This window comes from Passer domesticus, chromosome 4 (assembly GCF_036417665.1).
Source record: "Passer domesticus isolate bPasDom1 chromosome 4, bPasDom1.hap1, whole genome shotgun sequence".
NCBI lineage: Eukaryota > Metazoa > Chordata > Aves > Passeriformes > Passeridae > Passer > Passer domesticus.
Window position 1 is genome coordinate 53,356,438 of NC_087477.1, and position 144,179 is coordinate 53,500,616.

The 144,179-nt window shown below is 37.4% G+C and overlaps 1 protein-coding gene across 9 annotated transcripts; it reads right to left on the reverse strand.

Moving 5' to 3' along the window:
* Positions 1–16,375: 16,375 nt before the first annotated feature.
* On the reverse strand, positions 16,376–121,301 carry FAT1 (FAT atypical cadherin 1). 9 transcript variants are annotated; one of them, XR_010361262.1, is made up of 31 exons: positions 120,886–121,292; positions 109,605–112,893; positions 83,578–83,892; positions 66,150–66,211; positions 63,041–63,370; positions 62,324–62,534; positions 60,071–60,139; positions 57,969–58,108; positions 50,252–50,527; positions 49,829–50,039; positions 43,329–47,396; positions 42,619–42,815; positions 41,118–41,271; positions 39,456–39,689; positions 37,835–38,224; positions 36,413–36,627; positions 35,885–36,022; positions 35,445–35,588; positions 32,910–33,107; positions 28,159–28,960; positions 27,086–27,217; positions 26,814–26,977; positions 25,798–26,260; positions 25,185–25,338; positions 24,843–24,953; positions 24,009–24,640; positions 23,621–23,758; positions 23,083–23,136; positions 21,507–21,566; positions 18,735–18,770; positions 17,813–17,856 (listed from the first exon to the last, which is right to left on the reverse strand). XR_010361262.1 is itself a non-coding variant. In XM_064417968.1 (30 exons), exons 2-30 carry the CDS (start codon positions 112,870–112,872, stop codon positions 17,231–17,233), a joined length of 13,938 nt encoding a protein of 4,645 aa, XP_064274038.1. In that variant the 5' UTR covers positions 112,873–112,893; positions 120,886–121,292; the 3' UTR covers positions 16,376–17,230. The 9 variants fall into 9 exon arrangements, 8 of the variants coding, with proteins under 8 accessions (XP_064274038.1, XP_064274039.1, XP_064274041.1 ...); XM_064417968.1 differs by lacking the exon at positions 23,083–23,136 and having other exon boundaries at positions 16,376–17,856; XM_064417969.1 differs by lacking the exons at positions 23,083–23,136; positions 120,886–121,292 and adding an exon at positions 119,003–119,135 and having other exon boundaries at positions 16,376–17,856.
* Positions 121,302–144,179: the final 22,878 nt, after the last annotated feature.

Consider the following 144,179-nt stretch of genomic DNA (forward strand, 5'->3'; position numbering starts at 1 on the left):
TGGCTCTTCCTTAGTAAGCTAGTTGTGTTCTGGTTTTGACTAGAATGAAGGATTTTTTAAATGGAATTTGGATTTAAAGTGGCATTTGGACATACCGGGAACATGGATCTTGTAATCATCTCCTCTAAGGCCCTTCTTGTGCTTTGGGAACTGAAAAACAAAGAAGTAGATAGCTGAGTTGGAAAAGAAAATCCTGTGCTCTGTGAGGGGCAGTTTAAATACCAGATGCATTTACGTATCTCACTCTGGACAGCTATTGTTTTTATGCATTTCTTAAGTCCTGGAGAAAAAAAAATTAAAAATAGATGAATCAAGGAAAATAGCTTCCTGCTTAAACCAAGAAAACAGCTGAATGAGGGAGATAAACCCTAGTATAAATATATATTTAATCATAAGGAAAGCATTGTCCACCTCTTATTACCCTAGATGTTGTTAGCTTTGCATTTTTCTCCAGGGCTAAGAAAGAAAATTTAAAGTGCACCAGATGAACCTTAAAGCTTGGATCAATACATACAACAGAATTCTTAGTAACAATTCTTAAACTGAGCCTTAGCCCTATTATGACATATACTAGAAGACACACTCTTTCTTGGAGAGATGAAGATGATGATTTTGCAGATGCTGTGTGTAAGGAGAAAGAAGGTCTTGTTCTCCACGGTAGAATAGTGTGACAAAGACCTCTCAGTAGTTACAAGTCAGCAGGAGGAATGAGTGCTTGAAACAAGATAGATATGGGGTAGAGAAGAGAATGTGTCTTTTCAGATCAAATACTTATGAAAGGTAAAAAAATTCAGTGGATTATAGAATCATAGCAATGCTTCACTGGTTTAGAGTGCCAAAACCACAATATTCTCTTCATGAAGAAAAACAGGAATTAACTTTTGGCTCTCTAACCACCCTTGTTCATTCAGCCCTTTGAAGTACTTATTTTTTGTGGGTAAGTTCAGCTGCTGTCTGACATGGACTCCTTGGTTTGGTTCTAAAGGCTGTACAAGCAGAAGGTGGTGGAGACGTGGGGAGCTGGATTTCCCAGGGAAGGTGAGGGAAAGGGCAGTGGGGCTGGCCAGGACAGACTGTTGGTACTCCAGCACAGCCCACTTCACATGTCTGCTCTTCTTCATTACATTGTCTGAACACATTCAGAACTGGGAAATTTTGTTTGTTGGGTTTTCCTGGTGGTTTTGTTGGGTTTTCTTTAGGGTTTTTTGTGGGATTTTGTTTTGTCTGGGATTATTTTGTTTGTTTGTTTTTTTCTTGTTCTGTTTGTCATTGGGTTGCTTGAGGTTTTTTTGTTGAATTTTTGCTCATTTGGGTGGTTGTTTTTTTCTTTGGTTTATTTTGTTTGTAGGTTTGTTTCTTTGAGGTTTTTTTGGTCAGTTATGGGATTTTTTTTTTACTGGCTTTAAGGTGTCCCTAAAAATGCAGCATCCATGTGTCTTGCAAGACTGTCTCCTAGAATAGTTCTGTATCCTTTCTTACAGGCAAACCCCTTTGGGCACAACTTAACTGTAAAGAAGTTACATAATAGTGAAAAGCTTAAAAAAAAGGATGTTTTTCCCTAGTTGATGTGGTTTTCCCCTGCAACCACACGTTATTAAGTGTTGGTGGGTGCTCTAGAAACTTATCCCATTTTTCTGTCTTTTTTCTATTGATTTAACTGTGTTTTTAATGGACTGTCTTATTACTGTAGCCTTTTGTCCACCTCCATCTTTCTATTTGCTTTTCAAGGTAATTTTCTCTCTCTCTAAATATGTATTCACTGTGCACCCTTAAGGATGCTGTTTCAATACAGTAAACAGATATCCTTCATGGTGGAACAGAGTATTAGCAATTACAGCAATTACAGCAAAGAGCTGATGAAACCCTGAGGTGCCTCTCACTCAGCAATGCAGCATGTTTAAAAAATGATATGGACAAACAAACAATTTACAGACCAAAGAAATGCCCTCATGCACACACACACAAATATGCATGGACAAGAAAAGACCTCCAGAAAGGTTTTGTGTATTTTTTGTCTTCTAAGTAAAGCAACAACTTCAGAGCACATAGTATAGAAATACTATGTTGTTTACAACCATTATTTTGCTATTTCAGGAAAACTGTTCTGCATTTAGTGTCCTGTGCAACTGTACAGCATATCTGGTGTGAAAAAAAATGTGCTGTTAAAACCAATGAACTGTATGTTTTAGAAGCTGAATCAGTCATAAGAGAATTGGTATTAAGATTTTGAGGTTTATTGCTGGCTGACAGAACTGGAAAACTGTGAACTTTCAACCTGATTGTAAGAGCCAGTATATATGGTGATGAGTAAACAAGGACAAAGGTGAACAATTTAAGAAAAGGAATTCTAAACAAACAAATATGTACATAAAAATGTTGTTATTGCTGACCCAAATTTATCTGCAGTTAATGTAGGAAGAGAATTTCTTTAACAAGCTAGATGAGTCTAACAAGGAGGGTAAATCTTTACCGGGAGGGTAAATCTCCAAGGATAATGTAATGTTGCTTATTGTCCTGTGAAGACTGCAAATACACAGTGGCAAGAAGGATGTGTTCAAGCTGGAGATTAGCCAGAGTGGGAATTTGAACAGTGGGGTCATAGTTACAGGGAATGCATAGAGGCTTTAAGCAAGCTGCAGTGCATATATTTGGAAGGGAATTAGTCTGTCTCATTCTGACATCAGCTTCTGTCTGTTTAGATGACTAATAAAGCAAAGGGCCACACTTTTATCTTACAGTTGTTTTTGAGCTGCTTGTGCACAATCCTAATTGTAAAAGGCCTGTTATTTCTTCCCTTTGGAACTGCAGCCCCAAACTCCTGAAATCCTTGTTTGCCTTCCTTGCCCCTCATCCGGACTGTCATGTGAATTTTCTTCAGACCCTTGCTGAAAATTTATTCCTATGAATCTTTAATGAAGTACTGCATGTTGATATGAAGGGGTTCATAAGGGTCTGTCCTCAGTGTCCTGCATTGCACCTGAGGCTTGGGCAGGATCAAGGTGAGGATATGGCAAGGTTGGCACAGCCTTCATTTGGGAACAGGTAGAGAGGAGAAGTTTTGTTGGGGGTAATGTCTCCAGCAGAGGTGAGCTGCAAAAAAACTGCGTGTCTGGCTGGAGCTGTGTGGGAAGTGGGAATCCTGCAAAGAGCTGAGCTGCTTTGGGGGCTGACTTGAAGGGACATGAGCTGTATGAGAGGCCAGACTGACCGAGGGATAAAAATCTCTATATTGTAATACAGTTTCCTGTAGAGGAGGTGGAGAAGGTGTGTGTAAGCATGATGAAAGAACAGATATTTGTCCAAGTCTCACTGTGGTTTCCTTGTATTGGTTTTATTATTGTCCTGGAGAAGAAAATTCACCACATTTTTGGGTATTGTTTACTGATACAGATTCTGGACTGACTACTGCTGCTTCTAATGCCACCTCCAGTCAGTTTGTGCAGCAGTCAGAACTGTGTGGCAATTTTGTATACGACAAATCTTTACTAATTTGATTTTCAGTTTAGCTCCTGTTACCTTGGAGGAATAATGTGATCACTTGTTTCACCCTTACTGATGCCAGCTTCTAAAATGCAAGGAGGGACCCCTCTCTGCAGCTGAAACCAGAAGTTTACTGGTATGTGAACAGCAACATACACTGAAGTTCAAACCAAGCAATGTTCTGTAATCCTAGTTCTTGTGAGTACCATCTTGGGTGTTTCTTTTACCCAAGCAACAGTAAGCACAACCAGAAATGTAGTCCAAAATGCTGGGTGCAAGCTCTTTCAGCCTGAGAGGCTGACAGTTCATTTGGGCAAGCTCTGAAGTTAATAGTATAACCAGAATAGCAGAGACATTTTTGAACAGATCCTTTAAGCACAAGAAACCAGGCTGGTGTTGTGATCACAAGCTGAAGAGAAATTGCAGTCATTTTAAAATCCATTTATATTTTAATTTGAGCTAGGAATACATACTTATTTTAGATGCTTCAGAGAATAATGATGAATCAGGTTCAGACTGAGGTTCCCTTATGTCTTGCTGCTTTAGTAAATACAAATAATCATAAGGGTGGTATTGTTCTAGGTGTGTCAGACTAGGTGATGATTTCTCAGCTGCACAGTTTGATGCCATCCTAGGATCTGAAATACAGCAGTCCCCTGGGTTTCTTTTGTCTCTCCAGTGTCATTTAGCATAATATCCTGTATTTTGGCTATGACTGAAGCTTGCATGCACATTACTTTAAAGAAGTCTTTATGTGCTTGTTTTCCCCAGGGAATAGTTTTCCTCACTAATTTGTATACTGGGCAACCACGGCAATATCCAGTTTCACTAATTCAGCCTGGCATGCCATCTGCACTATCTAAAGGTCAGTTCAAGTATTGTAATTCTGTGGCTTCTTAATAAGCAGCATAGTGTTACGCTAGTTCCATTCCCTGATAACAGTAGCAGTAGTCTAAATCCTGTACCAAAAAAGCAAAAAAAGACATTTCTCGCCTGGAAGAAACCTATATGTCTTCTAGTTCAGGAGCTGTTCCTGCATTTTTGAACGCTCAGTTTCATTGCTCTGAGAATTTTGCTTGATGCTGATGCATGGAACGCTTCCCAAACTCCCTTGTCTGGATTACAGCAGCTCACAGCGGCCCCTTGTGACCGCCAGATTTCAGCACTCGGGGTCTCCATATGAAGAGCTCTGGTTAAACAGGCTCCCAAGCTGCTGTTGGATGGAAGGCAGGGTGAGCTCTGGGAGACGGCTCTTGTTGCTATTTGCAGGATCCACAGCTGAGTTAGGGGCAGCGGTATGGCTCAGAGTGGAAAGGGAAGGGATTATGCCCATGCCAGACCCCCAGCTGCTCCCCACAGGCTGATCTGCTCTAGAAAAGAGCCTAGAGGTACAATTAGGAAAGTGAAATACCTAAAGCACAGACTGAACTGGAGTTCTAGAGGGGAGAAATGTGAGCATAAGTGTCATAAATTGTTTGGTTTGGAAGGGAGCTTAAAGATCATCTAGTTCTAACCTCCCTTCCAGGGGCAGGAAGTCTTCCACTAGCCTAGGATACACAGAGCACCATCCAGCCTGTTCTTGAACACTTCCAACCTCTCTGGGCAACCTGTTCCAGTGTATCACCACCCTCACAGCAAATTTCTTACTGGTATTTATTGCAAATCTGTCCTACTTCTGACTTACTTCTTCCTATGATTATCTAGTGTCACAAAGAGAAATGTTTTGGAAGGCAGTGACTGAAGCAGCAAGGGCTGCTTTGGGGTCCTGACCCCTCCAGGAACATGCACACTTAGTGTCACACCTGGAACTGAACCCTTGAAAAATCTCCAAGATTCCTCTTGGGCTCTTTTGTTGGTGGTATGCTGGTCCAGTGGTGTATTTTGTAGCACTTCTGTATCAAAGGAAGATGGTGTTGGAGAAATGTCCCACCGTACCAAGTGCAATAAATATTTTTCCACATATTGTGTGTTTTGTGCTGTGTGAGATGCTTCGGAAATACTCAGGAGGAAGCAGTAGCAATAGATCACAAAAGAATTGGAATTTGAAAAGGTAGGAAGGCCTTTGGTCTTGATTGCCAGTATTAGGGTTGCCAGTGGTTTCCAAACCTGTGCTGTCAGTGCTGTTCCATTGCCCTGTGTGGCTGTTGTGTGTTGATCTGCATTTGTTACATCATTCCTTTGAATGAAAGTGGAGATGAAATATAAAGATGTTGATAGATCTTACTGAGTCACAAGTGTATCTAACATAGTAGTTATTTATTGTTAGTATAGAATAGAAGGCAGATTTGACTTTTTGTAATTCCCAATGAAAAGACGCTTCACTGAGTTCAGATTAATTTCTACTATGCAGAAATAGAAATACTTAGAAGGAATATTATTTCCTTTCACCTATGACGTCCCCTGAAAGGGGAAGCAGACATAATTCAGTTTTATTTTATGCATCCTCATAGTCCATATGCTTTTGAAAGACTGCATTGCTAACTTCAGGCTGTAGTTTGATATCAGCTTCACCTGTTTTTTTTGCCCATTTAATGTTTTATATTTAAAATTAGACAAAGAAGGGGTAGTAGAAGGTGTGATTAGAGCCTTGAAGTACTAACAGAGGTTTTCAATTACAACCAGTACTTTACTGCCCATGACTTTCTTTTAAGACTTGACAGTGCAAATTAACACATTGAGGAAACTATGCCAGAGTGCTCCAGCACCAGCGATTTCTGCTGGAGGAAATAACATTTCTTCAGTGTTGGGTTGTCTTTGCTTAAAAAAGCATAGGAGGAACTTCATTGTAGGACACAGCTGACAGCACTGCCATATAGTAAAAAAGATGAAGAGCAGTTTCAGAAACAGGGCACTAAAAATAACTTCTCCCTCATTCAGACACCAAACTGAAAACTTCCTTCAGTACAGTTGTATGAAGGCTCCTGTATCTTGCTGAAATGAATGCTGGAAATAAACCAATCCAAAACAACCTTGGGTCAAGTGAACTCTTAGTCCATCTTGAAAACATCATTTTCATTTGTTTAACAAGGCAGTGAAGGAGCAGAACTAAAATAATTCATAAAAATTGGGAGAAAGCACTAGTACAACTCCTCTACGCTTTATTTACTGATAAATAAAGCGTAGAGGAGTTGTGGGAAATCTTGGTAAAAATCCTGTTTTACATAAAGAACCATACCACACCCCTGCCTTTTTTTTTTTTTCTAGAACTGGCTGCTGTGTAAACCTGTCTTTCAGGAAATACTAATCTGGCTATGTTTAGGCAGTAATTCTAATCTACTTTTTCTACCTGAACCTGAATTTCTGTCCCTTTTCCATAACTGTCTGGTTGACAGCAGAAATGAATAGCTTTTGTCCCCTGATGTTGATTATACTCCTAATGTCACAGTGCCCATGGGAGATCTGCTTTTTCCTTAGATAAGACCAAGCTTATTCATCTTGTTTGGATGAATATTTTTGATAATGGTCATGTTGGCAGGTGCTCTTTTGTCTCTTATGTCTGGGAACAAAGAAAACATTAAAAGATTGTACAGAGAATGTGCAAATGCCCCAACTGGTGCCATGTGATATGATTCAGTTCTCATTTTATAAGCAGTGGATCACACTGATGGTTTAACAATCTCAATTGTCTCAATTGCTTGCTGCTGCTTCTGCTATTAGTGTTTTCATTTTTTCTTAAGAGAGTATGCATCTGTGAGAAGCTGCTGCTTGGTTCATCTTGCTCGGTATCCTGTCTGCCAGTTTTTAGTCATGTGGTCCTGAAGAGGTTTTAGTTGGCTATGACTCTGAAGACCTGGGTGTAGGCACACAGTTTATGGTCATTGGGAGTGGGGCTGTGGTTGAGCCTCATCCCCAGTGGGTGCAGCTGTGAGCAGCAGGTGAGCAGCACTGACAGCAATGAGCCATGGAGTGCCCAGGGGCTCTGACCAACCACCAAAGGGAACAGAGGGCACTCAGGTGCAGTGCATCAACGTGGGGGTATGAAAGGCTGGGCTAAAGGACAAGAAGGGCTGATGCTTGAAGCCTTCTGAAGTGGGATGATGTTGCTCTTTATGAGCAGATGCTTGAAGCCTTCTGATGTGGTATGGTGTTACTTTGAATCGGTTGATGCTTTCTGAAATTGTATGGTGATACTGTGTATCGTGGCTGTCTCATCTGCGATGTGCTGTGACACCTGGGTCTCTGATCCTTAAGTGATTTAGAATTGCTGAGCCTGTGCCATTATTGGCTTTGATACTGTTTACTTCTCTTCACTAATATCTTTTTATTGTGTGAGTTACATGTTAAGCCATTTCATTTCATTTGAGTGAAAAATCTCAACTTTTCCCTCAGTGGACACTGACCCAGTGGGGAAGATATCTGCTAGTCCTGAATTCTCCAAGGTTCTTGTTACACCTTGATCTTCCACTAGTTTGATATTTATAGTTTCTCTGGCAGAACTATCTGCTTTTAATGTATTTTAAAATAAACTTGAATTTTTGATGTCTGCAAATTGGTCCTCGAACACTTCTGGATTATCTTACTTGCCAGAGTTTGCTCCTTCTTTTCCTCATTTTTGTACAATATCCATCTCCTTGAGATCATAGCCTTCCTTGCTTTCCTGTTGAACTGTGCCATTCTTCTTGTCTTTCAGCTCTCACTGAAATAAATGGTACAAGCTTGCCAATATGATATCTTTGTACACTCTGTGCTCCATTCTAAGAATTGCCTTTTTAGCTGCCTCTCTTGGCTCTCTTTAAAAAGTTTGTTCACTTCTGTGTTGTTTAGATGGTTTTGATCATGGCAGTAACAAGTTCTGGCTTTTGATGCTCCTTCAAAGCTTCATTTTTAAACTCTTGTGTTAAATGCTGTTTCTTGGTCAGTGTCAGTAGTCACTGGGTACTGTGAACCACAAGTCAGAAAAGTGATTTGGCTCTTAGGGGCTCACAGTGTGTTTTCTGCAATGAAGGAGCTGCTGAGAGGTGTGGTACTTTGTGTGGGTGGGCATGAAATACCCACACAGCTGGGAGCAGGGGAGACCATAGGGGCCCTGCTGATCCTGAGGCAAGCTACGGTAGAGTTAAGCTTGTGATAAATGAACAATACAAGGGAAATATGGATAAATATAACCATTAATTTTGAGTAATCCTGAAAAGCTCTGTTTAGAGGATTCCTTCTTAAATTTTGTCATCTTCTTTGAGACTCTGTGTCTGTTAATGGATATCAACAGATCTAGCCATTCTCAGATGCAAAGCCTACTTAAACACAGTATAGGAATGAAATATTTTTTGACTTTTACACTGGTTCCTTGGTGGAACTGTTCAATATACCCTTCATGCTTAGAGCATCTTTTTCTCTTTAACTCTCTAAAGAGATAGACAAAACCTGTCTGTTACAAGCTTTCCTTTAGACTCTAACCCTCTTGTGAGAGGTTAGCTAAATTAGACCCTCCTGAGTATTTTACCTGAAGGTCATTGAGATAAATGTTGAACAAATTTTTGGCAGAGTGGTTAAAGGAAATATGAAAATGGGGTCAGATATTTCTGCCTTTTCACAAGGAAATTGACTTATTATAGCCCCCCCCCCCCCCCCCCCCCCCCCCCCCCCAAAGCAAAGAGCCCCAAAGAAATACTCTAAACCTCAGGGGTGGTAGAAATAACATGCTTGACTCCAGATACAGGGAAATAAACTGTAACATTTAAGGTACAGCATAACTATACATTTTCCTTGTTTGAGAGGTGACTCAGTAATATCTGAATTCAGATACAGCTGGACCTGAATGTCAGCCCCTTAATGCAAGACCTTTTCTCCACTTGTTTCAACAATAAGTGTGAATACCACTGCCTTCTGGAGATACAAATCCAGCCCTCCTTCCTGTGTGCTTGTGCTGTGGGGCAAAATGGCTGTAGGCTGTTTAGCAGGTCTCTGGCACAGAACTTAACCCCAACTAGAGCTGAAGAAATGGAGGAGAAATGAGCTGCTGTGGGACTGAGGAAGCTTAATTTTGAGGCTGCCTCACTTCCCCATAGTGTTAAAATATTGATTGTGGGATTTTTAGGGTGGCCAATAGAAAGTTCATGGCAGCAATAGTGATGCATATGGATCCTAGTAGCCCTTTAAAGAATGAAAATATCTTCCTCTTAGGAAGGCTATTGAGGATAGCTTAGAAAGGTTTGCTGTCTCCCAAGTAAGATAGGACTTTAACTTGAGGAACACACCTTCACATCTTGCTCTTGGAAAAGCTTCCACGGTGAGCAATTAGCCTACAGTGAATCAGGGGAAGCCTTAAGGTTATGAATTTAAGTGTCTAAAATACTTAAGACATGGTCTACTAAAAAACTTTGAAACTGTTATTAGGATGTGCTTTCTTGGACTTAAAGCAAAACCTCTCTCTTCCTTAACTGCTCTCTACTTTTAGTCACTATCTTCCTCTGCTTTTCAAAGTTCCTCATATTTTTCTTCTGTGCATACCTCACTCTGATCTGGTGAGTTCCTGTTGTTGTTGACTGTGTGTTTGTGTGGCTTTGGTGGTTTCTTTTCGTATAGTTGCTTTTGTTTTCTTGGGACATCAGGTGCATAATTTGTCTTTCTTTTCTGTTGCCCAGATTAGATGGCTTTCTGGCTTCCTCAGCCTCCTCCATATCTTGAGCTGGGCAATCAGTGAAAGATGTGGATTTAAACACTTTAAGTGTCTAATCCAACTCAGCCAAAGTGAACTTTGTTCTCCTGCTTTCTAGGTGTTTCTGAACAGCTAGAATAAGTTTTTGGAGGCGAGTTCCATGAAATTTTACACAAGTGGTACTGAACAGTGTTTGGCTTTAAACAAAAAAAAAAACTGCGTTCAATCAGGCTCCAGTTGTCAGGATAATTATATTTTTAGCCTTTTTCTCTGTGACTTGAGGTATTTTTTCCAGAGCGAAAGTCAAAGCAGAAGTTTCTGTTACCTAAATGGCTATCATGAAGTATTACTTGTTTAAACAGGCGGCCCTTAAACTTTTATGCTATAAATTACTGACGGTGCTTCAAGTTCTCTAGAAAAAGATGAAATTACAAAATATTTTTTTTTGATGCAGCAGCATAATCTTTCCTTATGTATTTCTTCAAAGTTAAATTCAAGCTCTGAAAGCAATTCATCTTGCTTAGCATGTTTTCCAATTGGGACCCTGGGGATTAAGGATAGAATGACTCATTCACATAATTGGGCTTCTCAGTGCTTTTTCCTCACACTGAAGGTTCCAACTCAAAGCATGTAAGAATATAAGAAGCTGAGAAATGACCATCTGCAGCAAGAAGCCTAGAAAGGCATATGTATGCCTCAGCTTTGATAATGCTGAATGAGACTTTTTGCTCTTCTTCTTGTTGTGGTGCAGGGTTCATTTGGTTTCTTCCGTTTCCCCCTAAAGTTATAATGGTTCGGTCCTAGGGTTCCCCCCCCCACCTCCCCTGGCAACCCCTCCTTTTGAGAGTATCAGTTTTTTGTCTCCACCCCTGTTCCCCTGGTTACCCTCTGTCAATCCCTCCCTGAGTTCCTGTCCATCAGCCACTGTCCCCTTCCCTATTTCCAGAAAGTTCTCCCCTCCTCGGTGGGTGACTGGATCGGGAACAAGGGTCCCTCCCTGTCACATTCCCTATTGGCGAGCCGGCATGTTTGTCACGGGTTTGTTCCGTCCCAAGTTCTCTCTCATTGGTTGAAATGTTCTATGTTCCGTCCCTTTATAATCGGCTGTACCCCTGCCTCGTGGTCCCGACTCGGCTGGCGTTCCCTGGAGACATTAAAGCACTCTGGACTTTGCCCTGATTCGGGTCCCTCTTTTCTACTTCGCCTTCTTGCTGATCACTGCTGCCTCCTGCTGAGGCGCTGCCCGGACGCCCCCGGCGCATCTGGGCAGTGCCCCCCGGCTGTCAGTTGCTGTGCCACAGCTCGGCCGGTGCAGCCTCCTCCCCCGCCCGGGGGAGTAGAGAAAAAACCTCGGACAGCAACTCGGCATCTTCTAAGGTCATGTTCCTACTGATAGCCTTGACTCCTGCATGGCTGCTTCTAGTGCCCAACTTGTTTGTGTGTGAAGTTTTAGATGTGTGTTACCAGGTTTAGCATTGGGCATTGGTAATTAATAAGCTTTTGATTATCAGCAAGTTTCCTCCTTACATGGGAGGAAATAATTGTAATTATCTTTCTCTTATTTTATTTTGTAAGATCAAAACAAAGGTCCCATTTTCCTGCTTTGCAACTACACTGGATGTTGCACTATGCTTCTCTGATTCTTATTCCACCCCAGTGCAGCTGCAGAAGAATGGGTAATGCTGCCAAAATTTACATCTGCTTCAGCATGCTTGGTTTAATGGGGACTTCCATTTAGTACTTTTATGAAGGCTTGTGTGGGCTTGAAGGCCATTTCATGCTAAAAACTGGCAAGAGCTATGAAAAGAAACTGGGGCACCCACTTCTTGGTTGTCTGGCATGTGTGGAGTGTGTGCAGAGCTTTCAGTCAAATGTGTAGATTCCCTGTGTGGAGCCTGCAGGTGTGGATGCTCACAGTTGATGTGTGCAGAGCTGTGGTCCAGACAGTGCTTGTGAATCATAGAATGGTTTGGGTTGGAAGACACCTAAAAGATCATCCAGTTACAAGCCCTTGTCATGGGCTGGGACACTTTCCACTAAACCAGGTTGCTCAAAGCCCATTCAGTCTGGCTTTGAACACATCCAGACATGGGGCATCCACAACTTCTCTGGGCAACCCTTTTTAGTCTGTTACCATCCTCACAGTAGGAAAGAAAAAGTTTTCTAATAATTCATCTAAACCTGCACTCTTTCAGTTTGAAGCCATTACCTCTTGTCCTGTCACTACAAGCTCTTGTAAATAATCTCTCAATCTTTCTTGTAGGCCCCCTTCAGGTACTGGAAGGCCACAATTAGGTCACCCCAAAGCCTTCTCTTTTACAGGTTAAACAATCCCAGTTCTCTCAGCCTTCCATCTGATCAACTCGGTGGTTTCCTCTGGACTTGCTGCAACAGGTCGATGTCCTTCATGTATTTTGGACCCCTGAGCTGGACACAGGGAGGGTCTCACCAGAGCACAGCAGAGGGGCAGAATACCCTCCCTCACCCTGCTGCCCACACTGCTTTGGATGCAAACCAGGAGCTGTGTAGCTTCCTGGGCTGCAAGTGCATACATGGATGGCTCAGATCCAGCTTCTCATCCACCAGCCCCCCCCACGTCCTTCTTGACAGGGCTGCTCTTGATCTCTTCACCCAGCCTTTGTTGATACTGGGGGTTGCTCCAACCCAAGTGCAGCACTTTGACCTTGGTGTTGTTAAACCTCATGAAATTCCCATGGCCCCACTTCTGGAGCTTGTCCAGGTCCCTCTGAATGGCTTCCCATCCTTCAGGTGTGTGAACAGCACCACTCAGCTTGGGGTCATCTGTAAATTTGCTGAGAGTGCATTTGGTACCTTCATCCATTAAATGAATATATTAATATTTAAAGAATATATTATTTAAATATTAAGTATTATTAAATATAAAGTTTTAACTTATTATTTATTACTTAAATATTAAATAGCACTGCTCCCAGTATGGATCCCTGAGGTACACCACTTCTGATGTCCATCATGACTCTGAGCTGTTGACCACTACCCTCTGAATGTGACCATCCAACCAATTCCCTACCTACCTAACAGCCCACCCATCAAATCCTTCTCTCTCCAATGTAGAAAGATTTTTGTGGGGGACCCCATCAAAGGTTTTACAGAAGTCCAGATAAATGACATCTGTAGCTCTTGCCTTGTCTATCGATATAGTCACTCCAGCACAAGAATGAAGAAGAAAAGGCTGAGTCCTAGATTAAAGGGACAGGGAGGTGATTCATGGCAATCAGCATGGCTTCTCCAGGGGCAGCGATGAATCCGGAGTGATGTGAGGCACTTTGTGAACCACACTTATACAGCAATGGTCTGTCTGCAGACAGGTGTCAGTCATGCCCCCTTCACACAACACAGACTAATTCCTGCAGCTATCTTCCTTCAAGGGCTTTACAGGTAGATTCAAGGTGGAAATAGAGCATTTCTTCTTAGCCCTCAACTGCAAAATGGAGCTTGCTGTTAGAGATAGATTTCATACCTTCTTTGGCTTGAGTGGATTGAGATTTGTACCCCTTGGGCAGTGCAAGACCTCTCCTTAGATGTGATTTCTTGGGATGGTACTCCTTTCATGGAGGCCATGAGTAGAACAGGGAACAGTGGAAAAGCAATCTTAGTAAATATCCTTGAAAAAGGGGCTCGGATCTGGTACTCTGGTCATGTTCCTTCTACTAAGCATATATGCCTGCATCCTGGAGTTCTCAGACCAAGTGTGTTAAATATTGAATAAAACAAGTTTCATAGGGTTGGCAGTTGTTGCTTCTGCCTCAATTACTCTTAATGAGCTAGAACTGCAGTTTGTTCTCTGCTTCAAGGCCAAGTGACGTTTCATTCACTCAAAATGTAGAACGGACAAAGCAAACAATGAGTTTGACTCAAATCTGTTCAATAAAATTTTAAGTTGTACTAGCTCCTAAGTATTTTAAAATAGAAAAAAATACTTCCATGGGGGACTTAACTACAGTTCAGCAAAGGGTCAGTAACATGATTAAGAGACTGGAGCTGCTTTCATATGAGAGGCTGAGAGAACTGAAGCTGATCAATCTGGGGGAAAAAACAAGACTCAGTGGGGAACTTGATGATGTTTATAAGTACCTGATGTGAAGCTGTAAAGACAGAGCGAGGCTCTTCTCAGTGGTGCCTTTTGGAATGGGCATAAATTGAAATACTTCAAACTACATCTCAACATAAGCCTCTTGCTGTGACAACATGAGGACAGATGAACACTGGAATAGTGGATGTGTGACTTCACTGAAATTCCTTATTTTAAAATGTTTGGATTGTAAAATAAATCACATGGCCAGTGTTTTTGAATGCACTGGACCACTGTTGAGCCCAACAGCAAAGCTCTGCTGTATCAGTTTTAATTTGGTTTAAAATGTCACCAGCTTCATCTGGTGTATTGCTGTAACTCTGTGTGGAAAAATAGGTTTGATTGCACTTACTGGACCTGAATTAGGCAATAAGAGCTCCCCACAACAGGAGTATTTGTCCAACATGTCCTTGCTTTATACACTGACAGCAAAGCTGTTGAAAGCTGTGGAGTTGAAAATGCCTATTTCCATGAGTGTTATGATGCAGCCTTGTTTTCTGCTGTGAAGTATAAACCTTGGTGTTGCGTGTTGCCTAGCAGCACAATTATTGTGAAAAGGTAAAAAAAATACATATATATGAATATATATTCTGATACTTTCAACAAGGCATTCTCTTACACATACACAGAATTTCATTGTAGAATAATGAGACATTGTTCCTTTTCAGTTTGATGTTCTGTGTTAGCCTTCAGTTTACAGTACTACAAATAAAAGTATATTTAAGTGTTGAAATTGTCCTTCACACCTTTCAATTTTAAAAATCTCTCTTCAGGCCCTTCTGTAAAAGAGTAGCTTTATAAAATGTATTTGTAGGGCAGGTTTTAATATTTTCTGGGAATCCTTATCAACTGAGAAATAAATGATGCAAATTTGTGCAGCGTCTTCCTCTTGGTGTCTCCAAGACTCATTCCTACCAAGTAGCAGATATTAAGGAATCTTGAGCAGAACTTCCAGTAAGGTTAACCTTCCTCACTCAAGACGGGCCTTAAGCAGTGATGTGAGCTACTGCAGTATGTGACACCTCTGCTCACAGTTCTGTAAGATTCTTCTAAAGCTATTAAGAAAATTCTAATGGTCTGACGTACAAAAGGCTCTTAGTTATCAGGGTGAAAGTGCATGCCCAGCCAGAATGTGGGTTTAAAATTATTTTTCAGTCATTTTACGTAAGTCATGGTATTCTTAACCTGCATATGGGCAAGTTAACACAGCAATGTCAGTGCCTGGCTGTGTCCTGTAATCCACCCAATTTCCATTATACAGCTGTCAAGCTGGGAGCTGTTCCATTTTGTATATAAATAGCATTCCAAATACAGTATCCTGTTCCCCTAGATGGTAGAAGGCTGAAGCTTAGCTCTCATGATAGGAGAGAATCTAATATTGTATATTTCTAGCCTACAGAACTTTATGACAGTAGGAACAAAATGGAGGTGGAGCTGAAAGGATTCCAGGCTATATTAAAAATTCACTAATGTGCCAAGAAATCTGTTCTGAACTTAAAAAGCATCCTTCAAGCAAGAGGCAGAAGACAGTTACATTATTCCTTTAGCTTACCATCAGGCCAAATTTATGCTAGAGAACTCTGTAAAAGGCTTTGTTCTTTTCTAGTCAGAAAAGCAGCTGGATAATACACAGGAAAATTGTATTCCACCTTTCCTTCTTCAAGGTAAACCTTCTAGTGCGAACTTAATGTAAGAAATTGCAATTGAAATATAATTGCAGGCAACCAACTATTTAGCACAAAGTCAGACAATGACACGGCCACTTCAGCACGCAGGCGCACAAGCAAGGGGTAACTAGTCATGAACTTAAGTATTCATATGATAAAGGAGGGGAGAAACTGCTTTAAACATCTTAGGGATTTTTGTAACTTGAGAAAAAAATATTCAGCAACTTACATAGCTGATATTATATGTTTGAAGAAAAATGCAAACTACTGAGAAGGCTACTGCAGTTTGATACCCATCAATCTTTATTCAGACTGGCCCGATTACTTTTAAAAACACCATTAAGCAGACACACACTGCCATCTTGTGAGCATCTCTAACACAGCTGCAGGCTGACTTCAGAGGAGAGGAAAAGGAGTTGCTTGGAGCAAGTAACTTAATACAGTACAAAACATATACAGACTTAAAAAATGCTGCACTGAATGCTTTGTCAATGGTATATTATATAATAGAGATACACAGAGCAAAGCTAAAGTATTTTATTAATAATTTATTGTCAGTAAGAAAGACTGGCTAATGGTAATTTTCAGTAAAAACCTTTACAAGACCATTGGATCACAAATATACAGACACTATAAAAACTGTGTCATGGTGGTTTTGGTTCTAAACTGGTATGCAGAGGGTCCCCAACACACTTTCCAAGAAGGGAAAAAAATGTTTACAGTTCTAAAATACAGCAACCCATTTAAGACATTTCCATATAGCTGACCCAGAAAAATATCAGACCTAATGTATGTACAATTGAAATTGTGTAAATATGTTGAATGTTTTACAATGAAATGTCAAACCTTAGTTTTCAGGGGAATACATACAGTGATGCCCTGATTATAAGTCAGGGTGCTCATTTTTAATGGCACACTAACACCACTAGTTTTAGTGGAAAACAAATTCACAAAATATCTACAAAATCTAGTTAAAACTATTAAAATCAAAACTGTACATAAAATTTACAAAAAATAGGAGAAAATTAATTGCATTAGAACTATATAAATATATGCATCATGCTAACATGGAGAAGTGGTATGTGATTTTTTTTTTAAACATAGAACAATGTAAGTACATAAAGGATGTTCATAAATGGCACAGCCAATGGAAATCTTAGAACTTTCCAAATACCAGGAACTTTCCAAGTCAGGAAATGGAAAGAGGTTCATTTAGTGAAATGAATTGCATGATCCAATGCCGCCATGCCAGTTTAGCTCACTGAAACAAAAGCATTCACCGTGGCTGGGAAAAAAAAAAGAAAAATAAAAAAGCTCTTGAAAATTGTTCAGAGATTTGATAAAGTTTGTTAGAGTCCAGGCACTTTGTTGAGTGTGTCAGACTTCTGTATGGTGCTGGGAATCAAGCGGAGGAATTTTCACATCTTCGAAGTGACCATCATCTCCACTCTCATAGTCACTCATCATGACTTCAGACTCCATTTCACAGCATGCCGACACATCCGAGCAGGAGGCTGTGGAAGCGTACACAGACATGGACATGTTGTCTACAGTGGGTGCTTCAAAGTCTGCACTGAACCCCAGCGAGTATGGAGCGTACGGTTCTCTGTAGCTGCCGCTGCCGCCACTGGGGGTGCTCTGAGGTTCTGACATGTCTGCAGGGTAGTGGTGGGGAAGGTACTGATTAAGGTTGAATCTCTGCCTGCTCCTTGTAGAAGAACCCAAGCTACCTACGGCTGGCATGTCTCTGGGTGGCTGTATTGACTCAAACTGGTCGCTGTATTCAGGTGGTAATGGTGGAAGCTCATCAGGTGCAGGGAAATCATCAGGTGGAGGTGGAAAATCACTTTCTATGTCATAACCACCAGGGTAATAGTCTGTATCGATGGCATTTGGATCTGTGTAGAGGGGAGCTGACTCCTCCACCACTTCATAATTTGGATACTCTTGGATACCTGGCAACTGAACACTTGGCATCCAATCTGATGTATCCCAGTGATAACCTGAAAAGTTAATTAAAGAAAAAAATAGTATTACTATCTTGTATTCAAGTCAGTCTGAACTGAGAAATCAACACATGTATTAAGACAATGCAATCACTGTGATTAGGACACTACTTGTTAATCAGCAGTTTGCCCTGGTTCCACGAAAGACATTCAACACAACTTTATGCCATGCATGAGATAGTGCATCATTCACAACGTGAACTTTTACATTTTCTCAGACATCACAGCTAACATGGGAAGAGCTGTAGTCACCTATGGAATGTGCTGTCACAATACATAGTTGTTGAGTGGATAGCAAAGAATCAACACCCTACCTGGTGCAGCTAAAGACTTAATTGTTGCTGAGTAATTAGGGTGATAACAATGGCCTATTTTTCTTAAGAATATATTTATCATACATAACTCATGACTTTCTTACATAAAAGAAGCAATTTCTATTTGGTCAAGTATTTCAGACCATTTGAAGTGACTCTGCCACTCAAGCACATTATAAAGTTAGTTTCACAAAATGCTGTTAGCTCTACAGGAACACCTCTGATAAAAATCTCTTGTTATTAGTAAAGACATTCCACATTCAGCTATAAGTACAAAACAGAAAAATCAACTTAATCATGCAAAAATGACTGGACTTGATCCTCCCTTTGAATAAGTTTGTATTTGCTGGAAACTAGATGTAAGCCTAAACTAAGTAAAAACCAATAATTTCTCTCATCTGAACACCAGTACGAAAAATACACTATTGTAGTATAGTGCAATCTAGTAAAGAGAAATCACTGCAGACAAATGCACAACAAGCAACTGATAGTAAGTCTGTGTTAAAACCAAGTATTAACAGAAGTTTTGGTGAACATCAATGAACTGCATGCAGAAGTCACCTCTTGAATTGCTGAGGTCAGGAACAGCAAAAGATTCTTTAGGTGGCAGAATAAGAAGAAAAAGGAGAAAACATCTGTAGTTAGGAATCAAATAGTAGAACCAATATGAAGACAAACAATGACTAGTCACTATGACATTCACACTGTTTTTGTCCAGTTTAATTAGCAATACTAAAGTTTTTAAAAAAGTTTTCTCCTGGGCTCATTATTTGTTAAGACTTGAACTATAGGACAGCTACTGAATTAATGTACAGCCCACCTGGGACATAGCTGTCTTGTGGTAAAATCTGAAGTCTGGAGTTTACTGAAATCCTTGTATCAATATATTCAGGACTTCTGCTTCACAGGGTAATAGGACTTGATCTGATTTTTTTTCTTTCCTTGTATCTACCCTTGTGTTTTGATACAGGGCTCCATCTATTGGCACTTGCACTTTGAAGTATCTCTTGAGTATCAAGGTAACTCTTCCTTTAGTGTCTGGCTTCCATACATAAGCACTGGGAAACCTGCCTCCCTTTGTATGGCAATTCCAACAACTCACGCTCAGCAGAGAACTACCCTGAAAAACATTAAACCTTTCTCTCTTCAGAAATCTATATTCCCTACTGAAGTCTCTAAGGATGAGTGATACCTATCCTAATGGCAGAATCTTCTCCTAAGAACTCATACTTTCATCTGTCGGAAGACTGAAGGGACAGAGGTTGACTCTTCTGAGACAAGTTCCTATTTTTTTAAGCTTGCCTAGCCCAGACAAGAAAATACTGTTCAGACTAATGGAGATGTCAGTCTGAGACTGTTAAAACATCTCTGGCCTCAACTCCAGGAGAAGGTTCTGATCATCAGTCTGTTTAGAAGACAACATTCTTTATTTTTCCTGGGAAATTGGGTGCAAAACTAAAGCCAATAGGCATTATGATTTAGAGCACTTTCACCAAGGAATGGAGAGAACTTGGTTTTCTTCTGAGGCAAAGACCTTTTAACGTAAATGGCAGAAACACAAACCAGAACCAGATGTGCCCATCTTTATGTGACAGTCTGCTAGACTGGAGATATACTTTCTCTTGCACTCAGCATTGCTGATTTGCATGAAGCTACAACCTGAGAAGCAGTGCAGAGAATACAGGCCTAAAACTGACCTATGATAAGATTACCTACAGTTCATGCTTCCAGGATGCCTGGTGGACAGAAACACCTAGGGAGACTAAAGGTAAAGACCATCTGTCCCAGAACATGACCTTGCTGCAGGCTTGAGTAAGGATCTCTGCTGCTTGAACTGACACCCTCCCTGAGGGTGCTCAAAAGCAGAACTCCTTACCTAAGATACTTTGAAAGAAGAAATGCTTATTAAGAGCAGAAACTCTCAAATCTTAAGAAGCAGCTGGAGTAGGACATATTTAATGTCTCTACAACTGCAATGCATACAACATTTGTATTTATCTTATGGTGATATTAAAACACCAAGCAATATTTTTATCTTTGACTTGAGAACTACATCTATAATTTTTAGATTCTGCCAATTAAAATCTTAGAGAAAATCTGAGTCAGTTTCCCCTGGTGGTGTGGCCTCTTTTAGTCTTGTAATTCTCCCATTCCCAAGTACTGTGCATTGCAATTTTTCTGCACTGAGGACTATTATCTATAGGTACACATTAATGAAATGGCACCCTCATTAACGAAATATTCTCAAGTAATTGCAAGTCCTTGCATTTGTCTACTTTTTTGTGTGCCTGTGTAAATTAAAAAGAGTGTACTTCAGGTAACAAAGTAAACTGAAACTTTAGCTACTCTAATCGATTTTATGTTCTTACAACAGCTTAATTTTAAGTAGGACTTAGTAAAAAACCATTATGTTTCCTAGTCTGTATCTAGAAATAAGAAGCATAGGCTGGATGTTATTTCAGAAGAAACCTCTGCAAACTCATGGTCATGGAGGGAATAATTTGCATTTTACTGGAACTTAAAGTAGTCAGTTTAGTCAATTAAAGCAACAGTTAGCATTTGTATAGACTCACTGGCACTTTCATTACTCCTATTATTTTGTGAAGAGTTTGTGTTTCCCAGAGTAGTTAGTTCTTAAATGTTAGCAGAAATAAAATAAAATACCATTGAAAATGCTGACCTTGTGTCCTTCTAACTTCCAAATACATTCTACACACATGCACACATATATTTGTGCATATATACCCAAGCATACATTTTATGTACTGTTGTAAGGCTGCATAGTAACAAGCTACTTAAACTGAGGAGGATGTATGTGGCTATATATCTCAGCTGCAGACAAAAATAATTTTTTTCTGCTTAAGAGACAGATTGATCTGAAGACCAAGGAAGTGAGTACTGATACCAGACCATTTTGATTCTGCTCAGTTGGAGAAGGTATCAACAGGTGTGGGTGGGAGAACAAAAGGAAGCAGAGGCTGCTGCTGTTTCATCTACATGTATTTGCCTTTGATGTTGTCTCAATTCTGCTGGCAGTTTTAGTATGAACATTTTCAGAAGAGAGTAAGCAACAAGATCTTTTTATGCCAATCCCTTTTTTCCCAAGAAAACACACTTTGAAACCTCTTTACAAGGCATCTACAGCATATTCAAGAAAATATTAACAGATTTACAGTATTTATATAATTTTTGCTATAACTTATCAGAAAGTCTAAATAAATAATTTTTTATAACTTGCATCTGGCTCGGACTACATCACTGAAAGACAATGTAAGAAGACAAACGTGCATTACGCTGCCAAAGCAGTAAATAAATATGAAAACATGTATATACCTTCTTTTTCCACCGAGTCAACAACAGCATTGACAAGGTGTATTACAGTCACTACGGAAGCTTGTAAAAGGTATAAAAGGAGCAAATTAAAACAAACCTATAGTTAGTATCACTTTAAACAGCAAACAGATACACATAAAAAACCCCCATCAACACTGTGAAATTGCAGTTTGTTACTGTTTTATAGAGGAACATTATTAGTGTACATACACATTTACTCTCAATCTAGAGAGTAGTTGCATGTGATACATAAAACACATATCTAAAGCTCAATTTTATTCTTGCTAAACATACAAAAGTAGTTGCAACTACTTGTGAAGTACATTTTGCATGAGCAGGAGGCTGCTTAAGTTGTGTTACAATTTCTGAAATGTTGCCTAAATACACTCATTTGCATAATACTTTCTCTACATAGCAACAAACTAGACTTTTGCTCAAAGCTTGTGTTGAGTGAATTAAGGTTTATTGCATTAGACTTCTTCAAAGATGTAAACTATGTTGCCTCCCTACCAATGAAAGATATGGGACAGAAATTTTCCCTGAAATTAACTAAAAGGATAGAATATGAAAAATACCTACTGAAAATTTCTGTTACTGCTCTACTTAAGTTTTGTATGAAGTAGAGATACCACAGTAGGAATACCAAATTCAGGCTCTTACATACTTATTTTAAAAAAACCCAAACTTAAATGAATGTATTTTTCATGTCTTCCACTTCCCTCAAGATAGTTTTGGAATGGAGAAGGATTTATTCTTATAGGGTAAACATGAAGTAAGCACATGCAACTTGTTTGCACAGCTCAGGGATTAAATACCAAACCATTAACTTCTGAATCTACCAAAATGGAAGGAAGGAACAGTATCTATGATGCTACAGATAGTTCTTTAAAATGATGTATTAATGAGTAATCAATACATGACAGGAAATGGGAAAAAGAATACACTAGACATATGAAACGGTGAGGAGGAGAGAACAACATGTACAACACAACACTTAAAACCACAGGAAAAGAAGTTGGCATCAGGTCTACTGATAAAATGAGGAGGACTGCAAGCATACCATTTTACTTTCACCAATCATTAAACCACATAGATTTTTTTCATGCTGTTAATAACAAATCACTCTACTTCATTAGGAAGCAGAATGTTCTTTATTCCTAAGCTAAAGAAATTTCAAGTGTTTTTTTACTCGGCAGAGACAAAAGCAGAAAGTGGAATAAAGAGTCAAAGCACACCTTAACTTAGCAAATTAAGTTATGAGACAACTGTGGCTTTGTCCAATCAGTACAACATGTTTCTGAACACATGGATGCATTCATATCAAGTATAAAAGCAACTGTCATCACAATGGAAAATACATCCAATTAATAATAATCAAACCCACAAGTATGTATGCTGATTATATTTTGATGGAGTTGAGGTAAGATCAAAATATTTATTTTTTTATATTGGCTTTTTTTAATGTATGAAATGTTTTTATGAATTCATTTCAATCATGGTGAAAGCCAAATATACTGTTCTATTACAAAATTCCTTTTTGTGCAGTTTCCTTCATTACTAAAGTAATCAAACTTACAAGCAGTCCCTTAAACTCTGCTCTCACTCAGAACTGATCTGATCCATATGGGAGCTGAGGTCGCAGCAAGAAAAAGAGAAGGAAACAAATGAAACTGTAATACCAGAAAGCTTTCTACTGAGAGCTGAACAGCAAAGTGAAAGTTATATTTGTGCAGAGGCCATTTTTTAAATTCACTGTATTCTTGCATAAGGTGATAACTAAGGATAACTGAGAAGAGTTTACCAAATTCTAATACGTTTTAAACACAAGGCTCTGAGCAACTTGAGCTGCATTTTCACTGTAATATTCTAACAGCAGAATGACTATATATAACTTTAAGGTAAAATAATTAACAGTTGGCATAAAGATAGGTAAAATATTTTTAAAAAATTAACAGATTTGGGTATTAAGATAAGTAAATACAAATATATATTAAATAAGCTACTATTTAATATATATTCAATATATGTAAATCCTATTGTTACTAAGAGATACAGATGCAAAGACAGAACAAATGAACAGCAGCAGCAGTACAGAATGATTGCATTTTACATACCATTGTCATCACATGATTCAGACTGGAAGGAGCTGAGCGACTGGACCTCAGACATGCTTTCTCTTGCACTGTAAGGATGGGAGTTCTTTTCATCCAGAGGCTTCTTAGAAAGGCAGGGGTCAAGATCTACTACTTTAGCTGAAAGAAAAAGTTTCAAGTGAGACAATGAATAGATTCCAGATTAAAGAATCCATACAATTTAAAGCTGAGATCTGCACATTTTTACAAAACTTAGTAGAGCATGAAGGTTGATCAGAGACAAAACCCAGTAAATTCATAATGCCTTTTGTACTCTAAGAGGTACAGAAAGAGACTTTGTACTCATTGTACAAAATTGTACCAGCACACACATTTAACAGGAAAGTAAAAAAATAAGAATGTGTCTTACTGTCATAGTCAAAATCCCAGCTGGGTTTCTGTATTGAATCACTGTCTGATGGTGAGTTGGAGGGAGGTGGAGGTGGCAAATTTGGTGCAACACTGCAAACAGCTACAGCTTTCCGGTGACCATGAACAGAATCTGGGTTAAAAGTACTAAACTCGGGGTGCTCAGGGATAGCAGACCCTTCAAAAGAATTCCTATCAAGATTGTTCCTGGAGTCACTTGGAATGCTTGGAGTGTATGAAATGGGACGAACAGGAACTTGTGGTGGGATGTCAGAATAGATGTTCTTATTCAATTTTGCATCAAAACATGGTCTTTGCAAGAAGGCTGTCGTAGCTCCCAGTTGCTTGTCTTCAGGTTCTGGCTGATGCTTCTTCTTTCTACCAACCACTTTGCGGCAAACAACAAAAATCACAACTAACAAGAAGATTCCTGCCACAAAAACAATAATCCCAATCACTTCAGCTAAGCCAATGTTCCAAGATGTTGAAACATATTTATTGAGAACAATGTCTGTGCAGTGTTTGCCTCCAAATCCATGACTACAGTTGCAGTGATATGAACCGTAAGTATTCTCACAAAGGGCACCATTGAGACATGGGTTTTCTACGCATTCATCCACATCAGTCAGGCACCTACCAGAAACAGAGCACAGCAGTGATGTTTAGTTTACATCAGTAGTCTTTGTTGTAATCTTGCTCTCAAAAATTTTAGATATATTTCTGCATACTAACATGCATTTTGCTGTTTTATCAACATCCCAGATTTTGATCAGTTTGAACTGTTAATCTGTTAATTAACACCACTAAAATTCAATGTATGTGGATTGCTACCTACCTTTCTCCACGAAAGCCTGATTCACACTCACAAACGGGTCCATCCAAGCTGTCAATACACTTGCCACTGTTTTTGCAAGGATTGTCTTTGCAATATGGACCCAGCTGGCATCTGCAAAGGCAAAACAAACAAAACCAGCTGAACATTACCTTACTGCAAGCAAGTTTATAATGTGGGATTCAGAGCTGTAACACAGGGGCTGCTGTTAACTTCAGCCAGCTCCAGTATGTCTCAAATCTGAGCTTTAAGTAGGAAACATATAAAAAAAGAAACAGAAGAAGTGTTACATTTATATCCTGTTTTCCAAGGGATTAATTGTTACAATGAACCATAGAAACATACCTTTGGCCTGTGTATTGTCCTCGGCACTGGCAGATAAAATCATCACTGACTGGGATGCAAGTCCCACCATAAAGGCAGGGGTTGGAAGCACATGGGTTGACACTTACATCGCAGTGAGTTCCCATAAACAAAGGTGCACACTTGCAGTAGTAACCTGAAATCAAATACAGTCTTTTTGAAAGTTGCACATGGCTTTACTGGATTTGAGATAAAATCCTCCCTGCCCACCTACAGATTTAAGGTAAATTCCTCCCTACCCACCAACCTGTTATCTGAGAGAAAGGATGGGAAAAAACAGAAATGTTTTTATCGAAAGATGAGGCAAAGTCTAACAGTAAGATTTTTCTCACAAAACACAAGTTGTTCCAATGATTTCAGAATTTTTAAAGGAAGACTCCAAAGTAGGCTATTAAGAGGATGGACCTCTGATGTCAGCACTGAAGATTAAATCCCCACTCTTCCAGATGGACTTTGTCTACCTCATACCCCCAAGGAGTTGAATCTAGAAGGCACACGCAGCCTTCCCACCTATTCAACAACTGACCTTCTACAACTCTGGGAAACCAAAAAGCAGTTTTGATAGCTAAAAGTAGAAGAATACTGAGCAGCTTACCTCCATTTGACAGTGCATTGCAGATGCCTCCATTCTGGCAGGGGCTGCTTGAACAGCCATCTGTGGCAGTCAGCAAGCATCCAGGAGTGACATCTACTGATTCTTCCATGTGTGCATAGTTTCGTGGCTTGCTGTTCAGGGGCAGCTCTTGTCCATTCAGTACAATGGAATCCATGCAGCCTCTAAAACCATTGCTAACCTGGGGACTTCTACCATGTCTTGTACCTTGCTGACGAATATGACCACCAAAAAACACGTGATTGTCTAGGTTTAGTGTTCTAAGTGTACCAGGAGCAGTACCAGATGCAGTATGCACCCTGTCCAGAACAAGTCGTGCATAGTTTCCATCCACTTCAAGAGACACGGAATGCCACTGGCCATCGTTTATCTGAGTGCTCTGAACAGAGACAATCCCGGGTCCACTGCCACAATCAAATTTATATTGCAGCCTTCCATGATGGATCTACAGAGAAAAGCCACAACACCAATAAATGGTCTACACATTTAAAGAGTATAAAATATTGATGCCTATAAAAGTTTATGTTTGCTGGAGAGAAAGGATAATGGTGGTGTTCACAAAAAGCAGTTTAATAACACTGTTTTCCAGTCACAGCAACTGTGATTTATTCTATATGGTTCTTTTAATTGAAACGTACACTTTGTACATTTTCTTCCTCTAGTAAAGCAGTCACAGATCATAATCAAAATATTACAATACTTCAATAGCTTTCATCTTGTGCTTTAAGTAACTTTTCTTGTATGGACTTCAGTATTATAAGCAAATAAATTTAAAGTTGCTTAAAATATGTTATTCAGGAAGCTTTGTTTGTTTACACATGTAAAAATTTCTGTTCAAGTTTGTCACCTGGATGTGTAACACACCCTACCTTTAAAGCCATTTTCAATTACAACCATTTTACAGAGATGTTATGACTCAATCTGTTAATCTGACACAAAAATAGTAAGAAGATGATAGGAAGAAAGGAGGAGTTATGAACTAGGAGATTTTAATATACCTCTAAGATACTGTAGTCTGTTCCTCGAGCATACATAACAACTGCATGAGCAGAGTAAGTTCTAAGTCTCATTGTCAGCTTCATTTCCTCTTTGTTCTCATTTTCCATGAGACGATATTTCACATAGCTGCTTCCAGTAAATGTCACAGCAGAGCCAGCTGATACTTAGGAAAACAGAAAAGCATAAAAAATATTAGCACAGGACTGGAATCAAATTTATATTTGGAAAGTAATATGGTTTTACACAGAGTTTTTTAAAGTTAATTCCTTACCAGGACACTGTCCAGCTTTGCTGTCTTGGCAAACACAGGTATATTTTCCTTCCTTTGGATCTCCTAAGCATTCAGTACCTTCAGGACATGGGTTTTCTTCACACACACTGCTCACCAGGGGGCATTTCCCTTCTGTAAAACCAAATCAATTATTTCTTTTCTGTTGGTGGTGATAGTATTTTGTGAGAAGGGACTCTTAAGTATAGTAGCTGAAAGTGCCCCAAATGATATTCCTGACTATCAGACAAGGAAGTAAAAAACAGTTATGGGGCATGACAGGCACAGACTAGACAAGCAGAATATAGAGTGGCTGATGCTTATTCTTATCTTGATTACTCAATTCAATTGGTAAAATTGGAAAACTGGTGTTGTGGTTTAAGGCTTAGCATTAGAATCATTCACCACAAAATGCAACACGTAGATATTAAACATCGACAGAGTAGGCTGGGGAGAGCACAGAAATGCATGTCTGTATTTGAGACAGAAAAGGAATGGGCTTTAAATGTTTACTTCATGTGTGAAAGTCCACCCAGTAAGGTTAAGTCCTGATTTTAAAAAGTTGTTTTTCTCAGAGATAAAGATTAATTTATCTTCTGTCAGAAATCTTTATACTCACATGTATTTTAATGAACATTTACTTCCCACATTACCCTCTTGTTCCCAAACAAGTTTGGAAACTGTGTGGGCTACTCCTCTAAACAGAAACAAGGAAGTATTCAGGTACTTTGCAGGAACTTACTTTTGTGCACACAAGACTGAAAATGGCCATCAAAATAGGATAGGCAACAACAACAAAAACGTTCTTTCATAAAATGGAAAATAAAGGTATATCTATAAAAAAAAATAAATGTCCACTCCCATAAACTTGTATTATGTAAACTCTTGAAATGAGTAATGAGATAAGAAAGAATTACTCTTTACTATTAATAAAATTAGGCAAATACTACGGAGAGAGTTACAGAACATTCCTGATCTTATCCTGATCATAATATAAATTTCCATCTGTGAATTACTGCTTTTCAAAACCAGAACAATCTTTTCTGGGATACGATTTCCCTTACTGTGTTTCTCACCTTTACAAAGACAAACTGCTGTTCTGTGATGACGGGGAGTGACGAAGCTCAACCTGGCTGTGCTGTGAGTTGACATGATGTTCTCATCCACTGTTACTTTTTCTTCACAAAATTTCAAAGGACAATCTAGGCCTGCACAGAGCTTATGAAACACATCAATTATCCGGACACCTAAAATCTCCTCTAGATCAGGCACAGAAGAGTTTATCTTGTGGAGCAAAATTCTCATTGGGTGGTGAGAGCTACCAGACTTTTCAATATTCAGGAGGACATCCAGATTAGAAGGAGGATCAGAAGGCTGCAAACTAACAATCTGGATGTCATTTCTCCTCACGCCCAAGATGTTTCTCAATGCTCTCTGGAAATTGCGCCAGTAATCACCAATGAATTCTTCAGGGGACAGGTTTGCAAAGCGTATTGCAATACTGTGATTTAATACTTCTTGTGTGATTTGTCTGATGTGTACAGTAATATCAGCTGCAGTTGTAAATTTTCCATCTGTAACAGTGACATTTAGGAGGTACTGTCCTACATCTAACCTTTTGTGTGCTATTAGTTTGCCACCAGTACTGGAAACAGAGAACAGGGATTCCATTTTGGGGTCCAGACTGTATGTCAAGGTATCATAAACATCTTGATCGGTTGCGTGAATTTTTCCAATGACACCACCTGAATATTCTTCCCCAAAGGCTGTGATAAAGATTTCCAGAGGCAGTATTGCTGGAGAATAAATGCTTTCCTCAATAACTCTAATATCAATGTAAGTCAAAGATGACAATGGTGGTTTTCCATTATCTGCCACCTAAAGGAAAGATGAGGACAGATTTACATTTTTGCTTTATCTCAAATTCTACTGTAGATATTTATCCTGTATACAATTGAGCTATATTTTTGTACCTAAAAAAACCCACCAAAAAGTCCTATAGGAAAATGCTTTACATAAATTCCATAACACAATTCCTAACATAAAAGTTAACACTGAAAATTTAAAATGCTTATATAAGCAGGCACACACAAACATGTTTTCACTTCTCCCAAGATTAAAAGCCTACAGTGCTCTTATTACCTGAAAATGCCAGGAAGCCACTAACACTAGTAGCAAATACAGAGGAAATGCACAGTAGCTGATTTCAGACAGCAGATGGTGCTTGAAGCTTTTTAATATCAAGCACGGAAACACATTACAAACTTGAAATGAGTCATGCACTAGAAATGTACAACATGCTTCACTACAATTAGGAGGTAATCTGGAAGACAAAGTAAATGTACTGTGCCAAATAGTACTTCAAAAGGAAAAAAAAATGCATGCACAAAGTTAATTATATCGCCTTTAATGATTTTTGGTCACAGAGAGGAAAACAAGAGGTGGGTACCTGTAGTGCTATTTGCTTCAGACTGTGAAGTGAATCAACTATCTTTAACTGCAACAGCCTAATTCAATTTTTAAGCCTTTTTGAACACCCTATTCTCTACCTCTTTTGGACAAAGACATACACTGTTGTTGTACGAGGACAGTAAAAAAAAAAAAGTGGAAAAGTGAGTTAAGAGCATTCCCTTGGCTTCACTTTTTTCTTTCTATTTCTCACCTCTTATTTCCCATCCATTTTTTCCAGAACTCTCAGTTACTGAACGTGACACTGAGGGGATATATGGAGCTCAGAAAGTAGAAGATATTCTGCATTGTTTAAAAGATTTTGCAATAACTTTACAGAGTAAACTTTGAAGATCTATGTGGAGAGGCTGCTTTTCATTTTTTTATACAAATTTAAGCAAAAGAGAAGTAACTCCAGGCACAAGACTATCTGTGGATGGGCACATAAACGTGGCACTTTTAAAAGGTAATGCATGTCTCACAGAACTACAGGACTTCATCTGTTTCTTTTCATTCCAAAAGACAGGCATGGCTAGAAACTTGTCCTCCAGTTACCCAAATAAATAACAAGAGCTTTAGCTCAAGTTGGCAAAGTTCTGTTTTGCCTAGATCTCTGCCTGGAAACAAGACAAGGCAGGCAGTTTAGCTACAGAAGAAATGCCCAAGGGAAAAAAGAAAATGGTCAAAACAAACAGACAAGCAAAATTATAACAAACGGACAGCAAGTAGGAAAGAAGAGCCCCAGGAGAAATGTTTTTTCAATGGTGCAGATATTTAAAAATGTGCTGTGGTTTTAAACTGAAGACTTCAGAGTGTGGCACAAAGGACTGCATGACTCATAGCTGAAGATTTTGCACACTAATGCTGTGAGACATTTGTTAATGGACAATCTATTTCCTCTGGAGAGAGCACAAGCAAATACGACTGGCATGCCCATATAAGGTGACCACTGGGGGAAAAAAATATTCCTTTTTTAAAATTAAAATGACACAAGTAAAGTCTTTTAGAGGTGGGTGCATAGAATACGTATGGGGAAAGTTTGTGTAGGTTTAGTGGGGGTTTTTTGATTATGAGTTTTTTCAAATGAAAGTATGCCTGTAAATTAAAAACATCACTACCTCAGCAATCCATTCAAAAAGCAACTAAGGTGAAAACTCTCAATACTGAAAAACACACCAGTAAAGGTCAGCTAAAAACTGAAAATAGGTGTCAAGAGATCATACACACTTGTGATTTGCAAGATCAAAATGCAGAAATTAAACATAATGCAAACTTGAGAAAATGCCTTCCTACAGACTTTAAAAAACATTATTTTAAAGGAACAGAGAAAGAATATTTTTCCTCAACAGCCATGCCTATAATTTTGTGTGTATCACTGGAAATGGAGTCTTGTGATAGGGAAATTCTAGTTTTAGTCTTGGATGCCTTCATACTCATGGGCTGTAAGATAAAGGCAAATAATAGCAGTATGTCTATTGAAAAAAGCTAGCAAAGTGAAAAATGACAAATGGCAATTAAAAGACAGTGATATATTTCAAGAATCCAGTCAAGAAACTTGGAAATTAACAGATTAGACAGGTCCAGAATACTACACAAAAAGAAGCACATTACTGAAGTCTGCTTTAACGATCAACAGCTTCTGAGAAGTCTTGTTCTAAATGAGTACATTTGTTTAGCTACTGGATGCCATTAAAATAGGCCATGTTCATTCCCTAATAAAAAGCCACTTTTCAGCTGCTGTGCTGAAGACAAGATAGCTGAAGTACTGACAGGCTGTTTACAAGCAGGCTAGAGACCAGAAAGTGGCTTAGAAATGAAAGAATTGTAAGATTCCACTCAGAGGAAGATGTTAGACAGGCATCTCACACATATAGAAAGTTAGGCACATAAGGAAAGGCCAAAGGTGCAGCTAAATCATTAAATGAGACACAGTCAGTCTAACAGTCTATACAGAGCACATGTAACTGCCTGTATGCATTTATAGGAATACCTTAAAAATGCAAAATTAATAGAAATAAGTTACTGTTTAGAAAAGATTTAAAGCAAAACATATTAATCTTGCACTACACTGATTCCCACATACAGGAAAAACATCCATAAACAGAAAGGTGACTTTGGGGAAATTGGCATATCACATTTGAGGAAAAATGGCTAACACAGGAATGATATACCTGCCCCCATTTTCATCCCAATTCTTAAACCCTAAACTAAACTACACTTAAATGAAACTATCTGTCCTTATATTGATGGCTCCTGGTTACTAACATTTCAGTGACTCAAACAGCAAATTACAACATCTGTGTGAATTTTTTCTTCTTTTCCCAATGAAAACAGACTTTATGTAAATATGTCACAATTATCCCAATGTGGACAGAATTCAGCATACACTGTTATAATCAGTATTACTTCAAAATACTGCATGTTTACTCATAAGTTGCAATAAACAGCAATAGTATGTGTAAGAATAATTTGGAGATTAAAAGAAATTCCTCATGAGAAAATGAAGGTAAAAATTTTTCTTAAAACTGAATCTGGAAATGAAGTTTAAGAATTAAACTTCTGTTCCCAGCTGCTTAATTTATAACTAAATTAAAAAAGACAAGATAAGATTAAAACAATTGGTTTGAACTTTTCTCACACTAGTTTACAAAAAATATTTGAGAAAACTTAGCTAGTTTAATGTAACCTTGGACACGGTCTGGTCTTTCTGCACAACAATGGCAAATGTAGCATATATTATAGTACTTCGGGGTCATTTTTTGAGTTTTATGCTGGGGCTTCCACTGCAGGATCCTGAGACCTCAAACTACTGCACTGCAAGTTTCAATGCTATGAAAAAATGTCTACTGAAAATACTAAGAAAAAAGGTCCAAACTAAAAAAAGATGTTTTCAATTGCCATTGAAAAAAGAATGTGGCACTACAAGAAAATTTTCCATTACTGCTATGTTGTGCAATATCCCTGCTTTCATCATGTGAGTTTAGTCCAGCACACAGCTTCAAGGGTCAAAACGATAGCAGCAAGAGGAATTCCACAGTCAGTAGTGAGTGGCTCAAGGGACCTGTCCCCTGCTGGTTTTTCAACATTCCAACAAGAAGGCAAAGGGCTTATTAAGACCACTCACCCAGTTAACATTTCACTTACACCTTACTTATAACTGTGAGTTTACTGAACTTCCCATTGCAGCTGTGTAGATTAGCATTTAAACCAACAGATTTTGTCTATAAAGACATCACCTCACGGGACATGCCTCAAATGACTACTTGGCATGTCAGATTCTCCTAACAGAAAGACAAGTGGTGGAGTGAGCACGAGTAGGAAAAGTCAGTCAAATATTACAATGCAAAACAGTAAGAGGAACATGACAGAAACATCCTACCTTAACATGAAGCAAATAGTGATCTCTCACTTTGCGATTCAGTGCAGCACTTGTGGTCAGAACTCCCTGCTGAGTAATCTGAAAAGTTCTCTCTTCGTTTCCAGTCAGGATGGTGAAGAGAAAAGGAGGGCCGTTGTGAGAAGAATCCCTGTCTGTCACCACTAGCTGCAGCACACTGAATCCAATAGGCTTATTTTCCTATAGATATATAATACATATTGCTTTTGTTATAATTGAGGATATGGTCTGATGCTGATTTCTTCCTTGCAACAGAAACCCCAAAAAATTACTGTCAAACCAGTTAATAGTACAAGAGTAATCAGAATGACAATATTGCTTCAGGGAAACTACTACCTTCTAAGATTAAGACTCAAAAACAGTAAAAGGAGAAAGGCACTTTTTAAAAAATTATATTGTATTTTTGAAGGTAGCTCAGCCTTGACACTACATTTTTTACTTCTGGTCTGAATTATTACTGTATTACTGTAGCCTAATTACCAAGTCATCAAAGATTTGGAATTTAGAGAAAACACCTGTTAAGACTAATCTAATGTCTTTGTTGGGAGGACTAGAAAAATACACTCCTCCATCTGACACCTTGTGCCCTTAATCAGGAGTTCTCCCTACAGTGGTGGCTACTACAGGCACCATCCAATTAAAATATGAAATCCAGGTTTTAAAATTTGCATCACAAAATCCCTTCAAGTTTGTATCATGTGGAAGTCTGAGGTTTCACAGACACTTCACATACGTTGGCTTATCATGTATGTTACACACACATATAACCTTATCTGACACCGGTAACATCTCTCCCAGAATACTTGTGCTCTACTGTATCAGCCAGATTTCTCTACATACATACTTATTTGAAAAGTAAGAAAAGTAGAAACATTATTTTGAAGTACAACCATAACAAAATGCTATCCCTTTCACAGATGGAAAAACTCCTGATAACAATACTATGTTCTGAGAGAGTAAGTCAATTTAGCTATCAGATACTGCAAAAAGCTGAAGCTTTTTCCCTTTCAGCAAAACAAAGACCATTGCTTTAAAATACAAATATTTACAGTTGGACATCCAAAGTAATTTGACTTTCCTAAAAGCTAAGCACATTTTCTACTGTGTCCAAATATATCCATCTCCAATAGAAGAGGAAATGCACACCAGCATTTTTGGGCAACTCCTCCAGCTTGTTCTCTGCTATGTTCAACTAGGGCAGGCCCATATGAATGAACTATAAAACAAGAGGTCTTCCTTTTTAATTGAGTAAGGGAAATAGTACAAACATTGGCCACACAGTCTGAAGTTCACGTGAGATATTAATTAACATTTATTTTAAGAAAGACTATTATAGTAGAAGACACATTTAACAGCACATAAGTTTTAGGTTTCTTTTTTATTTGGTGGGGTTTTTGGGTTTGTTTTTTTTTAGTGGGGGGTTGGCTCTTTTTTTTTTAATTTTTTTTTTTTGGTTGGTTGGGGTTTTTTTTAAAAGTAAGATCCAGAACATCTTATTTGCATACTGTGTCATGTTGTCTATATTAACTTTGTCCTATTTTGGAAAGCTGCCTTTACAAATGATTCACCCTTGTCTCAAACACAAGTGGTATGTTAGGATTGCACAGTGCATCAGGTAGCATTGTCTGATCCTCACAGATCTATTGCACCAGGCCAGGAAACAGCAGAAGGACACAGGGATTGAGCTCATTTACATTACTGATCTACAAAGCTCTTAATGCAATTCCTTTGTTGCCTTCCACTTATTTTCTATTGGATTTAGGAAGACAAGAAGTACAGATGCTGATTCTGCTGTCTTTGCTTTAGCAGTTTTCTGAATCAGGCAAGTACATGCCAGACACTTGAGAATGTGGCCTACTGCTACCATCCTACAGTGTAAAATTAGTCAAAGGATTGGTATGCAGCCATATGAAATTCCACCCTTGTTCTAACTGCTGCTGATCCCAGAGGAGGCCAATGGGAATTAGGGTTTAACCTATGTGCCATGGTGCAGAACACTAGCTTCATAGTGACAGGTACCTAAAGGATCTTTTTCTAAGCAGTAACTAAGACTGAAAAGAAATAGCAAAATTATCATGTATTTTAACATCCCTGTATGATTCTAAGATTGTTTTATGCATAAATGGAATTTATAATTTATAGACAGGTACACACACAAGCAATCTGATAAAGAACCAAGAGAAGTTATGCAGTCTCCCTCACTGTAAATATTCAAGAACATTCTGGATTCAATCCTGTGTCCAGGACTGGACTCAATCATGTGCTCTAGGATGAGCCTGCTTTACCAGGGAGGTTGGACCAGGTGACTCACTGTGGTCTCTTCTAACCTCACCCAATCTGTGATTCTTATAGCTTGCAATGTAAGTTTCCTGTGCAAACAGGAATTTTATAACTCTCAACACGTATTTGATAAGCAGCCTCACTGGTGACCTTAAATAATTAAAAATACAGAAAAATTCAAGTCACAAATTTGCAGTCCAATAACATTGATTTTACTACTTCACTAGTTGCATTTACCTGGATGATAACACTATAGTTTCCTTTTGAGAACACTGGAGGATTATCATTTACATCAGAAACATCAATGTTAACTGTAGTTGTGTTAAGCTTAGGTGGGCTTCCATTATCTGACGCTTGAACTGTCAAGGTATATCCTGAAATCTAAAAAATTAATAAAAAATTAAAAACATTTACTGAAGAGGAAAAAAGTAACAAACTCAGATTTTGTTTTATGGAAGAATTATTTTAGCACAATCCCCAGTAAAGCTTTCCTTCATATATTTAATCCTTTCTCTTCCTCCCAAAAGTACTGATATAAACAGATGCTTGCACTTTACTATAGCAATATTAATTTTGGAACATGAAATGGTAACTTAGAAATAGAGTAAGAAAACGGTGGCCATCAATTATGTATAGGTAAATTTATCCCAGCTGCCTTAAAACCACAAAAAACTCACCTTTTCTCTGTCTAGAAGCTTAGTAACTTTTATTTCACCCCTGGTAGGGTCAATTGTAAAAGGATTTCCTTGGTTGCCATCTATAATCATGTAGTGAATGCGGTTGTTGGAAGGCCCATCAGCATCATCTGCCATAACCTAAGGGACATTACAGTTTCATTTAAAACAGGTTGCAACAGACTCTAGCACCTTTCAGATAAACTCGTCCTGAAGATGAGCTCTTTTGGTCTAACAAATTTCACAGTTCACAGGAGAAATGCCATCTCAATAGAATACACCAACATCACTTGATTTCCTGAATTTCTTCTGAAAATTAAGTCATGGTCTCATGAGGAGAACATAAACTTATCACAAAATATTATCTATTTTCCCACAGGATCTGAAGTCCCTATTTCTGAAAATTTTTCAAAGTAAATTTTCAATTCACTCAGTAGCAAGCATCTATTAATTGATGTTCACCTGCAAATCAATACTAATTCCTTCAAGACTGAAAGCATGTTCATCATGAAGTAAGAAACCTATACGTACTGTAATAACTGATTGTTCAAGCATAGCATCTTCACTGATTACTGCAGTGTAAGTGTCTTGGCTAAACACTGGAGAATTGTCATTGATATCCGTGACATTAATATTCACTGTTACAACATCACTTAATGAAGGTGTGCCTCCATCTGTGGCTTCCACTGTCAAGTAGTACTCATGAGAACTTTCATAATCCAAACTCTCAATGATAAAAATGGCTCCTAGGAAAGAAGAAGAAGGAAAAAAAAAAAGTCTCACACAAACTCTGCTACTGCTGTAGTATTACGTGTTGCAACTTTTTATTTTGTCCTGACAAATACTCAGCTTCTTCAGGGCTTGATTTGTCACTGTAAAGCTAGAGCTACCCAGTGAAATGATTATGCTTTACAAATGTAAGTAAAATGATGCTAAGTTCCCACCATTACCACAAAGGATTCAAAGTTTAAAACTATCTGGCTTACATTTTGTAATGTGCGTTTTTAACAGACTAGTTAAGATAGTGCAGTCCCTAGCATACAAATTAATTTGCTGGATGAGTTTTTCTGGAACCTTTTTACTCCTTTCAAATATATGAAGTTTTTCTTCCATACCTTAGTACCAGCATGTCCACTGAAAAAGCAGAATTGTAATTTCCACTACACTAGTACAACTAACAACTAAACTATTTAACTACTAAAAGTCAATTAGATTTAACTTTTGGGTAGAAATCTTATTAAAAACAAAACCAAAAATAAAAAACCCCAAACCCAAGCAACTTTGCGAGAAATCAGGTCTAGAAAAAGAACTATAAAAGTAAACAAAACTACAATTGAGGTGTTTATTGATTTTTAGCAAAGAATTGCCATTAATAGGGAAAAATTCTCAATAGAACCTAAAGAGTCCCTGAGACTAAATCTATCATACAAGCCTAAAATCTCCATTGTCATGCTGGACATACGGTTGAACATAATATTCCAATTCCAAACTCTTTTTAATGCCATATCAAACTTCTCTAGGATTACTGACTTTGTGGACCAGCGACTAGTCTTCCCAACCACTTTTATTTCTAATCCTTCTTTTGCCAAGCCTGGCCATACCCTTCTGATTATATACCTTTTGTGGAAGGACTATTATGTTTCTCATTATAATCTATGTCTTTCCACCTGCCTGCCCCCAGAGTAGGAAATTTCCAGTTAGGAAACCTTTATAAATGAACCTAATCCAAGTAATAATCCAATAAATAGAAGCAACCAATAAAATTCCTATTCTATATTTTACTGCATGCCTCTAGTAAGTTTGCTGGCAAAATGGGTTGAAAGACAGCAGCAGCAACCTCACAGCTGGGATGAAGCACACAGATTGCACATAACCTGGCTGAACTATGGAGGAAGTCAGCATGGCATGGTGCTTGCCTGGCCTGAAGTAATATTCACAGTTGTAACCTGTTACCTGTTGTTGAATCGATGCTGAATTTTCCATGTTCGTTCCCACTGACTATTGAGTACGTGATTTCAGCATTGGCTTCAATGTCTCTGCTTGCAGCATAGATCTGGAGAACTTCAGTTCCAACCAAAATATCCTCTGATACACTTGCACTATACTCCCTATGCTCAAATACGGGTGGGTTATCATTAATATCCAAAACAGAAACTATAAGACTACTTGTTGAAGACAGTCTTCTAGGTAAGCCTTCATCTGTAGCCTTCAAAGTTAACGTGTACACAGCTTGCAATTCCCGATCCAAAGGCTTCTCCAAACGAATGATTCCAGAGAACTCATCAATAGAGAACTGCCCCTCTGCAGAGTTCACCAGTGCATAATGGATTTTACGGTTCAACCCTGCATTTTGAAAACAATTTTCAAGTATGAAGCAGCCTTTAAAACACACAACAGAATAATCCATCTGATAACTAGGAAAATAAGACATGCATTCTACATATTATCATTATGTTAAAAGCACATTTCAGAAAGAGTTAAAGTCTCTTGTGAAGGGCAAAATTACTTCCAAAAAACCATTAAGCTAACACTTCTCTGCACTGATTTTCTGTCATACACATGAACCATGGTTCTGCTTCAGTTACAGCACTAGTTAATACGAAACAATTGTTAATATAAATGTAATTATAACTTTAGAACAACAGAATCTGCTTAGCAAGTGTATAATAACAGAGGAGGATATGGGAGAGTTAGGTTGCATCAATGAACTAGACTAAAACAAGAACATTTTTTTAAGAATCATGCCTCCAAATTAACAGGAGCATAATTTCTATCACCATTTCTTTATAAAACAAACAAAAACCTTATAGATTTTAGGGGCAAGTATTTTGGTCCATCTGAGCCTCAAAGACTAGTGAAGTATGAAAACAACTGTTACCTTTCAAATGAGAACCTAGCTTTATCATAGCACAAAGCAGGTCAGTTGTTTTGGGACACTGAGGTTATTCATTAATGCTATTTGATTAAGAAACTGATGAGATGTGGAAATCATAGACCTTAAATGCTGTTGTGTTTCTTACAACAAAGCCTATGAACAAACTCTTTCTGATGTCATTTTCAGTTCATGTTCACTTAAATATTTATAACTGAACAATGAAGACAAAGAGATAGTAAAAATCTTAACAGCACATACATAAAGCTACAGTTGACCAGTGTTCTCTTGATGGTATGACCATCGATGGCTGGCCTGAGAAGCACAAAAATCCATGAATGCCCATTTACATGAACAGACATGTCTTGATAGTCCTATTACTTACATCAGGAGTAAAAGGATGAACCTAATTGATTATAGCATTAATACCTTTTGACAGTTAAAATTCCTTACATTTTGTCTCTCCCCCCTCTCCTCTTTTTTGCAAAGACACTACAGGTATGTCTTTCAAGCTACTCACACATGAAAGTCAGGTGTTAAATGATTTAGCAGATCAAAATATATCTTTCAGAAGTCTAATCCTGAGTGGTACTGAACATCTGTCAGCTCTACTGAAAGAATTGACACCTCTCAGGATAAAACTAAAGAAATACTACTGTAAGTCTGAGAACATGACACAAGTATCAGTCAAAGATTGCATACCTGCATCTGCATCTGTTGCCTGCACCCTTGTCAAAAGGGTTCCAGGCTCCGTGTTTTCAAATACTGTAATGGAGTAAGTGTCAGTTGTAAATTCTGGGGCATTATCATTCACATCTTCCAGAGTTAGGATAATGTTAGCTTGGCAGAATCTTCCTCCTCCATCTGTGGCTTTCACTAGAAGATAATAAACTGCTTGCTGCTCTCGATCAAGTGCCATTAATGTTTTCAGTTCACCTACAAATAGCATAACACAAGTTGATGTAAATTGCAAGGCTTAAGTACCCCAAACATGTTTTCTCCTAAAATCAGAATAGCTAAACAGCAATTTTCTTGTTTACAGTAATTTCATCAGTAGCTAAATCAACAGCTGTACTATATTAATGTATACTACTTTGGGCAAAACATTTAAGTGACCTGCCTTTTCAGCTTGAAAATATTAAGAACTAAAACACTATTTTTTCCTAATGCTCTTGAAACAGAAATTAGCTAAAGCTGAGCTCTCTGATAGTGCAGAGAGAGAATGCGTATACATACAAAAATCCATGTGCATTTGTGCAAAGTAAATTGAAGTATTAGAACTCTGCTCTGGCTTTAAAAAAATGCAAGGTTAAATCCGTGTCTGGTTTTTCTTGGCTATTTGGTTGTATTCCTTCCATAGGTATTGGTATTTCCTCCTCTAACATTCCATGAATAAACATAGCTATTCATAATGAGGTCTTAACTGCTACTAGAGGCAAACCTCTAGACCACTAACACACACTTGCTTTCTAAAGTGACAGAAAACATGAGAGGCTACTATTGTGTAGTCATTGTTGCCTTATAAACAGTTCAAAAAAGTATTACAAAACACTTTTGTGAGTATTCTAGCCCCACCAATTCTCAATTTATGTAACAACACAGTAGCACGTCACACAGGTAACATTCAAAGTCAAAAAAATCCCCAAACCCATGAAGTAAGGCCCTTAGTTATTTTGCCACTGAAGTTTTCTAATCTCTTCTACTTACATTACATTTTTGTATTCATCTTACTCCATTTTTTACACTGTTTACCTTCCTACCACTTGTCTACTGCAGCCTGCACAGTATAGGATTTTGGCAATAGCTGTGACCTGTACTGTAATACAAAACACACAAATGCCATGAAGACCGAAGTGAAGCAAGTTAGAAGTTGATGTCATTTGTACTTTTGAGTTAATCTCATTCCAATAAAACTGGGGGTGCTTCTGCTGTTTGCTATGGAAAGGAAATTTGTTGCTCCATCTAACCTCATCCCATTTAATTTTCCAAAACAGAAGATGGTGAAGAGAATCTGAATAAAGATACGTCACAGTTACAAACCATTGTTGCTGCTGCTGCAGTGAATATAAAAAGAGCAAAATTTATGGCATACTTTTATTCCAGTCACTTCAGCTTCGAAGTTTCTGGCTTCAGGGCAATTACCCTGTTTACGCTTTAGTTTCCCATAAATGAAAATACTTGCCTTTCGCCTGACTTTATTCAATATATTATTAGTATTTGTGTAGTAGAAACTCACATTTTAAACCAATGTACAGTAAACCAACCCTTAGTTTTAATGACTGACATTTACGTATTAATGTAATAGCAAAGCATTTTATAAAATGAGGTGACTGGAATCTTGTATAATGTATAAAGTATTATTACCTGTGTCTGGAGCGAGTCTGAATTTTTCTGCTCCTGTGCCATGCAGTGTGTAAGTAATTTCTGCATTGGAACGAATATCTGCATCTGTAGCAGACACCTGCATTATCAGCTTTCCAGGAAGGGCATCTTCAGGAACTGAATCAGCATATAAAGTCTGCAAGATTTTAAAGTTACATTGGAAAACTAAACATACGAAATAACCAGAGCTTGGAAAGGGGAGGGGAAGAAGGAATGATAGAGGAAATAATATTCGGTTTGAATGTCTGATAACATATTCATGTGAACCAGAAGATGAAATAACTGAAAATTAAAATAAATTATGATTTTCTAATTAATTACTTCACATTTATTGGATTATTCAGAAAGGTATTTAATACTGGAACTATAGGGATTTTTGAACATTAGTGCCTTGCTCAAAACTTGAAACACTTGTAACTGATTAACTAATAATGAAATGTGTTCCCAAAATAGAAGTTATAAATTTTTGCTAATTTAATTTTTCTCTCTTTTGGTGGATCATCTTTTCTAGGTCTGTCTCAATCTACAAAAAATTCATAGCTGCCCTTTTAATGACACAAAAGCTTCCAGACTAAATTAAATAGAAGAAAAAGTATTCAGAATTTATTGGCACTAGACACTCTTACAGCCCAACCATGTCAGGAATGTGCACTATGTTAGAAGCACTAAGCCTTGTAACAACAATATTAACAAAGGGGAAAATAAAAGGAAAAAAGCTAAAAATTCTGACTTGCCAGTCTGTGTATAACTGCAACCATTTACACAGAAGTAACTAACATAAACATCAACTAAGAAAAAGAATCCTATGTTCACTCTATACTTGTCCTTCCTAGTACAAGGGAAGATTTCAACCTAGTAATATGAAATCTGTGTTAAACTATGAAAAGTCCAAAATTGCCAAAAGAGGCAATAACATATTTTGCAGGGGCTATCTTCCTGAGTTTTTTCCATTCCTTATTTTTCATGTCCATTCTTGCAGACTATAAAAATCCAGTAAGGTAGACAGCTTTGTAACAAGAAAACATTTATGGCTTATAGATTTTTGTTGCTGTTGACTGCAATTGCAGAGTAATGTTCCACTCTTTTCAACTCTTTTATCACAGGAAATACACACATTTTTCAACTAAGCAATGGGATTCAGCTTTTTTTAAAACTTTGCTTCTTTCATAAAATAGAGCATATAAATGATGATGGCCACAGCTTAAAATAATTATTTTTGGAAAAGAATTAACAGAGAAATTTACTACAATTCTCCTTATATCTCTCAAATACCCACCGAGTGTCAATGTATTGTCTTTGGATTTTTAAAAAAAATCTGTCTGAAGTATCTTTTATTTGACAGCATTCCATCTTAGTAGTCCAAATTTTTGTTACGGTTTAAAAGGAACAGCTATTTGCCAGTCTCCTGAGAAGCTATTTCACAGAAAATGTAAATTTTATGTATGAAAGCAGCTGGTAATGGAAGATACAAGACTCTGCCTACCTTTTCACAAACAGGGCTATTATCATTAGCATCAAGGACTTTAACCTCCACCACAGCTTTAGCTGCGAAGGTCCCATCAGTAGCTGTAATATTTAGAAGATAATTATCCTTTTCTTCCCTGTCCAGAGGCTTTTTGACATAGACCTTCCATTCATTCTGTATATTTTCAATAGCAAACTGTCCCAAAGGATCACCTCCTGAAATATGAAAAGAAATATTTATTTAGAGATGGAGATTTGTACTATTACTCTATCAAAATTAAGGTATAGGGGAAAAAAAAAAGAAAAGGAAAAAAGCAGACACTCTCTGTGGCTTTATGAGGAAACAGCTTCGTTTCCCAGGTAGAAATTGTCAGTAGATGCTCACACAACCAATTCAACTGTGGCCAACAGAATCCATAAAAATTAATTTAGAAATTCATGTAGCATTATAGAAAACATCATATGACATACACAGTACAGATTTTTAAATAAAATTTGATATATAAATAATATATAGAGAAAGGCATCTTAAGCAAGGCAAACATGAAACAAAGCCAACTAAAATTCATTTTCCCACTGAAGTTTTTAATATTTGTATTAAGACACACACATTCTTTCTTTGCAGCTCTATGGTTTAAAATACTTTCCAATCTCTTCAAAGATTAAGTTCTATATCATGATTCCAGCACCATTCAAAAAGTTATTCTGACATTACCCAAAAAGACTTACCTGTGATGTGATAAAAGACTTGTCTATTGGTTTCTTCTGTATCAGCATCTGTTGTACTCAGGATGGCAATTACCCCACCAGGAGGGTCATCCTCACTGACTGTTCCTTTATATATCTCTGCAGTAAACCGTGGAGGATTGTCATTCACGTCTGTGACAGTAACTTCAACCACAGCCATAGAAGACAGCTGAATTTTTTCACCCCGGTCAGATGCAACCACTGTGATTTTGTATTTGTCTCGTTTCTCATGATCAAGCTCTTTCAGAGTGGTAATCCAGCCAGTTTCCATGTTTATGGTAAAAGACTCTATAATGTCTAGCTCTTGAGAAGGATCCAAGCTGTAAGTAACCTGCCCATTGAGTCCTGAATCTAAGTCAGTGCCTTTAACCTGTATGACTCTTGTTCCAGCTGGTGTGTTTTCTACAATGAATGCTTCATATGGGTTGGACTCCAAAATGGGTTTGTTATCATTCGCATCTTTTACCTGAATGCTAACCTCTACTGAGGAAACAACATTATAATCTTCATTTGCATACTGTGCTTGAACTGAGAACTGGTACCACTTAGTTGTTTCATGATCAAGATTCTTCTCAAGTTTCAACTCTCCAGTCTGTCGGTCAATCACAAAAAAGTCATCTCTGTTGCTTTCAGGAGTGTTCCCTTTGATCAGACTATATACTAAAGTCTGATTATGCTCTGCTTTGATAATATCTATCACAGTTCCAATTGGAATGTCCTCAGAGACAGTATAAGAATAAAATGGTTCTGAAAATTTTGGAGTAGGCACTTCTGGTGGGAGTATTCTGGCATAGACAGGAACAACTGACTCTTTTTGGGGGGATCCACCATCAATTGCTCTAACAAGGAAAGTAAGAAACTCATTTTCCAAACCAATTAAGCTTTCTTTTGTAGTAATTATACCGGACAATGAATCAATTTCTAAATTCTCTTCTACATTTTCAGATTCTGCTTCAATAGAATATGTGATGTCTGCATTTGTACCTTCATCAGCATCAGATGCCCAGACTTTAATGACTGAAGTACCCCGTGGAACATTAGTCCCAATATTTACTTCATACTCTGTGGCTCTGAATTGAGGAGCATTATCATTGTCATCAGTAAGTATGACATTAACAGTACAGAAAGCAACTTTCCCTCCTGAATCTTTGGCCATTAAACTAATGGCAATTACTTTTTCTGCTTGTGTTTCACGGTCAAGCTTTTCAGAGGTAAATATCTGCCCTCTCTCATTTGTATAAAATCTGTCTTTGGCAAAGTCATTTACAATGTGGTAAGTGATGTGGCCATGTGTACCAGAGTCTTCATCTATTGCTTTAACTTCAGTAACCAAAGTATGCAATGGAGCATTTTCAGCTAGTTCAACCTCATACTCATTCTGGCTGAAAACAGGACTGTGCATGTTGGCACTGATTACACTTATATGGACTTGGGCTGAGCTTCTGAAGACACCATCAGAAACCGACACATTAAGATTATAATGTGACTTCAGTGTCTGTCTGCGTAGGTTTGAGATGGTGATAATGCCAGTTTTACTATCAATCACAAAATTCTTCTGATCATTGCCTGTCAGAATGGAGTACTCCAGCTTGTCAACATCTGAACTATCTGCATCTGAGGCTTGCACACATGTGACAAAATGTCCTCGAGGAGCCAGTTCACTAATTCTGGCTTCATAAAGCAATTGGCTAAAAAGAGGGGGGTTATCATTGAGATCAGTTACATCCACAGTTACAATAGTATCACTGCTCAAGGGCAGCATGCCACCATCTACGGCCCTTATTAGTAACTTGTGCTGCTTAATTTGTTCATAGTCCAAAGTTTTTGCCGTAAGGATGAGTCCAGTGCTGCTATCTATGTGAAAGTAGTCATGACTTTCACTATTATTCTCAACCAAGTGATAGGAAATTCCCCTGTTGGTTCCAGAATCAGCATCTGTGGCGCTCACTTGTGCAACAGATGTTCCCACGACAGATGCTTCAGAAAGTGTTGCAATGTAAGACTGCTCTGTAAACACAGGAGGATTATCATTGATGTCTTCCACTATTATGTCTACAAACACATCAGCATGTGCCCCATTTAGGGAGTCAGTTGCTCGAACACTCAGTTTATAGGCTGGATGAGACTCAAAGTCAAGAGGGGCAACAACATTTATAACTCCAGTGTTGAAGTTGATAGTGAACTGATTGAAAGGATCTCCACCCGTAATGCTGTAAAACACCTTGAGTCCTTCAGGGCTGTTTGCTTGTACATGTACCACAGGGCTATGGAGCTGAATGTTTTCTGGTATCTCTGCACTGTAGAAAGGCTTTTCGAACACTGGCATAGCTTTACTCATAACTGTAATTGGGACTGTAACTTCAGCTGAAAATGCAGGGTCTCCTCCATCTTTTGCCACTACTGTGACCAGATACTCCTTATTTAGAGTGTCTGGTTCAAACTTCTTCTTCAGGGAGATTTCACCAGTGGTATCAATCTGGAAATGTTCATGATGTTCTTTCAGATAGTAACGCACCTCTCCATTTTTGCCTGTATCTTTATCTACTGCTGTCACACGTTGAATAACATGGCCTGCTTCAGAGTCTACTTTAACAGCAGCATAATATGGAAGATTGACAAAAAATGGAACATTATCATTTACATCTTCTACTGTGACTTTAACTACAATGTGTGCAACAACTGATGGCTTATTTTCCTCTGTCACTTCCACAACCACATCAAAAGATTCTTGCTGTTCGCGATCAAATGGTATTCCCGTTGTTGAAAGGACTCCTGAAGTTTGGCTAATTTTAAATCTGCTGTCTGGATTTAGAATATGGTAAAACAAAGGCTTATTTATTTGATTCCCTATAGCAGTAACAACAGCTATTGTTTTTGCCTCTGTGGAATTCTCCTGCACCGTTGTAGAGTAAGAACTCTGTGTGAACTTCAGTTGGCTTGCTTTGCTTTCTTTCACATTAATTTTTACAGATGCAGTGCTTGCAAATCTGCCATCAGATGCTCTCACTGATAATTCATACCTGCTTCTTAACTGAGTTGTGTTTTGTACTGTTATATCTCCAGTCTTAGGGTTTATTGAAAATTTTTCCCCAATGTTGCCTTCAATAATAGAATAAATTAATTGGGAAAAAATGCCTGAATCTGCATCAGTGGCATTTACGCTGATGACTTTCACGCCTTTATAAGTTGGAACCAGAAGGGATGTCTCATATAGCTCTCTTGAAAACACAGGAGGGCAATCATTGATGTCAATCACATAAATAGTAACATTAGCTGCATATTCTGCATATAGACGTGGTATCCCTGTATCATGTACTTGCACTGAAAAGTGGAAAATATTCGTCTCCTCATAGTCCAGACTCATTACTGTCCGAATGGCACCAGTGCTAGAATCAATGGCAAAATACTGGCGGACAGATGGTTCAACAATTTGATAAACAAGCAAAGCATTAGATTCTTTATCAGCATCTGTAGCTCGAATTACTAATGGGACATTCTTGTCAGTCAGAACCACACTGTTAATTGAAGCTGATTCACTGATGAGTCCTGTATATTCAGCCTGCATAAAAATTGGTGCATTGTCATTCTCATCCCGAAGATGTACCAAAACTGTTGCATTACTGGACAAGCCAGCCATGTTTGTTCCTTGCACAGTTAGAGCATAAGAAGGCAAAGTCTCAAAATCAAGTATCTTCTGAGTAACGATGACACCTGAGTTGGGGTTGATAGCGAAGGCATCATCTGTATTACCATCTTTTATTTCATAAACTACAGAAGACTGACTGTATGCTGTAACCATTCCAACAAAACTGCCAATGTTGGCACTTTCGCTGATTTCTGTAGAATATTCTTTGGCTGTGAATTTTGGCGAGGCATTATCAGAAACTGTAACAAATATGTGTACAGAGGTCACTTCACTCATTGGAGGATGTCCTTTATCTGTAGCTTTCACCATCAAGTTGTATTCTTCCTGGTTACTACGATCTAATTCCTTTGCAATTTTAATCATACCCAAAATGGGATCAATAAGGAAGGAATTTCCAATATTCCCTGTGAAGAAAGAAAAAACAATTAAGAAAGAGGTATACAGAATTTAAGGGATGACTGCTTATTTAGCTCTATACTTAAGAGACATAGATGGAACAGAGACTATGAAAATTTCTTAGTTTTGCTTGATAAACATTTGCTAGCCAGTCTGGAAAGTCTTCTGTACTCAAGAGTTGGCGGTAACTTTACTTGTGGAAATACTGCACAAAATATAGTTAGCAAAGCCATCCAAGACTTGAAAATAAATGCAAAAATTTTCTTTTAGCAAACTTACATATCAACCATAGCTGAAAGGAACTTATATGCAGAAGTTAACATTAGTGGAATAGAAGTTACATTTTATATTCCAAAACAACTGGAATGTTTTGGACAAGAAAAAAAGAAGGGTTGTAACAAACCCTTGTGAATATTAGTTGTTTATACAATAATTGTTTAAATGACTGTTTCAAAACCAAACTTTTTAAATTGGACAAATAGTTGCCTCTCCCTTAACTTCCTATTCCTACACAGACAAGCTATTCCCTGTGAATGTATTAGAAGAAAAATAATGCCTGCTGAGAAGAACCAGCTGCCATTTAATATAAACACTTGTTTGCTTCACATTTTGAAATATAAAGACTAACTACACTGCATACAAGATTCTTCTCATGTATTAAATATGCTAAGATATAACATTTTACTTACCTAAAAAATTACTAAAGCCCTGATCTCAGCATGAAAAAAAAATCTTTAAAAACTTCTGAGTTCTGCACACAAGTAGGCAAGAAGGAGGTTTTCTGCTTTGCTTGGGGTTTTTTACTGTTGGGTTTTTTTTGGTTTTTTAGAGGAGACTCTAAACACAGTGGCATTCTTAGAATACCCCATTACAAATCTAAGCAGCCATTACAAGCATTTAAGGAATGTTCCTTCCATTTGCTTAGAATATCAATTATGTTTTAACCTCCCAGTAGATCACAATCCTATAAAATAAACCTTATAGGTCTTACATTTACTCCTACAAAAAGCTAGAAGAAAGGAACAGAACAGCATGTCATTTCATTCTAGGCTGCAGGCACACACATATTTTCTTGCCATTGTTTGGCATTCATAAAACAAGCACTAGCAAAATGGGAAAGGCAAGAGAAAAATTTCATGGACGTTGGTGTCCTGCTTAGTAAATGTCATATTTCTAGAAATGACAGAAAAATCTCATGTAGTTTAAATAAGTTATGAGAGACTCAAAAACATTAATTCTTGTCAGAGTATCATAATTACAGCTTTGTTTTAATACAGTGTTAAAGTATTCTTTCATATGAAAACAGCACTTTGGGGAAGAAAAAGAAAATATTTATAGTAAATAATTCCTATCCTTTACACAGCAGTTTATGTGAAATTTAAAAAAGCACATATCATTTTGCATGCAACAGAAACCAAGTAACTTTTTGCCTGTTGTTGTTCTATTATAGTCTCTTAAACTTGTTACTGGGATTTTTATTTTAAATTATTTTTTACCTTGAAAGCAGTATTTCACATAAGGAAAGAAATTTAAATAACTTTTTTTTTCTAGTAATGGTGCCTACAAAGCTTAGGACCTTGAAAATGGCAAACTTGTATTAATTCAGATTTAATGGACTAAATTAAAACCCACTTCTGTCTGATAAGTGAACTCAATCAATTTAATCCTGATTTCTAATATTAAAGATTGCCAAAATTTGAATCACATTATTGTAGGCAAGTTCAGAAAGATGCTCTGAGGTTAAAAATAAGGAGCAGTTCTTTCCTGGCCTGCAATCTGCAAGCAGTCTTAAGACCAAATTGACCAACTTTTGAGGAATTTTCAAATATTTTAATAAACTAGAATAGCAGTCCCACTACTAAAATCAGCCAGAGGGAAGTATAGAAAGTAACCCCTTATTTGCTGCATCTATAAAAAAAAATTACCTTAAAAGCTGGGATTAATTAGAGTTTGGTACATGTATATTGAAGTTATTTTTGAGCTCCTTACTTCTGCACTATATTAAACACAAAAGCACTTGTCTCAGGCTCTTACTCTATTCATCAAACCCCTGCTTTGCCTATGCCACAAAAAATAAGACGTAAAATATCAAAATAGAATGCATTTTTAGACCTGAATGGAATGATTTCTTACAGAAATTAAAGATTCTGTAATTTCTAAAGAAATTACTCTTTTTGAGCATTCCAAGATGGCTTTTTCTTCCCCACTACTAAAATATGCCAAATGTACCTACAGGATAACATGAACAGCTAAAGGATACAGATGAATATTTGTAGTTTTCTTCTAAGTACTCTGAGGCTGTATCTTCAATACATCTCTCAGAATATGGCACATAAACCTGCACTGCCCTCTTTTTTTCCACAGATATCTTTTCACACATCTACAGTTGAAAAACTATCAGCGAGTTCAACAGACTGAAAATGTCAGAAAGTGAATATACCTGATTCAATGGAGTACACAATTTCTGCATTTTTCCCTTTGTCCTTATCTAATGCTGTAACCTGGAGTACTGCTGATCCAACAGCTGCTGACTCATACACTCGTCCCTCATAGGAAGGGCTGGTGAACCACGGGGCGTGATCGTTTGTGTCGCTGACATTGACGACGACTCTGGCGTAGTTGCGCTTCACGGGAACATCTTGATCTCGAACCTGCAACAGTCAGCACATCACCAGGAATGAGCACTGGTATCTCGGTAGTTCACCAGACATTAGCAATAATTCAAGGTGCAATCAGCCACAGAGTCAAAGACTGCCCAAAAATTAAACATACAAATAAATGTTTGAATTATGGGGACAAAAAAAAAGACATTAAAAAGTATCTGTGTGTAATTCACAACAGAAGAAACCTGATGTGTACTTACCATTATTGTGAGAATATGCTGGTTCATGGTCTCATGGTCCAGTTTTTCTGAGGTATAAAGGGAGCCAGTTGCAGGGTCCAGACGAAATTTTTTAAGACTAATGGGATCAGTGCTGCCCTGCATAGTATAAATCAGTTTATTCTTCTCATCTCTGTCTGTGGCACTGACTTGCAGAATTTCTGTCTCTGGTAAGGTATCCTCAGGTATAACAACTTCATATTTTGAAGCAGAAAACTGAGGCCTGTGATTATTTGTGTCTATAACTTTGATGTAGACCTGAAATGATACAATGGGAAGGGGAAAACATTGATGATATTTGGTAAAAAGAAATAAAAGAAGGATAGTCCATTAAAATCAGACCACAATACTGAAGTAACACCACCTCAAGACAGTTTTATTTTGCTGAGAGGAGGCAAGATCCAAGACTACTAGGAAAGAAGAATATCACTAAAGCCAAATCTGCCTCACCTTCCCCAAAATCAAACCAGAAATCTGTACAACCAGAAACATCTTAGAGAAGACATCTTAAATGGAATTATATTTGTCCAAAGCTAAACAAAAAAAATTTCCTTGTCAATTTTGGAACAAAAAATTTAAAATACACAATACGGACCCTAGAGTGGGTAAAAATACTGTTTTGGGGTGCAAATTTACAATTTTAAGCAATGTTTTTTCAAGGTGGTGCATGCATAACACTTCTCCTTGCCCTCACATAAAACCAGTCCTCTTTCAGACCCTCACATCTGCGAGCCTAGGTAAGTATAGAAAAGTAGTGGAATTGCCACAAAAGTGCATTATTTCAAAGAACTGCCAGTGGTTTTGTTTACTCCTCTCTAGCAATGTAGCACAATTTCAGCATAGCTCACTGGTCATCAACACGATTTCTCTGAAGTTACAGTTAAATTAAATTAAATCTTATGCTTTAAATTGCGTCCTTATCTAATATTGCTCACTGAAACCACACGAGATCCCTGCAGCCCCACTTGCTTTACACAGCACCAAAGTTTTCTATGAAAAGGGTAAGACAAGAAGGAACATCCTGTTCCTTCAACAGTGATAACATCAGATGAGTAACAGTAATGCAAAGAAGCTGGCAAGTAGACAGCAAAGCTCCAGAAACACACAGCTAAATTCAGGTTCTTCATGTGCTGCACGTACAGCCACGCTTTTATCCACCCAAAGGTTAGGAGCTTTGTATAAATTTGTTAAGGGCTATATATAAACAGGTTTTTTAAATAGGTACTTACAATATTGTAAGTGGGTTAAATTGCTCTTGGAAGACACTGCTGTCCAATGGTAACTGGTGGAGTTTACAGATGTAATTTAGACAATGTACCAAATTGCATGCAGTAGAAATTAAATTAGATGAATCCTGATAGTGGCAAGTAATTAGGAAATGCCATACCTCTTGCTACAGGAAGAAGAAATGTCAACATTGCAAAACCAGCATCTTACTCTAAAACTGCATCATTTGGCACACTGATAAAATCCCTTGCAAGATGTTGCTATGGAGACTAAAGAGTTTGGTTTTGTCATGGATTAGAAACAGATTAAAGAAAAGAAACAAAGAGTTAGACTAAATATTGACTTTCAGTGGGGAGAAATATTAATGGTACGTGACCCAGGATACATATTAGGACAAGTTTTTAGATACATTAACTAACAAATTAAATTGGAAAGTGAAGAGGAAGAGTAAGTATGTTAAAAATGTGATTGTTTTATATCGTCACAATTAAACAGGATGCAACAAAGCAACACAAGCATAGCTGTTAGTTTATTTTTAAATTTTGTATAAATAAAATACATTTTAATGCCTCTTGGAAGAAGTAAGACAGAAGGGTCTAATACACTCACAAAGTATTTGAGTAAAAACAGCTGCTCACTGAAAAATTGTGCTCTGGAAAATTAAAAATTATACCAAATGAAGATGAACAAACAATTAAAAAAATATAAAACCCCAACACTCAATACAAATCAAACAATAAAAATTTTTTTACATAAATGAAAAATTTAAAGGCCATATACCATTACAACACTTCATTAACAAATACTGTGCTTTCAAAATGAACTCATCACCAATTTTTTTATTAAATTTCCACCCTCAAGAAATTAAGGTCAGACTCATAAAAAATAAACAAAGTGAAAGATGAAGTGTCAAATGTAATGAATTTAAATTAAGATTTCTATTTACGTTCATGTCTATTTCCACTCCCAAATGAGGAAACAGAGAAACTTAGGTTAAAATTCGAAGTGAGAAGGTGTGCAACTACAGAGCAATTCTGTTAAGCAAATCTTTTGAGCAGAAGATATGGCCACCTGTGCTGTTGGTAGTACACAAAACAAATAAAGAACAACAGCATTACTAGAATGGAGCACCACAAAAAACCCCATGCAAATGACTAAGTTAAAAGCCAGGAATGTAGTGACTGTAAAACCAACATCAGTACCTGCGGGACTAACCATATACCCAATGAACCAGCTTAACTGAAAAGTGAGTCACTGATCAGGATTCAGCAACAACTCTGGTATTAGCTAGTGAAGCAATTAAAATGACACATAAGGAGAAATCCTCCAAAAAGTACTGTTGGGCTAAACAGATAAGGAGTTAGCTCCTCAAAATGTAAAGCACTATTAACTATGAATTATTTTTAAAAATATTGCTAAGAAATAAACATAGTGACTCAGTCGCTACAAATGGTTCGCTCAGGTATTCCATTACTTGTCACAAACTCAGCCTGCAGTTTTTCTCCACGCTGGTAAACACCACTTCATATATTAATGCAGTCATTTTAAATCCATGCAAAATCTAAAGTTTTTCTTAAACTCAAGTGAAAAGTGTTTCATCTACATATTCTAAGATTCATTTTTCTCTCAGTGATGTTATTACTTTCTGCCCCTGCACAAATTCTGGTGGACAAGCATAATGTGACCTGATGGGTTCCCTTTTGGTAACTGGTCTAACTGCACACTGGGTTGCTTTAATAAGGGCAGGTGAAGGAATTACCCCCTTCTGTTTGACACTCACTGGTGGGAAGGTAGATTCACTACCTCCACTCCTGCAGTACAGAAGACACCTTGACAAAATGAAACAAATCCAATGAGAGATCATTAAAATCAGTAGGGATTGAAAAGCAATCTGTCCACAGGAGGGGTGCAGGAAAGAGAGCCAGACTCTTCTCAGAGATGCATAGTGAAAGGACAGGAGGTGACACTCACAAGCTCCAGCAAGAGAAAATACAACTAGATAAGAAAACTATTTTTTCAAAGAGAGTTGTTGAACACCAGCATAAAAGCAAGTCCAAGGGAGAGGTGTTGTGCTTAGTGAACCCAGGCAGTGAGAGCCTGATGAGTCACTGAAAAACTTGGTCAGCTTTGCAGTTTTGCTTTGACCAGGAGTTCTAGTTAAAACTCCAGGGTTCTTTCCAATGTGAACTATTAAACAAATATTAAATAAGAGTACTAAGGAAACCCTATATTCAATTCAGGAATTCTTACTGAGGCTGTGACAGGTGCTAAATGTGCAATTAGGTTTTAATCATAAGAGGACCAAATTTTCATGTAAACTGTTAAGACCTTAAGTTAAATAGAAAACATCTGCAGAAATAATTGTGAGTGCAGTTTTAAAGACCCATACAGAAAAATATGGTTTAGTGTGTCTGAGAACAAAACACATGAATAACTTGTGTTATTCTAACATAATGTGCAGTATAAAATAAAACTAGCTTTTGAACATTTCTCAATGAAATGACACAATTCAATTCAAATGAAATATGCTAATATTATCTCTTAAGAGAGAGTTGCACATTAAAGAGGCACAATATAGAAAAGCCTGACATCAGCAAACCATAACGTGATCTTTGAAACAAAATGCTCTGGAACTGAAGAAACTTCACTCATTTTGCAAAAATATGCAAAGGCTGTGTTGCACAGCTGCGGTCTGCTCACAGATCCCACTGACAGCAATGTTCACTGGTTATAAAGAGAACAAAGCAAGATTACTTTGAGGAAGGACTTAAAATCTATTAATAATCTGACAGGTGAAACCTAAATTAGCATACGGATGTATTAATTGCTACTAAGAGGAGATATGTGCCATTGACAAAACATACTCAATGTGCATTATTTAAACATAATGTTTAGATTTTAGGTTATTTTAATATCATTTTTCATTTACTGATTCTGTGTGGAGTTCAAAATCTACTCCTGTTCCACAATTACATTATAGTTACATGGACATGTTTATACAGTTTTCAAAAATAAAAAGCTGTATTATCCAGAGATGATATAACTTCATTCCAGCTCTAAATGTCTCTGTAGAGCACTGTAAATGCAAGCAAAATTACATGAAAAGATGTAGTAAATGAAGATTATACTTCATTCCAAAAGTATCATGTCCATATAGATTTTGCAAAAAGCAACGTTAAATATTCTGCAACAGCAAAGCAATAGGTAAAATGCTGCAATTAGCTGTAAACCATCTGAAATATTACTTTAAATGAAAAAAATTGATATACATAACAATGACTGCAAGTAGCTATAGGTAGAAACAGGACCATCTTTTGCTTTTGCCCCAAAGATCAATTCAATAGCTCATTTATCACTACTTACAGCCTGTGAATAACCTTTTCTGTTTCAGTACATAGGTATGCTGACTTGTGGGATTTAGTTATTTAGTTTCTGTATTTTTATTTTATTTTTAATCATAATCCTTCCAAGTCTGACAACAGTAATTTCTAACATCATGTCGAACACCACTACTGTAGGCCTGGAATTTGTTTGTCCTTGTTTTGCCTCATGCATTTGGCATTTAGATGCATGCAAAATTCTAACAGACAGCACGCCTACTATTGCTTTATTTTTCAAAAAAGCTATTTAACTGAAGTCCTGAAAGAGTCAAATGCCCTACAGATGTTAATGGCCCAAGGCCAGCAAATGCCTTACAGTTTAAAGCCAGTTTGAATACACTGCTGCTTTTATACAGTAAGATTTTAATTTCTTGTGCCCCATCCCAATTTCTTGCAAATGCCATTTCCTTTTTCAAATTAAATGTAAAATTACTTACTCTGCTGTTAATCAAAATCTGTTAAATTGGTTATATCCAGTGTTTATAGCAATTACTTCGTAAGCTAAAAGCTCTGTATGGGATATTGTTGTTCCTCATGTATGTACTCAGAATTCAGAATTTCTTTTGCCTGTTGCTCCATTTTAACTGTTCATCAGCTCTTAGAAGAATCCAGTGCCACATCAGCATTTAAATTTCAGCAGTGAGTACTGGAGTTTACACACTGGCAGCCATAAATCACACTTTCAATTCTGATTTCGTATCAACATTTTAACCCCCTAATTTAAGCCTGATCTGAAATGTCTCTTTTGAGGGATAGTCCTGAGGATTGTTTTCACAGATTAGTGCATTTAGGTGGGCCAGGAGTTATGGGGGAGATAAGAGAATAAATTAAAATCAGGATTATTCACCAACAGTTGCAGAGTTTGAACTAATCCATACTCCTCAATCCCACACACCACAGTGAGACTCCAACAGCAACAGCATAACTTGGGCTTATCCCACAAGCAGGGCAAAAGAAAGACAATGCAAAGGAAGTCTTTGTGCTTGTCTGTAACAGAAACCACAGTCTCTGATCCTGCCAAGTCTAACTGAGAGAGGAAGAGAAAGATACGAAAAACAACCACAGAAAAAGCAATCACAGAAATGACAAATGTGAGACTACTACTCCAGTTCTTCTGGAGAAGAGTGCTGTGGGGTAAGTGTTTATAATGATCACTTAGCTTTACAAAATGTTACAATAACAAATTCATTTAAGGAACAAAAAGTACACTGTGCATTCCCAAGAAGAACTAAATGAATCACATAACTCAGAGGAAAAGAAGGGGTGAGGGTTAAAGTAATTTTCTGACCTTCCCATTCTTGGTTGTTCTAAAAGACAAAGCAGATTATGGTTCAACTGTGACAGCTCAGGACATGCATAAATTCAGCTATGCCAGCAGCAGCACTGGATAGGCTCTCTGCATTCACCAAGGCCCTATATCAAGCTTCGCCTAGTCCCCAGGCTACCCCAACACAATGTATGATGGCATTTTTGAATGCAGATTTTGGGGAGGGGGAAGTGCGTATGGAAAAGCCTCTTGCTGTCTTTTTGAATGTTAGTTGAATTTGTGTTTCTTCTATTTTTTGTCCTAAGAAATTCCTGCCTTCTATATCCAGCATTCTGTAATCATTAGAAGTGAAACTACTCAACTTTTTTATTACAAGTAGGTGAATTTAATAAATTTACAGCAGGATGGTGGTTATCAGCACCAGAGACAATGGCACCACAGCTATGATTGCAGAAAGCTCCTACTGGGAAACCTGTTGCTGTCTTTGAAGATTCATCGTCTAGAAAAATCACTCGCAATTGTCATCTCTAAAGAAAAGGAATTTCTCAAAGTAAACTGCTAAATTTGGTCACCTTCTACTATCAAATTTACTCTATTTGACCTATCAAAGCTCAAGACATGCAGCCAGCTCAATAAAGATTCTGTTTAAAAATCCCTAACATTGACAAGAAACATCTTTTCTTTGGGCTAACAGCAGAAGACAGCATCTAAGACATTAGAAAAGATAACAGAAAAATGTATGTACTGCACAAAAGCTGAACAAGAAGAAATTGTATTTGTAGCACAGATCTCCATGTGCAGAAAAGACAGCAGCAACCCATTTATTGCTCTTTGAGTGCCTGAAGGGTAGGTCAATGATAGGGGTAGGTAATACAGACACATCACGCTCCAAATCCAACAGCCTTTAATCAGTAAATAAAGCCTTTCCTTTCTATCTGGAAGAAAAGAGAAGCTGCTCTATAATCATGGCTCGATTCACACCAACCTCAGCTAAACTGTACTTTCAAATACAATTCAGGTTGTGGGCTGGGAAAAGAAACTAGATGGGAAAAACAGGTGGGATATACATCATAAACTACTTTACTATGAATTAGACAATAGTATCAGAAAAGGCTTCTGCACCTTTAAGTAAACTTATTAGTCCAACTGCAAAGAATTGCCACCATCAGACAGTCTTAGGAAAAGGTAATTTTAAAACACTAGTTTGTCTGAGGTTGCTGCTTTTTGGAAATTGAAAAACAATCTCTACTTTCACCAAAACTAAAATAAAGTATTTGGGACATTACAAAGAGATGTTATAATCTAAACCTTGTTTCTATCTGTACACTATGCAGAAAAAGCAGCTTAGTTTCTTGGACACTGTACAACTGGTCATCCATAGATCTTCCAGGGGGAGGGAAACCACAAAATTTTAAAATGGTTGTCTTTAAATTTCAAATACAGTAATCACTTTATGTAGTGATTTTGGAGGAGCTTGTAAAGAAGAGTAATCCAGATGAGTAGTATTAATCCTTTTCTTGTAAGAAAGTCATGCAAGCAGGGGCTTAGTTTCTGTTTTCATTTATTTGGCTGTAGGAACAAGTTATAACTTAAAAGCTGTTGGTTCAGACTACAGTACAGTAACACACTACCTTTACACCTAAGCCATCAAACAACATGGCTCTGTGATCATCAGAATTCACTTATATTTTAGACAAAGTCCATAATTTAAATAAACCATGTTCATTGTTTAGGATTTAAAAAATGGTGAGAAGAAAACCCAACAGCTTCCCCACTCTCCAGCTACACACTCTTTTTATAAGTGCTTCATCAGAAAGTTCATTACCTGAGTGCTGATAGATCTGGTTCCATCTGTTGCTTCTACTGTCAAGTTGTAATTTGATTTCTGTTCTGCATCAAGAGGTCTTGCAACAATGATAGTTCCCGTGCCCTTGTCCACATCAAATCGACTGTCATAGTTGCCACCTTGTCCAGGAAATGGTGAGAGGGAGAAGTTAACAAAAAGCATTATTGCATCATCATTTTTATGTATGATAATGTTCTGTCTTCCAATGTTTAATGAAGGTGGAACTATATATATACACATATATTTATACATACATTTAGTTTAAATATTTTAGGTTTTTTTCCTGGTAACATGATATGCTGCTAAATAGATATTTAAAATTGAGTAGTTTTGGACAAAGCTGACTTGCCCAGCTCATGGAAAGTCAGCAGGGACATTCTTATTAGCAAGATTCTCTACTTAAAAAAAAAAAAAAATCCATGGAATTTAATGATTCCATACAACACGAAATTGAGAATTACTGCATCAAATGCAATAGCTCCTTTTGGGCAGATTATCAGCTAATAAGTGAAAAACATACTTTTTATCAAAATACATTAAAATCCCATTCGACATACAGTCAAATTTTTGTCTTTTGGAGGAGAGTACATATTATTATATTCACATATGACTATAGATAAGGCTGAAAAAGCTGCAGTAACTCCACAGGATTATCATCTTAAAGTTGAATATCTAAGGAATTTACTATGTCAATCTTACTGAGATAAGACAGGATTTAGAATAGTGCTAAATGTTTAAATGCCCAATGTTTAAATATGGCCAAGTTCCTTTTCTGAAGCAAATTATCTTAATTTCCCTTGTGAAACTTTCAAATTACTCTTTGAAATATAGTTAAATAACTGTGTAGATCAATAGCTACACTCAGTTGCTTAAACATTTAATTGATCATCATCCTGGCACCTAGAGCAGACTGTACTGAGAATGCAATGTCCATTAAACCCAAATACTATTAGCGATGATGAATACTGCCATTTAACTACAATTGCTTTAGACCTCTCAATAAACTGCCTAAAATGGAAGAATCAATTCTTATTTTGGTCAAGTCCGTGCTCGATATGGCAAACCAATTTTTCCTAATTATGGGCATATGTTTTTCTAATTATATTTTACAAGGCTAGCAGATAGCACGCAGATATCATCTGAGTGCTTTTTTTTCCGTTAACAAGATTATACATGCTAAGCTTTGCAAATCACTAAATGCGTTTTATGAAAAGCCAAGGTTAGAAGTGAGAGGGTGAAGTTCCAAAGGTTGCAAATTTGAACTTAGTCCAAGAAAAAAACAGTAAATACTGATATGAGCCCCCATTCACATGTAGAAAGGATTTCACCTTTAGAAGGTTCTACTGCATGACAAACATATCAGTTTAGGAAAGATGGGCTGGATTCTGCTTCACTGGATTTGAGATATTTCATAATGACCAACATTACATGATTTTTCTAGTTCAATTGAAAGCCAACTCCTCTTACTGGCCCAGTAGCAGTTTCTGAATCACTCAAATTGATAGAAACTGGACATGATGAAAGGCAGCAGCTTTTTTCCTAACAGATGAATTTTTTTTAACGGGCTTTGTGCAGTATGTCAGTTTTAGGAGGTGAATCTAGTTTTTCCTTTTATAACTGGCAGGCAAAACCATTTTCTCAGATGTCTCAATGTTCTCTACATTTTAAGGGAAGAGTAAAGTGAATGAGCATGAATTGGTACAGTCAGCTTTCCTGACACAAGGAAAAGCTCTGTAACCAACATTTTTTCCTTCCTTACCACGAAAATCACCAGGGCCTTGCCTATATTTGTAGTAGTAGTGATATCTGGTGATCCGCTGAAGCAGAACTCAACCCAAACTTCTGCATCTAGTACACTGGAAGTATAACAGCAACAATTTTGGCCAAAGCCAAAACTGGATGCTCAGAATTGCTGCTGTATAAATGTAATGATGACAAAACAAAACAAAAACGAACCTGTCACAAATGCAACCGTGAGCACTTTGATTTCCGAAGGGTTAATAAAATAAATAGTTTATAAATGTACGCTTTCATTTCAGATCTCATAATCTGGTAATAAATTATGTGATCTCAGCAGATACCTTCTGCTGTACAGTTCAGGTCACAAGCCATCTGTAAGATGTAAAATACTTCACTAGCAAGCTTGTCTCCTGGCTCAGCCAAAAAGAAAGAAAGCATGGAAAGCAAGCACAGAACACAAAGGAAAGCTGTCAATCAAATTCATTCATGCTATTAGAAACAGTAAAAAGAGGGTAGTAAAGTGACCACTTGTAAGAGTAGCCCATAACTTCACAACATGATCATATAATCAAATTTTCCAAAACACTTTTACTAAGAAAGTCATCAAAATAAAATGGTTTATTTTACAATGCTGGGACAAATTATGCTTTCCCCATGGAGTTTTCTGTATATGTCTTTCTAAAAAGAGCAGGAAAAGATCATTCATTTTCTGCATTAGGCATACAATAAAAATATGTAAATGTCCAAGTGTGCTGCATACTTAGAAGGAGCAGATCAAAATAATACTGTCAATCAGAATTCTATTCAGAGGTACACACTGTTCACAGTGCATAGCAATTGAAGTACACTATAAACAATAGGAAAGTACATCCCCAATTTAATTAACAAATTTTGCTAACACAAGGCCCCAGAAAACATCACTGCTATACTATGTTCAGACTCCAAAAAACCTCTGAGGCCTATTCTATCTACTCTCTTTCATCTCCATGAACTGCTCACCTTTCTCTGGCAATGTCATTTTCTTAACCTTTCTTTTAATGGACTCATTTTGATCTACAGATATTTGTTTGCTGTGGATGGATAACCCTAATTTGAATTGGAGTACAAAATACCTTCTCATTTTTCCTGCTCATTTATTTTTATACTTTCTACTTTTCTACTCCCATGTCCCTGAGTGTGTTTGGGAGAACAGGGAAAGAGCAGCCTCAGTTCCAAAATATCTTGAATGCAGAACTTTGCTCCTATGAGAATGCAAGAAAGCATCCTCAACTTTTTAGTCCCTCTAGAGAATTGTACAGATCTGTAACCCCTAGGTTTGTCTAAACACCAACAGTTTTTATCAATTATAATCTATTTGGACAGGAACTTTTTTTTCCAAGAACCATTATAAAGAACCATTAAAAAAATTCTGTGTAAGTATTTATTGCATTAGCAATGATTATCACTATCATCACAGATTGCTGATGCATGAAGCATGATTTTAGGGAAGAATTGTATCTGTTTGCACGTGCTTGAAAATTTTTTGAATACAAAAACACCTCAAGTATTTGGCATTTGTATATTCCTGCTAGCTGCGTTACTTTCATAAACTTTTTTTAACTGTTGCTGTTCTCAGTACACCTCAGGAAATACATACCAGCAAAACAGATGTTTAAAATACTTAAATTATTGAGAAATAAATTAAAATAATAAATAAATTAAAATAATTTAAAATATGCTCTTCCCAGCAACTTAACATCATAATCATGGCTGAAGTTTTCAGTAGTAACCAAGATGAAAAAGACCCTTCTCTTGTGAATGTAGTAGAAAAATCACAAATCTATCAAAAATCTGGTAGACTGACAGAAAGAGTTCACTCCAGACTAGAAGTAATTGATTACAAAGCACCTCTCCTGAAACAAAGCTATGCTGTTCTCCTTGATTCTAACACAACAGAACTTGGTTTTACTATCAGCTATGCAGTGAACACTTCGTGTATTACTGGTGCTCATAAGTCTGTAAGTCTAAACTTCAAAAAAGTACTATTAATTTTGTTACCATGACATCAACATATAGTCATATTACTGGTTGGAAATCCCCTTTCAATAGCAGAGGTTAAGATATGATTTAGTAGAAAGAATATGTACAGGAAGAAAATTGGGGTTAGGAACATTGCAAGCTTTCCTTTTAGTACTGAATGAAAAGACAGCAAACTGAGAAAGCAGCCCAGAGGAGAAGAAATCCATGTGAACAGTAAAATCTCTTTTTGAGCATACTCTCCTGCTTTGCCAAAAACTAGCCTCTTATTCCCTTTCCTATAATACAGTCCACAAGATTGACTTCATTAGTTTTCATTTCAGTGACACAATATTTAGAAATCAATTTTAAAACTGCAACACAGCAGATATTTTACAACTCAATTTTGATCTTTGATACAGAGTGGCATTGATAAAAATTAAATAATTTTGACTTATAAAATCTGCATCTGCATTTGAAGAATGTCAAAACTTTGCATTATTTAGAAGGGTGATTAAAACCAAGCTGCAATGAGCCCTCCAGTATCTCAGACTCCATGCATTTGTTTCTAATAATAAAGGCCCTTAAGGCATCCTTACCCGTTATGTCAAACCAAAGTGGTGTTCCAAGAGGTTCAACAGCTATTACACCAATCATGTGAGCAACTGGGTCACTTTCCATCACCGTAAAAGAAAAAAATGATTCCTCAAAATAAATAGGCTCTGTGGGTGGGATGGGCTTTGGAATCCATTCTATGTGAAGCCTTGTAGTTGAAGATTTTTGTGGGCGACCATTATCTACAGCTTTAATCTGTGAAACAGACACATCTTTTAGGCTACAGGATCACATAAATCATTATGTCACATAAATAGAAAGCAGTAATAAGCTCCAAGCATGTTTGCTCGTGTGAGATATTTCCAAAAAGGTTAAGTGTCTCTCCAAGTGCCACTTGCCCTTCATTATCTGGGCAGCAAATGGAGAAAAAGTATGCAGCACCTGATAGCAGCACAAAATGTTACCATAAATTCACTTTTATTTTGCTTTCTTCCTGAAGGTGAGTCAAACTGATTGTTTATGCTCCCTCATCACACAAATTATCTGCCAAGTTCTGGGAAAGAACAGCAGTTCTTAATACACAATACAAACATCTCAAATCATCCCTTAATAAAAGCCAAACAAACACACAAAACAATACTTCTGGATTTGTTGAAGCTTTCTTCCTTCAGATGCAGTCACTCACCTGCCAGCTACTGAATAAGAAACAAACAGATAAAAGAACCCGTTACATATTCATGATATACAGGATTTTCACTCACTGAAAGGATATCGTAGTCCCTTGCTGCAGAAAATTTCTTTGATGAAACCACTCCAGTTTTTGGTTCAATAAAGAATTTGCCATGCTCATCACCATCTTCAATGCTGTAGGAGATCTCTGCATTGGGGCCTTCATCTTTATCTGCAGCAATAACTCGATAGATGGGCTCTCTCTTAGCAGTCCTCTCTCGCTCAGGCTTACCACGCTCTGGAAGCCGAATTTTGTAGAATTTTTGCAAGAATTGAGGCTTGTTGTCATTCTCATCTAAGATCTTCACAATCACCCGTGCAATTGTTGATTTTGCAGGAGTACCATTGTCTGTTACTGTTACCTGTTTTTATTAACAAGGGTAAAGTTAGAACTCAAACATGGTCCTTCTAACAATGCTCCTCCCTAAGTGAGGTTTTCCTACAACTGCCTAAACAACTGCACAGTTATCCCTGAACTTCAGTTAAAGCACTTGCCTAAAGCTATTAGGTATTTACAAAAGGTACTCAAAAGTATATTCAGCTATTATCTTAATATTTTGACACATTAAATGCAACATGAAATGCAAATATTCACGTTCATCTCTAGCAGATGGTATGATTTTCACATATTTGAATTTCTGTTCCCTTTAGTACTTGTACACCACCACATACCGCTCAGTTCACCACAAAAACCCAGCCACACCGAATGAGAAAATCAAAGCATATCCCCAATGAGTAAATTACAAGGGGTATGGGATAACATGTCAATTAACATAAAATTAGCATTGCCCTGAACCAAGCAAATAACAAAGGCAAATTTGAGAAACATCTATTTGATCTGAATGCAACATCAGTTTTGAAGGCATTACTGACATAACCAAGAGTATACTAAGATACGAGAGAATAACATGAAGCTAATCTAAAATAACTGCATAAGGTGTGAATTTGAACTCAGAAAACACAAACTGAGAATAAAAAAATTTGGCATATTAGTTACTACTATGTAAGAAGTGCAATCAAAGATCAAATTTAATAGTAAAAAGGAATAAATCCACCAATTCATCTGGTCAACATTTCAATACTCAATTAATTAGCTCAGCACATTGGTCTGTCCACCATTCTGTACATTTCTGGGTTTCTTTCCAACCTATTATTAGAGTTGTAAACAAAAAACTAACACATGGGAAAATTGCTACTTTAGGCCAGGCTGTCTGTCAGTATCGCTCTGTAGTTAAGAGTTCTTATGTCACATACTTCACAGACTTTTAGTTAAAACTTTAACTACCAGCTAGGATTCAAAATGAACAAAGAATTATAAATTACACCAGCAGGCAATAAACAATGTTCCAAACTAAAGAGCAATGAGCTTCAACTGCTATTTTATACAGAATGATGAAAGCAGGAGGATTTATGTACCATTACGTGACATTGTAATCCTAAAAATAAACTTTCTGAGTTCTGTACTTGTTAACTTGAGGTTATAAAGTTAAGCTTAAATTAGCATGACTGCTAGCAGACAACTGCCCATAACATTACACTGTGAGTATGACTTCTGGCATAAGTTTTGTCCCAGAACAAGTAGCACACACATACACGTTACTTAGGTGCAGCCTGAGAATTCACACAATTCAGACACAATTTTCAACAGGCAACTTGGATGTGGTCAGCCTGCTCCGGGGATAAGATGTAAGCAATCAAAGCCATATGGGCCACGTTGTCTCAGGATCAGAAAATAATCCACAGCTCACTTTATTTACTGTATAAACATGATTTTTAAAACCCAGTATAATATATAGAGAAGTAAAAATCATGATTTACCAATTTTACAACCAATATACATAGCAGTGGTCAAGAAATAAGACATAATGTACATGAATTGATTTGGGAAACAGAGACAACCTGATCTGAGGCAATTTGGAAAGAGAAATATATAATTACTTTAAAATTTACAGGAATATTATATGTAGTACTAAATAAGATATGCCATCTAATTAATTTTTTTACTATTACTTCTAGAAACACACTGCAGAAGAAATTCTGTCCCATTGCTACTTAGGTGCAAAGCGTTCTTTTCAAAGCTGATACAGAAAATAAAATAATGATACAAAAAAATTTCGTCCAACAGCTGCATTAATCCAGCTCACAATGCACCAAAGGGATACAAAATGCCCAGGAAGACTGCACACACACGGTAATTATGCAAAAGGATAGTTTGTGCTGTCAGGGAATAAATACATTCATCTCCACGTCTCTGCAGTCATCGCACTCCTATTGGAACACCTTTCTACAGATTTCATGAGTTTTGAGTAAGTCTACAGGTGCTTCTCTGTCTTTAACATTAATTTGGCCAACTCCCATTCTAGTCTTTTATCTGTCATCCAGGACAAGAGGCACAAAAAATGTTCCAGATAAACAGTCACAGTGATCCTTATGTCCTAAGATTAAGTCTTCACTACAGGAGAAGTACCATGCCATTACACTGCTCAACAGCACTGTGAAACTGGATAACTTAAAGTTCTCTATATGTTTTACTTTCAGGTTGTTTGACAGAGAATGACAAAAGCTCTTAAATAAACTCCAGGTAATTAGTTAAATATAGTTAAATAAAAGCATGTTGTCACAAGTTTCATGCTCTTGGATTCGGGCTCTACAATGCATGTCTTGCAACTGATGTGATTGGTAAACATGTTATGCAGAAAATAAGGCTACTCACATACCATCCTTTTGCATTCTCCTTATAAAAACATTCTACACTTCTTTTGCAGAAGCCTATACTCAGCAAAAGTTAGGCTGAAATAGCTATTCCAATAATTACACAGGAAGATAAAAAAAGGAATCACATTCCTTTTAACAATCATGCCTTTGTACCATTTGAATGTAAATCTTTGTTTTGAGATACAGAAAAAAAAATGCATTCAATCTGTACCTTTACTCTTTTATAGCAAAAAAGCTTCAACACACAGTTTTTATAAGACAGGTGGTTATCTGCATTGCCACATAATGAATACAGAAGGAAATTACTTCTGATACACAGTTTTTTAAATTCTTCATATAGTAATCAAGCCTGGCAAACTTAATTCTCTGTAAAAGAGCAATGAACTTACAGTCACTGTTTTTCAGCAATTTAAATAAATTATTTACCTCCAGTATGTGCTCTCCCTGCTGCTCTCGATCTAGTTTTCTGGATGTGGTTGTAATAAGCCCTGCAAATGTAAGAGAATAATTAATCAGGTCCTTCAAGAAAATAATCTGAATGAAGGTTAGGTTAAATCAGTAGTTACTGGTATCTTCAATATCAATTTCTTCTTAGGTGGCCACTTCCATTTTAGTAGAATTTATGCTTTCATTAGGGGAAGGGGTGAAGGGTTTCCAATCCTTAAAAGCTGTGAAAATATTCTTTGCAAACTGAAAACTAAGCTGTTGTAACACTTAAGACAAACAGTGTTCCAACACATCTGTGTGTGTTATGTTTCTGACAGAGTAACGAATGCAATTCTCCCACATGAAATCTTGTTTTCATACACCTTTTTCCAAGGGTGCTGATGGATACTATCTGAATTAATTACCTATCTCTTGAGGAGAAACACCTATTTGTAATATTAGTGATAAAGGCAAAAGAAGGGTAACCTGAAGAGATGCAATAATAATAGAAAAAACAGAGCAGTTTGCATGTGTTCGCTTAATTTCACAATGACAAGCAGTCAAACAGTTGCTATTGACAATAGCAGAGAAGAACCACAAGTTTATGATGCATGATGTTATATTTTGTCATAAGACTGATACGCTCCTGATGCAAGATTAGGAAGGCATGATGGGTTTTGCTTTAAATGAAGGCAGTCAAGGAGTAAGACGTAACAAAAAGAGAAATCTAAGGATCTTGAATTCATTCTCCCTAACAGTTAGTTCAGAATTTTAACTATTGAGTTTCACGACAAGTAAACTTGCTCAGCTCTCCATTACAGCAGAATGATTTGCTATTGTGTGAGTTAACAGTGCCATGGATGCAGGCACAGGAGAATTCAGTTTCTTTGCTGCACAAAAGCAAAGAAAGACATTAACCTTTTCACAGGTACAAGCTGCCCCCACAAATACCATTACTGTGTTCACACGGGACTGAGCTCGTGCTAGTAAATCTTGCTAGATCCAACTTGGCCTTTCATGAAGCAAACACCAAGGTTTGGATTCGCCCAGCTTAAGCAACTACTAAGCAAAGCATCCCATATTCTCTGAAGCAGCAACACAGAGGAAAATGCAATGTCAGAAGACATTTTATCCAACTATCCCAGATTTTGATAGTGAAAACTTTTTGATAGTGAAATTGCCACCTCGATCTTTAATTGTCAAACTGGAAAACAGGGAAGCAATTACCCAATGAAGGATGAAATAGAGATCAAAATACAGGTGGCACACTTCATGTTCCATTTTCTAACTACACAGTAATTTTTTTATTAATATGACCTTATGTAAGAAAAACTAAAATCCACTTATAAAATTTTCAAAGCTTGTCTGCTACAATAAAAAAGCCTCCAATTTTGTCTCTCAGGCGATAAAAAGTAGAATATGTAAGAAAAGCAATCTTCATTTTCACTTAAAAGAGAAAGGGCAAAAGAAAGAGGATTGTATACCACAGGTGAATAGCTACTCAGTGTTTCTGACAAAAACAGCTGTAGTCTACTTACACCAACAAAACAGCATGTACTAAATAATATGAACAAAACCTATATAAGGCGATATTACAGCTGTCAAATGTTCAAACAACTATTCTGCAAAAAACAGATAGTGCAAATAACAGCTGTTCCAATTATGGTCAAATCTGCCCTTGTTTTTCCAGCATTTTGTTTGCCATCATATCAAACTATTTATCTAGTATTCTTGACAATGATGTGTTATCTTCTCCTGCTTTACGTTTTAATGTTTTTACATAGAAGATATGTTTGCTATTGTTAAGATATATTTTTTGGTATTATGAAGTAATTGTCCTCAGACACAAAGAAAGGGGGAATGAAAATTCAAACATACAAAACCCCAAAACAAACAACAAGGAAAACAAGTTGCATTATTACTGTGAATTTAGGAGGGGGCAAGGGAAGAAAGAGAAAATGATCTGACAGTTGTCTATTAACCTTCCTGAGGTAATATTTTCACATGGATATTACAGAGCTGTGAACAAAGACAACTGAAAATATTTAATGTCACATATCCTAAAAAGCTTTATTTTTCTGCCCAAGTCTGGATAGTACATTTTCTTTTCACAGGCACTATGGGAAACAGAATAGGACTGTTAATTGGAGGTGCACAAGTGGCACAGCTGCCACCTCATCTGCTTCCTTCCAGTAAAGGGACTTGCAGGTGATTTCAGAAAACACCAAGTTCTCCTAAAATCTCTTTCTACTGAGTACCTCTGTAAAAATCCAGCACAAGCCCTCCCATGAAGCATTAAGCTCAAGGCTCACCACAGTTAAAAGAGAAAAGGACAGCCACTAAAGGCTATGCTGAACTACTGTTGAACAGCTGATTTGAAAATGGGAAAAATCTCAAAAAACACAGGAAAAACAAAGCAATCGAGCAGAAATATCTCATAATGCTTGCATTTCCCTGAATATTCAATATTTAGTCTATATCCTCTAACAATAATAAGACTCCATCTCTCACAGCAGCAGCAAGTAGAGAATTACATGAGATCAGAAAAATGGCATGTTTTAATAGCTTCCTATCCATTTTATTTTTCATCAAGAGCCATGAAGACTGGAGTCACCCCTAAAGATGGCAATTAATACTTGGAGGAAAAAAAAAATCAATCAAAAAACCATTCAAAACCTTTTGCTTTAAGCACTCAAAACAAAATTCTGCCATGTACCACTGCTTTACACACTAGCAATTCTTAAAGGAAGTCTTGCTCCAGATAAAATTTTGGTTAATGAAGTTGGTCAATGCAACACAAATGGGTAAGCAGAAAAATATCCAGCAAGAACAAAATATACATGCTTTGATCTGTTAAAACCTACAGTCTTTTCAGCCAAGCATGCCACACTTCTGTTAAAACACTTCAGACCAATAACAGAAGGGCTTAGTCTTCACCATATATATCCTGTATATTCAGCAGAAACTAATGCCAACAAAGGAAATGTAACACTTCTGGATTTAGACTCACATACACATGCATGACATTCTTTTTATTTAACTCTTTACTGATAGACGCTTTCCTAAGTGCAAATTTAGCTTCAGTGAAGTGTCTCACTTCAGCTTAAGACTATAAAAGGTTTGATTATTGCAATCACAACATATTTCTATTTTTGCCATGTTTTTCTATATTACAGAATATTTAATGCTGCACCAACAGATTTTGTCCATTGTTGAAGAGCTTTCCTGAACTATGGCTGTGATAATAAGGTCAAGTGTTCTTATGTACTGTAACTGCCTGTTAAGAGGGTTGGGGACAATCTTTGGACCTAATATAAGCTCCCTGCAACAAGAGCCACCACTCTGCTCTGTTCTTAAGTTTTTTAAGATGGAACTGCTTCTCTTTTCTGTAACATTTTATCTATATCCTTGCTGTGCCCCTCCCTCTACAAAAATAAATTCATGACCACATTTTTGCACGCACCGCATCCCCAAAGGAGTGGCGAGTAAAAGATTTCAATTAAGCTCTGAAGAAGTCTGTAAAACATTCAGTTTTGAAATCCTTGTTATGAGATGGGGAGAATGTATTCATTACTGAATGAAATAACAGCATGTGTGAGAAACGGGTCACTTGTGACAATCCATTTTATTTCAAAGCAAAACTGACTCATAGCATTGTTTTGTAGTCATATTCTTGCATTTTGCTTCTGCCTCCTTTTGTCAGCCCCCTCTCCCAAAACCAAAAAGAACAATTAGCTGCAGTAAGTCACATCACTGACTATTATTTCACCTGAAATCAATGTCACTATGGCCAGATAGGTCAAGCATTCTTGAGAAATACAAGTTTACAAAAAACATTTCTAAGATAATAATGAGGAAATGGTATCTCTAGTGAATTGGTGCAATTTTTGTGTTTAGTAATATTTAAAAACTTGCCTCATCAGAAACATTTTCAGAACAGCAGCTAAATAATTTAGAGAATCTCTGGATAAATCATAGTTCTGCCTCACTAGCTGGAGAGTGACTAGAATCAACTGAAACTAACAGTAAACATCTGTAACAAACAAAACAAACAATAAAAACTGCACTAGTAGCAAATACAACTCTATTCTCTCTTCATTCCTTATCTGAGTTTACATTCTGGGGATACCTGCTGTCTATTTGATGTCTACCCAAAAACTAAGAGAATCACAACTGCATTCAGATAAAACTTACTTCAGATTTCTATTTTAAATAACAGCAAAACAAACATACAGAAATGTAACTGCAGCATACAATTATAAATATGAATAAAACTCTACATTTGGAATAGAAATTAACACCAGAGATCAGATATTAGCAGAGATGTATTTCACACTGGCTCCCAGATACTCCCTATTATCTTGGTTTCTGAAGACTAGAACATCAGCAATTTTCATTCAATGCTGAAATGACAATATTCTTAAAAAAACATAGAATATTAGGTGGGCACTCTGTTAAGAATTATCTGTTAGCTATCGTTAAGGCATGGATGATGTCAAAGTGGCATCAGAAAAAAAAGAAGTGGCATCAGAAAAAGTGGTCTTTGCAAGGGGAGGGGGAAGGCTTGAAGTTTTTATTTTACTGAGTACACATGATGCATCCCCGTGCATTTGTGCTTTCACAAACACCTGCAGACTTTCCAACTGCACATTCAGCTTGAGATGATGAAGATTCTGGAGATGGGAGGGAGTTTGCCTGTTAGACATGGTTAACCCCCACAATGAACCAAAAGACTAAAGTAGATGCTAAGTGTACTGTGCTGCCTCCAATGAGTTTGAACTGATAGGCTTGATTTGAATTAGTAGAATGCCATTTGAATTGCAGCATACAAAAAGTAATAGTTTCTCTGATATTTGAATGAATTAGCACTGAAGAATTAAGGAAGCAGCTACAAATTTTTTTATCATTAACTTCAACAGATACAGGTCATAAACTAAATATGAGGGAGGACATATTTGGTCAACGTGGCTTTTGTCCTCTGTGTTAAATGCAAACTATAACTAACCAGTATAATGGTTGCTCTGGGCTGCATCAGTCAATTATCACTTAAGCTCTCAGTCATGACTACTGCAACTTAGTCAATTATTATTTTAGCTCTCGTTTCCCCACTTCAACCCCCAAACCAACAAATTACTAGTGAATGTTAAAGGGTTTTCTTTTTTTATTTTTAACATATAATAGACCTTGTTTACAAGATCTTAATATGTAAATCAGTCTAAGATTTGAAGGAAGCATGGATTTTAAATTCACACATGGCTGTAATAGTAATCATGCTACCTACTGCATAATACAGCCCAAAAGCACTGAGCAAATTACTGCAAATATTCTGTTAGTTGAAGACCAATTATGTATCTTCAAGTGACAGAGATACTGTCTCATTTCAAGGGAGGGTTTCCTACTAATCTTTGTCATTTAAGAAGTAGTGTATTATATCCAATTCAAGACAGCTTTCCCTTCTAGACAGAGGATTATATCTTTCTTTTGTATGACAGACTAAGTCCACAGAAATCAGCAGTTTCCTCCTCACAGAAGTACTAGGTGTGATCAAGTCATGTCTCAGACATCTCTCATAATGCAGTGAGTGTAAGTCTCACTGTCTGAAAGATCTCTTATGAGAAAATTTTCAACTTCTTCTGATATCTCAGCACTCTCCAAAACATGAACAAAATTACTGATAAAACAATAATCCATGATTATTTCATCACTCACACATAAAGATGACTTTTTTTCAGTCTTCTTTCAACTGATTTCAAGTTAACTCTGTTTTACACTTAACTTACCATATAATCAATGACCACCAGAAAAGGCCCACATTTTCTTTCTGAAGATGTTCAAATAAGCTTTTTGGCAAGAGTATAGTCAAAGCTTGTTTTCTATGTAAGCCAAAAATTATCTTCACAACCAAACCAAATTAACAGGTTAATAAAAGCAGGTCAATAAAAATGAATAACAAAGGGACTGAAGAAGAGATTCCACCTTTGCAGCTGGCAAAAAAACTCTGTCTTATGAGCCATGCAATGACTGATGATGACTATCATAAGCTACAAAGTCTAACATATCGCCACTGCCCTACATCACCATGAAGGCAGACTGCCGAGTTAAAAAAGAAACAAGATAGTGCTAACAAGCTATCATACTGGAGCAAGTATATCACAAAGGAACTGAACTTTGGTTTACATAGTCTTAAAGATAATTCCTTAGCAATTTCACTTGCTTTTCATTCTTAAACTCTTCCTTGTTCTACACACCTTAATAACTCTCATCGAAACCAGTAACAGAATTGTCACCAGTAAGTTTCTAATGCTGAAATATGATTGTAAATATACAGTCCCAAGAGAAACTAGGATTGTAATTTAAAATCACCTTAAATGGCTGCAAATGCCTCTTCTGCTCAAGTACAACACTTAAAAGCAATCATTACTGTTCTTTTAACAAAGATCTCAAAAATGGTACCACTTTTCAAGAAGAATTGAGAGCCTGGGTTCCTTTTTCAAGTCTCCTAGCCATACACTCTCTCCATTAGTTCTGCTGTTGCTTGCTTGTTCTCTCTGGCCTCTTTAATTTTACCTGTTTTTGCCAGGCAGTTCTTTAGGTAGAACAAAGATCCATTCTGCCTAGCAGAGCACACAGCCTGTGGCTAGGAGACTTTTCTGGATAGTCTAAATACACTTTTGGGGCTAAAGGACTTATTTTATACTTCATATATAAACTTCCTGATGAGTGTAATTACACAAATGAGTTACAATATCCTAGCTTTCAAAAAATTAAAATGGAAACCTACTGCAGTACACTCTGATGAAGTCACTGCTCCCTTTTTGTTAAGTATAGCATGATGGCACTGAACTAGTACAGTCTTTCACAGTTTTGGTGCCTTCTCCCCTTCAATTCCCATGTGTAGCCATTCAAGCAAAAGCCAACAGGACACTCCCACAGTGTACAGACACCTAAGTAAACTGCAGACTGAAAAGTCGGAAACACATTAAGAACTACATTCTGTTTGCTCTTCAGATCACCTTTTCTTTTCACTTAGATATTTCCTTATTCCTGTTTCAGGTGCTAGTGCATATGTTCTGGATTTCATCCACAAAAAACACTCTTGGCACATCTGTCTCAGATGAATAGTTCTTGCCCTTTGAAAATTACTCCATGAAACGTCAAGCAATAATTTGAGATCTCAGTCCTACCCAAGTCAGGACTGCATCAACAAGGGGTAACACCCTGTCAATAAGGGTGTATTTGTGCAGCACATTTACTGCAGTAACATCACAGAATATGCTGAGTTGGAAAGGACATGCAAGGATCATCAAGTCCAGCTCAGTGTTTATAGGCTTGTTGCCAAGACAGACTGTAAGCTTTGTATATAAGACCAAAAAGTTTGGCTAATATTTCATTACATCAGGCACCATGTTTATCTGTAACCAGGCAATTACCTACTCAATCCTACTACTATAAAGTATAACTGCAAGGTGTACATCTGGAGTCACTTACCTGAACTATTTTAACAGCATTCTGGAATTTACTGAGCAGAATACTCATTAATCATATTTGTGATCTGAGCATGAAGCAAAGACAAGCAACCCTCCAAAGATTATTTATGTACAGCATAAGGAAAAAACCAAAATTTATATAAACAGCTAAGCCATCCAATATGACAAACACGGTAGAACTTCAATTTCAACTAGATTTCAAATTAAATGTAAAATTAGTGTTTATTGATCATATAATTGTAGAAAATTCCACAAATGTATCTAACTAAAAGTAAATCATGTCATTTTGTATACTCTAATTAGTCACTGACTACATTATTTTTAGTCTGGATTTCCTAACATTGGTATTAACTTCTTGTGCAGCAAATTTTAGCAGTAAAATTATTTGGGAGATAATGAAAAGAACTATATAAATAATAACAAACACCCAAACAGCTACATTAAAATGTCTATGATCCTGCATTCTCAGGATAATTCTTACTCTCTAAATGCTTGAGAGCATTTAGGGTAAGTCCAGTCATTCATATTCTTTTGCCAGTTTCTGTCACACAGAAGATAAAACCTAGAACTGTAAGTCAATAGCATTATAAGATAAAATTGAAAAAAACCCTGTATTTAATGAATAATAACATAGTTAAAATAATTTTGAATTAAATATTAAACAAAACTCATGTATGTTTATTTTAAGAAAACTAGTAAGGATGATACATTTCCTCTAGAATGAACTTTGATCTTATTGTCAACAGAACACTATTAATTTTTGTTACCTCTTTGCTTACTTTGCGAAAATATTCTTGCCTTCAAAAGCCACACCAATTCAAAGCCTTCCATAATTAACTCTAAGTTACCTTATGTCATCACTCATTTTTTATCTCATTTTGAGATATATCATCTTCAATAACTAAGTACAGAATTATTACCATAAAATCACACATCATCTTGAAAGATCTTTTCAAACTTACTTTATTTGTAATGCTCTGAACTCCCTATACATTTAAACACTAAAACATTAATTTCTAAGTGAGAATTTGGGGATTTATAAAATGCTGCTGCCTCTTCCCTTGTTCTTTTTTTTCATCATGTCACTTTCTACATTTACAATATAGAATGTATTAAAGCGCACAGCATTCTTATCTACTGATTTAAAGGGAACTGCTTTTGTAACTGCACCATATACATAAAGAACTTCATGCAATGCTCATAAAAGAGATGATCAGGTAAACTGCTGTCAAAGATCTTGCCTTGGCTCTCAGTGAAACTGAGGAATAATTTTGTAGATCATATCCAGCTAGTCCTTGAACTGTGACTCCACTGTGAATTTTTAAGAAGGAAAAATTATATTACTTCATATAGAACAACATTTTTTTCTGGGATTGATCTATTTTCATTGATTTAAAAAAAATTCAAGGCAAGCTGATTTGAATCAGGGCTCTAATTCTGAGGAATATTTTCTTATTATGAAATTAATCAATACTAATATTATAGTGTTGTTATATACAGAACTTCAAGTTACACTACTCAGAGATCCTACCAAGCAAAGCTTGTTATCTCTGAAAGCACATGTGAATAGAGGACTTTGCAAGTGGCTCACAACAGTATCTGATCACTGTCTCCCCCTTGACTAGAATTATAGTCTTGCATATTATATACTCCAGCTCAAAAGAATATGTGTTATAGGGGGAGTCTGGTTCTATTATCATTTCAAATATACCCTCGGCAAGTCTGCATAGGACACAAAGCTGAGTGGTGCAGATGACACAACAGGACTGGATGGCATCCAGAAGGACCTGGACAAACTTGAGAGGTAGGCTCACAAGAACCTCATGAACTTCAGCAAGTCAAGGCACTGGGTCAGGGCAACCACAGATATGAGTCGAGACCGGAAGATGAACTGACAGCAGACTGAGATAAACTGCAGGGAAGGACTTGGGTGTTCTCATGGATGAAAAGCCGGACACGACCCTGAAATGTGCACTTGCAGCCCCAAAGGCCAACCACATCCTGAGCAGCATGGCCAGCAGGTTGAGGAAGGGGATTCCACCCCTCTACACTGCTCTGGTGAAACCCCACCTGGAATGCTGCATTCCAGCCCTGGGGATGGTCCTTAGACCCATTAGAGCAGGTCTAGATGAGGGCCATGAAAATGATGAGGAAACTGAAGCATCTCTCGATGAAAACAGACCGAGATAGTTTGGATTGCTTGGCATGGATAAGACAATGCTCTGGGAAGACCTTCCAGTACCTACAGGGGGCTTCTAAAACAGGAGAGCAACTTGTCACAAGGGCAGATAGTGATGGGACAAGGGAAAGGGAATGAGGGAAGATTTAGATTAGGATGTTAGGAAGAAATTCTATACTCACAGGGAGGTGAAGAACTGGAACAGGTTGCCCAGAGAAATTCTGAATGCCTCATTCCTGGCAGTGCTTAAAACTACACTGAATGGGAGCCCGAGCAATCTGATCTAGGAATACCAGGGTGGTATTCCTGCCCATGGCAGAGGCGTTGGAACAAGATCAGATTTAAGGTCTCTTCCAACCCAAGCCTATGTCTCCATGACTGCTGCATCAGAACATGGGAAAATTGAAAGAGACTCTCCCTTTCTTTTACTCTTGGTTTACAACACAGATCATGCAGAGGATGACGTAAAGTTTTTACGTAATTCCAGGAACAAATAATGGAAAAAGAAAGGACTGCTGTGCTTCCCATTTATTTTCCCAAATTTTTTTTCTTTTTAGAAAGGGATGTAAGAGAACAAATAAATAAAATAAAGCCCCAACACCACTACCTAAGATTTAAAAGAAGTGCTCTCTACATAAAGGTCTCTCATGCTTTCAAGTAATTTTAAAAATAGCTGCCTATTATAGCAAAATTTCTATATTTGCAGATGCTATATCTCTAAACAGGGTAGAAAGGATATGAAAATATTATTAGAAATTTCAGATATAACTTGTTTTCCCAGTTACAAAAAAGACCTAGCACTTCAAGTGCTTTTAAAAAGGCAAAACAAAGTAGCTTTTTGCAGAATTAAACTCTTTTTAAAAACATTTGGGGTAATTCTGGTCACATTTCCAGTAAAGAAAAAAAATCTATTTTAAAGACAGCATAATCAAATACTTTACTTTATCTGCATGAAACAGGTAAACACTTGAGCACATAGAGGCTGCTACATACACTTCAAGCTGTGTGACATAAGTGAACAATAATTGAGCCTGGCTTTGCTTACCAGCTACAGCAGTTACATGAAAAAATTCAGCATTTTGATCTTTATTTAATTTTAAATCACATAAGCATGCAATATACTAAAAATGGTTTTATCCAAGCTCCAAAATATTACGTCAATTGGGATTAAAACCCACAAGTAGTTAAACAACAAAGATTTCCTTTGTTAAAATGAAGCCAATACTACTCTGTGGTCACTGACCCTTCATTTCCTCACTAAGTAATTCTCCTGTGTTATCGGAAACCCATGGAAGTTGTTTGCAGCTGTACCCATTTCCCATTTCACTTCAGTCTCCAAATCAGACAGACCAACAGACAGACACACACACACACACTCGATTAAAGGTTACTGTGTAAAATGCACAGGATACAGTTATGTTTTGAAATGGGCGATTAATCAAAGCTTCTGCTGAATTCCCCAGCTAATATCCTTATCTAAATGGACTATCTCCTACACCATAGGATTACTAATTTCCTCAAAGGTATGTCCATAATATTCTCCTAATAAATACCAAACTGCTTCATACATAACTCAATATAGCTTTACAACACTCCCAAGTAATTAGGTCACACAATTACTTTTATTTTACACCTGCAAAACCTAAGCATGGGAAAATTAACAACTCGAAATTTATTCTGGCATTCTCCTGTCCATGTTGTCAACCCAAGACTAGTTTTTAGACGCATGCATCACTTTCATACCCAGCTTCATTAAAAGCATAGAAAGCTATACTTTTGTGATCAGCATTTCTGCCAATCTGAACCAAAATTGTTATATGGCACAGTACCTCTCTTCCTCATTTGCTATTATTGCTTTAAATTTCTGAGGTAAGGCATGACTTCTCAAGAAAGTGTTTTTTGAGACCCAGCCCTGATTCCCTCCCCAAGCCAAATCTGGTTGGCACAACAAATATAACTAAGTCCTGGGGAAGTGGAAAGAAGCATACCAATTGGTCAAAAGATCAGAAATTATTTCTAGCCTGAATATATGTGCAAGGTATTATACAATGTATGTATATTATACATATATTACAAAGATTATAAGGGCACTATACAGATACCTGGTTAGGATTCAATTTTCTTGCTCAGTAATACTAGGGAGAGCTGGAACTCCTTTCTCTAAGCGAATGCAGATTTTGTCATTCTAGCACGCATGCTGCATTTATAATGCAATATAACTTTCTTTCAGGCACCTTAACTCAGCAATCTTTGAGATATTCATCATACAGAGCCTGTAACACTCAGCAGCAGCCATATTTAAAAAACATGGCATAGCAAAACTATTTCATCCATATGGAAACTGATGCAGAGTTCAGGGAATTCAGTGAGCTTTTTTTGTTTACAGAGAATTCAGTCTAGTGTCTCTAGTTCTATAGCAACTTAGGAAATTCTTCCTAGCTCTTCAATTTCCATGTTTTACATATGACTTGCTGAGTTATTGCTAGTCATTTAAAAGTTAATACCTTTCTTCTAATTTCACATGACGTTTGCCATCCCACAATTTAAAAAGTAAAGCTAGAAAAAAATATGAAATGGGAAACTATTCCCATTTCCCATAGGAAAAGAATTTGGTTGACAATGTCATTCTGGGGAACTGTCAGCAAACATTTTAAACTGGGGAGCTCGTTTGCAAACCACCCTTACAATTCTTACTAGGTGCAACAGAAAGCTCATATTTCATGTATGTCCTACCCTCCTCAGACAGAAAGAAATTACATGGTTTATCAAACCTTTTAGTAAAAAAAAAAAGGTTTTAGTAAAATGAATACAATAACTCTTTTGAAGAGAAATTAACAGATCAGTTTCTAAATATACAATTTCTAAATAAAAATATATTAGAAATTATAAAATCATAATTCACTGACTCATAAATGTACACTTATATGCAATGGTCATCAGCTACTACCTGCAGCTGACATACCAATTGTCTGTTCCACTTTCTCTAAGAAAGCAATCATGCTATCAAGTGTCATCCTTCCAACACTTCTCAAAAGCAAAAAAGCAAATTAAGATATTTTAAGCATAGGCATGAAGATGAGGAAAAATATAAATTTTTCTACTCAACAGGACTGTGTTCATGTAAAATAGAAACAGTGAGTAGTTTATTCCAAGCATTAAAATAATCAATTGTATTTTGTAAATACAGACATGCAGCTTACATCTACGATATGTGAAACTTTTTAGTTCTACAAGTACCTAAATAGCTCGCAAGCAAATAAACCACACCTGCAAGAAACAGAAATAGTACTAAAGCACTATTATACATACCATATGTATTACATGTGCTTATAAAAGCATTGTATATGTATTTTAAGCTCCAAGGCACAAATCTCAGAACTTGTTTACTGCCATTTAATCCTCTGCTGTGCATGAGTGTTCCTAAATGTGCAAATCTTTTCTGAGCCTCAGTGCAATGGCTCTAGTGTTAAGGGCTGAGATTAACCACAGAGTCCCAGGATGTGTGTTCAGAACAGCCACCAAATCATGCAACTTCACTCTTTCCACCTAAATGTATTAACATGAGTTGCAACTCTTCCACTTCGTCAATTACTTCTGTATTTAATTACAGGCTATGCTGCAAGAAGTTAAGCAGATATAAAGTAGTTACCATAATTTGCAGGTTTGTCTACAGTTGTGTTGAGATTTAGCATGAAAGTTGTGGCATTCTGTTCCACAACTCTCTGTTCTCATTCTTTCTGGCAAATAATATTATGATAACTATTTTTATTCTACCTGGACAGCTCATATGTACTGCACTTTCTTTCATTGCACGGAAACTCCAAAGGTAAATAAAATGCTATTTCATTTGCTTTCATGAAAGACCAAGTATATGTGAAAAGATTACAAAATGTCTTGTGATGTATCGTGTTGTATATCTTGTTCCAAGAAGTGAAACAGCATGCAAAGAAAAACTTAGCAGTGTTTCCTTAAGTTATTTTATAATAATTTGAAATATAAAATACATTTCTAAGTGTCAGTGAAGATTTACTGAAGGGAGTACTTGGAAACAGTTTTCAGTAAGAAGCATCAGATACTATTTAAACAAGTAGCATTTCTGATAAACTAATCAGTCAATCAAAATAGTTCTTGTCAAGAAAAGAAATCTCTTCTTTTTGTGAATAAGGAACTATATCCACGTCAGTCAGTTTCTAAAAATTCAGGATTATTGCATTAAGACACAGACATCTCATTCTGGAGTCCACAAAGTTCTAGAAATGCATTGGCTACATCAGGAGAACAGAATGCAGTGTTTCACTTGATACAGTGTTACATGTAGGTTGTTTCTATTTATAATCTGTATTACTACTACGTGTGAGAATTCCAGCCATGGGCCACAATACCATAGCATTAAATTTTATAAAGAGAAAGGAAACAATGGATCCTTGACCAGGAGAAGAGATAATAACACATTACCTCCCCTAAGCTGTATTTTTAACAGTCATCAGATATTTCAAGAATCCCAACACTAGCTTTTAGTTAACTTGAACTGAATGGCATTACAGTCCTCAACTCACCTTTGGGGATGCACAACAGCAGATATTTAACTCATACTGTCATTTTCAATGTTTCAACAGGATACAGTTAAAAAGACTTGATTAATATTCCAGCCCCATCTCCCCTGTGGCTGGAAGGGAAACTTGGGGCCCTGGGGAAGGTTTCTCTTCCTTGGACAAATACCTTACAGTGCGGTAACTTCACAGGGTACAACAAGGATATATACACACATAAGCAAACAAGACAAGACTTGATCTCTCCAATTCTAGTCAAATGTACTCTTCAGCTGAGCCCTCTTTTAACTGATTGGGGAAGATAAAACACACTGTGTTATAACTAGAATAATAACCATTGTCTTTTAAAGTGTTTTTTCAACTCCTTAACATGTCAATTCTACTGAAAACACTTTCACACCAAATAAGATCTATTCAGATTAAATATATTCAATATCTGATAGACAGAAGAGAGACTTGAGAACTTATGAACTTGATAACCTCAGTCAAAACTCAACCCCTGTGTTAGTGCCCACTGCAGACTAACAGTTTCAAACTGGTCATGTACAGGATAGGCAGTATGGCCCATTAGAGCACATGAAATGGGAAGACAATATATATGAGTCAGCTTTTTAATATCCATTGAATTATCTGAGTGCACTCTAGGAACAAGTTTCCCTTCTCTGCTCTGCCCACCTTTTCCCTTTCACTATGTTTAAAATGCCTGTCCAGAAGCATGTCTATCTAGCATTACAATTTTAACAGTAACAGACACCAGAGAAGGGTGGTATGAATGTCACATGATAGGTGAATACCTAAGCCTGGGCCTTTAATTATATTGAGGGGAAAAAAATAATTTTCTTCTGCTGAATGTAAATCAGAGGGAGATTCTTTTATTCCCAGAGCTTGTGTTCTGAAATATAATGATTTAATTATTTCCAGTTGCCCTTTTGCTTTTTATTCTTTAACACCAAACGGAGGACTGTGGATTGCACTGCTAACTTCTAGTGTATGCACGCTACAAAGGCAGGTAAGAAGCTCTCTTGACAGAAAATCTTTATTCCTTTTCTATTAAGTGCTCCTTATCACTTCACCATCTAGCGTGCTGAGCTCTCTCTCAAGGTCCCTTTGTAACCTAAATGAGATCACAGTAAGCTACTAACATAGAAAACTGCAAACTCTGTCTGAAGACAAGTCACAACCTCCCAATGCCCTAATTCTACCCATTAAATAGGAATAAAGATATTTCTTTATGTCAAACTTCAGCAAGGAAGGTACAGTAGTGTCTTTTTTCAAAACAGTTTGGAAAACACCACCTGATGATACAGGGGGGTGAAAGGGAAGGAAAAGAACAGAAGAAAGAGGAAGAGAAAATGACCTGCAGGAATATTTAAGGAAACAATAACCAAAAACAACTGGCTAATTATAGAGTAATGATGAAATGAATAGAGGTAGAATTTATGTTCCTTTGCAATTTGAATTCTACAGTCATGCGCTTTTTTCCACCCAACTCATAGGCAATTTTACTCTCATTTTATCAGCATTATATTGAGAGACAACTAAAAACATCAAAGTGGCAGGCTAAAGAACTTTTTCAAAATCAGAAAGGGCAAGGAAGTAGATAAAAAAGCAGATTTTTCTTCATTTGCATCGTGTAAAATGAGAAAAAAGAGGCAGAGTAGACTAAATAGAAATAAAGCATACCAACACTTTCTGCATTCACTTTAGAAGACTGTGGTTGAATTTTTCTTGCTTTACTTTTCAGGCTCCCTTTTCTCTAAAACCAACATTTTGTAAATATAGTGTTTGGATGAAGGCTTTAACTATACTAAATATCTTCCGTTGCTATAGCTATTTCACATGTCCCTCTTGGCAGTGTTTTCACAGATGCAGCACATGCTGACAAAGAAGTTATTGGCAGAAATAACCCAAATAACATATCTGTGTTTGCACTCAGAGCTTTGCTGACACGGCAATTGCAATTGATAAAGCACACAAGTATTTTATACCCTGAGCTGAAATAACTACAAAACAAAATGAAGGCCACAGCCTTCAAAATGTTGGGGTTTTTTTTTTCAGTCCATTTTTGTTCTTTTAAGTCCCCTGAAACTGCTTCCATGAATGGGCAAGAGCTAAATTAATAAAACTTCTAGTGCTCCCTTGTACTTACTGGGTTTGTAATAGATTAAAGTCGCTCACTACACATTTGCAGGACTTCTAATCTAAAACTCTCTGATTTGTGAGAAAGAAAACCTGGCTGAGTGAATCAGAAGCACCTCTTACAATTTTTGCTGTGAAATAATACCTAAAGACAATGTTTAAAAAGCTAAGCTGGGCACAACCTTGCAAAAAACCCCCAAGCTCTTCTCTAGGCTTAAACTGTGGGAAAAACATCCAGTATGTGTATTATTTTCTCCACATTCAGAAAGAAGGGATGGTAAGCAACCCTTAAAATGTTTTCAAAATTACTGGGTAGCTTCACTTAATACTGATTATTGTGCCTCCCATCTGTCTGTCCTACACATCTTTCAGTACCTACAATTCAGTTACTAGGTCACCTGATTATTATGTTTGCACTCCCCTGTTAAAACCTCTGTGGTTTTTTCTGAAGCTTTCCAAATAACCAATGAACTTGGACTCTTTATTTTCATTGCATAAAAACCACAGCTGAAAATAATCCTCCAGATTATGCATTTCTAGCAGCAGCAATAGTTAATTACAAAGAAAGTATCTTCTGACTGTGGGACAGGTGAGTCTGCAGGTAGTAAATGGCTTATTTTACTTAGACTAACATGACACCCTCCCCACCACCACTAAAAACTAATTTTTAAAAAGGCCTGACAAAAAAAAACTCACCAAAACTATGAAGACAACTAAAAACTATTTGGATGGAACAAAACTAAAATATGGCTTTTTACTGTATACTGACTGCACTATAAAAATGCATGGACATTGACCAATCTACAGTGGAGCTACTCAGAAGTAAGCCTTCACAAAATATGCCTGATGTGGATGTCAAGTACTTTAAACCAAGTGCACCACTCTCACATCCTTTTCTACATGTTTGTATAACTTACTAATATTGACACAGCCCAAGATCCCAGCTTAACTCCAGCTATTGTGAAAGCATGTTTTCAACATTAAACCAAAGATTTTGATTTCACCTGGTTTATGCACTTATGCAAACACATTAATTTATTAATACTTAAAATAAAACACTGTATTGTACTTACCAGTTTTGGGATTTATTGAGAAGAATCCCTGTGGATTTCCACTTGTAATCTTGTAGGTTAGTTTTTCGCTTGAGCTCGAATCTGGATCAAATGCCTCAATCTGAATGACAGACACATCTTTAGGTGAGTTTTCCATGACCTCTGGGTAATAAACTGGTTCTGTGGTCTGAGGAGCATTATCATTAACATCCCCCACTTCAATGTAGATTTCAATGAAAGATGATAAGGGCACAACGCCTTGGTCTGTTGCATAAACAGTGAGCCAGTAATGCGAAGTAGTCTCACGATCCAGGTGATCTGCAGTCTCAATAATGCCTGTTTAATAGGAAGAAAGATAAATAGAAAATGCTCATTAAGTATGCAGAAATATGTAAAAATACAGTAAGCAACAAGTTTAAGCAAATTAATAAATCAAAATGAATACAAGTTCAAAATAACCAACATTGATTCCACGGTGTGTGCTAATACACACACACACACACATTAAGGCCAATCTGAAGCCACAAAAAATAAAATTACTGTAAGTTTCTAGCAATTGTGCACTACATATTAAAACAATATATTACTTGATTTCCTTTCCAACATCTTTTGAAATACAACAGACCAGTTAGCACTATTTATAAAATCGGTTTTGCCTGAAAGATTAAATCAAATATGCAATTCACAACCTTTTGGGACTTGAATGACTCTCTTTACTCATTATAGTAAATTTTATACCATATTCAACTACCTGGTTTAGATGCCAAACTCTTGACCTCTCTACTATTATTCGTATAAATGAGCAACTACTTAAATGTGAAACATTTTTATCTCTGTGCCCAAATGAATTATTTGACTGAACTTGCTTTATGTGCTGATTTATGTTCACACAGATATTTCACAGAAAAGAAAGCAAAAGTTATACCAAAGCTAAGCTTTGCCACTAGAACTAAACAATGGTTGCCATTACTCTAGAAATGGAAGGCAGCAAAAGTAGGGGCAAAAATCTGCTCAATCTTACAAACATAAAATGAATTATCAAACAAGAAACTACTATACAATTCACAAACTTAATAAAAAGCTGTCTGCTGAGCCTACAGGAGATTGTCTAAGCCAGAACTGACTAAAGAATTTACACCGCATGAAGAAATAACTATTTTTACAAACAGCTTACTCTACAAGTACAGCCATATTATGCAGGTGTCAAAAGGCTATGTGGAATGCTGTAACCCATAAGATGGGGGATGAATATTAAATAGAGTCATGGAGCCATGGCAGAATAAAACTTCACACATTCCTTTTCCTGATCCAATCACTCCTACAGGGTGTCTGGTTTGAGATATTTTCTTAAGAGAACTTAAAACCAACCTGATACATCTCAGGATGAAGAACAGATTAACCCTTGCAACCATTTCAGTGGAAATTCTGAAGGGCTTTGTCATGGCTCTTACTATTTGTTACATACTCACACACCAGGACTAGTCGGAACTGGAGCTAAGATGAGTCAACCTATCACCATGACAGACAGTTTTGGGCTCTGGATAAAGCCACATAATGTGAGTGTGCACGAAGTGGCACTTCTACTGAGCTCATTTACTTCACACAGATACATATATCTCTATATATTTACATATACATCAGTCACAGGATCTCAATAAAATTATGCCACTGTTTTCACAGGAGTTGTTCAGGAAAGAAATAAACTTCAAGTATTGTGTGCTTCACACACTACAGACACTTTTTTTGATACATTATACTGACTGAGCAAAGTATTAAGGAATTACTTATTTATTCATTACTTTCTTTGCCTTGTGAGAAGCTGGTCTGACCACGGCAGGTTAAAATTTTAAGATGTCAATAAGATCGCTTCAGAAGGGCTGGAGGGGATTGAAACTGATGCTTAGACCTGCAAACTCCCACATATAGCATTTCAAGCAACACAGCATTTCAGAACTACCACCAGATGTCAGTGTGGAAACTGGTTTAATACAGTGTCAAAGGCTACAGAACTGGGGTAAAAAGCAGGGGCACTATAGTTTCAAAATAGGCATGCATTACATGCAGTCTATGAAAGTTTTCCTAAAAGTAAACTACTGGTTTTATAATTTCCTTTTTTATTTTTCTGAAACAACATCATCAACAACTAAGTTCAGGTGTTAATTAATACTGATATTTCACATTTCCGGTCTCTCTGCCTCAGTATTTATATTTTGTTTGATGGTAGTTTTACTATTACAACAAAAAAGTAATACCATCCAGTAGTTACTGGATTTGTGCACTGGTTTCCTGAATAGCTTCTACATAAATTTGCTCTTAATAATGGACACAGCCTTGAGGACTCAGTTACCCAGATTCTACTTTGTAACTCATGGCACACTTTGTGCACGACTCTACCTCAGACAGGAGACTTGCTTGAGAGTATTCAAATTTGGTACTCACTGTGGCCTCACTTCAAAATCTAAATGCTGGATGTAGCATACAAGCACTTAAGCCTTCATCTCCTACCAAAGAGAAGACTGGATTGTATTAACTCCCTTCTATCAAGGGTTCCAGCAATGCTGCTTTATTACTTGTGATTCGTGCTGAAAGGAACAACTGTTTTCATTTTACACATCCCACTTTCTAAACAGTAGCTGCATCAGAACTGGCATATTAATTTAAACATAGCCTTGACTGATTCTAAAGAAAGATTAAAAGAGACTCTTGTGGAAATGAAGCTCACTTCCTGCAATATGCTCACCCAACATCTACAAATTTTACCTCCCTAGTTATCAAAGCCCTCCTCAAGTAAAAGGATGACTGAACCTGTTTTGCTTTTGTAGTGTATTAGTTCTCAAACATCCATTCCCTTAAGTCACATCCATCACATGGGATAAAGAGGAAAAAAAAGTACCACACACAAAAAAAGTATCTCAAAAAGAAATATGTGGAAAAAATTGCAGTATGATTTAGTGCACATCGGCAACTTTGTCTTTTGGTTGATTTTTAATTTCAAATTAGATCTTCATATATAACGTTACTTCTGTATATTTTACATAGACTTTGCAGAGTGTTCAAAAAAAGGCTCAGAATCTGTCTAATGACCTGACCACTGGCTGCATCATGTAACAATGGTTCCCCAATACGATAGCTCTGGCTTTCAGAATGTGCCAATTTCCTACAGTGCCAATCACACTCTAAGCATGCATTAGTCAGAGTAACAGGGAATTTCATTGGTTTTCCATTTTTTCTCATGTTTCTCACTAAACTGATACTGAATTTGAGAGTGCATTTTTTTTCTTTATGTGGCCTTTACAATTCCAATCTGAAATAGAAAGCATCCAGGAAAACAATTTTATGATCAGTCACCTGTGCAAAACCATCTACCTAACTGTTTAACACTAATCAACAGGTTAACTCCTGAATTAATTTTTCTTTTTTTTTTAAAGGTACAAAGGACAGTTTAAAATAGATGCAATAGACAGTCATGAAAATGCAAATTGGGAAATGTGTATTTGTGGATGTCCTACCCCTGGAAGTGTTCAAGGACAGCTTGGATGGGTCTTGGAACAACCTGGTCTAGTGAAAGTTGTCTCTGCCCATGAGTACAGAGTTGGAACTAAATGAACTTTAAGGTTCTTTCCAGCTCAAACCATTCTACAATTCCATGATTACTAGAGACAGTCATCGCAGGTAAGTGGATTGATTATTTCGACAAAATCAAAAATGAAGACTCAAAATAACATTCCTGCATCGTAAAGGCTACAAAAAAGGGAACAGGAAGATACAGAACAAAAATTTCCCTTCAGCTTCCACGTATTGAGAGCTGTGGGCGAAAGGCCACCACACCTAGCTCTGCTCATTGCTCAAACCTGCAGGCAATATAGCAAGGGAAGGGATGACTGGTCTATTAATATGACTCAGCTATCTTCCTGAGGTTTGAACCCAGCAATAAAATGGTACAGATATACTTATCCAGCACACATCCAGGGGTGGGAGCAGGTTCAGACAATCAAAACTTAAATTTCTTCTGGTTCTATATCAGCTTTTATATCACAAAGTAAAACCAAAACTAAACACACATACAAAGTACTTCAGTTTTTTCTCGGCCCCCTCAATAATCTGATGTTACATCAGTAATTAGAAAACACCATCCTATTGTCATTACTCTAATTGAAATTGCTCCTGCTTCTGAAAGTTTAACAATAAATCTTTCCTGATTTTGCCTATGAGAACACTAATAGTTTCATTTTTAATTTCTATTGAACAATAATGAGTAAATTGCATGAAAACTTCAGTAGCCTACTATACGTTCTAAGGAACAGAAGCTCAAAAAAAAATTGATTACTTCTGTTAACATTTATAACCATCATTCTCCTACCAAACCACAGGTCTAGAACCAGTCCTTTAGAACCATTGGTCCTTGTCTTACTTTTCTGCTTTTGCAAATGCTGACTACAGTAGACTGTTTTGCATATTAGGGCAGCATAAGACTGCATGCTGCCTGAAAGCCAGCACTCAGCACTTGTGGAGTTTATAAATTCACTGGTTTCTAGTTCCAGTGGTTCTCAGGGTATCAGAGAAAAAACTGATGAGGACTCCTATAGCTAACAGAAATAATAAAACAATCTAACAAGAGTTAATTTGTTTTAATCTTGCAAAAATCTAGATCCATTAAGCATCAGTAAGATGTTGATCATATCATCGGTTTTAACAGCATGTTTTGGCTCCTAGAAAAAAATTCTCCTTTTCTCTTAGACTGGTAAAAGGCACATTTAAGAAATACACCTTAAGTACCTCTACTGTATCGTCAATGCTGTAAAAGCTCCATCTCTGCTCTAACTCTTCTCCCATTCATAGAATATCTTTAATCAGCAGATTTCCCATCTCTCCTCTATGCTAAGGTAGTTGGCTAATTTTGACTTTTACAAACCATTTGCTTTTTATGTAGCAAGACAAGCTGAGAAATCTACTAACAAATCTTTCACGTGTATGGTAATCCCAAAGACTTGCAAACATTGTTATTCAAAACATAAAGTGAAGTAAGGATTTAAAAAGCATTTTTTTCACTTGACTGTCTGTGCAATCTTGAAACCTTTCAGGTGGTCAGGATAAAAAGAAATTTAAATTCAGTCACTAACCACCAGAGGGGAGCACAAAAGAGCTCTGATTAAATGTTTCTCAGTCATTTGCAAGAGGACATCAGAACTGATTTTACCATATTCATATGTCTGAAATTTTAGACTAGATATTGTTCCCACTTGATGCAGTCGGACTTTTCTATCAATTTCATTAAAGGAAGGCAAAAGTCCTAAGTGACTACTGTAGAATATAATTTTGACAGAATTTAAGGTGCAGGAATATGATGGTATATCAATACAGCAACTGAGGAAAAAGTCAAAAGAGTAACCCCACTGTCAACAAGAACCAACACTTCCCCCACTTTAAATCCCACAACACAACAAAAATGAGCATAAAATACACCTCGAATCTGACACTCTTACATATGCCAATTTTATCTAATTAACAAGTGCTCACACTATAATACTCCCAATTCCCAGGGATGATCCTCCTTAAGTGTGCTTATCCATAAGAACTCTAATTAACAATATTAATGATTCCATAATGGAAATCAAAACCTGCAATCATTTCTCAGCAAAGCATGAAAATGCAGTTTAGCAGAATTTGCCCCTGGAATGACATTTGAAACAAACTAAGAAATCCCTGGCCTGGAACATGATGCTTGAAATCTGATTACAAACTCAATTAATCTAAGTTCTAATAAGTTGGGTAAATCAAAAAGCTTCTTCAGCTGCTTTAAAAGCCATTCAGAGGGCTAGGGGGAAAGCAGTATTTTACAAATTGCACGAACAAAAGTTTTGATCAAATATGACCTTCAGCAAATAACCAATTCAAATCTAAGTTTCAAAAGCCAGTGGATTAAGCCTGTTATAAACACGGAGACATGCTGTCCTCAATGGCACTAGGCTGCCAGCACACCAACCCAGACTGCAACTGTCCTGAATTCTAAACAAACAGCAAGTCACTGCAGGGTAAACTACCTCTAAGGCCTGCACACTCTTTTAAACTGGAGATAAAATTGCTCAGCACACACTGCAGTTTACTATGTGAATCTCTGCTATCTCAAGATAGGCAACACAGATATTTTCCAGAAGTTACTATGTGAACAAGGACCCAAAGGACCCCAGCTCCCAGAAGTTTACTTGCCAGTTTTTCTGGGAAAATTTCTGCATTATATTTTGTGAAACTTTGCTTAAGTTGTTAAAACAAAGAAAAAGGTTGTTAGTGGTTTGGCTACCTTCCTAAGTCAAGTCTTATTTAATCAAATACTATCATACTTTGGCTTCTAAAGTTATACAATTCAAAACAGACAGTTTTGAGGTTGTTACTAAAACCTCCACAATTGCATGGCTAGAATAGGCCAGAAAAACAAAGACATTTTACAAAGCTGGGATTTTCAACTTTTGATTTTTTGTGCAGCTCATTTTATGTGAAATAGCATCTATTCTAACCAATAACTTTGCTAATGACAGTGCAGTTCTTCAAACATATCCAGATCAAACACAGATGAACACAAATTACTTCCTGTTCATCTCTTCTTATATGCTCTATTTTTCCTATTTTTTTTTCTTACATTATTACCTATCATGATGTGATTAGCATTTTCCTGAGCTGTATAAATACAGAGGCTATAGCAGAGAAGAAAGTATTAAAAAACAAAAAAACCCCAAAACCAAACAGTTCCCCACTCCTCAAAAATTGGCACCCACAAGATACCAGGAAAGAGCATATGACACAGGGAAAGATACAGTGCTTGTCTGCTTCTCAGCAGACCCCAGAGGCCTTAAAGAGGAACACATCCACTCTTTTACTCTCCTTTTCCCCTTGAGTAACTTCCAGAGGCACAGTCAGACCAGGAGAGTTGGCAAGCGCAACCCTGTGTGCTCCTGTGTGTTATACACAGGGGTTTTTCACTTGTTTTTTCCCCTCCACTTTATGATCCCCATCAGAAATGCTAAGAAGGAGGAAGGTGACTTGGAAAAAGGAGTGCATTCATTAATAGTTATTGTATCTACCCATGCAAGATGAAATTGACTACAGCAGAGTATAGTGCACTATTTACAAGTACTACACCCATCTGTAATATTAATTGTGGCCAATGTCATAGCTCAGATTCTTTCCACTTTTACAGCCATTTAAAAAAACCCCTCTATCTGTGTTTCTGTTAACTTCTCAACTTCCTTCTGATAACTTCTGAAGCTTCTGGTCATGACTGTAATCTGACATTGGGAAATGCCTTGAAGCAGCAGTCACAACCCTACATACCATAAAATGTTTTATAATTTGAAGGTTTTGAAACATGTAACCTATTGAACTCTGAAGAAAAAAAATATTCTTTCCCCAAGGCCACTGTGCTACTGTAACTCAGGCTTCTATCAAGCACCAGTGTGGAAGAGACAACTAAACCTTAAGCCCACCTTAAGCCCACCAAAACAGCAGCCAATGCTAATGTCAACAAAATGTAATAGCATTTGATCACTCAAGTGTAATAAAAAACCACTTAGCAAAACCAAAACAAAGACGGCACAATATCACATCAGCCCTATTTTTACACAAACCAACTATCCTTAAGCACTGAAAATTTTACATATGCCCTGCCACAAAGACAATAAACATCATCTGAAAAGCCCAAAATCTCCATCCTGGTAAGTCCATGAAACAATCTCCTTCTAAAGAAGGAATGGCATGAGATTCCTCTTGCAAAAGTGAAATGTCAGCTCATCCACTCTATAAACACAGCAGAATACCAAGAGAGGCACAGCACTCTAGCTCCTGAAATATTAAAGACTTGTGGCAGGCACTGTGAACTTTTTAAAAGTATATACAATCTCTTCTTTTAAGAAAAGTATTATTTTCGACAAATAAGCTGAGCTGGAAAAGTTCCTTACTTTTATTGTGCATGCACTTTGAACAGGAAGCATTACATGATTACGCCTCTATGGAACAAGGTGCAAAAGCCACCCAGAGAAATAGGATTTGCTTTTCACCTACATAGCAATTTCAAGCTTATCACTGACAATGTAAGCTACTCATATCAGACTTCTGGCATCTGAAGATTCACACAGACTAAACTGTACTGTTTCAGAATATAAATAATCCTTTCTTGCAGCTCTGAAGGAGAGCAAAAAGTTGTAGCAACTATTGCTTGCCTTTGAATAACACATGAACAAGCGATGTTCACTACTTTTCACTTGCCTCTTCTCCAGAAGCAGTAATTAGGCAAAGACAGAAAGACTGTAACCTGGCAACAAACCATCGATACTGTGTTTCCCATACCTCAAAGTGAGGTGACTTGTCTGCCAACATGTCTGAGGAATATCAATGTGCAAAACTAATGATTCAGTCTAGTTTGAAATAGTTCACTTTTCGACCACTCAAGAAATTTTTCTGGTTTGCCTAAGCTGAAATGCAAATAAACACAATTCTGATTTATTTTTCAAATAATTTGGTGCTTTACCTTTTACATGCATCCTGGTTAATTGCATTTTAATGTTACGGGGGGAAAAAAAAACCAGAAAACCAACCAACTTCTCACGTACCCCAAGATAATACTGTCTAGCATACAATATAAACAATAAAATCAATACAAATGTTTGTTCTAAAACTTAATGCTTGTCACACTTATTTTACAGATTTTACACATTTGTTTCTTTAAATATTCAATAAGTTACTATACAGTGGTCTTTTAGATGTATATAACATTTCCTCTTTATCATAAATAAATTTCTTCTTTATAAGAAAGGCAATGAAAAAACCTAAACTTCACCATTTCAGCTCCAGAGAACGCACTGAAAAATTTCTCTTAGGAAAACCTACAAAAAAAAAGTACTTAAAAGAAGCTGAAAGCATCATATTGTAACTACAAGTCTTTTGTCAGCATGTATAAGTGCAGATTCCAGAAAATGTAATTAAATTTTGTTTATAGCTCTTTGACATAGAAAGCTATACACATTTCAGGTTGTGTTTTGTGTACTACCAGCTGAGAAATCATGCTTAGCTATGATTGCTAAATGGAAAGCAACTCCTGTTGCTGTTTCAAGGACAAATTACTCATTTTTTAACCAATCATGGTCTGGAAACTTTCAAATAAAATTGCAATCAATATCAGTAAGTTGATGGAACTGCAGCAGTAGCAAGACCTTAAACATGTAGAGTCCACCACTGCTTTCTTTCTTTCCAGGGACCAGTTATTGCCAGTTCTGGGAAATGGAAGGGCAACAAGTCATACAGAACCCACTCTTAAACAGAGTAGAGGAATCATCACCAGCAGAGCAGATTTAAAATTTTAACAAAAAAAAAAAAAACAAAAAAACAAACCAAAAAACCAAAAAAACCAAACCAAACCAAACACAAAAAAAATTTTAAAAAAAGAAGCCCAAATGGAAAAAAGAAAAACCTCAGTCATAATAAAATTATGTTTTCTATCTCAAATTCAACTTCACTGAACCGACTAGATGCAGCAAAATATATAGGCATATCCAGTATTGTAGCAGTATCTTAAATAAATGTGATATTAGTACAAGCTTTCAAACCCCCCAGGTTTCATTAAAAAACAGCTGTATTCGAAATTAAAGAATTTCTATGACACTAATGGAACAACAGCAAGAGCAGTCAGTGAAACAGACACTGTCAGTGTCCAGTGAAATCTGTCTCACTTTTCCAATCCCACAGACATTATCAAGGCTGTCCTTTTAAAACATTTTTTGGGGACAGAAACTTGGCATCCAAAGAGCCTCAGCATATGGTCAAATCCAAACTTTGACATAAAACTTGAACAGTTTATGCATCACTTCTGTGTCGTGAAGGAACAGCAGTAACTTGAACAGTGTTCAAGTGGAGAGAGAGAAAGGGTCACTACTGCCCTCTGCTATGTACAGCTTATAAACCAGGTAGGTAGACAGATTTGAAGAAATACAGAATGCCCAGTGGTTAAGTGCAGCTGTCCCTTAAATAAGCATATAGGGATAGTACAAAGACCTAGAAGTAAAGATGTGCCTAGTTAAAGCTCTATGCCAAAACCAGGGTATATTTTAAAACATTAAAAAAACAGATTTATCATGTACCACTATCATGCAAATGGGTAAAGTTGAATAAAAAATTATCAAAAAGAAAATTGCAAATAATTAGAATCAGTGACATTTTAACTTCTAGTTCCTGCCACTTTACTTGCTGCACATTTCTAAAATGTCAAAAACAAGTCAAACAAACAGAAAACAGTGTTCAGACCATTTATAAATAAAAATAGTTTTTATGTATGTTCCTAAAATTGTCTACATAAAATATTATGCCCAGAAATTATGATTTGATACTAGGTAGTCTGGGCTACAAGCAATAAATCTCCTAAAGTCCACAAAGATTGTGAACTTCCTTTCAGGAAGTTGGGGGGTTGGCGAGGGGGAATTTTCGCAATTAGAAGATCCGTGATGGCGCTGCCTTGGAACTCAACTGATTACTTCCAGTTCAAAAAATCTTTTGGGACAATGGCAGACAGCTCCCATTGTCAGCCTCATTTATGGTTATTTTAATAGTTCCAGCTTATTTCTGTCAGCTACGCAGCTTGTATGTCAAGCTTTCGGACAGGCAATATAATTGCTATACAGAGGAACAGTACCATGTCGCTAAAGCTCGATATGGAGAGACAAAAACCCCCTGATGAGTCCACATTAGGGAAATGTAATGTTAACTCCTATGCCAATAGCAAAAATTATTGTAATACAACCACATAGGATCTACATTGCCTTGAAGAGAGAGCAAGTAAAGCAAGCTTTGCTGTTAACATGGCCAGTCATTCGTGATTTGTGAGAAAGCTTGCTGAAAAAAACACGACTGCACTCCAACATCAACACTACAGCAGGTTTATAAAATACTAGAGAAAGCAGGACAAACTGCCAGCAGGTTCTGGACCAAGCATGTGGGATTTTGGAACCCACAAAAGCAGCTTCTGCATTACACAAGCAAGGTTTGTAGGACCTGAGGCAAGTCATTGCTCTGGCCACCAACCCCTTAGTCAGGAGAGGTTTTAGTCTTCAGATAAAGACACAACAAGTTTCTATGTCCAAGAAACTCAGTTACACAGTATTATAAAATAAGAATAAGAAATTACATTTAAGCAAAACACTTTGGGATAATACTGTTGAGCTGTTTTAGGCGAAGTTATCTTAATGACCAAGAAAATTTCCACTAAAATGTATGTGATTCACAAACAAGCAAAGGCTTTTACTGGTTGTTTACTTATGAATATCAAGTACAAAGAAGGAACTTAATTCATCAAATTTTTATAAAGAATGTGTACTTGCCTCTGCATGAGAAACACAAGGGATTAATTTGTATATTTTTGTTAAAGTTTATAAGAATTTCTTAAATACACAAATGAAAGAATATATGCTCTTTAGAACTCTAGCTTCACCAGTGATTGGAAAATCCCTCTTAACTTCTCTATTAGTCTTCTTACTACTAAAGAATTGTTGACAATGAGTGTAGTAAGTCTAATAACTTATCTGGGAAATGGGGAGCCTCTGAAGGGGAAATTCAAATGGCCCCAGGAATTTCAAAACTAACTGGAGTTGACAGATTAACCTAGGTCCCCCTTAGGCAGAAGAAGAGTCTACAAGGAAAATAATGAGACGCATGGGAAGCCAATTATGCACAAGAGCAACACATTTAATTGTTCAGAAACTGGTTTGTTGATCCAAAACGATCTAACTGTTTAGACCTCTGCAAACTATTAAAACCTGGACAGTTCTGCAACAAGCATACTTTGAAATTATTAAACTTTACAGATTATGGGTTTTTTCTCTGTAAATCTCAGGGTTTAGTGACCATCTTAAATAAAGAAAAATTGTTCAATGTATCCATGTGCTGGAATACCTTTCCTGCACACACTGCATTTCTCTCAGATTCCCTTTTTGGTGGCAATTTGAAACTGCAGCTTACCTCTTATTACTTCTGCAAAACACTGAAGGCCCAGCAAGTCAAACAGAGCAGTGCTATCCTTCAGAAAGAAGCTGTTACAGCTGTGTTCCACAACAACTCTGGCTCATGACTAACCCACCACAAAAAAAATTGTTGTTTAGCACATGTGTGTGTTATTTATGCATGGCTGTGGTTTGGACTACTGCAATTTTGCTTCAAGCTTTCAGTCTCTAAAATATTTTCAGTTGCAGAAACTGCTGGTTAGCAATGACAGTTTCCAGACCAGCTCTGAGCAAGAAAAGATACTGATATCTATCAAAAGGGAGGTAGCATGTTGAGGAATACTGGAAATCAGGCCATTACTGCTATTCCTGTTACTGCACTAGGTAGCTATATACACAATAGCACTTAATTACTGCCAACAGAAATGCTGCTCCCAAGCAGATTTCTGTGTACAAAGAAGACCTGATATACCTCTGGGCATGCTAATGCTAGGAGAACAAAGCAAATTGACAAAGTCATGAAATGAAAGCATCTGGGATCCAGTGACATCAAAAGACATTTTCATCCTTGTTCTGACAAAGTCAGATGTATTAACCTACAAAGTATCCATTTATTTATTCAGACTTTATTTCTGCTCCTGTTTCCAGAGGGGAAACATTGATCAGTACCTGTTAAACTAATTTTTTTATTAGCCTTATTTGCCTTTGCATATGAATCAAATTAAACACAAGGCCATAGAGAGAAACATTTCTGAACTTGTCTGGTTTTGAGTAAAAGTTTAAAGCCAGAGGAACCCTGAAGGCAAAGAGCTGTGGTACCATAAAATTGTGTTTATTGTCTTTGGTTAGGATCACTGTATCAAGTAAATGAGAAATCCTCCATTTGTAAGCAAATTCTTAGAGCACACTGATGAATCAATACCTAGCATCTAAAAAGACTTGTAACTAGAAAACTAGAGATTATTTACCAGATGTCAAGCATACTTATTTTTTGTGGGGGCCCTGAATGCTTGCTGGGAAATGGTTTCAGTCTTTCTCACATAAACAGTGGATAACTACACATGCAGTTTTAATCAACACTCTCCAGAATAAAAAATTACTAGTGGTAGTAGAAATTAGTGCATGTTACAGTTAAAAAGTATAAAAATCTATAAATTTAATTCATTTTATTGCTTGCTAGGCAAACCTGTAAGCATTTGGATGAACAAAGACCACAGAATCTGACAGAATTTCCATTGAAAAGCTCTTACTCTCCACAGAAACATTTTTTGCTGAAGATAACTGTACCCTTCGTAACAAGACCAAAGAAAATGAATGTGATGAATAATTGTTCATAAACCAATAATCTGTCATAAAGCCATAACAGAAGTAGATCAACTCTTTCAACACCAGGACACTGTAAATGAAAGAATATGATATTGTAGGTAAGTAGTAGACCACTTAGGCACAAAATGAATTTTGCTCCTAACTGCTGAGGATTTTCTTCCTTGTTTAAGAAATTCACAGAATACACAGCAACTAGACTGAGTTGCACCAGCAGACCTTCTCAAATCTCTGTATCTGTGCATATCTGTTGTTAAAAAGAGACTCCCAAATGTTGGTCATTCTTGGGTTTGACTAGACTGAATGACTCAGTTTCCAAAGTATTTTTTTATCATCCCTGGAATTACAGAAATAGAATGGCATGTATGTCTTATTCCATTTCCTCCCATCATTACATACTGAATCAATATTCACTCAAACATTTACTCCAATAATCAGCAGTAAACTTGCTCTCACTCTAACCGTCACTCCCTTAACTTCTTATTAAACAATGCATATTAAAAGTGATGTGTCATTTGAGTCCATGGCAACTTGACAACTCATTTTCCACTAACAAGTTTTGAACCTTCTCACACTTTCCTCCTCTACCTTAACTGTAAAGATTCAAGTCAGTTCAAAATTTCAGTACAAAATTTCACCATTCAGTATGAACATTTTGAAGCCAACTGAAAAGCCCAAATTCTTTGATAGTTTTTGTTTTTATATTTACAAGCATAGTTCCTGATCTGTTGGTCTCTGTACTTAACAGACAAGGCCCCACTTAGAAATCTGATTAAGAATGGTGCAAAATAGTTTGGACTATGAACTGCTTAGCTGTTATCGTGTTTTCTTTTTTTTTTTGAGCCACGTTTTGCCTATATCCATACACTTATTAACAAACTATCATCTCTTCTTACATAGTTTTTTACTTTAAAACTACTGTCTGGACAAACAGGCAACACAAAATATCACTGTACTAACTAATAGTACAGGTAGAAAACACATAGATATAACCAAACATCAAAGAAAGGTACCATTCATTTTCCCATTTCTGATTAATCTGCTGAAATGGATCCTGTAATATTTAAATTACCTTCAAAGTGAACTATCACACCAGACTTCTTACGTGAAGAAATAATCATCTTTGCTTCCCCCCTCCCAAAGTAACATTCCTTGCACAGGCAGCTGCACATTTGTTAATCATTAACTGGTTTTGAAATAATGATGGAGAAAAACTGTTAGCTATTTCTCTCAATGGCACACCAACAAAATCTTTAAAACAGAAGATGAAGTGAATACTGTAAAATTATTTACAGTAAGAAAAAGATACTGCATTATCATAGCTCATCCAATATCTTGCTGACAATATTAGTTGTTGTAAGCAAGAATTTCTGTGTTCAAACCGAAGTAATTAACTCAAATTTCATCAATAAAAATATAGCACTTCTGGCTAAAACTAGAAAGAGATATCTTTCAAGAAGATTAATTATGCTGCTAATATCTTGAAAAATAAAATAATACATATGGCCAGAATTGCAACATCAAATATAATAGAGGCATAACCAATGCACACATTCCAATCTTATCTAGAATCACTTTGATTCACTCTACCTTGCTTTCATTACAGGAAGGGCACAGCAAGGGCATTCCTCTCAGATCAAACAGAAAATTCCACAGACAGAAGTTTCCACATGTCTGATTCGTTGCAGATTAAACCCTTATCATTACACAGCAATCTCTAATTTTCAAAGGGACAGGATATACCCTGGCATGGCAAATCTACAGGCAAAGGAGGGATGAGGATTAAAAAAAAATAAGTATAAACCCCCTGTACTATGGAGATGTATTCCCTGCAAAAGAGCTATACATGTCACTTTCACAGGTTTAGAGAAATGGAGAGGACAACACACAAACACTAAAAATCACATTCATAATTCCATAATCCATAATTCCATCATAAACTTCTTTGCACTGAAAGTCTTTCAAGCTGAACCACCAAACTCCTTCTGTCTCATAAATACAACCAGGACTACAGGCAATACATACAGGAAGTCTGTATTAATTTTTAGCATATTATTCATTCACTCTTATTCACTTTCAGCATGTTATGTTACCAGTATTTTATTTTTTTACTCACATGACTGTATCAATTCTGTAATGCTCACATACATTATCTGTAACACGAAAATTAGAAGGCTACTCTGTAATTATGCTTCTTGTATTTTGAAATTTGTAACATAGTAACCTTTTAAGCCTTAAATCCTACACAAAATATGAACAAGCACTTTATGATCAGCAACTTCAAAACCAAAACTCAGTAATTTTCACTTTCTGGTGTATAGAGGCGGTATCAGGCTTTTTTCATCAGCAAAATAAAAGATTGTCTTTATTATTAACACCCAAAATGATTGATTTAAGATACATGCAGATTTTGGAAATTATTCATGTCAGAGAGGATTATTCTAAGTCAAAGATTAGTCAACAAAGCAATGCAACTACTCTATTTTCTCTGTGTCCCTTTTCCAACATAGAGTAGATATTCAGTTCTGCTATCAGCAATACCACACTGACAAGTTTGCAAAGACAGAACTCTGAGCCAAACAATTAATGATCACAACTACTCGTAGGTCAAGTCAATTTATATCCACTAACCCAGCAGTTTGTTCTTCAACCCTAATGTCAATCCAAACAATGCAACTACTTATAAGTACCATGAACATATTGACTGTTCACAAATAATTTTAAATTAAAAAGAAGCAGCAATTAGAATCATGGATAGAACACAAGGAGCTTGGGGAAACCTCATTTCTGAACACAAAAATGATTTGTTGCACTCCTGTTCCTAGATTCTTTGGATACTTCAGTTTTTCCAAAAATCCCTCTCTGATGGCACTGGAATACTAGAGATTTTCCTTTCTTGAGCCTCATGGAGAGTGATGAATTAAAAATTCATTTTTGGTCACATTCAGATATCCACTGTAATAAAGTCACAGATGCAGTAAGAATGATATACAGCTTAAAAAATGGACCTGCAAAAAACTAGCTACAGCAAAGCCCAAAGTATTTTTAAATCCTAGTTCTAAAGCTGCAACTACTGCATGAAATAAGGTCTGGAAGTTTGCCAAATGCTCATGTAGGTTTGTCCTTTGTTAAATATGTCCAAATGCTGTATGATTAAAGTCTAAAATCTTCAAAGAAAAGAATAAACATTATGCAATCATTTCAAGCTCCCCTCCTTTGACCTTAATATGTACTTCAAAAGCTCAGCAGATGCTTAGTAGGAAATAAATCCCCAATTCAACAGATGTCCCAACAGTGATATAGCAAGATGCACCTTCCATAGCTTTTGGCAACCCTTCCCTTTTATTATTCCTATGGTCACAAATACTTTTCAAGTCAAAGAGAGACCCAAGCAAGTTAATAGGCCCTTAGTATCTATTCTGCTGCCTGAACTGATTGCTGTTTATAAGGTAATCTTTGGGACCACATGTGGCTCAGCCCCAGTTCATCTCCTACAGAGACACAGCCCCCAGGCAGCTCTGTTTTCATCAAACCAAGCTGTAACCCAATCAACACCTTTCACCACAGAACAATCCCTTACTTTCAGCATGCCTGCAGTAGAGGAGGGGAGCCTCAGCTTTTGTATGGGATCCCTATTTGGCAGCTAAGGTGATGTTTTACTCAGTAGGACACCTAAGAAAACTCAAACTACTTTGGAAGGTGCCCCTGCCAACAGAAAACATAAGATGAATATGTTTGTCTAAAACTAATTCAGCTTTTTCCAAAGACACATTCTAAAAGCTGCATTAACAACCTAATAGCACTTTGGGAGTTGCCACCATCACAAATGCAAATGACATGGTTTTCTTCAAGCCTAAGAAAGAAAAGTAATTCCCTAGCTCCAGGCTGCTGAGGACCTTGGTCCCATCCAGGCCTCCTCAACCCCTGCCAAACTGAAACTCAACATTAGTTCCAAACACCAGGCTTAGTTTTATGCACCTAAAAAGAAACACAAATCCAACAGCAACATATCACAGTTTAATCTAGTGGCATCATTAGTTCTAGACCTTAGAATGAACATAATCACACCCTCAGTACAGTAGCAAAAACCTGCAAACTGCAGTCAAAAGCAGATGGTGGTGTGAGGTTAACCAGGTAGCCTCTCCTGAACTGGGGTACAAACATTCACTTTAACTTTTGGATGTGAGATACTTTGCTTGGTTGCTGGTACCATGGTTGTCTGACACCTGAATTCAGTGATCTCCTAGTAAAATACTTTTGTGTTGCTTTCTATGGAGAGCAGCAAATTCATGCCTTGTCCTCAGCCTAACAGATAGTGCATCCCTGGGTCATTTCTTTCTTTAATCAGACACAAATTGTATTAAATTGGGTCTACACACTTAAAAGAAAAGTTTTTAGATTTCTCCTACTACTAGAGGAGATCCAGAAGTACAAAAATCGTTATTAGTAAGCTGGTGTTACAATTATTTGTACTGTCTCATAAAAGAGAATCTATGTGCCAAAGGACTCATTTTTAAAACCATAACAGATTGGCGTAAAATATATTTTAGTTGCATGAAATTTTAAGCAAATGTTTTTTAAACTCAAAATAGTACTCACTTTAGGCACAGTTACTTTTTTTAAACATAACTAATTTTTTCTTGCATACTGGCACAAGTTTGCCTTAATGCCACTGGAGAAAAATCCATAAAACCAAAATGAAACAGACCATCTTCTGCATCAGCTTCACTCTCTTTTCAACATCATAGTCAACAGTTCAAACCCACTGAGTTATCCTTAATTAGAAAGCAGAAAATAATACCCCATTTTAGAAATACTCTACCCAAGATTTTAGTATCTGTAATTAACAACCACAAGTATGCCTCCTCAATTTAACTGTCCCACACAGATACGGTTGTCTCTCCCACCCTGCAGACTAAGCTAGAATTTAAGCTCCGCTCCATATATAGCATGCTTGACTACCACCAAAAATTATGGTAGGAAACAGAGGTCATAAAAACATTGGATAAATGCTTTAAAAAACAGGTCATAGTGTTTGGGTGGGCACAGTACCATAAGTGGCCTCATTATTTATAGTCACAACAAAACCTTTTTTCTGATGGTTCTGGAGAAGTTTGACAAGGACTATCGTGCCAAGGATTCACAAAAGTGTCAGCAGGTAAGTTGAAATGTGCAGACCTGGCCTAGAGTCAGTGAAGATGTTCTCATCTTTCTCAATTCAACACCAAATGGAGACAATGCCCAGACAAAGAACAAAATATACCACTAGAAAAAATCCTTAACATGTATCAGCATTAAAATATCTTTCTAGAGAAGTTAACTACCAAAGTAACCATACTTACCTTGCCCCCTTTTTTTTAAGTAGTGATATTTCTACAAAACTACCCTCACAGAGAAGGCTGAAGAAATTACTGTTTCTGCATTTCTGATCTAAACTACTTAATGCTTCCAGAACAGCTGTATTTTTATTATTTAACACAGATAAACTAAAACTTATTGAACAGGTATGTTCGTAAACTTTCTCAAAACACAAAAAAAACCCCAAGCCAACATACACTTTTACAGAGATACACACAAAGATACATCTCTCAAACTCTTCCAAGAGCTTTAATTATACAGTATGAAACAAATTGATCCTTGTCCTTGTACTGTTTTCCAAAGAAATAAGTTTAACGGTTTCTGTTCAAATTCCAGGTGTTGACCTAAAATTTTGTTCCAGATGTCAGTGTGACAACTAACCAGCCAACTCCAGAATCCAAAAATAAGCTGCGTAAGACCTTTGATTAAGAAAAAGCTCCTATCTGCTGATGAGACTGTCATTCAAATCTCCAGCACACATTTGAATTAGGTTTTCTCTTAACTGCAAACTGAAGTGCTGATGCAATATCTCATTTAAACAATTAACCTCCCAAATCAACATTTATAAGCTTAAGAATTTAACTCTAACTTGGAGTTTACAGAACCTAGTAATCATTCTGGGGTTTTGGTTCTTTTTTTTTTTTTTTGGCTGTTTTGCACACTGAGGGTTGTTCAGGTTATTTTTTGTTGCTGTTTTAGGTCTGGGGTTTGGTTTCTTGGGATTTTTTTTAGTTTGGGTTGGCTTTGTGGGTTTTCTTCAAACTGCATTGGAATACTCTAAATTCTTACTCTAGGACACGTATGCCTCAGCTACTGAAGAAATTTAATTGCTACAGTACGTGGGCAAATCATTAACTTCAGTACAATGTAATGCAGCTGGATGAAAAGATGCAGCGTAGGATGAAAAAATGTGCCCAAAAAGCTAATTAGATACCTGGAAGATTAGTCTGTGCTCTGAGCTTTATTCATGACTGTACCTGAGCTAACTAGGGTAAAACTTTATTGTGCAAAAAGCTGAAGCTACTTAGTATTTTGCAGGAATAGAGACCCTGCTAATCCTTCTCTCTCTTCAAACATAGTGGAAGAACTATTGTGCTTTGCAGCAATAAAATGCTATCTGAAGACCCCATTCTATGAGGGTCTTCTTCTTAGTTACTTCTCACTTTTAACTGGTCAAAATACTCACACATAAGGAATTTTAGCTGCAAAACCTATGTGCCAGTGAGACTTCATCTGTGGACAAAAGCCAAGCAGAAGTGCCATTGTCACAATGTTTGTAAACAAACAGTCTATGATCTGAAGATACTCTAAGAATTAGTCAACCATATTAAACCCATCTAGAATATTCTTTCCCTAGTATCAACATCACTTGATCAATTACAATTTTTAATTTAATGTTTCATTGCTTTCCTACAATAAGATTTGCTCAACATATTTTTCTGTTCATAGCTTTCAGTGACTACAATCTGACAGATCTTCAAAGACTCAGAATAAGCACTAAGCCAACATATAACACGGAATTTGTATAGTAGAAGAACGGAAATTATGAAGAACTTCTTGATGTCGTTTCTTTCCTTTTTTTTTCTCTTTTTTTAATTTAAACTGAAACTAAGCTTTTGCACATCCTGATGTTTATATCCATGATTTATACAATAAGGGTAACAAAGTACACAGAAGGAGCAACTTCAAGATAAAGCATTCAATGAGCGAATGTGAAGAAAGTCCTGTATTTGTAAGGTTGCTTAATGACAATTAATTTAAAACCAAATCATACTAATCTCAGTTTACATTACAAATGTCTCCCCTATCTCCAAGTATTTTATGATTGTGTCTTAACAACAGACAGACAATATTCCCAAGCATTTGAACTCATGTACTGTTAAACTGCTTTTGGTTTATGCCAACTACCATTTTTCAAAGAGCAGGGGGCACAGTTAGGAGTGATAGGAGTGAACTGCAGGATTAGGATTCCCAATACATGATCTGGGTACAGTCACCCTTCCTAAAGGTACAAGAGTTGTTGGTATAGATGCAGGCCAGTTGGTTCCCGCTCCAGAAAATGGAGCCAGTTTAACAGCTATCCACTGGGTGCTTATGTGTTCTGCTCCACTGATCATAGCATGTAAACTCTGCTAATGCCAGTCTTCAAAAAGCTCAAAAGCCAAAGACCACCAAAGAAATGGAACCTGAAGCTATCCCTTATGTACAAATGTTAATGATATCCTGTATTTAACTTAGTGGATCTACACAAACACTACAAAGCAATGATAACATACTTATTACATGTTAGCCATGCTCTGTTCCTTTTGTGAATATAATTCAGTACTTTGCTTTACACAGTTAAAATCCTATTCATTCTACTTAATGAATGTCTTCCCAGCTGGAAATAGTTCTGGTAATATTAGAAATAGCATCCTATAGCCATTAAGCTTTATTGACACTATTTTATGCATATAGAGATAATGCAATAAAATTAATTTTCTTCCATATACCCCTGCTATTCTTTTTACTTGTTCCTTTAATATTCTTTACCAAAACAATTCATTTTTCCTTATCACAGTAGCAAAGTTACACTTGAAAGTTATAGGGTTCCAAAGGAAGACTACACAAGAAAATAAGTACCTGAATTTTATAAACCATGTGACTCAAAAACTCCACAAATACTAACAAACCAGAGACTGAGAAACTATTAGAAGAAAGTATCATCTATGTGTCCTGCCTTTGCTACTGGAGACAGCATCTCAGGCGACAGATCTTTGTTTTAAAAAACCACAGTCATGCATCTTTTTAAGTCAGCAAATTAGTTTAATCACCTTAAACTTTGCCCATATTGTTAAAGCAGAATTACTGTTATTCTGTAACACTTACGGCCTAATAACTCAAAACCAGGTTAATGAGAGAGCAGTAAGATTCCTGGTAACAAATAACTACACACTGTAAACACAAGTAATAAGGTTATCATGTATGAGATTCAGACTGTCACACATCCTTCACAGTATTCTGGAACTTGGTTACATACTGAAATATCCTCAACTGCAGAAGTTTAGAAAACACCTGCTAGTAGCCATTCAAGTTGAACTAGTTGCTAAGTTTCTGATAATCAGTTCATAAAATTCACTGTGGCTTGAAATCTTACTGTGCAGGGCCCACATGTAACACCCATCTGCATGTATAAGGATTGTAAATGCAACCACTCAACCGGTTAGTTATAACAGACAGCATGGAATTAGTTACTTAATAAACCTTCCTTCACTTCTGAACATCAGTTTCCAGGATGGGTTCCCATTTTCCCTAAACATTTCAATAAGAAGGCTAAACGGCATCTACACTTCCAGAGTCTGCTGGCTTCCTTAGCTATCTAAATTCTGAGCACTAGAAAGAAAAGAAAAACCATAAGAAAACAACCTTGAAACAAGATAAGAACAGCACTCAATAATAAGCTAGAAGTCCTGATATCTCAAGGAAAAGAGCAATCTGCTTAGAAAACTTCTTTGGAGAAGGCCAGATAACAGGAAGAACTACAAGCTCTTCTCAACACCATTTTTACAAACTAGAGCTTCCATCTCTCAGTTAACCTTAGAGGAGTGCAAACACCCAATGGAAATGTTCCATCCTTGTATTTGAAAACCAAAAACCAAAAAGTAAACACGAAGACATTCTTCTTTTTCCCTCCTTGCCCACTGGAATAAAAACTGGGACAAAGAAGTTTCAGTATTGCCTTGGTCCCACAGAGCTTCTGCTTTAGGTTCTGCTCCAGCAATTACTTCTGTAATTCTTTAGAGTTTTTCTCAATCGAAGCAGCAGCATGGTATTGACATAATTTATCTCACTTTTACTGTTCTGTGCTAATGGGATTTAGATGGTGCATGGGTTTTTCTCGTGGCACACTGAGATCTGCATCAACAAAATGCCTTCTGTTATTAATACACACCAATGTGCTCAACTCCTTGTCAAATTCTTTGAGAAAATATTTTACTGCTGCTTTAGCAGGCAATTTATATAGCCAATTGATCATCTCAATTTACAACCTTCAGTTCCACTCACAAATAAAAAGCTATCTTAAATTCCAAGTTTTCCTGAACACGTACCTAAAGGATAAACAAATTGCTTTGTTACATAAATTCAGTGCAAAAATCTCATTTTAACATTTTTCCTCTCACACAATACCTCGAAGTCTTCATTTATCATGCAATTTAAATTTTATTTCTGTACAATATCAGGCACAATGCACTGTTGTACCTCTAAATCATACACTGAGCGACGACCTCTGATCTCTCTCTGTTACCCCTTGGCTTCCAGTTAACAGTTTATGAGCTGAAGATAGCATGAGGCTGAACCTCAAAGTAATCTCATTAGTATCATTTATTTTCTTTAGTCATACTTTCAATCTCTATAACTTCCTGAGGAAATGGGTTTCATGACTTTATTATACTTCACGTGAAAAAGACTTCCTTTTAGCTTAGGAAAGGAAGAATACTTTAAAACCTGTTAACTGTGTGTGCCCTACTTTTTACATTACACAAAATAGACAGTGATATAGGTGCTACAGAAACTATTGCAATTTTCTAGACTTTTATCATCTTGTTCTCCTCCTTTTTCTGACCACTGTTGCCTTTTCAGGCTTAAGAATACTAAGAAAACTAAAATATGACTGAGTACCAAATTCACCCCTAACATATATTTTTTCTGTGTCTACTTGAAAAGCATCACAGCAGACAGGGAACTAAGTAATCAAAGCAGCTCCTGAGTTTGGAAATATTGGTGTTTATTGTTCCCTGTCAAGACACTCACTGCTAATGGTTTGGACACAGCTGCAGAAAACAGAACCTATGAAAGCCACTGACTGAAAATAAAGTTAAGTCTTGGAAAACAGAACTCAAGACACTGTGGCAAAGATATATTAAAGTCCCTTGTGAAAATATCAGAATTACAGGTACAAATATCAGACGCTAAAACTATTTCCTACCTTTTGAACTGTAAAATTAAAACAAACTTAACATAGGAAAGACAACCTAAAAGTCAACAAAAATCAATGCATAGAACTAGCTATTCAATGCTTCTATCATCATCTAGCCTACCTGCATATATGATTGTTGTTCTTAATTTCTTATAAGCAAGGGATAAAAGAGCTCCCCTGAACCACAGAATAGTTCAATGTTGACTTGAAATAAGTTCTTAAATCTGATTTATCTGTCTCTGAACTGACAGTGTAGTATGATGCTCTTCAAAGACAGGAGGATGAGACATGTAGCTCATGGTTAAAGTCAGAAGAGCCTTTCAGCAAGCTGAAAAAGTTAGCAAGTTGCTTGACAAATTTGTCTTTCACAAATTCTTCAGTGAGCTTTGTTGGCTGATAATCAGTCTGCTCCCTGTATCAAGACCAGTCCATTTTGAAAAATATGACAAATATTCAGACACTGCAGTATAAAGAGTGCCTTCAGGAACAATTCTGATGGCTTTTTACCGAAATAAAATGTCAATCCAAAACTTAAGCTACATTGTCAAGTTTGTACATACTCAATGTCCTTTCCTTTAGATCACCATTTGGTGGGAAAAACACATCAAGCAACCTGAAATAAACACTGTCTTCCCCACACCAGTGTCACAACTGGAATTTGTTCAATAAGATTAAAGTCTAGCAACCCCTCTCTACCACCACCCCATTCCCACCAAATCCCTCTACTTTCATCCCCAAAGAACTGCAAACACTAGATACCAGATATGAATACAGACAATACCTCTCCCATGACTTGAAAATACAGAGCTACTGTTCTGGACAAGACTATTGAACAGAAGCTGGCTTTGCCCCAAGCTCTGCTAACTTTGTAAACTCAGCTGATAAAAAGCAACTTACTTAAACTCACACCAATTCGTTAGTCAAGTAAACTAGCTTTGTGCCAAAAAAAAAGTAGAAAGGCAACACATGCAGACAACTAATTCTGCTATGGTAGTACCATCACAAAAACACACATACCTGTCCACATACCCATAAACAGGTTCATTTTCACTTACTGTTTTCTATCACACATATAATTCATTGCCAAACTCAGACTCAATCTCCAGGACAACTAGAGACACCTCTAAAATACCACAACACACAGCGAACTTTAATATACTTATGTCAAAAGAAATGCATAATGATACACAAATACTCTGCACACATACCAAATGGCCAAAAGTGAAATTACAAGGTCCTAGAAAGAAAGTATCCAATTCTCCACTTTTAGAAAGTCTGTTTCACTACCTTAACTATGTGCTTTGTTAAAAGCAAAGCTAAGGGAAGCATTGTTACAGTTCAACCTGGAGAGCTGGTTCTTTAGCCACAAACCACATAATTTAATAACACTTTCTAGAAAAGAAAAATAGTGAGGAACAGTTTGTTCACCCAAACCCTACAGAGTAAAGTGGCTTCATGAGTCTCTATTACCCACATTCACAATTGTGGGAAGCACAGAGAACACAATGAATGACTACTGGATGAATCAGACATAATTCCCACCTTTTATTCTCAGTTACAAGCTTTTTTTCTTTAACACATCGATCACATATGTCATTATTTACCTATATGTAACCTGTAGACAAATCTTGCACCAGATTCCTCCTCAATTTATTTCAAGATGCTTAGATAACTGCAAAATATCAATGTTCTCTCTTTATCAAAGACATAAATTAATAGATAGCTACATAGACATCCAACCAAAATGTTAAAAGTCAGCACTAGAATTTTACTTGAAATAAAATTGTTTCTTCTGAATACATGACACTGGAGAAAATCTCACACTGCTCATCAATGTATGCATTATGTGTGCAATAAGCCAACAGTTCAGTCTGCTTGATTCATATAAGGTTTTTCTAAGGTTGCATCAATGCTTTCTTCAGCAGAAGCCTTCCAACGAAGATGGCACTGCTTATTGAATTCTAGATGGGCACCTGTAAACTCTGGAAGTAAGTAACTAAACCAGCACTATGGCAATATCACACCCATGCATACATCCAGTAAAAGGAGCAAAAGATAATGTCATTTAAGACTGAAAAGTATGACAGTCCCACTGTCCACAAGGCAGAGAGTATATGAGTATATGTGCTCAGAAGAGGCAGACCTTTATTTTATATCAAGAGTATTCTTACTTTTTCTGGGTGGTATAGATTTTAAGACTTAAGCATGGCTTTAGGCTGGATGGAAGTGGGAGTATTAGAGACAAATTACTTATCAAATGTATAAAAATAATTTCACTTAAGTAGCAGACACAACTATACACATTGTTGGTGACATCTTTTGGTCCTAACAAAATACTTATGTACTTAAATACTGAATGTGACAATGCTGCTTCTCTTCTCTCTTTCCTGGCATTTGATTTTGTTTAGTGTATAAGTAACAGAAAACCACCTTACCTTTTTCTTCATCTATTCGAAAAACTCCTATACCCGATCCATCTCGGATGGAATATCTGATCTCCCCATCTCGTCCTGCATCTTCATCATAAGCAGACACTGTCATTACTGAGGAGCCAACAGGAGCATCTTCTTTTATGAAGCCTTTATCTGCAAATATGGAGAACCGTGGGGGGTGCAAGTTTTCATTCACATCAACTATCTCAACCTCAACGTAACACGTCGAGGACAACGAAACGGGTTTTCCTTTGTCCTTGGCCCGCACAGTCAAGTTATAAAATTGTTTCTTTTCATAATCCAGTCTTTGTACAACACGTATTGCTCCACTTATTTTGTCAACATCAAAGGTGCCGTCTCCACTGTCCAAAAGACTGTACCGCACTTGACTTGACTGGCCTAAATCAGGATCGTAGGCTTCTAGCCACGTAATAATAGTCCCCTCAGGAAGATCTTCTCGAATTTTCACATGGTAATTTGAAGGAATAAACTTGGGAGGATTGTCATTAACATCTTCTACAGTCACTTTCAGAATAACTGTTGAAAACAATTGAGGTTCTTCAGTAGGTTGGTCCCTAGCCTCAATTTTCAACAAATAAATGTGCTGTTCCTCCCGATCCAGGACCCCTACAACTTTCACAACTCCTGTCACAGAATCAATAGTAAACTTGTCTGTATCTGTAAGAAGAGAGTATTTCACTTCTCCATTAGCCCCCAAATCTTTATCAGTAGCTCCAACTTGAATTATTTCACTGTTGGGCTCTTTGTTTTCACTTACTTCAACAAAATAGCTGTCTTGGAGGAACTCCGGTGGGTTGTCATTAGCATCCAAAATTTTTATATCTAAAAGGGTCCAAGCAGACTTCTGTGGTATTCCAAGATCATAGACAGTAATATTGAGGGTATATTTATCTTTTAGTTCTCGGTCAAGGGGAGATAGAATTTTCAGCACTCCTCCTTCCATATCAACAATGAAACTACTGTCCTCATTACCTCCAGAAATAACATACACTAGCTTTCCATTGAAGCCAGTATCAAGATCAGCAGCATGCACAGATATTATGCTAGAGCCCACAGGTTGGTCTTCTTTTATCTCAATGCTACTGGGGAGAGTACTTCTAAACTGAGGTGCATGCAGATTCACAGAGTGAGTATCAAAGAAAGCATCTTCAACTTCTCCACGATTGTGCAACTTATTTGCTTGTAAGAGTTTCTCTGCGAGCATTTTGGCAACACCAGTTTCTTCACACTGCAAGTTGACTGGTTTGCGACTACTAGCTACAGTTATGTTGATATACAATGGTTTTGCAAAGTTCTCTCCATCTGTAGCTGTAATTTTCAAACTGTAAAAAGACATTTTAGCACCTAGGCCATCTATTAGTGACTGTTTGAGAGAAAGTACTCCAGAATTTGGGTTTAGGCTAAATAAATCCAGTTCATTTCCAGATTCAATATGGTATCTCACCAACTGAAGCTCATCAGCATCAATAGCAGATACAGTTGTTATTTGTTCTCCAACACCAAGGTCCCTGGGGATTATTCCCTCACAATTTATTTTCTCAAACAGAGGTATATTGTCATTCAAGTTATTTAAAGTAATAGTAACAGGAACTTCAACTTCTCGGCGATATGGTATACCCCAATCAGAGGCTCGAATCCTTAAATTGTAAACCCTTGGCATCAATTCATAATCCAAGTCTTCTGAGGTACTAATAATCCCACTGAAATGGTTAATCACAAATGGCAAAGGATTTAGGTTTGCAATACTATAGGTCACATAACCATTTTCCCCTTCATCAGGGTCCCTTGCACTCACTCTCATGACACTTGTACCTATTGGCACATTTTCATCAAAGGAGGCCTTATAGGACGTCTGAGTAAATTCAGGAGGATTGCTATTCATGCCTAGTACCTTAATTAATACTTTTGCAGAAGCTCTTCTGTCACTTGTCGCAACTTCAAGTTCAAAATGGGATGTATATTGTGCTTTTATGGGTTCTAACGTGGTAATAAGACCAGTATGGGTGTTTAAATTGAATTTTACTTTTCCTGGTGTGTTTTTAAATACATATTTTAAATGTGGGTAACTAGGCACAGCTTTCACCATTATCACAGGTGTGTTTGGAGGAGCAAATTCACTTATTTCAGCTCTATATATCTCTTTTTCAAATCTGACAGGACCAGACTTAAATTGTGGTGATGTCACATGAACAACTTTTACAGAAGAAAATTGTGGGGGATTCCCTTTGTCTTTAGCTTGAAGGGTAAGGTTGTATCCAAAAGGGTGACTCTCCCAGTCAATGGCACCAATGGCTTTTATTCTGTATTCTTTGCCACCCGGAACAGACCTCACTGTTTTGAACTGTTGAAGCGCATCTCCTGCAACAATATTTAGTGATGCTATTTCCCCATTCGCACCCTGGTCATTGTCCTCTACGGTTACAATTGCATACGTTGGATCTGTGTCTGATTCTGATGGAGTCAATGGAACAGCTGCAATTACAGGGGCATGTTCATTTGCCTGCTCTACATGAACTGTTAGTTTCGCCATACTGCTTATGCCACTGCTACCATACAGCTTCAGCCCACGGTCCACTGCAAGAATTTCCATCTCGTAATGCTTAATATCTGAGTAGTCAAGTCTACCAGTCAGAACTACCACTCCACTAGTTGGATGTATAGCAAACACATCTGTTCTTTCTTTAAAGCTGTAGTAGAACTCTCCATTTGTTCCTATATCTGCATCTGTCGCGCTGACTCTTGCAATGCTGGTTCTTATTGCTGTGTTTTCAGGCAAAGAAACACTGTAAGATGTTGGAGAAAACAAAGGCCGCAAGTCATTTGTATCCAGTACCTGTATCCTGACTCTCGTGCGCGTTTCAGCATTTGTATTTTTTTCAACTGCTTTAACAGTCAGCATGTAATGGTCCTTCACCTCTCTGTTAAGGATAGCTGTGTTTCCTCCCTTGGTCCGTATTCTCAAAAAGCAAAAGTTTCCAAGAACATACTCTTCAGCTTTGAACAAGTTCTCACTGTCACCAGAAATAATTTTGTATCTTATGTCCCACAGTGGATTTGTAATGTAAATGCCCATTTTCACTGGATGCCCAACGTAAGTCTTGGCTGCAGAATTCTCATATACAGTGGCATTATACTGTATTTCTGTAAATTGCATTGATGGAGCATGATGTGGCCTTTGATTTCCTTCACAGTTTCCAAAATGCTGCACCAGCAGCATCAGCAGCAACAGCATAGTCAAGTATCTTTCCATGGCAGCAATTACAAAGAAACCCTGAAACAAGAGAGAGATGCAGTAAGGCTTATGATTGTTCAAATGTTTATCAAATAAACATTCATGCTTAGTTCAGAATTCATACTTCAAATAAAACTGTAGGTTGCACATTTTCTTAAAGAAATGTCAAAATTATTTGCAGTAATAGAAACACAGATGAATTAAAAACTCCTACAAAATGCCAAGAATCCATTACATCAAAAGTCTAGGAATTATTAATACAACTTGAGAGGAACACAGAGTTAAGTTCAAATGAACATTCTCATAAAGCAACATACTAGAAGAAATATATCAATGCTGTCTGTTATTAGCAAACAAACTAGGTCAGAACTGATCTGGAGTAGTGAACATTCACTCCAGTTCTCTGCGTCATACACGACAATGATTAGTAGAAAATTCTCCCCCCTCATTTAATTTAGATTGTAAAATGACTGATGTCCAACTATGTGGAAGTAAATTGCAAGAGTTGGGTTGATATTACCATCAGTTCTTTACAGTATCCAATGTGTCAAGAATTCTATTCTATCTATTTACAGTATCCAATGTGCCAATAGCATTCTTACAGTATCCAATACCTGCTCCAAGAATTATAAATATTATAATTAGAACAGAGAATAACTCTGTATTGTAATCCCTCCAACTCTGACTACCCTTGTAAGAGTAGTGCTTATCATTAAAAAAAACCCAAACCCCAACAACCAAAAAAAAACCAAAACCCCAAAACAAACACCAAAAAAAACCAAAAACAACCAAGCACCACTAAGGTGTAAAGCCCATAAAGAATAAGACATATTCCTTTATTCCCCTCTCAGAACAGATCGGAAACAAATAAGTATCAAGAGCTATAAGAACAAGAATCTATCGAAATTACTGGAGGAACATTTCAGTTGGGTTTCTCCAACACACTCTAGAAATGACAGAGAAAGAGCCTGGAACAGCAAGACACATAACATAAAGGCACACCTTCACTGGGTTTGCCCTTTGAAGTTGGTATAACATTTTCGCTACCTAAATCCAGGCAAGATTGCAGCAGGAAGAAAGGCAGAAACCTCAGGAACAAGACATCTGGGACCACCTCCTTCATCTGGGTTTACAGCAACCATCTTTACTCCTCCAAGTCCCACAGTACAACAAATCAAAGCCTTGGAAGGCTCCCTCAACAAGCCCAAGCTTTCAGCAAGATCCTGGGGGCAAAATTTCTTTCCAGCAAGTAGAAAGCAATCTAACATTTTTTTTATTACTTTGATTAAGTAGTACACATTCATTTATTTCTCCTTTCTCTATGCTTAAATTTTTCCCCTTACCTCTCCTTCTGAGTTTTCTTCCCTGGCCAATCTGCTATACAAATCAAACTAATTATTCACTATGTCATTCTTTTATTGTTCCTGACCTTTTTCTCCCCACATTTTAGCTCTAGTTTGCCCTCATCCTATTCTTTGGATGTCAATCTCTAAGTGCCTATCTTCACATTTGTTCTGTTCACCTTCTCTAAAATAATATCACAAGTTGTCTCTTTTCTCTATTCATGCTTTCTCTTACAGTAATTTTTTCTCTTCCCTACCTCCTACCTGCTTAGGTAGATATGTCAAAGATCACACTGGCTGACATTCCAGGGACTGACTCTGCCCACTAGCAAACAACAGAGCAAATTAATCTGCTTGTGACAACAGTTCACTTCAAAACCTCAGAAGGAATTCACTCACAGATATTACTAAGTCAATGATTTTTGACAGGAATTTAAGACTCAGACTCACACAAACCATAGGAAGTATTGTAGAGTAATGAAAAGGAATATCCTTTTGGAAGGAGGAAAAAAAAGTGTGTCTGTCTTCCAAATCTAGGCATTAAGTTGCACAATTAAAACTATAAACATAGCAAACAAAAAGTGAATAAGCAAATAATAAAAAGCATTAAAGCTCTTTGAAGTTAGTCACTAGCTGGAACCAATACTTACAAGGTCTTAACACTGAATGAAGAAAAGGTTGGGAGGGCAAAAGAGTGAGGTTGGAACAGTCACCATTTCAATGGCTTAACAATATTTTTCCCCCCCCCCGTCTGCTTTCCTTCCCAGGCTATGATATGTCCTGGGAATACAGAAGCACTTGGGTCTCCAGGGCTTTATGTCCAGCTTACTGCCAAGTTAACAAATATTTGCTTAAAACAAACAAACAAAAAAAACCCAAACAAACAAAACAAACTCTTATACACAACCAAATCTTTGCAACAAATAACTGATATCACTAATTGAAAAACTCTGAAAATTTTAAAATGCCACCTGGCCTAAAAAGCAGTGTTAAGAACATTGCTTAAAACATAATTTTTAAGCAATCAACAAACCCAGCTTTTCCTCCATCTTCCTGGAATTTTGGAAGCCACCTATTACCAATGATGTATTACTCAATTATCAGATTTTATGTGGATCTGATCAGATGCTTCCCTGTTTTCTCCCTCAGTTACACTAGGATTTTTTTCTTTTTTTTTTTTAATTTACACTGAAGTCTGAAACCCTGCTTTACTTCTGACGCTATAGCACCTAACTCAATGCCTATGCTTATGTTTGGCAACAGGCTATTTGAAGTGGTGGATTTATAATGTAAAACATTGTATCTGTTTCTATCTTTTATCCTTTGCTTCTCACATCTCAGGAACATTAGACCAGACATGTACCACACTAAGATGCATTAAGATATCCAAACTTCTTATTAATATTCAAAGTTTAACACATGTGTAGGTTTTATTATTACTGCAAATAGTTTTCTGTGTCATAATACCTTGAGCACTTTCTGCTGCTCTTCTGTAGCAACTTCAAGTCTGCTCAGAACCAGCAGCAGGCAGCCCATCACAAACAATAACACCACCACCAGTAAGAGAATCTACTCCCCAGCAGTATCCCCTACGACTTGCTGAGTTACAAACAAGAATGTAAAAGTATCTCTCAAGTGAACAGTTAACTACGTCAGATAAAAACAAGTTAGCAATTTCTTTTACACAACACTATTTCCATCTTGTCATAATTTACACAGCTACTAGAAACTAAAAAACATTGACTTGGAGTATCCAAAAATCAATACAGTATATTCTTGGAAAATATCTAAAGTATTAAGCAGCTCCAGTTATAGAGACTATTAACTACTAAGAGAAACTATGAAAGCATTAAGATAAAGTGATAATGTGTTAGATATAAACTCAGATGGCTCATTACAGCGTGCCAAAATGACTGAATTTCAGAAACATTTTAGCCAAAGGCTACACTTTGAACTCCTAAATTTTTATTATCTTTGGAATATGACCAGTTTAGGATTTTCTGTATCCATGTTCAATACACAAGGCAACAGTTTGCTTAAAAAAACATCATAGCCCTAAACTCATAAGTGCACACCGTATTATTCTGAAAAGCTACTTTCAAACAAACTTTGATTTCCTATCTGGAAGTTATTATTCAGTTAATTTTTATTTATATGCATATACAGGTCATTTTTTTTAATATGCAAATTCAGCACTGGGATATGTAAGACAATTTTACTAATTAGTTAGAACATTATCAAAACTATTGACGCATTAAAACATTAATGTAATTTGTACACAGAAAAAATATTAATGCAACTTAGAAATATGAACTATCTTCACACTAAAGGTCTAAGCATAATTTTGAAGCAAGCAGAGCTCAAATTGATAACTTACAAATTAAGATGACTGTATAAGATATCAGTCACAAGAAAGACTGTTTCTCCTAGCAGGAAGTTTACAGTATTTAGGTTTCAAAGTTTATAGTTTGAGATTTTAAAGTTTAAGCATAAAATACAAAACTTAGTAAAGCGTAATTTCAATGCCAAGCAAGCAAAAAAAAAAGACCAAGCCAAGCTTATCTTGCTTACCATAGAACCAACTCACCATAAAGATACATAACACAACTATAGGGAGGATACACTGAGATATTTATTCCCCCACCAACCAAAGTCACAAGTAGAAAAACTACCTAAATCAGGCAATACACCCAAGTTAGTCTTAGTGTCATTGCTATTCTTTTTCTACATGCAAGCTCTGCCAGTTAAGCCCAGAATGACCTACCTACGAAGCAAAACATTAACTATGTTTATTTACCATAAAGGTCAGTTTTGATCAGCACACCCAACTGATGCTGTCTGACAGAAATGCACTGTGAAACTAAACAGTCATGACAGGACTTCTAGCGTAGCAGTCTATGAGAGATCCTTCGACTTCACAAGCTGCACTAATTGTAGTTACACCTACCCTTTCAATTGTTTAAAAGCAATTATTCATGTAGTCTGATGGAAAAAACAAATACCAGGTTTAGCTGTTTCAACATACATAACTTTCCAATCAAACAAATTAACAGTGTCATTTGCTTTTCAGAGGGAGAAGGTGTCTGTTTTGGTATTCAGAAAATTAACACATGATGAGAGTGTATGGTGGTGTTACTTTAGTAAAGCTGGCGAGTTATTTAAAAAATGTACATTGTCACAGAGATTAACATAATAGTTCCAACTTGTGACTAAAGTCCAGTAATTTTATGTTTGTATTTCCCACATCATGAGTTAATCTCATGAGATACTTTGATTTATGTCTTCGAGATATTAATTGTTAAAAGGAAAATGCAGTAGTACATTCCAGCAGCAGGCAAAGATTCTGAAACCGGAATGAAACAAAGATTCACATGGAGAATTCCAACTGTTTATCTGCAGGCAGTTACTTATTGGTGTATCTAATATGAACTCATCAGCTGTTCAAGGAACAGCAGACCTCCAATCTCTGAGAATACCAGTTTGACTGGTATTGACCGACCAGTTTGAAATTTAGCATGGCACCCTAAAATTTGTGCTAACACAAATAGTTCTACTGATTTTGAATTCCGTTTTAAACTTTAAGGAAAAAAAAAAAGGAAATCTTCGAGAGTTTAAAGCCATTTTACACTTGTTTACTTGAGCTAATACTAAGTTAACTTAGCCATACAAAGTTCTTTAGCATGCTTAATTAAAAAAAACAGACGATCCTTCTTCTGGGAGGACTACCAAGGCACACCTTTCAATCTCCTGAGATTTTAGGATTTCACAGTGAATAAAACAAAAACTTTTAAAATAGTTTACAGCATGCAAGTAATTTACTCATTAAACAGCTGAATTACTTCCACACGGTTAGAAAAGCAAATACGAAATACACATCTATTATACAACGTTCTTTTCTTTTACAGAGAGACAACAAAGAATACAGGTAGTATTTCCCATGCCACTCCCTAGGAACAGCTTGTACGCAAGTATTTAAACCGCAGGAAAACCTGCTGCTAGAAGGCAGTATTTCTTTAATTTATTAACGCTTTTTCCGAAAAAAAAAAAAAGAAAAAAAAGTTTTCAACAGGCTGAAACTAACAGCGGTAAAACACGGCGTCACTTACTGACGAGAGAGATTAAAAAGTGCATCTTTCAAACATAACTTTGTTCTGCTTCAACTGCCCTAAAGAAGAATAAAAGAAGCAGCAGAAGCGACTGCTGAGTGCAGCCGGGCTCTTCCGGGGAGCCGCTGCCAAACGTTGGGTCCCGGCGGGCACTGCCCTTCACCTTTCGGAGCAATCCGGCGGGGAACGCAACGAGGGACGCGGTGTGGAAGTGCGAACAAAGGAAGAAATTCATCCTAAGGTACTTCTCACCCGCCGCGAGCCGCCCCTGCCGGCTCACCCGGGAATGAAGTTTGCAATGGCCCATCAGACGCACTCAGACACCTTGCCTCAGGGAAAGGCACCACCGCCAGCTCTTTTCCTCTGCCCAACTCCGGCGGAACCTGCCTGCTAAAGTCCTGCTGGCTCTCCGGAGAGCGCAGCCTCGGCTACAGCCCGGCCGGCCGCCGCCAGCCGCGGGGGAACGGGGCGCCAGGGCCGCGATGCGCGGCGGGGAGCAGGGCAGGGGGCCGGCGCCGCCCGCAGCGCGTCCCACCGCGGCCCGCAGCACGAGGCGGCCGCTCGCCCAGCGCCCCCGGGCAGCCTCGCCGCCGTCCCGGCCTCGCCTGGGAGCCTCAACTTCCCAAGGGGTCCGCGCCGCCCACCGCCCTCCCCCACCGCCAAAACTTCTCCCAACTTTCCGGCCGGCCCAGCGCTCACCTCTCTGCGGCTCGCTGCCTGCGGGGCGAGGGCGCGGGCCGGGGCCAGCCCCGCACGGTGCCTGCCGCGCCGCTCCCCCTTTCTTCCCCGGCCACCAGCGCGCCTCGCCGGTGCCTCTCCGCCCCCTGCGGGCCGCGGCGCCCCCCGCCGCCGGATTCCTCCGCGGCGCTGGACGGCCGCCCCTCCGGAACTCGTTTCTGCGGCGCTGGGCTGGAGCGGCGGCAGCCCTCGCACCCCTGCCCGGCCCCGCCGTGGAAGGACGAGACGCGGAACAGAGCAGCGGGGGAAGGGCGAACCACAACCACGAGCTGTTCCTCCCGGTGGCTCGAGGTTGGGAGAACGCCTCACCTCCGCCGCGTTCGCCCCGCTCCTGCACGACGGGAGCGGCAGGGAATCGAGTGCCCGTCCAGGGACGGGGGAGACTTCGCGTACGGCGAAGTTTTCCCCCAGAAAGGCTACTCAGAAACTTCGAAAAGCTGCTGCCGGGGGTGTCTTACAGGGATGGCAAGGGAGACCGTCAGAGCCCGCGGGAACACGCGGTCCTCTGCTGTCCGAGGAATAGCGGGTGGCCGGGACGAGTCCCGCGGTGTCCGCCCGCACCGCTGGTACCCAGGAGCGCCCAGCGGCGACCGCAGCGCCTCGGCGACCGCTGCCCTTCCCACAGGCAGCCGGGCTGCCGCCCCCGGACCGCGCCGGCGGGCTCGGGCTCTCGCCTCCCCACCTCGGCCGGGCTGGGCTGGGCTGGGCTGGGCAGGGCGAGCCGCCGCTTGACGGCCGGGCGGAGCAGGGAGGTCTCATCAGAGGCCAAAAGCGACTGGCGTCTGCCGCGGTTCCCCGGCACCGCTGTAAGGAACGGCGCCCTGCTCCGGCGTCGGGAAAAGCATCGGCAGTGAGAGGGAGTGCGGAGCCGGGTATACAGCCTGGGGAGCGCAGCGGCGACCACCCTGCGGCCCGCGGAGAGGGTATGGGCTACCAGTCCGTACCGTCAAGTGGAAAAGTGCCCTGCCGGATTAATGCTGAAGGGATATCTGGCAGTCTGTCAGCCCTCCGTTAAATATTAATACTCTGAAACAGTCCTTGAATGATTACCCGCTCATGAATAAGTGAGCCCACTTAATAACTGTCAAATGTTTGCCTGGGGAATCCTCTCCCAGCGGACTCACGACGAAGCCGGGTTGCAGGCAGGAGCCGCCAGCGGGGGCGCATTTACCACGCATTAGCCCCGCCACGTCTTTTATTAGCCACATAAATAAATACAGCCAGCGGCGGAGAGAGCCCCTCTCCAAGCACAGCCTCACGCTCCCAGGGCTGCAGGTCAAACGGAACCAACCCGGTGAGAAAGCGCTGGCTCTCAGGGTCACCAACCCGCAGCCGGGCGGCTCCGCCCCGCAGCGCCCGCGCCCCCTCCCCGGGGCCGGCCCTGCAGCCCCGGACCCCGGCCCCGGCTGCCCCGCGGCGGCGGCGCTGCAGTTCCGCGGCGGCCGGGCAGGGGGCGCCGCGCCACAGCGCACGGGCGGCGGGCACTGCCGCCAGCCCCGGCTGCCGGCCCCGGCTCCTCCGGAGGGAGCACAACCGAGCCGGGAGCGACGAGCCCGGCTCCGGGTCGGGAAACTTGAGCCTCGCTGGCCCCGTGAAGGAGGCGGTAAAGGTTGGGTGCTTTCCGCTCCAAGGTACACGTAGCTTTGCATAGAGTCGGTGTGCGGGTATATACACACGTACTGATATATACATAAACATACACACTCTACACAGTTAAAAACCACGGGTGGACTCGAAGACCTTACTGTTTTCAGTAACGCAACAAATTAGAGCACTAGAACTCTCAAGGGAATCATCCCTCTCAGCACCCCGCTGATAATAAATTCATTAAACAAAGAACTCACCAGACCAGCTGGACTCGGCACTCTTCTCACAAAGTCCTCTCCAGCTCAGTTCATGTCCGCACGCTTCCTCCTCCCGCTTTCTTTTTTGTCCTCTGGAGAAAGCACGAGCAATGCTCCGGTGCCCACACGCCTCTAGAGCGGGAACCCCGCGGTGGCCCTGGCGCTCAGCGCGGCCCCGGCGCGCAGCCAGCGCGGCGCCCGGCCCCGCCGCCACAGCGCGGCATGTCGGCTCCGACCCATCCGCTGCTTGAAACTTCAACGAGGGGGGGAGAAAAATACACGGGGAGTGGGCGAAGAAGAAGAAAAAAAGAAAAAAAAAAGAAGAAGAAAGGCGAGAGGGAGGGAGAGATCCAACTTTCTTAAGACATGTCCAGGCAAAGAACGGGCACAGTTGAGGAGTTACAGCAGCGGAGAGAGTGAGTGGAGACGCTGCGCCGGATCGCAGACTCCTTCCCTCCCTCTCTCCTTCCCCCTCCTTCCCCCGCCTCCCTCCCTCCCTCCTTCCCTCCCTCTCTCTCCGTCTTCTTTCGCACTCTGTCCGTCCCCCTCGGACCCTGCTCACGGCAGCACCACCCCCTCCCTGCCCTCGCCGCTGCAGTCGGCGGCGAGAGGCAGCAGCGCGCCGCTCTGCGCGCCCGCACGGCTCCGCGCGGGGTCTCCGGCGCGCACCGGGGCCGCGGCCTCTCTCCCTCTCTCCCTCTCTCCCTCTCTCCCTCTCTCCCTCTCTCCCTTTCTCCCTCGCTCCCTCCCTCCGCAGGTGAGGCGCCGCGCAGTGCCCGGCACGGCCCCGCCGCCCCGGCCTCCCGCCGCTGCAGCTCGCCGTGGTCGCCGCCGCTTGGAGGCCCCGCTGGCCCCGCCGCCGCAACGCCGCTCGACTCGGCGGGACGGCGCTGTCCCCGCCGCACGCTGCGGGCGCCCCGCAGCAGCGCCTGGCGGCTCCTTCTCGGCGGGACACAGCCGCGAGCTCAGCCGGGAGGCTCCAAGCGGGCTGAGCACGGGAATTTCCCACTCTCTCCCGGCCACCTTAAGTCAAGAATCCTCTCCTCTCCTCTCCTCTCCTCTCCTCTCCTCTCCTCTCCTCTCCTCTCCTCTCCTCTCCTCTCCTCTCCTCTCCTCTCCTCTCCTCTCCTCTCCTCTCCTCTCCTCTCCTCTCCTCTCCTCTCCTCTCCTCTCCTCTCCTTCTTTTTTCTTTCCTGCCCTTTTCTTCTTTTTCCTTTCTCTTTTCTTCTGAGGAGGTGTACTTCTCAAAGCACAGCAAAAAAATTGTAGAATGGCCGCTCTTTCTCCAAAATAATGCATTGCAAGCAATCAAGATGTATTTATGATGTGGTTCTCCCTCATCCAAAGTGAGCCCCAACCAGTTACTCTTCGACAAAGTTCAGGAGATGCTGCACTGCCTAATGACAAGGATCAGCTGAAAGGAGCAGCCTCAGAAGGTCCTGAATGGTGTAATTTATGAAATTTTGGGTAAAGGACAGAAAATGCTTTAAAAGTCTGAGAGACATGGTGTAACAGTAAATTTGTAAAGCACTCTGAGATTCTCTCAAGGTAAAATATTCTTTTTCTAAACGATTTATCCCTAAGGACCTTAAAGTCATGGCCTTCTTCCAGAAGTCAAATTGACTTCTTAAGACATTGGATCATTATTTCCTATAAGGTACACCACTAAAATCTATCAGCCAAATAATCATGCAGGATTCTAGGATAGGAACAGCAGATACAAACTGCAGTATATAAATATTAAGTACATTTCCAAATAGTGTATACATGCCATTTCAGTCTAGGAATGCTCACTTTGAGCAAACCTCTGGAAAGTTTAATGTCAAAATTCTCTGTCCTTATAGATCTCCACAACAGACACAGCTGACTGATTTATTTAGCATCTCATCTTCTTTCTAAAGACCCTAAATGGAATTATACTGAGTCCTTATCCAAGTGCCACTGGGCCAAATGACCTTTTCTTCTGTGAAAACTGCTTCAAAGTGAGTTGCATAAAATAAACTGCATTGAAAATAGCATTCCAGAAAAGGACTAAAAGGGAAACACTTTAGACCATTATAGCTAAGGGCTAGAAACAAATGTAAACCACACTTCTACTCCCTACAGTTGCAAATATTTTGTAACTTTGGAGTATGAAATTTCCTACTTTTCAGATTCATTACCATATTGTGGTTGATTGCTGAGTTAAATAACAAAAGGTCAGGACCACAGATTGCTTACATTTTTGTCTAAACTTTAGTTCTTAATGCCTGGAGAAGTGGTCGATTTGCAACAACCTCCTGTAAGTTGGACAGGAACATCTGTGAAAAGTATCTGGTAAAGATAACAAAAAATTAGAGGCTTCTGATTTGGATCTCCTACTAGACATGCTATGCTGACAGTAAGAACCTGAGAAGAAGAAAGGGATATGCCATCCTTCTCCACTAATGGATAATGGTGCTAAGCACTTCAAATAAAGTGATGGAGCCATGATGTCCAGGCAAGTGTATTCATAAGTCTGCTTAATATAGATCGGTTTACTTTCTAAAACAGGTTTCTAACATCTTAAATAATATTGACAAAGGCATTTTGATACTTACTTATTGATACTTATTCCATTTTAATTTTGTGTTTTCTCTACCCTTTAATTTTTTTTTCTTGGAAATAATGTCAATAAAAATAGTGTCAATAAGCCTGTTATAATTATCATTTACTTTCACTATAATGTGAAAGAGTATCTTTGTGATATGTTATCCCAAAGAAAATTCATATAATCTCTGATATTTTGCTAATCTATAGGAAAGGTATTAAAGATAATACTTGAAATCACCTACTTGGGTGTGTAGGGCACCATCCACATTGCTGGAAATCTTCCAATCTTATAACCACTGTAGCAAAATATGTTTGGTTCTCCCTGTCATGTATTAACATATGTCTGTCCTTACCAAATTGCCTAAGATAAGCAAGTTTCAGCTCAGCTATCAATTAAAAACAAAAAAAGAGTTATCTGGAGTTGACTGTTTTCTTTCAAGAGAAATATGAATCCTTCAACTTCGGAATTTCCGAAACACTGAAATAGAAATTACATTTCCACATAACCATAATTATAGCCATTACCATCTTCTTCTAAGGCATTACAGCACTAACACTCTTGTCACTAATATATCTCAAAACCTAGCAGATTTCAACTCTTGTTTGCTATACATTTAACAAAGAGGAGCTGATAGTTGACTGGGTGAGATCGGAAGTAAATACTGAGCTCAAGTGTCCTCCAGAGAAATTTTCCTGCTCCCAGCCCAAGGTATGCACCTGGGGAATGATATCTGAAGTACTTTGGACTGATTTCTCAGCTCCCATTTTGTTAAAGAGAAGATAATTTTAAGCTGCTGCGACTTCAGCTGCATAAAACTTTGAAGATCAAAACGGGCACTTTGAATTGCACCGGCTCAGAGATGGCCAAGGCAAGGATAACTCTCTCTTGGTTTCTATGAGGGTAAACCACTTGCAATTGCTACACAAAGTGCAGCTTCAAAAAAAAAGCACTTTTGAGCACAAAGCAGCCTGTGACTCAGGGGCAATAAAGGGGCCATAAACATCAATTGTCTGTGACAAAGGGCAAAAACATTTTTTTCAGTAAAGAGGTCAGACACAGTTTCCAGTGAGTTCTCTGTCAATTAAATATGAACTGACCTGATTGGTTTTACAGTAAGAACTAAATTCTGTACAGTAAAAAAGGCCAGCACAAAACCTGTACTCTATCTGAACTGAATTTATATGAGGAGGAGGGTGTTTGGTAACACTTCTGGTCTGATGTTCTCCTTTTCCTCTTCTGGTCTTCGGAAAAACTCCCCAGACCTCAATTACTTGTAGCTTTTGGAAAGCAAAACAAAACAACTTCCCAACGACTTCATAATTATCCTTTCCCTGGCCTGCAGTCAAGGGTATATACTCCTTTACCACTCTAGTTTGTTTCCTGTCTAGTAAATGCAGACCTGGGCAATAAAAGATAATTCTGTCTTTCTGGCTATTCTTGTCTACTCTTTGAAAACTTGTGTTGAACTACAAATGGCCATTTCCCTCCCCTTCTCCCCATCTGCCATTTACAAGGGGGGAAAGGGGCAAGTTCTATAAAATACATATTTGAGAGAGTGCTGACATTTTCTTACCTAAACCAAACTTCTTCAAAAGCCCTGAAAATCTTTAGGATTACCTTAGCATACATCTCTTTATCTGACAGAATTTGTGCAAGGATATTTAACTTTTCATATTTTAATTATTTTTATTGACTTTCTTTTACCCTGGAGAATTATTACTGCGTAAAATATCACTGACTATTTGATTAGGTATTCTTTCACAGTGCTATTCAAGACTTCCAAGGCAGCAATGTCAAAATAATAGTCATATATCAGCTTTGGTATAATGAAATGCTAAGCAATCTCAGCTACTTGATAATCTATTGTGTGCCCTGTGAACCTAAAGAGGAGTTTTACTGAGGCGACTCAATCATTAAACCTACAAACCTACCTTTTTGTGGGTATGTGTTAAATACACACATATGCTGTAGTAAAGAAAACCTGGAGCAATGCTACAGAGGAAGAAAATTAAACAAGATTTTGGTCCTAAAAAAATTGCTTCTAAATCCAAAATTAAGGTGTGAAGAACTATGGAGAAAAGTAGAGAGACAAAGTGACTGGTACTCATAAACACTGAAATATTTTGGACTCTGCATAAGCAATGGATTTACCTAAAGTTCCTTGGTTGGTAGGATGACTTTAATTTAGCAAAGGATGATTAATGGTGGAATGTAATACTCTGAATATCTTCAAAATTCTTCAGATTTTAAGAAAAAAGAAAGGCATAGGTCTCTACTGAGGCCAAGTTTTCATGTCTTTCATTTTGGTCATCAGTCCTTCTTAATAGACTTGCTGTAGACCTACAGTAGGTCTGAAACCCAATTGACTTCAGTTTACTGTATGTCACAAAGAGATTTTAACTGTGCTGGCATCTACCATGTCATAAACTACATGGTTTTTTAAGACTAGATAGCTTATTTGTCCAAATTTAATTAATCTTAGGTTAAGGTTTGATTTAGGATTTGCAGATCCAAACTGTTAAAAACCTAGATGACTTCAGAATTTTGAAAAGCTGATAGATAGAAAGGTAGCTGTTTTCCATCATCACTAAGGCTCAATGTTTTTTCCACAGAATAGAATATTATATGGATTCTTCTGCTACAACTAATCTGGACATACAGCTAAGAGCCCTTAGATTTCATCAAGGATTCCAGGTCTTCACTGGTAGTTTTTGTCCCATTTTACTATTATTAGGATTAATTTCGGATTAAGCTTTGTGTATGTGCATCCAGCTTCTAAAGTTCAATGTATTTGGGAATATTATTTCATCCAGTGTAAGAGAGGATTCTCCTAACTAGACATTTCCTTTCCACATGCTATCCTATCTACTGTAAACTGACTTGTCTGGTCCAGAAAGAGTATATGTGTGGAAAAATCCTTTCTTCCTTTGCTTACATGGTGTTATTCACTATGTTATTAATCAAAATTCAACTTAAAATCTATGAAAATAATCTGAGTTCAATGAAAGGCTATTGGATCTTGGAAGTGCCTGAATATTTAAGGAACAAAAAGAAGGTGCTCAGCATGACAGGTCCCCTTTCCTTTTAGCTGTCTAGTTCAAGCACAGTGTCATAGCAAGGAGGAGAGAGTCTCTGCTGTAAGGATGGTTTATCAAAAGGATACACAGTTATCCGTCGTGAGTCATGGAAAGAATAACAGCTTCAGGAGTACTGGGGGGCGGCTCTCTACTTCTCAAAACATTGCTCCTCCAGCTGACATAAATCCAGCACATGAAACAAGAACCTCTCCTTGAGACAAGAGCACAATGGGCAGAGAAAGAATCTTTTATGAACTCTTTTTATTTGTTTTCTGTCTTGCCTAGGCACCATTAAGTCAACTACTCTATTTTAAAAGCTAATAAAATCTACTTTCCCTGTATTTGAAGGTAATTTACTATCCATTTTTGGCAGCTCTATGTAAGAAAAAGGTCTTGGTCTATCCACTCTACCTGACTTGGCTTTCCATCGCAATTCTTGTCATAGAACAGTTACTTTTCTGGTATATGCAAAGGAATTGTGTTGCCAAAACAAAATTTCCAAATAAAAGAATTAATATGTATATTCCATATAAAATTACCTATTGTCTCATATGCTCTTTACTACTCAATAGGACTTGACAACCTGGGTTTTTTTCTCTTATTTTTCAGCACACATTAACCTTCTTTCATAATAAAAAAGAGAATATAATTTGCTTCTTTACTCTTTTTTTTTCCAAAGCTCTGTATTTTAAATAGCTAAACCATTAAAAGCATCACAGAATGTCTAAGATCAATATAACACATCATCTTCTATAATAAAACTATGCCACATTTAAGTTCTAGTTTATGCTATTTCTAGTACTCTATACTATATTTAGTACTCTTATGGCACATCAGATAGGTTATTACTATTTTAATTAGCCAAATAATGAACACAGTACAACTGTTCATTCAGTCCAGTATTGTATCACTTTGAATGTATGGAAGAATTCCCTCAAATAAATGGGATCACATAAAGGGCAATGTCTGTTAAATAAATGCATATATCAAAATAGGATCTAACTAAGAATCAATATCAATGTATCCCATTTTCACATCACAAGTGTATATAAGTGTGTCAGTCACAAGAAATATATTGCGTCCTTTTCTGTTTGTAATTGCAACATCATTGCTTACCCACAGCGAGTTATAGAGCATGCCTTCAGGCATGAATTGCCCTTAAAATAAAATTCTACTGTACTATTATTTTATATTGACAATCTTTATAAAGCTAGCGTCTTGGAAGCTGAAGCTGTGTAATAAAACTTGCATGCCACCTAAACACAACTCCTAAGCAGTTTCTTTAAAACTGCTAAAAACCGTTTTTCAGAAAAAATTGCCCTTGTTTTAGTTGAAACTACAAAGAAAGATATACCTGCCAAGATGGTCTTACATAGGGAGCAGAAGGAAGAAAGTAGATTGGTGAGGTAGACTGGGTAGAATTCAACAGATGAGTTTCCTGAGAGAGAGAGAAGGAAATATTTTCACTTTCAGAAAAGGTACTGTGTGAGCTACAGAGCTGGCATTCAGTTAAGAATTTTGAACTTACCATAGTACCAGGGAATTTTTGCAGGTCTCAAGCAGATATTTCAGCTAGTCAATGTAATTAGGTCTATTTGTACCTTGAAAGCAGACGTAACCAGTAATAAATTCTTGTGGTGATTCACTCATCTATATGCATCTTGCACAGATGGAATTTTTCAGACCTGTGGAAGCAGCATTAGATATATTATTCAAGGCTGATGAGTCAAATACTCTACCAGGCCTGTCACAATATTCAAAATAAATCACAGTGCTGCTGTGCTGCCCAAAATATGGAAGAAAGAGTACTTCCACATGTATTTTATCAAACAGGAGCTGATTAATTAATAATAATAACAATAAAATATATTTCAGTTAATCAAGATCAGTCCAGCAAAGCAGGGTAATAAGGAAAAATATTTGGCACTTCTAAGGCATTGTATAAAATAAAATAAAATTATTTTGAAGAAAACTCATACCTAAACCTGTTTTTATGGCTTGGCATTGTATTTTCTCTCTTGTCTTCCTCACCCTTCTTTCCTTTTTAACAGGTTTTAAGGATATTTCTGCTAATGCTGTCTATCTCAACTTTTCTGTGTACTTATCACCTTATAACTGTAATAGGAATCCGAGTACACGATGGAAAGCTGGCTTTGATGATAAGTCCTTCTCTGCTCTCAACTTATTGACTTTTCTTCCTGCTTAGTTTTCTCTCCTATTACTGTTACCAGCATAAGTGTTCAGGAATAGGGCACTCCATTGCACTTCCATTTGAACTTTTTCTGCAAATCTAACTGAGATCAGAAAAATATCTTATCAAGTGTTTCCTCATTATAAATAAGAGGCCTTTCTGTTTCAGGAGGTGTTGGTTTTGAAACTTCCTGCAAGCGCACTGAATTCTGATTTTTTTTAGCATTTTTGAGCTGTAAAGCCCATCACTTCCATTTTTATGTGTTATATTATCAAGACACTGTTCAGATGAAACAATTCTAAGGATTGCAAGTGTTTGGCTAGAAGCATTTTTACAGTAGCATTTTTAATTGGTGACCCAAAGAAAATCACATAAAATAAATGCAAGAATTTATCATCACCTTTACTTTCATGTCAGGGTAGAAATATGTCAGGAAATCAAAAGCAGTTGAGTGATTATTTGTCAGAAAACACTGTCACAATACTCTCATACTCCTTTGCAAAATGAAAGTAAAATGCAGACTGGAAAAAGACTTGCTACTTTCCCAGCAATGGAATAAGTTTATTTATTCAGTAAGTAACTATGTTTGTGCTGGAAGGAGATAAGTTTCTTACCGAACTACTTGAAATATTCTGGCTATCTTCTTCTTTCATTACCAGAGGCAGCAGGCAGAAACTACATTATGTGAAACTGTATTGCTGCCTTCTTGTCTTCAAGTCTTCTCATGTTGCATGATTTAAACAGTAAAATACATTGTTAAACTGCTTAGACTGTGTGGTGACAAGGATGTACAACTATCTAACTGCATAAATAAAAGTACTTATTAAAATTTTGTTTGGTTCTGTCCTTCTGTCTGATGAAAATGTTTTCAATCAGGCAGGCTCATTGAAAAAAGATTATACATAATTAAATTTCAGTGGCTTTAACAGAGCATTACTTGATTGTATTATGTTAACTGTATTCGTAAAATATGTTAGGAAGATTTTGTGCTTTTTAATATTTGGCAACACTGACTTCTCTATTCAGTTTTGCTTAAAATATTTTGCTAAAGCATCTTCACACACAGTGGACTTTACTTCTTATTTTGTATTTATTCCAATTGTGTTCTAATTGCAAACATCACTGCACAGAAGAATGAAAGCTCTGATCATGAAAGAGTTTTTCTGCATTTGATGAAATATCAAATATAGAGGTTAAATTTTCTGTATCTTCCCAATCATCATTCAGTAGTTTAGAGTTTAGTGGAAGAAAATAATTACAGAGTAAAAAGGCTATCTGAGATGAAAGATACTCCAGGGAGTGAGAGTGGAATCTTTACAGCCAAGTCACTGGCTTGAATGTGGCCCATTTCAGTTGAGACTGAATATACTGACCTTTTGGTAGCTCATCACTGGCTGTAAGAAATTTGTTTGTGAATTGATCTAGTTTTGTGTAGATGTGTATTTAGGATGCAAAAAAAGGCTTTATACATGTTTAACATTTCAGAAGACGAAAAGGGATACTTCTAGAGACTTTATCAAAAGACTAAAATTTTTGCTGGAAATGCAAATAAGTGGGGAATAGCAATAGAGTGAAGCCTGTACTGCCATGCCTCTGTGTTGCTTTGGACATCAAGGACTTGAGTTTTTCAGACTATTTGCAGATCATTACAGACAATAATTCTTTCTTAAAGTTACCTGGTTGAATATAAGGAGAAATTCTGTATCTATTACAGGACAAGGCTCCTTCCACGATAAAATCCATTTGCAGAATTGGATCCTAAATAAAATTCCAGATCAAAAAATGTTTATTATGGTCTTAAACCATAGAAAAATCAATAATGTTTCTTGATTAAAGTAAATTCAGGAAAAATGTCACATACAAGCCCAAGGAAAAACTTTTCATTATTTATTTGTTAAGATGACGTCTATAAGATTTCCAGTAGTGAATTATTAAAAACATAGAGTTAGCCAATGGCTGAGCTTTATTTAACTTCCTTTTCATGTTTGATTAAGATCTTGAAATATTTCTTTAAGCTGGTCTATGTAATGTGGTCTAGTCTAAGTGAGACCGCCATAGTTTATTTGTGTATGCAGTTCATTCAGTTATTAAAGAAATATTTTGTTTTTCTTCTTAATCCCATGACGACCCTTTCATTAGATAATATATATCTTGATACAATAGCAGAAAGACAGACACAAATATGCTCCTCCTTGCAGTTTAAGTGTCAGAATTTTTTTTTTTAAGAAAACCAGACCCTTACTTTCTTTGATTATTTCTCCTCCACCCCAAAAACTGCATAAAGGATGTCTGTCCTTTGAAATATTTTTCATTGTGTTGTGCTGCATTGCCTTCCAGATGACAATGTGAGAGTGTTTGTGAAAGCAACAATATATTACATAGAATTTGCAATTGATCCTCATCCTAAAGTGCTAAAAAGAGATCCCTCCATTATTTCCTCAATGTTTCTGTCATCCAGGTGAAGAAATTAAAGGGGAGGAACTGAGAGGAAGACAACACCAGTGAGGAAAGCTTTGCAACTAATTCCAGAATGCAAATGGTTTTGTTCATGCCAGGGAACATGCAGGAAGCAAGGACAAGGATTCGCTGCTACCACTGTAATGCTCAGTGGCCTCATAGGAAAAATAGTTAATGATAAGGATTAAATGGTTGGCCTGGGTGTGTCTGTTGTCCTGGGTGTGTCCATTAAGAAATAGAAGAAGTTTTCCTTTGGCTCTTCTAATCACAGCTGGGTTGATATATTCTATTTGCTTTGACAAGACTTTTTTTTTGGATGTGACCTATGTGAACAAGAAGACCCTCAATTTCTTGAGAAGCTCAGTTCCTGCTGCTTTGTTTAATTCTCTTTCATTACATTGTTTTTCTGAGGTCTGTGGCTGTGAAACACTTCTTCATTGCTCCCTGAACCTAGATGAAATGACTGTCTGAGCATGATACAAGACTCCTGAATGTTTTTAGGGAACATGTGGGATAGAAGGTTACCAGGGCAAGGGAAACTCACAATTTGGGTATTTTCTTTATCTGACTATAAATAGCAAGATTTAAAAATGCAAATTTTAAATTCATTTAATTAGATAAAATAGATGCACTTCAGTGGCATAGAGTCTGATGCTACTGGCACTTTAGCATTGCAGTTTTTCTTCTGCATTTCCTTTGCAGAAGAAAAATAAAAAATGTAGCAAAGCTACCCTTCTAGTATAAGTCCTTTCAGCATGGAACCATCCTACATCATTCATCCCTCTCCAAATCTAGTGCTAAGAGTCTGTGTAACTACCATCTTACATATCATGTAGCCATTGTTTACTCCACAACTTCAATGTGTTTATTTTTGTAATAACACTTTGTGGTTAGAAGGTTTCAGTATATTCATTTTGTGAGAAAGAGAAACACAAAGAGCACCTGTTATTAGCATGCCCAGGTCCTGTATTACAATTACTTCAATGCCAAAATGTCACTGAATACTATTGATATCCAAGCACCTAAGGGCCATATCCTAAATTATTAGTTGTGAAATATTAAGACACCAAAAATAACTCAGGAAAGTCAGAACAACAATAATTAACATTTATGGAGACAACATTGGAGCCAACTGCATGTTTCTGTACGTTTTTATGTAAGGGTGAAGATGGTGAATGACTTCTAATAAAAATGTTTTCTCTCATGCTTTGCAAAAGCATACAACCATCATTTAGGAAGGCAATGTGCTATTGCAGCGCAGTAACATTGTTCCTTGCTGATGGTTTATGGTTTGGAGGCTGGAGTCTTAAAGGGTGACATAATTCAAAAAAAAAGCAAAGAATGAAGAGCAAGAATCAAACATTGTCTGCCTTCTCAGCACCTATGCCTCAAGATATGGCTACTGAAGACTGAAGAATTTTAAAAAATCTTGCAGTCTTGCAGGTTGATAGAGCTTGGGTTTACTATAAATATCTTGGATAGATTTAGTAGATTAAGTGCTCTTGATGCAAATATATGTAGCAAATAAATAGGCTATGTCAGCAAGCAAGTGCAATTCCCTATGTGTTGCTTTCCAGCATGCTCTTATCTAAGATATTAGGAATTGTTATCCAAAGGTACTATAGCAAGTTAAGCATTTACCTTGTTCAAAAGGTTAATGCAAATGCTGATTTGCCCCTGAACTCATCCATACACATATATAAATTGTATTCTACTGTAAACACACTTACAGATTGCAGAGATAATGTTAAAAATACTAGACTGAAATTAATGAGTGGTTCTTACAAGTCTGCAGGCAGGTTGAAATTAGTGCCTTTTCAGACTGTTAAATAATCATTGTTTGAATGATGGAAGAAATAAAGAAAGAGAGAGAACTATTTTCTGAGAACTTATGAAATTTATGGCTGTTCTATTGAATATCAAAACACCACTTCTGCCTTAAAAAAATTCCCAAAATAGACTGTCAGGAGAAATATCTTTATGTGCTTACCTTGTATTAATATTCTTCCCAAGACATTTCTATTGTCACAGAATCACAGAGTCTCTGACTGGTTGGAAGGCGATGTGAAATCACCTCCTCTAACCCTCCTGGTCAGGCAGGGCAAGCTACAGCTGATTGTCCAGCACTGTGTGCAGTTGAGTCTTGAATATCTGCAACAACGGAGATTTCATGACCTCTTTGGGCAATCTGTGATGGTGGTTGACAATTCTCTCAGTAAAAAAAGTGTTGCTTATTTTCAGAGGGCACTTCAGGTGTTTACTTTGTGCCCACTGCCTTTTGTCCTTTCACAAGGCTCCCTCATCTTTCTCTCACATATGATACTTACACACATTTATAAGATCCCCCTTGAGCTCTTTCTTCTCCAGGCAGAGCAGGAGTAACTAGGTCCTTAATGAATGTGTTAAAGAGCATTGGCCCCACTATCAGCCTCTCAGGTATATCCTGACTGGCCTCCAGCTGGGCTTTGTACCACTGTTCACAACCCTCTGGGCCCGCCTGTTCAGCTGTTATGTGATATTAATTCTTTTAATTAATTCTAATTAGTTCTTCCCTTGGCATCTCTATTGTTCACAGTCAGACCACAGACTGCTGGGCTAGATGGATCCATTCTTATATTAGATTAAGACCATTCTTATATTCTTCTGTTAGTAACTAAGGTAGAAGGAGATTAAGGTTCTTAAATCAGATAGTTCCAAGATCATCTGCCCTCCTAAAAATCCCCCAAGGCCTACAAAGCAAGAACTGCCATGAGGGGATTTTCTGTAATCATATTCCAAACACATAATGAGAACCACTCAGACCACTGTGTCCTTTCTTTGATACTGAAAAGACGGGAAAGTAATAAAGCTGTAATGTTTTGGATTCCCTGGCCAAAAAAATCCCCAAACTAAAACAACCTACAACAAAAACAAGCTGTCTCCCACCAAAACCAAAACCCAACACCCCCACCCTGATCTCATGAATATCCAGTTGTTTATTTAATTTTTGTGCTGAGTACTTTTGTCCTTTAAATGTCCTTGAAAATTCTAACCCACAAGCTAAGTTCATAGAAATAAATGCATATTCTTCTGAATGACCTTCTTTACCAGAATTTTCTGTAAATTACATAAGGAATAAATTAGTACAAAATTTCTTATTTAGCTTCAACCTCTACTTGTGTTGTATTGAAACAGTGTGAACATCTATGATCACATGTCACATGCCATTCTATTATTCTTTGATGGCATAAAAGAAAAAGACAGAACATTAAAAAATATATTATAAAAATAATACATCAGAAGGAACAAGCAGCTTTGATCCCCACATCTAATTAATTGCACATTGGCTAGATTTAGTTCATACAAATGTGGGATAGTTACTTCACTAAATGAAGTAATCCATCAGTAAATGATTAATAACAATGGATGAACAGTTGTTTGTTTTTTCTTCATCCCCTCCAAATGCAAAAACACAGACACCTACAGTTCAAGCATCAGGAAAGAGGCTAAATGTCTGACCTCTTCATAGCTCTTTATGCTATGTGAGGTCTGAGATACAAAGGCTTTTCAGCAATTCAGCTCATAAGCAGGTAAAACATACATGCACTTCCCTGAGAATCATGTACAAGTCAGTATGGATGTTCTCATCCCAGTCAGTAAAACATGCAGAGCAATATTTTGTAATAAATAGTTGGTACACCAAGACCCATTTATTATGCTTTAAACCTATACAGCAACTGATTTATATTGCCAGTTCCCTTGGGATATGTGAACACCTTGGGGACAAATGTAATATTATTTAGAACCAAGTGCCTCTTGGTTCTAAATAATATTACATTTGTCACATGCTTCTTTGATCAAGGTGTAAAAGGAAGTATACAATAAACCTACTTTTCTAAAGAAAATTGTCTTGTAACTAAATGCTTTGACTTCTTTCACTGTTTCCAAAATTCAGTGGTTCAGAAGTAAATTTTTTAAGATATTCTTCACAATGTAGCCTATGATGTTTACAATACCATTCATGCATAATATACAATTTTTTTTTCAATTACTCTTTGACATAATCCTGCCAAACACAATATATATTAATCATGCACAATGAGTGAAGTTTACCTTCAGTGCAGTAACTCATTGATTTGGCAGAGTATGATTTCACAGTGAATGAATCACTGTGATTTATACTCTCAGTATGTTAGAGAAAGTGTGTATGCATCTATAGAACATACAATTCTTTTGTAGCTACAGATACTTTGCAGTTTCTCTGGACAGCAGGCGTTGAGAAAGTGAAAGGTGTGTGTTTTCCCAGCAGGGATCAAAGCAGAAAAATAGTACAACTTAGATAACCTTTCTGCTAGACTTCCTCCAGGCTGGAATACCCATTTAAACATCTTTCCCAGAGCTGCATCTCCTCGATCTCTGTGCTTTACTCTTTCTACACCAATAGCTGTAAGTAGGAGGTGCAGTGAAAGGTGAAACCAAAATGTTTTGATGCTGGAGGCTTTGATCGTTCCTGCTCTTTTAGGATCACTTATATCTGAAGCCCTCAGTCAGGTTCTGAGAAACTTCTGGGGGGAAGGATGGTCTTAAAGAGTTTTCATTCCTTTTTTTGTTTCTGCAGTTTTTCCCACAGAAGGGCGTATTCAGATTCCTAAAGAAGGCTTTGAAAAGGATCCAAAGAGGCAATCACATGCATGTGTAACTATTTTTTCACCAGGCAAGAATATATGGAATGTGAATGGAGTTTCAGCATAGCTCTGTGAATGTGAGTATCAATTGAAACTGGGTAGGCAAATTCCATTAAGTTCTAGGTAAATTAATGTGCATATAGCCAGTGAATTACTAACTTCATTTAACTGAAAGCAGGAAAACCTGTCTGCATTCAGTTGTTAATATGAAGTTTAATTAGAAGGAAGATCTTTAAGGGTGAAGAGTCTCACTGAGAAGCACAGACTCCACAGTATCTTGAGAACATGATTCTAACAAGAAAAGGATTTCTGAAGAGAAAAATGAATGCTTCTCTAGTACAGATACTAAGATTTGTAGAATTTCAATCCATAGTTTAATTCTAAGTAAGAATAAATATTTCACGAAGACTAAACAATATATTCTTTCTCCTCAGGTGTAGTTGGCATCCAAGTAACTTATTAGGTCTTCAAAACACAAGTTAGTTCAAACATATCTGGTTTTCACATTTAAAAGGACTAGTAGATACAACAGCATTTGCTCTTAATAACTGCCTGTTGTTTATTATTATTATCCTCCTGTTTGAAATAAATTCAAATAATCCATCAAGATGCAAAAAAGCACCATGTGACCTAAGTGTTTGCTGTGAATAATATGAAAAGACTGACCAAGCAGACTTGTAAACAGCATTCTGCTTAGATCAACTGTTTTCAGGCTACAGATCTGCATACTGTTCCTCTAAATAAGAGATACATTTACAGAAGTTAGGTTTGATATCAGATAACAAAAAAGTAAAGCAATGATGCATTCATTAGATGCATCCTTTGCTGTGAAAAAAAACCAATCTTTTGTAGCAATTATGTACTGATTGTGCAGTTATTTTAAGAAGTCCCAAAGTTATCGTCTGTATTTTTTTTATTTGATTTCCATCTTTACATTCTAGGACTGCCCTATCTGCCTGTACTTGAGACTTATGTGGATTGGCTTAACCCTTTTAGAAATTTGACTAATTAGTCCTTATTACTTGAATTTAACTTTGAAACAGAGCTTCCATAGTGCATGGAAATGATATAGATAGACAGAAAAGAGCAACTCTCAAGAGAAAAAACATGCCCTGTTTATATGCTTCTGCCTAAGAAAATACATGCATTCAACATTTAGAAAAGTAGACTAAAGTTATTGTTGTTCAAAGGATGTTTACTGGGTGTATTTTGTAGGACTGTAAGTGGAGCATGACCCATTTCTGTTTGCTTGACTTTTCTCAGTGTACTGTGACCAGCATTGTTGGGTTTGTTGTATCTTTATTTAAACTTTGTTCCTCTGTGAGGAGCTGTGGCTTCTGTATTTTTCAGCATCACTGTACCCCATGGGTGACATTTCCTTTGATCCTTAAAATGCAATATTTCAGATGTTATACCAAACCTCAGAAGAGTAACTTGCTAAGGAAAATATAGCTGTATTTTCCTGAAGGAACTGAAGCTACATCAGGTTGAATTTCACCCTGTAGGTTATTTAAGCACAGTACGATGTTATACAAACTGAAAACAGAGGGCAAATTCCTGTCTGCTACTGAAGGGATGTCATTGAGGGGGGAGGGATAAAAAAAACAAATAACTCCCATTCCTTTCCACTGATGTCTTAAGGGCAAAGATTTAATTGTGCTGAACTGCAGAATAAAATTTATTTCAAAGAGAAGTGACATACCAGTAACTTGGCCCTCATTTTGTAGCTCAGGTTTATAAAATCAAGAGTTTACTGTCTTTGGTCTCACCTTGTTTACAGGTTTAATAAGAGATGTTTATGTTTGCTTATTTGTTTTGTTTTGTTTTGTTTCCCAGTTTAAACTGATTCTAGATGACCTTTCTCTACTTTTTCTTTATGTTCAAATGTCTAAACTCTGTGGCATAATGTGGTTTTACATTAGAGATTTTTAGAATAAAGTTTTCATTTAATGGGTATTTTGTAAAGGCTGTGTGTCATCTGGGTCTGTCTTCCATTCTTTTTATCTGCACTCTTTCCAGTGCTCAAGATTTCCCACATTTGCCATGGTGACCTCCTCAAATTGCAGTGAGTGAAGAAATGATCAATGTGTGGTAGCAGAACTTCAGAGACAATGTCTCTCTACAACGGGTCTGAGTGGAAACCTTCTTCTTTATGTCCTGAATTGTCTGGGGACATCAGAAGAGAGGAAAAAAACAAACAAAAAAAAAACAAAAAAAACCCCCACAACAACAAAGCAAAACAAACAAACAAAAAAAAAACTAGAACCATTAGAAAACTGGAGAAACACATCTTAGTCCTATTTCATATTCTTCAGCATCTGAGATGCATGAAAAGGCACTGAGACCCCAAATGGGAACATTTTCTACTGCTGGGACCTGTGAGAGGCTGCATGGGTCAGGTACTTAAAAATCTGGATTCCTGCTCAGTCCCTTGCCCACTTTGAAACACCCAGTCTAATTTATAGTCTTTGTTTTCAGGTATAGTTCCACCATTTGTCTGTTGTTATCAAACCATGCTATTCCTCAGCATGAGAAGTGAAGTGAGTGATCTGCTTTGTCACTTTTAGTTCTATCTCCTCCTCTTCTAGTTGATATTCAATTACCAGAAATGCTTTATGCATATGCTTTACTGTATAAATATATCTTCATATATGTGTGTTTTTAAGTAAAGAGCTATAGAGATATATAAATATTTGTATATTTATTTTTGCTCAGAAAGTGAACACTAGTGAAATTCCATACAGTAAATAAAGTGCATTGTGATGGAAAGATGTAAGGAATGCTCTTTATATTTTCAGAGAGACCTCAGAAAAATTAAATAAAAGGTTAGTTAAACAAGACAACAAATCCAAGAGTTCAAATCTCTACTTAGTAGCAACATTTGTTATAGAAGAAGTTAGCAAAACCTGGGAAGTCCACGACTTACAAGTTTGATTAACCTGTAAGTATGGTTGCAGGGACTAAGAGCTGGTTAATTACTACTCAGCTGTAAAATGACAGATATCTTCTTTTTCATCGGCTGCTTTCTCTGGGGAAGAACATTTCTTCATTCTTTCTTAGCTGATTTTTAAGTTTTCAAATTTCCTGCTATCATTCTGCTCCTCCTTCTAAAAGGGTAGGTTGTAAGAGTTCACACCCTCATCTGCATCTTACTATTTTAAAACCTGCTCTTTCCCACTACAAAGCACTGTGATATATTGCAATAAAAAAGACATTTCAATTTTTTTCTCTCTTGTTTTTGTAACTATCTTTAGCCATCAAAATTCAATCTTCCAATAGTCCCTGTCAAAAACTATGCCCTGAGCATGTACAACCACAGAATGAAAAACTGTCCTAACAAATGCTCTTAGACAGTGCTCTGGATCATTGTTTCACAGTAGCTTTTTAATTCAGTTATAAAGTTGCATCTTCCAGTTAGCAAGAAGGGGATGTGATTTGTCTGATGCTGATAATGCAGTTAAAGAAGGGCCTTTTAGAAACTGCAGAAAGGGTTTGAAATAATTCTTTGGTTTTAAGCAGCAGCACCATGTAACACAGTGCTACATTTGTAACTGAAGAATGTTTTTACCAAGCTTTGCCTTCCCGTCTCTCAGCATTTTCCTATTTAATGTAAGAACGGACTGATACAATACAGTTATTTTATGTTTAGAATAAGAATAATAAGTCTTGTATGCAAAATTTTCAGACATCTCTTTCTGTCTCAACGAACTTTAAGTGCTCCCCTTTTTCTTCCCCTTTCGTGTCTGTGTTCATCATTTTAGCTTATGCAAACAATTTATATTTGAATACAGCAATGAAAGCGAGTTCATTCTTAGTTCATACCTTCACTTCCCCCACTAACCCTTCATGTAGTTGTATATTATTAATTCTCTTCTCCTTACATCTTTTTTTCCAGTCTAACATATCCTGTTCTTGCTGATTTTAGATGAGGTGTAAACAAAGTCTTGCAAAATGGGATTATTACCTTTTGAGGTTTTAAATATTTAGTTCATTCACATCCTGCAACAACATGTAGTGCCCAAACATAGGTGAATGGGTAAAGAGAAGGCTGGGAAGATAGGCAGACCAAAGATATAAAAAACACAGATTATGGGAAAAGAAATGGGAAAGACAACTTCCCCTGCCCCCCCGCCAAAAAAAAAAAAACAACACAACAAAAAACCCCCACCAAAACAAACCAAAAAGCAAAGAATCAAAAAAAGCAACCCTAGAAACCATACATAAAAACCCCACAAATCAAACAAAAACCCCTAAGCAATCAACCCAAATCCAAACATACTTCAAATGTAAATCAAGGCAGCTCCAAATTCATGTTTCTCTACTGATAGCCACTTGTAACAGCTGAGGATCTGCGCCTGTGTCAACCCTATATGCAATGGTGTAACTGTAGATGGATTGAAACCCATTGTGTATTTAATTTGTTTAACTTACTGTGATCTTCAGAAATTGAAAGGTCTATTGTACAACACGCTCCAGAACACCAGGAAGTGACAGCTGGCAGCTGGTCACTTCCCCCTCTGCTGGTTTACAGCAGGATGCTTCTACACCACCCTCTGCCATGCTGTATCAAAGGTATCCCAGTTAACTTCTCACACACTGTACCTCCCACAGCCAGGTTAAGATGCTGCACTAGGAGACTGAAGATCACAGAATAGAATCATAGAGTCACTGAGGTTTGAAAGACCTCCAAGATCTCAGAATCCAGTCTTTGACCAATCACCACTTTGTGCTACATCCAGTCATTTTTTGAACAATTCCAGGGATGGTGACTCTACCTCTTCCCTGGACAGCCCATTCCAATGCTTAACAATCCTTTCAGTGAAGAAAGCACCTAAAACCAAAAACAAAAAAATTGCCTAAATCAGGTTGAGTCTTTTGTACAGAGTTATTGGTTTAAATGAGAATGGTACAATTAACTTAGGAACAATTCAGAATGTAACCCAATTTATGAGAATCCTAGAGGAATAGATGATTCTTCAGAGAAGTTCTGATAATTTTAAAAAAGCAGAATCTCAGCTTTTCTTTTGGAATGTGCTTTTTGCAAAATCCTGCTCATGCATAATTTCTGCTGTTAAGCAATATCAAATGCAGTTAAAACCGGACAAGTTATTTGTTCCTACAAAATAGTTGGATTTGTGCATTCATATATTTGTATATGTCATCCTTTTGTCTGAAAAAATGACTGTTTCTGCCACATTACACTTTAATGCATGGCTTTTTAAGATGTCTTTTGGAAACTTAGCCCTGATTGTCCTTCTTAATACATAAGAAGAGATTAAACTTCATATATCAGCTTCTTTCTCTTTAAAGCTTATTACCATCTGATTAAGATTAGGTATGTGTTCAGACTTCTGGGGGAGGTGTATCAACATGCAATAACATGTGGAATACAGTGCAAATTATTTTATATTGATTCATACTAACTGGAGTGACAGAAGTGCTATATGACTGCTAGAAAGTAAAATTTTTTTATGGAAACCCCAAAGGGGCTTCTTTCCATGATTCTGTCAGTTCATTCAGTGATTCTGATTTTATTTTATTTTTTCTTCAGAAAGTAAATCCATCAAATAGAGGAGGAAAACATTTTCTCTGTAAAATTACGATTTGAGACAGTAGTGATAATTATTCTACAATTTTAAATAATTATATGTATCTGTTTGGCTTTTTTTACAGAAAGCAAATTTATTAAGCTTATGATGCAAAATAAACCCTAGCTGAGTCAGTCAAACATCAGCTATTTACAAAAATAACTTTCTGACCTAGAGAAGCTGCTGTAAAATATTTAAAATTAAAGGAATTAAATTTTTTTATTAAAAAGTATCTTAAGTTCAATCTGTAGAAATATAGTGTAAATTGAATACAAAATTAGAAAAGGCTACCTTTAGCATAGAATTTCCTAAACTAGATTTTCCCATATTAAATCAGAGGGGCTTATTTCAGCTACTGATTTAAGGAGGAGCAAGAGCAAATCTTCATTTCCCTACTGCTCTCCTCAAACATCTTTTTTCATAACCATATAGTCAATAGTATAAAAATAAAACTTTCCTACAAAGTGTGTTAGTATATAATTTTTTTCCTACCAGAATCCATACATTCACATTGACAGGGGTTAACCACAAAGCCTCTCTTTAATGACTATCATCTGTAAGGAATGTGCACATAAACACTGCATTCTTCTCTGGGAGCTTTCTTTATAAACTATAATATCCTTAACCAAAAATAACAGCTGTCCAGCTTCCTTTCTCTCTCTTTTTTTTCTTTTTTTTTTTTAAAGTTCTTTCATTACTTTCAGTATTCTGTGCATTGACACAGTTAAAATGTTGCCTCTAAAAGGGAAGCATGCAATTCTCTAAATCTGCAATTGTATCTAGCAAGGAGAAATAAAAATCATGCCTGCTTTTTATCTCCTAACCTGCTAGGCAGGCATTCAAATAAAAGAAAAAGTGGGTGAGGGTTTGAAGGTTTTTCAATTGTTTGGGTTTTTGAAATATGTTTCCCATATTTCAAAATATGGGAAACACATAATTCTGTCATCAGAAGAAATCTTAAATACAAAATCTTTTATTATTATTATTGACACAAGTTTCCTGTTAACATTATTTTTGCCATACAGAAAAATAGCTAAATTATTTATTGATTCTTATTGTAAGTGTACTAAATCACCTACAGTGATACAATGATTCACCTAAAGTTGTAAAAATAATTCAAGAAAGATTACAAACAGTTATATTCACTTGCATTTCTTGTGCAAACCACAAACTCTAGAAGTTCTTCAGAGTGTTATCCTTCTTAGCTATCTTTAAACGGTTACCAAGGGTGAGTCACCCAGTTTATGTGAAAGGCATGTCATGGTTGTCAATTACCAATCTATATTTTATCAGATATAAAACTTGAGTGAACAATTCACATGAACAGATGAGTATGCCATGTGAAGAGCAACTGCAAGTGACTTGATGAGTAAACCCTAATATAGCTTGGATTCCTGTTACTGCATATGAACATAACATAGACTAAATGATATGTAAATTATGCAAAAATAAACAAAACGTAGAATAGTTTCAGCAAATATTTTCTGTGAGACATACTGCCTACAAATTTTCTTAACTGCCTGTGACAAATCCTGTTATAACTTAATTTAGGAAGGATATTTATTCTAATTAGGTTTGTATGATCTGTGCTGAGAATGAAACAAAATGTTTCTCCTGTCATTCTGCTCCCTGCTACAAACAATATATGTCATTGAAAAGTAGGGTAGTATTCTGTGCAGCTTAGCAAATTGAGTTGGGCTTTAAGGCATATATTTTACTTGATTCTCTGCTTCCTATCTTTAAAATTGTCAGCAAAAGGTTCAGTGTGGGTAAAAACATTTTGAGACAGGAAATACAGGCATTGCTGTATTCGAACACTCTCATAATAAAGCACTTATGAATGTTGTGCATTTTGTGTTTTTTTTTGTCATTTTGAGGTCCTGTAAGTGAAGACACAAATGCAGAGTTAAAACTGGTTTGAAGGAAATTCCAATAAAACTTGGAAAATATATGAGTATAATATGAGTATATAATATGAGTATAATATATATAAATAGGTGCATAGAGCAATAGGATAAAGTGCTTGCTTTAAACCATGTATTTTAATAAAGATTTATTTTATAATTTTACTTCTAATGTCAAAACTTTGTTAAGTAATATTAGATCTGTTTATAATTTGATCAGCAGTGGTTTATTTGAAAATAATAAACACCATTATTAAGAAGCATTGGAAGGCACCTATAAAGTCAAGGTTGTGATTCCAGTAGTGTCTCCAAATGAATGTGGTGGAGTAAAAGTCAAATGAGGTCCAATAGAAAAAATCTATACCCTAGATAATAAGTTATCCAGATGCTGTATATTAGCTGAGGCAATCAAATTCCAGGACTGTCAGCAAAAGGTGGAGTTAGCCTTGTGAAGAAAAAAGTTTTTATTCTCACCATCTTTTTATATATGTTCTTCTTAATGTCAATAAGTCAGCATGGCATTTGCCAGTAACTCTGCTTTAGACTCAGCATTGGAGTTTTATAATTTATCATGAGGTCCTTTAAATTTTTTCCAGATTATTGGAGGAAAACCAGCAAAACTCAGTTTGACTCCAGGTGACATGCAAATGTCTTAGTGTTAGAAAGAACTTCTAAAAGACTGCCCATATGCTTATTTATAACTCAAGACCTTACAACCTGGCAACGTTCTACCAAAAACATAAACGACAATTTAGCTGAAATTCCAAGAACCTGAGGTATAATATAGCTCTCTCTCCCCTTTGGTGTAATACAGCACCTCTGCAACTCCTTCACCATGCAT

Bases quoted from the DNA above. Each gene is read 5' to 3' on its own strand.
- FAT1 (XM_064417968.1), bottom strand. From the start codon at position 112,872: ATGGAAAGATACTTGACTATGCTGTTGCTGCTGATGCTGCTGGTGCAG. The intron at 83,893-109,604 runs GTAAGGTGGTTT...CCTATTAAACAG, and splicing joins TCGAATAGATGAAGAAAAAG to GCATTATTGAGACTGCAGAT. The intron at 50,528-57,968 runs GTAATGAACTTT...GTATCATTTCAG, and splicing joins CCAGATCTATCAGCACTCAG to GTCTACATCAAAGTTATAGA.